Below are 120,136 nucleotides of genomic sequence, written 5' to 3' on the forward strand. Positions count from 1 at the left end.
TGACCCAGAAACTCCAACGGGTGCAGAATGCCGCAGCGAGACTCCTTAAGGGGTCTCTGCCATAGGAGCATATTCACCCAGTGCTTTTCCAGCTGCACTGGCTCCCGGTGGAGTACAGAGTCAGGTTTAAGGTGCTGGTTTTGACCTTTAAAGCCCTATGCGGCCTAGGACCCTCGTACCTACGGGACCGCCTCTCCCGGTAGGCCCCGCGGAGGACCTTAAGGTCCACAAATGACAACACTTTGGAGGTCCCAGGTCACAAGGTGGTTAGGCTGGCCTCAACTAGGGCCAGGGCCTTTTCAGTACTGGCCCCGACTTGGTGGAACGCTCTGTCACAGGAGACTAGGGCCCTGCGGGACATGACATCTTTCTGCAGGGCCTGTTCCGCCTGGCCTTTGGTTTGGACTCAGTCTGACCCTTATGTTTCCCTCCCCTTATGGTTTTGATGAAGCTGTATTTTAAATTGCATGTTAACCTGTATTTTTAAATCCCCCCCATTATGTTTTTACTGTAATTTTACTGTTGTTAGCTGCCCTGAGCTGGCTGGGGAGGGGCGGGGTATAAATAATTTCTTCTTCTTCTTCTTCTTCTTCTTCTTCTTCTTCTTCTTCTTCTTCTTCTTCTTGCTGCGTCTACACCTCCCCAGCTCTGACAGTAAGCTTTTGATGGCAGGGCATCTCAGAAAATCATCTTAGGTTGGAGAGGTCTCTGGACAAATTTTGGGGTAGGGAGAAGAGTTGTGGGAGGGGGCAAATTAAGGCCAAAGTAAGAAGAGCTCTGTTGGGGGGGGGGTCTGTATATCTGGAAGGATGGTGCACGCCCTGTCATGAGGCTGGATGATGCAGCTGACTCAGGCGGCAGATTCTGGGAGGGACAAGGGACAGTGACCAGATTTTGGAGGGCAAAACTGAAAGGGCTGTGCAAATGGAGCCTCCAAAAGCAGAGGCAGTTTACCTTATTTTCAGGGGGCAAAGGCCTTCCCACAGAGTGGGATCAGGCACCAAAATGTCTTAGAATAGAATAGAATAGAATAGAATAGAATAGAATAGAATAGAATAGAATAGAATAGAATAGAATCATAGAGTTGGAAGAGACCACAAGGGCCATCGAGTCCAACCCCCTGCCAAGCAGGAAACACCATCAGAGCACTCCTGACATATGGTTGTCAAGCCTCTGCTTAAAGACCTCCAAAGAAGGAGACTCCACCACACTCCTTGGCAGCAAATTCCACTGTCGAACAGCTCTTACTGTCAGGAAGTTCTTCCTAATGTTTAGGTGGAATCTTCTTTCTTGTAGTTTGGAACCATTGCTCCGTGTCCGCTTCTCTGGAGCAGCAGAAAACAACCTTTCTCCCTCCTCTATGTGACATCCTTTTATATATTTGAACATGGCTATCATATCACCCTTTAACCTCCTCTTCTCCAGGCTAAACATGCCCAGCTCCCTTAGCCGTTCCTCATAAGGCATCGTTTCCAGGCCTTTGACCATTTTGGTTGCCCTCCTCTGGACACGTTCCAGTTTGTCGGAGTCCTTCTTGAACTGTGGTGCCCAGAACTGGACACAGTACTCCAGGTGAGGTCTGACCAGAGCAGAATACAGTGGCACTATTACTTCCCTTGATCTAGATGCTATACTCCTATTGATGCAGCCCAGAATTGCATTGGCTTTTTTAGCTGCCGCGTCACACTGTTGGCTCATGTCAAGTTTGTGGTCAACCAAGACTCCTAGATCCTTTTCACATGTACTGCTCTCAAGCCAGGTGTCACCCATCTTGTATTTGTGCCTCTCATTTTTTTTGCCCAAGTGCAATACTATACATTTCTCCCTGTTAAAATTCATCTTGTTTTGGTCCAGTTCTCTAATCTGTCAAGGTCGTTTTGAAGTGTGATCCTGTCCTCTGGGGTGTTAGCCACCCCTCCCAGTTTGGTGTCTTGAGCCTTCTGTGTCCAGTTCTGAGCACCACAATTTAAAAAGGGTGTTGACAAGCTGGAAGGTGTGCAGAGGAGGGCGATGGAGACGATCACAGAACTGGAGACGAAACCCGATGAGGAACGATTGAAGGAGCTGGGTCTGTTTAGCCTGGGAAAGAGGAGACTGAGAGAAGAAGAAGAGAAGAGTTTGGATTTGATATCCCACCTTTCACTCCCCTTCAGGAGTCTCAAAGCGGCTAACATTGTCCTATCCCTTCCTCCCCCACAACAAACACTCTGTGAGGTGAGTGGGGCTGAGAGACTTCAGAGAAGTGTGACTGGCCCAAGGTCACCCAGCAGCTGCATGTGGAGGAGTGGAGACACGAACCCGGTTCCCCAGATTACGAGTCCACCGCTCATCACCACACTGGTGATGTGATCGCCACCTGTCATACGGAAGAGGAAACACAGCCTAGGACCCTCGTACCTACGGGACTACCTGTCCCAATATGCCCCGCGGAGGACCTTAAGGTCCATAAATAGCAACACCCTAGAGGTCCCGGGTCCCAAGGAAGTCAGATTAGCCTCACGCAGAGCCAGGGCCTTTTCAGTGATGGCTCCGGCCTGGTGGAACGCTCTGTCTCATGAGACTAGGGCCCTGCGGGATCTGATTTCTTTCCACAGGGCCTGCAAGACAGAGTTGTTCCGCCTGGCCTTCGGCTTGGAATCAACTTGATCCCCTTCCCCTCTTTCCTTTTTCCTTTCACCTTTTGTGATGGAACTCCTATTTGGGGACTTCCCTGGCTTTTTTCTGGCCCACGTAGGACCAGTCTGCATCCCCCAAAAGTTTTTGATTTGAGTTTCTACTGAAAGGAGGCTGCATTTTAATGTCCTCTTTTAATCTTGTTTTAAAGTTGTATTTTAATCAATTGTTTTTATACCTGGCGTTAGCCGCCCCGAGCCAGGTCTTGGCTGGGGAGGGTGGGGCATAAATATTATTATTATTATTATTATTATTATTATTATTATTATCATCATCATCATCATCATCATCATCTCCTGTTCTGGAGGGTAGGACCCGAACCCATGGCTTCAAGTTACAAGAAAGGAGATTCCGACTAAACATCAGGAAGAACTTTCTGACGGTAAGAGCTGTTTGACAGTGAAAAGGTTTCCCTTGGGAGGTTGTGGACTCCCTTCCTTAGAGGTCTTTAAGCAGAGGTTGGATGGCTATCTGTTAGGGATGCTTTAGCTGAGATTCCTGCATTGCAGGGGGTTGGGCTGGATGACCTCAGGAGTCCCCTTCCAAGTCTACGATTCTATGATTTAATTCGCTTCACCTTCCCTGAAACGCCTAATTCCTCCTCCTTTTCCTCCACCTGCAGAGCCTGCCTGTCTTTTCCCTTCCCAGTGACTCATCCTCTCCGTCCCAGCCCGGGAGGCGCGTTCTGCGCGTCACTTGTGAATCCGCCCTCGGGGAGGCGGAGGGCTTGGCCCGCAAGAACGCGCATGATGTCAAGCAGGAGCGCGCCGAGAAAAGCCTGGAAAGGGAGAGAAGGATGGAGCCCGAGCGGACTGGCCGGCCAGCCTGGCTGCCTGCCTGCCTGCGTGCGGGTCCCCGGGCGGGCAAGCGCGCAAGGCGCGGCAGCTAAGAATAGCGCGGCTGACGCGCGGCGCTCAAGGGGGCACCTGCGCACCGGCCCCCGCGCTATTTTTAGCGCCGGGTGAGCTATAAATAGCCGCAGGAGCCAGAGGCCAGGCCGAGATGACGCGGGCCGGAGCGAGCGAGGGGCAGGGGCTGATTCAGAGGCGGCGCGCGCGGCCGGAGGCAGTAGGGCGCAATGGTTACGGCTTGGAAGAGAGCCTCCTCCAGCATCGCCAGCATCCCTCAGGAACCGTGCTCGGAGGCCAGGGGGAGCCCGGACTCCTGGGTCCCTGATGGAGAGGCCTGGGCTCCTTTTACGCACCGGCAAGCTCGGCGCGCGTGGGCTGGATGTGCGCCCAGTCCCGCTGGTTTCTGGGCTTCTTCCCAGTGGGTCATCTGGGGGGGGGGGCTACTGGGAGAACTGGAGCCTGGGCTACGACACCCCTCCCCCATTATTTAGACCTGACCCTGCTCCACCCAGTGAACCTCGTGGCAAAGGCGGGGGACCCAGATGTCCTGGGTCCTTGCAAAACGTATCCCACGACAGCACCCTGGTTTCTTACTCACGCCAGGCAAGGTGGGGTTCTGGAGTGCAGGCACCCATTAAGGGCAGCAGCAGCAGCGAACGAGTCAGAGCCACAAGGGGGCGCTGCCCCGCGGGAAATGCTCCTGCGCAAGCCCCTGGATGGCTTTTGCGCAGGAGAAGTGCCCCTTGGGCTGGGTTGTCCCCCGAGAGAGGGAGGGAGGGAGGTCCCGCTTTGGGGGCTTCAATCCCAAAGGTTGCTCAGGATTTTCACTCAGGCCTCTGGGTCCTTGGAAGGTGTAAACAATCTGGGTTGGGGAAGATCCCTAATTGTATTATTTTTCTGCTGTTAGTTTTGATAGGTTAAGGACACCAGAAGAGCAAAATGAGGCCCAAATAGCTCAGCATCCTGTTCTCACAGTGGCCGAATACCCATAAGAACCTAGGGACCTAGATAGACTGCCCCTGGGCCTGGAGGTTCCATAAGAACCTAAGAAAAATCCAGCGTCCTGTAGTCACAAGAACAACACTTTTCCCTCCTCTGTTGTTGTTTAGTCGTTTAGTCGTGTCCGACTCTTCGTGACCCCCCTGGACCAGAGCACACCAGGCCCTCCTGTCTTCCACTGCCTCCCGCAGTTTGGTCAGACTCATGCTGGTAGCTTTGAGAACACTGTCCCACCATCTCGTCCTCTGTCGTCCCCTTCTCCTTGTGCCCTCCATCTTTCCCAACATCAGGGTCTTTTCCAGGGAGTCTTCTCTTCTCAGGAGGTGGCCAAAGTCTTGGAGCCTCAGCTTCAGGATCTGCCCTTCCAGTGAGCACTCAGGGCTGATTTCCTTCATAATGGAGAGGTTTGATCTTCTTGCAGTCCATGGGACTCTCAAGAGTCTCCTCCAGCACCAGAATTCAAAAGCATCCATTCTTTGGCGATCAGCCTTCTTTATGGTCCATTTCTCACTTCCATACATCGCTACTGGGAAAACCATAGCCTGAACTATAGGGACCTTCCCCTCCTCTAGTTTCCAGCAACTGGTATTAGGAAGGATGCTCTCTTTGGACCCATCACTGCCTCTCCATCTAACCTACTTGCAGGGTTGTCATGGGGATTAAACGAGGAGGAAGAGGACCATTTATGCCACCTTGAGCACCTTCCAGAAAAAGGTGGGGTGTAAATGCAAGTAAATAAAGAAATAATAATAAATAGGGGTTCAGGTGTCCAATTGCTGCTGCTCTTAAATAAATTTGGATGTTCTAAATGTTTTTAAGCAGTAATTCTTTTTTAGTACAAGTTAAAGGGACCCCTGACCATTAGGTCCAGTGGTGGCCGACTCTGGGGTTGCGGCGATCATCTCGCTTTATTGGCCAAGGGAGCCGGCGTACAGCTTCCGGGTCATGTGGCCAGCATGACTAAGCCGCTTCTGGCGAACCAGAGCAGTGCACGGAAACGCCGTTTACCTTCCCGCCGGAGTGGTACCTATTTATCTACATGCACTTTGACGTGCTTTCGATCTGCTAGGTTGGCAGGAGCAGGGACCGAGCAACGGGAGCTCACCCCGTCGTGGGGATTCGAACTGCCGACCTTCTGATCGGCAAGCCCTAGGCTCTGTGGCTTAACCCACAGCGCCACCCACGTCCCCCCAATTCTTTTTTTAAAGTCTTAAATATTGTTTATTACTCTCTTCAACAAGAACAAAACACCGAAGTCATGGACAACTTCGGTTACAGTGGAGGACCACAGAATTACATAAAATATTAAGTCCGTTATACATCTAAAAGTCGAAACTACATCGACTATATTTTCAAATAGCTCTGCCGTGAAGATGTAAACCTGCGCCCTTCACAACATCTTTAGTAACCTCAGTTAGTTGTTTGTCTGTTTATTTTACTTGATGGGGGCAGCTGCCCCCTCCGGTTATGCCAATGGCACTTGTCTCCAATGCACTAACCATTACACCACACTGCCTTGAGTCTCCCCTTGGATTAGTGGGCAGTGAGTTAGATGTTCCAATAGAACTAGACCCCCATATCTTTTGGGATAGGCTCTTGAGATTTCTAGTGGGGTGCTATTATGCACCCCAGTGATCTTCACAGATGTGTGGGTCTTTGAACCCTGGTCTCCAGGGGCCCCTTTTGACACCCTGAAATACTTGCAATGCGTAATAGCAGGGATACCAAAGCCTTCTGGCACAAAGCAGGATTAAATGGGTTTTCATCTATTTTAAATTGCACTGTTTTAACATTTCGATGCTTTCTGTTTTGGAAGAAAGGGCAAGATAGAGATTTACTGAACGGTTAAATAAAAGAATATTACTAACCGCCCATTCAGTGATTTGCTGTTGTGTGTTTTAATTGATTTTGTGTGTGTGTGTTCTTATTTACTTGTTTTTATTGTATGCTGCCAGCAGCTTGTGCCAAGGGCAGCATCTGAATCATCCAAATAAATGAACAAATTTCCTTTTCAGGCCTCGGAGTGGAGATGTGGGGGATTTCAGCAAAGCCTGATCATCACAGACTGGGATTTGACAAAAGGAGGGGAAGGCGTGTGCAGAGGAAGGCGAGCGAGATGATCAAGGGTCTGGAAAGAAAGCCTTTTGAGGAATGGTTCAGGGAGCTAGGTATGTTTAGCCTGGGTGGGGCTGGAGACTGAGATGTGATAGCAGTCCATGTGTAAAAGGGATCTAGGCGTCTTTCCAGGAGCCAAGAGTCTGATGCAGCAGGAGGAGGGGAACTGATGCAGTGCTAGGCTGCATAAACAGAAGTCTCAGGTCCAGATCAAGTGAAATGATTAAAAAAAAGGTAAAGGACCCCTGACAGTTAAGTCCAGTCGCAGACGACTCTGGGGTTGCATGCTCACCTCACTCTATAGGCCGAGGGAGCTTGGCCAGCATGACTAAACCGCTTCTGGTGAACCAGAGCAGTGCATGGAAACGCCATTTACCTTCCCACCAGAGCAGTACCTATTTATCTGTTTGGACTTTGACGTGCTTCCGAACTGCTAGGTTGGCAGGAGCAGGGACCGAGCAACGGGAGCTCACCCCGTCGCGGAGATTCGAACCGCCAACCTTCTGATCGGCGTTTGTCCAGACAGCTTCTGGGTCATGTGGCCAGCATGACTAAGCCGCTTCTGGTGAAACCAGAGCAGCGCACGGAAATGCTGTTTACCTTTCCGCTGGAGTGGTACCTATTTATCTACTTGCACTTTGACGTGCTTCCGAACTGCTAGGTTGGCAGGAGCAGGGACCAAGTAACGGGAGCTCACCCATTCGCAGGGATTCGAACCGCCGACCTTCTGATCGGCGTTTGTCCAGACAGCTTCCGGGTCATGTGGCCAGCATGACTAAGCCGCTTCTGGCGAACCAGAGCAGCGCATGGAAACGGCGTTTACCTTCCTGCCAGAGCAGTCCCTATTTATCTACTTGCACTTTGACGTGCTTTTGAACTGCTAGGTTGGCAGGAGCAGGGACTGAGCAACAGGAGCTCACCCCGTCACGGGGATTCGAACCGCCGACCTTCTGACCAGCAAACCCAAGAGGCCTAGTGGTTTAGACCACAGCGCCACCCACATCCCCATAGTGAAATGCTTTACTCTGCCTTGGTCAGAGCACACCTGGAGTCCTGTGTCAAGTTTTGGACACCAGTTTAAGAAGGATATTGACAAGCTGGAAGGTGTTGCAGAGGAAGGTGACCAAGATGAAACCAAGGGTCTGGAAACCAAGCCTTGTGAGGAACGGTTGAAGGAGCTGGGAATATTTAGCCTGGAGAAGAGGAGACGGAGAGGAGATACGATAGCCATCTTCAAATTTCTAAAGGTTTATATGGAGCGGGCTTGCTTTCTCCTGTTCCAGAGGGGAAGACCCAAACCCATGGATTCAAGTAAAAGAAAGGAGATTCTCACTAAACATTTGGAAGAACTTTCTAACCATGATTCGAATGTGGAACGGACTCCCTCAGAAAGTGGGGGGCTCTCCATCTTTGGCAGTTTTTAAGCAGAGGCTGGAGGGCCATCTGCCAGAGACTCTGGAGGGCCATCTGCCAGAGACTCATAGCTGACTCTTGGGGTCCCTGCCAACTCTACAATTCTACAATTCTATAATTCTGTGATTTCACGCTCCTGAGTTTGTTCCCTCTTCCATGTGACAGCCCTTTAGATATTTGAAGATGGCAGGGTGGCGCTGTGGGTTAAACCACAGAGCCTAGGACTTGCCGATCAGAAGGTCGGCGGTTCGAATCCCCGTGACAGGGTGAGCTCCCGTTGCTCAGTCCCTGCCAACCTAGCCTTTCAAAAGCATGTCAAAGTGCAAGTAGATAAATAGGTACCACTCCGGCGGGAAGGTAAACGGTGTTTCCGTGCGATGCTCTAGTTTGCCAGAAGCGGCTTCGTCATGCTGGCCACATGACCCGGAAGCTGTACACCGGCTCCCTTGGCCAATAAAGCGAGATGAGCGCCGCAACCCCAGAGTCGGCCACGACTGGACCTAATGATCAGGGGTCCCTTTACCTTTATCCTATCTCCTCTCAAGTCTCCTTTTTCCCAGGCTAAACAGACCCAACTCCTTCAACCACCGCTCCTCATAAGGCTTGGTTTCCAGACCCTCGATCATCTGGATTGCCGTCCTCTGTTCCAGCTTGTCAAAATCCTTCTTTAACTGGTGCCCCAAACTGGATACTCCAGGTACCCTACCTAGGTCCCTCAACTGTTCCTCACTGGTCTGTATGTGCTGCGCATGTATGCACGGGGGTCCGCTCTGGATCTCCCCCGCCCGCCAATAGTTCGCACTTCTTCAAATTAAATCTGAATTCTTTTCAGGAGCGAGAATGTTCTCTGTACAGTGGTACCTCGGGTTAAGAACTTAGTTCGTCCTGGAGGTCCGTTCTTAACCTGAAACTGTTCTTAACCTGAAGCACCACTTTAGCTAATGGGGCCTCCTACTGCTGCCGCACCGCTGGAGCACGATTTCTGTTCTCATCCTGAAGCAAAGTTCTTAACCCGAGGTACTATTTCTGAGTTAGCGGAGTCTGTAACCTGAAGCGTCTGTATCCTGAAGCGTCTGTAATCCGAGGTACCACTGTAGTACTCGAGAGCCACAAACCGTTGCGCCTGCGGAAAGCGGCCACCAAAGGGCAGCAGAGAGCCGCGCGAAGAGCAGCGGGAGAGCGCGCGTTGGCTAAGCTGCTTGGCATGCAGAACGGTCCATCAGTTCCCCCCTAGAACTAGGTTGGTATCTGGGTTGCCGGGTCGTTGCGCAGACTCTCCTGGGGATCTTCTAGGCGCGCGTCCCGTGCGGATCAAGCCCAGCTCCTTCTTCGTAGAGGAAGGAAGGAAGGAAGGAAGGAAGGAAGGAAGGAAGGAAGGAAGGAAGGAAGGAAGGAATTCATCCATCCATCCATCCCCTTGGACTTTGCATCCAAGAGTCTTGGAGCAGGCGAGCACCTCGGAGGGCTGGCGGGGGGCAAGGAGATCTGGCCTGGCTGGTGGTGTCCAAGGCAAATTTGCGGCTCCCTTTATTCAAGATGCGCCCCCCCCCCAGCGTGGGAATAAGGGACCCAGGAGCCCCCCCCCCCGCTAAGAAAGGACCAGGTTCCTTCTCTGCACCCATCCATCCAGGTTCTGGGTGCCCCATCCTCGCCTGGCCCTCCCCTTCCCTCCCCGCAACCCGCTGCGCGCTCCTTCGGGCTGCCCAGGAGAGCACCTTCCATTTTTACCCTCCGGCTGCTATAAATAGCCCCTCTCGTCCTCACTCGCTCGGCAGCGCCGCAGCCCGAAATAGCCGCGCGCCTCTAGATGGAGCAGCCCGGCGGCGAGGCGCGCGGGCTTCCGGCGGCCACCGCTGGCGTGCGCGCCCGCGCATCTGCGTGCGTCTGCGGGGACAGTCAGCCGGAGAGGCACTCCCCCAGCGCACACCCCATCTTTGCGCGCGCGCAGCCCAACCCCCCCCCGGGGGGGGCACCTCTTAGGAAGGTGCATTGCTCAGAGAGGATGCTCAGGCGCAGCCGCTTCGAAGGGGAGGGAGCAGAGATGGGGGGGGTCTGTTTGCTTGCTGCGTTTTTGCCCATCCTTCCTCCGAGCAGCTCGGGGTGGCGCCCAGTGCGCACTGCGATCTGGCGACGCCAAAGGCATCGCAAGGCTGAGTCCACCTGCCGCGCTCAGGATCCCGCCCCCTCTACAAGCCCGTAGCTTGCCCAAAGGCTCACCCCTCTGGCCTGGCGCTCTGGGGTCCCAGATACGTGGGACCGGCTGTGTGCGCGCATTGCTTTGAAGGTGTTGAAGGTTGGCGCAAGAACGTAAGAAGACGCTGGCTGGCTGCTGGATCGGGCCAGGGGTCCAGCCAGTGGCGTAGCGTGGGTTGTCAGCACCCGGGGCAAGGCAAGTAATTTGCGCCCCCTAACCTGTGGATTTGCGCCCCCTAACCCGTGGATTTGCGCCCCCTAACCTGTGGATTTGCCCTAACCCCAGATGTTGCGCCCGGTGCGGCCGGCCCCCCCTGCACCCCCCACGCTACGCCACTGGGTCCAGCTAAACAAGAGGAAGAACTTTCTGACATCAGTAAGAGCTGTTCGACAGCGGAACGGTCTCCCACTTGACGTGGTAGACTCGCCTTTCTTGGGAGGTTTTTAAGCAGAGGCTGGGCGGCCATCTGTCATGGATGCTTTAGCTGAGATTCCTGCATTGCAGGGGGGTTGGACTAGATGAGCCTTGGGGGTCCCTAGCAACGCTACAGTTCTATGGTTCTCTAATTAGATTCTCTAATTCAGCATCGCAGTGGTCAGTCAGGTGCCCCCCAAGGGAAACCCACAAGCAAGACCGAGCGCAACAGCAAGTGATATTCAGATGCATTGCAGTCTCCGACTGTGGAGGCGGCAGAGTACGGCCATCCATCGTGGCTAGCAGCCAACGCCATTGATAGCCCTCTCCTCCAGCAGAGGCGGATTTAGGACAGAGTGACTGGATGGCGAGCCGAGAGGGACCTGCAGGGGGCGCTGCAACAGTGATGGAGAGCGGAAGGCGAGAGGTTGGGTGCCTCTGAAATTTGAAATTTTAAAGTCCGCCACTGGGTCCTCCATAAGGAATATTGGGAGCAGTGGGAGACGATGGGACATAGATGTTCTTGCGGGGACCCCTCATTCATGATTTAGGGGGCGGGCACTGTTGCAGAGTCCTGGTCTTCAAACATAACCTGGAGGTCTCTCTCACTGACGATGAGCCCAGCGCTCTCTGTAGACAGGACCAGAGCTAAGGCTAAGCCTGAAACGCCCTCGTGGTACGTGCTGTTCCAGAGCGGGACAGACGTGCCTCCGGAAATGGGCTCTGCTTGCTTGGAATGTGTCCAGGCAGCTGGTAGGGCAGCAGTCAGGGAGCCCGACAGTAGGGGGCGCCAGAGCCAAATGACAAGGAATTCTGCTCCAGCCCCCACACTGGAAGAATGGCAGATGCAGCTGATGGACTATATGCAACTGGCCGAGATGACTGGCAGAATCCGAGACCTGGGAGAGGAGAGGGTTGAAGAAGATTGGAAGAAATTTAAGATGTATTTGCAAAAATACTGTAATTTGGTTGAATGTTAAGAAGGATGCTAGATCATAAATAATTGAGCACCACTAAACTAGACGGAATTGGGATGACAAGTGAGAAATGTAAACCTTCTGGAGAACTATTAGATTATATTTAAATGAACGGGGCATAAGAACGTAAACAAGATGATAAATTGCTGGTAAAAATTTACAATGATGTAAGTGGGAGCGGGAGACGCGAGGGAGTCCAAAGAAGTTATGAAACTATGTTACGATACATGTTATATTGTTTATTATTTTTACACTTGTATTGAAAAATTTTAATAAATATTTAAAAAAAAAAAAAGGAATTCTGCTCCAGCCTTCTCCCTGCTGAGCTCTACTAGGGGCAACAAGGAGGCGGCTGGCAGCTTAAGCCTCGGAAGGAGGAGGGGGAGAAGTGATATTGGGAGGGGTCAACCTGGGAAGGGTCCAGGAGAGATGCATTCAGCTCCTGGGCCTGAAGATCTCCATCTTTCCCATCTGACATCGCATGTCTTGAACTGGACAAGGGGACCTCCCAGTGTGCAGAGAAAAGTTCTTCGCTGGAGCTCGTGGACCACCAACGAAGGTGGAAGGTTTGGGACGGATAAAAGGAAGGACTTCCTCAGGCGGCGCAGAGCTAAACTGCGGAACTCACTGCTGCAGGGAAGATAGGCAGCCAACCTGGGTGGCTCTAAAAGAGGATCGCACAAATTGGTGGAGGAAAGGGCTACTGATGGCTACGGAGGTCAGGAGAGCTGTGCCCTGCCTCTGCTTGCAAATACCTGCTGGTGGAAAACACAGGAGGGGAGAGTTGCTCTCGCACTTGGGTCCCGCTTGTGGGATTCCCGGAATGGGCATCATGAGAAGGGGACGCTGGACTTGATGGACTGTCGACCTCCTCCGGGGTGCTGTTCTTATGTTATTTTATGATACCCTCCAACTCTGTGCGTGGGACCCGACCCAAAGGACAAGAAAACAGATTCCAGCTAAACACCGGGAATAATTTTTGCTAAGACTGTAGAAGGGACTCCCTCGGAAGATGGAAGACTCCCATTTGCTAGAGGTTTTTCAAGAGGGGGTGGAAGGCCACCTGTCGGGGGATCCCTCCGCTGCGATTCCTGCCTTGCGGGGGCGGGTTGGGCTGGATGACCTCTGGGTATCCTGTCCCACTCTACCATTCTATTATTCTTTAGGGGAGAAGGGCAAAAACACACAGAAGCGTGGGGCGAAGGAAGCAAGGGGAGGCTGGCTTTGTGACAACAGTGTGTATATAAATATATAGGCGAGGCCTGCTATGCAACCCCCCCAAAAAAAACTCCTTAGCGACCCAATAGTTCTAGGCAGGCGGGTGAGCAAACAAACAGAGCCGTGGAGGGGCCTCCAGCAAATGCTGTTTATGTAAGCAGCAGGACTTCCAGGAGGGAGGGAGCAGGCGCAGGCTCTTGCCAGCCCCTCGGAGGAATGTGACCAGCCTGCCAAAATTCTCCGTAGAACCCCCTGGCTAACCCAGAGCAGGTACACACCTTACGGCGGGGGTGGGGAGGGTGAGTGCAGCCTGGGTGACTGGCAAGGGCTGGGCTGGGCAGCTAAGGGAGAGGAGCAGGTGAGCAGAAATTGGAGAGGGAGGTGCTGAGATTCTGGGTTCACACACACACACACCACACACACACGCATGGCACTCCTCCTGAATCTGTTTTGCAGATGAGGCAAAACAGAGAGAGAGAGAGAGTGTGTGTCTGACCGGGTGAACTGCAACTAGAACCAGGCCACTGTCTCCGTGATCTCAGTGGGTGGCCTCGGGCAAGACACTGCCTTCCCCGCCTCAGTTTTCCCGTGTGTGAAATGGGACCAAGCACGGCCAGGCTCAAAAAGGGTTGCTGCAAGGAGGGGTGAAATAAGGATTGCAAAGATCCGAGAAACTAGACAGGTTATAGCGAGTAATTGGGAAAATGCAGAAGAGCTAGGGGGGTGAACCAAAGGAGGGGGAAATTGAAAAATACAATGGTACATCGGGTTACAGACGCTTCAAGTTACAGACACTTCAGGTTACAGACTCCGCTAACCCAGAAATAGTACCTTGGGTTAAGAATTTTGCTTCAGGATGAGAACAGAAATCACGCTGCGGGGGTGTTCTCGAAGCTACAGTGTTCATGACCCCCTGGACCAGAGCACGCCAGGCACTTCTGTCTTCCACTGCCTCCCGCAGTTTGGTCAAACTCATGCTGGTAGCTTCGAGAACACTGTCCAACCATCTCGCCCTCTGTCATCCCCTTCAGGGAGTCTTCTCTTCTCCTGAGGTGGCCAAAGTCTTGGAGCCTCAGCTTCAGGATCTGTCCTTCCATTGATCACTCAGGGCTGATTTCTTTCAGAATGGAGAGGTTGGATCTTCTTGCAGTCCATGGGACTCTCAAGAGTCTCCTCCAGCACCAGAATTCAAAAGCATCCATTCTTTGGCGATCAGCCTTCTTTATGGTCCAGATATTGCTGGACCCCAACTCCCATCCTCGCTGGATTTGATGGGAGTTCAGCAGCTTCTCAGAGGGTTGCAGGGTCTCCCATCTCTGTTGCAAAAAAGAAGTGTTGTGCATGTGTTCCGGCCTATTTTACACTGTATTCGTTTTATAATGTGTATTTTATAATCCAGTCCTCATAACTGCCGATTTCCACGTTGTTTATGCTCCATTTGCAGCACTGAAGCGACCTCTGCAGGGCGCTAGCCTGGGTAGGGTATTTGGAGGTCCTCCCCCACCCCCACAGGTCTCTTAAATGTAAAGGTAAAGGGACCCCTGACCGTTAGGTCCAGTCGTGGCCAACTGTGGGGTTGCCGTTTACCTTCACGCCAGAGCGGTACCTATTTATCTACTTGCACTTTGATGTGCTTTCGAACTGCTAGGTTGGCAGGAGTAGGGACCGAGCAACGGGAGCTCACCCCGTCGCGGGGATTCAAACCGCCGATCTTCTGATCAGCAAGTCCTAGGCTCTGTAGTTTAATCCACTGCGCCACCCACGTCCCTCACAGGTCTCTTATCAGCCCCTTTTATCCAGAAAAGAACCACCCTTCTAAAATCCTGCCTGGCCTGGTAAGACTTTGACTTCTAGACACACTCACCTGGCTAAGTGATTAGGAGTCAATATTCTCTCTCTCTCTCTCTCTCTCTCTCTCTCTCTCTCTCTCACACACACACACACACACACACACACACACACACACAAACATCGGTTTTATTTATTTCAGAGCAAAAGAAAGAGGGCTCAGGGGAAACAGGGGCGTTCAGCCAAGGACTGGGGAAGGCTTTCCTCATGAAGCCCAAAGTTAAACTGTGGAACTCCCTCCCACAGGATGCAGGAACAGCTTTAAAAACAGGATTATACAAATTCATGGAGGAAGAGAGGGCTATCGATGGCTATTTCTGGCCTCAGTGGCTCAGCTCTGCTTCCACAGCTGGCGGCAGCGATGCGTCTGAATACCAGTTGCTGGAAACCACTGCTGGCTGCAGTACCCCACCAAAAATAAATGAAGTTATACTTTTGCTGAGTTGCCAGGGGGTTGAGCTAGATGACCCCTGGGGGCCCTCCCAAAGCTAGGATTCTGTGGTCTCCGTTCCCCCCCCCCTTCCTCCCTCTGTCCCTGTTCCCAGGCTCCTCGGCCCGCCTCCCTCCCAGACTGGAGGCCCCAGCTTTGCCTGAGCAAAACATTGGTCTCTTAGCAACAAGTTTCGCCTTCCAATTCTGGCTGTTGTTATTTACTGAGGCCACCAGCCAAATTCCCCTGGTCCGGGGCCAGAAGCCACAGCTGAGGAGGGATAGGCTGAGCTCCTGCCGCTGCCAGAGGCCGCTGGCACGCAATGCGCTGGGAGTGCGCTCCTGGGCTGGAGTCACCTTTCGCACACAAAACCTCCCTGACACACTCACCCAGATAAGGCAGCTCTGCCTATGCAACACACACACACACACACACACACACACACACACACACACCCCTTGTGTGATTGTGTCTCTGCACAATCACAGGCCAGGAGATGCAGCTGGGCTTTCACCCCAGCTGGTACAAATGTCTCTATTTACACACATGTATTCCCACAAACATACAGCGTTACTCGCACAGTTGCACGATCCCTTGCACGAATGTTCACACATGCACGAGCCCCAAAATAGAACTGTGGAATTGTCGAGTTGGAAGGGACCCCTCCCTCAGGGGTCATCAAGCCCAACCAGCTGTGATGCAGGAATCACATCAAAAGAATCCCGAAATAATAATAATAATAATAATAATAATAATAATAATAATAATAATAATAATAATTTATTTATACCCTGCCCATCTGGCTGGGCTTCCCCAGCCACTCTGGGCAGCTTCCAACAAAATATTAAAATACAGCAATGCATCAAACATTAAAAGCTTCCCTAAACAGGGCTGCCTTCCGATGTCTTCTAAAAGTCTGGTAGTTGTTTTTCTCTTTGACATCTGGTGGGAGGGCGTTCCACAGGGTGGGTGCCACCACCGAGAAGGCCCTCTGCCTGGTTCCCTGTAACTTGGCTTCTCGCAGCGAGGGAATCGCCAGAAGGCTCTCGGAGCTGGACCTCAGTGTCCGGGCAGAACGATGGGGGTGGAGATGCTCCTTCAGGTCTACTGGGCTTTTGAAGCCGTTTAGGGCTTTAAAGGTCAGCATCAACACATTGAATTGTGCTTGGAAATGTACTTGCCTGCCCAAGCTCTGTTTAAAAAACCTGCAGAAAGGAGAGCCTGCCATAATTGGGGTGACCAATAAAACAAAGCCTAAATATTCCACTAGTAGTTAATACGTGTGGTAGACTCTCCTTTGTTAGAGACCTAGAGAATTGTGCTGTTCTCTGAGAATTCCATTTCTAGGGAAACTCTGGGTTAAGATTACTGCAATGCCTTATATTTGGGGCCACTGGCGGAGGAAGTGGGGTGCGGGAGGTGCAGTTTGCAGTTTGCAGTTTGCTCGCCACGGACAGCGTCCTATGGGACGTTTGCTGTGGGTGGCGCCAACCCCGTGCTTGCTGCCCTGCCCCGTGGGACACTCACGCCGCTGCCCCGTGGGTGGCACGCCCCGCCTCTGGGTGCAAAGCACATGCACCGCTCCGGAATCTGGAGCAGCTAGCTCTGATTCTGCATGGGGCTGCTTTTGAAGACAGTTCAGAAACATCAGACGGTGCAGAATTTGGCAGCCAGATTGCTCACCGGAGCAAGACGGTTTGAGCCTATTGCACCCAACCTGGTCCGACAGTGCTGGCTGCCAGTCAGTTCCCAGGCACAATTCAAAGTGCTTTTCTTGACTTATAAAGTCTTTTTTTTTCCAATTTTTTTCAATTGATTTTCCAAGATTTTTAAACAAACAAACAAACCTCTTAATTGTATTTAATGCAATCTTAGTAACATTGTTAAGTGACTTCCTCAAATCCCCCTCGCTGAATTTCAGTGTATATCACTGTAACAGTTTTCCAAAACCAATTTTCTCATAGAATTAACTTAATCACTTAATATCTTCCTTTCTTTTCCTTTTAACTTTAAACATGTTATTCTCTAACATTTCATATTTTAATCCTATGCCTATCTGGTATTTGCAGGTTTTTCCAATTAAGTTATCTTAACATATTTAACTAAATAGTCTTTGAATTTCATCCATTCCTTTTGGTACTACTCCTCCTCCTCTGGTCGCAGACTCTTCCGGTCAGGTCGGCTAGCTCCGAAAAGTCCATGATCTTCACCTGCCATTCCTTCTTGACTTATAAAGTCTTAAATGGCTCAGGACTGCAATACCTAAAGGACCACCTCTCCCCATAGGAACTGACCCTGACCCTGTATCTTCTAAAGTTCTTATTTGTGTGTCTCCTCCACAAGAGGTTCCCCATTTGTGGAACGCTCTCCCCAGGGAGACTGAGCTGGCCCCTGCATTGAACAGACAAAAATGTTCAGCTTCTCCTTTGGCCAATTAAGCAATCTAGACACCCTATGGGAGGCAGGGGGCTATGGGTTCTTTTGTTCTTATTTTTATTATGTATTCTGCGTTTTTATCTTATATTTTTATGCTGTGAACCTCCCTGAGGTCTACAGGTGCAGAATGGTATACAACTTTAATAAAGAATATCTCAACCAGAGCCAGGGCCTTTTCAACACTGGCCCCGGCCTGGTGGAAAGCTCTGTCTGATGAGACCAGGGCCCTGCGGGATCTGATTTCTTTCCACAGGGCCTGTAAGACAGAGTTGTTCCGCTTGGCCTTTGGCTTGGAATCAACTTGATTCCCTCCCCCTCTTTTTTTCTTTTTTCATTTCTCTTTCTGTGTTGGAACTCCTATTTGGGGACTTCCCTGGCTTTTTTCTGGCCCACGTAGGACCAGTCTGGATAGTTGGCCTTGGTGAAGACTTGACATTTTCATCCCCAAAAAAGTTTTTGATTTGAGTTTCTACTGAAAGGAGGCTGCATTTTAATGTTGTATTTTAATCTTGTTTTTTAAGTTGTACTGTATCTGGTGTTAGCCGCCCTGAGCCCAGTCTTGGCTGGGGAGGGCGGGGTATAAATAAATTTATTATTATTATTATTATTATTATTATTATTATTATTATTATTATTATTATTAGAAAAGGGCTTGCAGATGCCTTATTGATGAGATGTCCGAAGGTGCCCAGTGCAGAAAGAAGACTGTCTGGCCTTTATTCTGACAGAGATGACAGCTCTGGTAGAGTCGGAAGGGACCCCCATGGTCATCTAGTCCAACCCCACTAGGTGACCTTGGGGGGGCAGTCATTGCCCCTCTCAGCCTATCCTACCTCGCAGGGTTGTTGCGGGGATTAAATGAGGAGTTGGAAGAAGCATATGTACGCCGCCTTCAACTGCTTGGAGGAAATGGGGGTGGGGCATAGGAACGCAATAAATAAAATATTCAAATGCCTTCGAAATTGAGGTTGAATCCTGACAAGACAGAAGTACTGTTTTTGGGGGACAGGGGGCGGGCGGGTGTGGGGGATTCCCTGGTCCTGAATGGGGCAACTGTGCCCCTGAAGGACCAGGTGTGCAGCCTGGGAGTCATTCTGGACTCACAGCTGTCCATGGAGGCACAGGTCAATTCTGCATCCAGGGCAGCTGTCTAACAGCTCCACCTGGTACGCAGGCTAAGACCCTCCCTGCCCGCGGACTGTCTCACCAGAGTGGTGCATGCTCTGGTTATCTCCCGCTTGGACTACTGCAATGAGCTCTACCTTTGAAGGTGACCCGGAAACTGCAACTAATCCAGAATGCGGCAGCTAGACTGGTGACTGGGAGCAGCCGCCGAGACCATATAACACCGGTCCTGAAAGACCTACATTGGCTCCCAGGATGTTTCCGAGCACAATTCAAAGTGTTGGTGCTGACCTTGAAAGCCCTAAACGGCTTCGGTCCAGTATACCTGAAGGAGCATCTGCCCGGACACGGAGGTCCAGCATCAACATTTGTCCACATGTGGCCATGTGGCCAGCACCATGATGGAAACCAGAGCGCATGAAAACGCCACTTACCTTCCCGCTGGAGCGGTACCTATTTATCTACTTGCACTTTGACGTGCTTTCGAACTGCTAGGTTGGCAGGAGCTGGGACCGAGCAACGGGAGCTCAGCCCGTCGCGGGGATTCGAACTGCCGACCTTCCGATCAGCAAGCCCAAGTGGCTCAGTGGTTTAGACCACAGCGCCACCCGCATCACTGATCGTTCAGTGGAAGAATTCTCACCTGCCATGCGGGAGGCCCGGGTTTGATTCCCGGCCAATGCAACGGTGGATTCCCACGAGGATGCAATTATTAACAAGTCACTACAATTCTTGTTAATGCATTCCAAATATCACTGGATTTATCCATACACAAGCAAACGATTCCTAGGTTGCAAGGGGGGTCCTGACATCTATCAAAGGGGGCCATGGCATTATATTTCTCAGTGAATCAATATCAGTACAGTATTTTGGCAAAGGTAAGGGCGTGGGGAGCCCGTTTACGTTGACCAGCTGTCATCCCCACCCCAGATCGACAGGGGTCCCCGCCCCCCCCCCACATTTCACCCCAAATGATGCCGGACCCGCAGGGGTCTCCCTATGTCATCCTACTAGGAAACAAACATTCCCCTCCTCCTCTTTCTCACCAGATACACAAAACCCTCCCCTGGCATTCGTCTAACGAGCCGTGGGGAGGAGGCTCTACTACAAATCCATCGTGAGCCCCACTTCCTTTCAATGGGGCGGGGGGGGGAGACCGAGCGTGCAACCCCCCCTCCTTCGAGGCTGCCTCGCCGAGCGCCGGCAGCCGACTGGCTCCGCCTCCGGAGGGTTCGCTTCTGCCGTTGGCGCTGCCCTCGGGAAGCCCCGCCCCGCCTGCTCCCCCTCCCCCCTGCCGCCGTCGCCAAGGCAGCGGCGCCGTTGCCGGGCAACGTCAACAAAGCCCCGAACGGCCGGCGTGATGACGCGCGCGGGGAATGGAACGCCGTTGCCGGGGAGACGGGCGGGTTGTTTGTTCTCGGCCGGGATGCCAGCCACGTGGGGCGGCCGGGCGCTCGCACAGCGAGGAGAGAGGATCGCCGAGCCGAGCCGAGCCGAGCCGGGACGCCGGAGCTGGACGGGGCCGGCGGAGAAGGAAGGGAAGGAAGGCAGAGGGAGAGGGAAAGGGCTTAGCTGCGGTTCCGGCACCGCAGGGATGGGGTTGGGCTGGATGACCTCCGGGGGTCCCTTCCAACTGCGGAACCCGGGGAGGATCGGAAAGGAGAGGCAAAAGGTTTAGCTGCGGTTCCTGCATTGCAGGGGGTTGGGAGAGGCGGGGTTAGACTGGATGACCTTTGGGGGTCCCTTCCAACTCTGGAACCCGGAGAGGATCGGAAGGGAGAGGCAAAAGGTTTAGCTACGGTTCCGGCACCGCAGGGATTGGGGTTGGGCTGGATGACCTCCGGGGGTCCCTTCCAATTCTGGAACCCGGAGAGGATCGGAAGGGAGAGGCAAAAGGTTTAGCTGCGGTTCCGGCACCGCAGGGATGGGGTCGGGCTGGATGACCTCCGGGGGTCCCTTCCAACTCCGGAACCCCGGGAGGATCGGAAAGGAGAGGCGAAAGGTTTAGCTGCGGTTCTGGCACCGCAGGGATTGGGGTTGGGCTGGATGACCTCCGGGGGTCCCTTCCAATTCTGGAACCCGGAGAGGATCGGAAGGGAGAGGCAACAGGTTTAGCTGCGGTTCCGGCACCGCAGGGATGGGGTTGGGCTGGATGACCTCTGGGGGCCCCTTCCAACTGCGGAACCCGGAGAGGATCGGAAAGGAGAGGCGAAAGGTTTAGCTGCGGTTCCTGCATTGCAGGGGGTTGGGAGAGGCGGGGTTAGACTGGATGACCTTTGGGGGTCCCTTCCAACTCTGGAACCCGGAGAGGATCGGAAGGGAGAGGCAACAGGTTTAGCTGCGGTTCCGGCACCGCAGGGATTGGGGTTGGGCTGGATGACCTCCGGGGGTCCCTTCCAATTCTGGAACCCGGAGAGGATCGGAAGGGAGAGGCAACAGGTTTAGCTGCGGTTCCGGCACCGCAGGGATTGGGGTTGGGCTGGATGACCTCCGGGGGTCCCTTCCAACTCCGGAACCCCGGGAGGATCGGAAGGGAGAGGCAACAGGTTTAGCTGCGGTTCCGGCACCGCAGGGATGGGGTCGGGCTGGATGACCTCCGGGGATCCCTTCCAACTCCGGAACCCCGGGAGGATCGGAAAGGAGAGGCGAAAGGTTTAGCTACGGTTCCGGCACCGCAGGGATTGGGGTTGGGCTGGATGACCTCCGGGGGTCCCTTCCAATTCTGGAACCCGGAGAGGATCGGAAGGGAGAGGCAACAGGTTTAGCTGCGGTTCCGGCACCGCAGGGATGGGGTTGGGCTGGATGACCTCTGGGGGTCCCTTCCAACTCCGGAACCCGGGGAGGATCGGAAAAGAGAGGCAAAAGATTTAGCTGCGGTTCCAGCACCGCAGGGGTGGGGTTGGGCTGGATGACCTCTGGGGGTCCCTTCCAACTGTGGAACCCGGAGAGGATCGGAAGGGAGAGGCAAAAGGTTTAGCTGCGGTTCCAGCACCGCAGGGGTGGGGTTGGGCTGGATGACCTCTGGGGATCCCTTCCAACTCCGGAACCCGGGGAGGATCGGAAAAGAGAGGCAAAAGGTTTAGCTGCGGTTCCGGCATTGCAGGGGGTTGGGGGTCAGACTGGATGACCCCGGGGGATCCCTTCCAAATCAACCATTCTATGAAAGCCCCCGAGGCTTGAACGGAGCATCTGCTGTGCTCCCGTAGTCCGCCTGCTCGCACGGGCTTCCTCCTCGTTCTGTTTCCTTCCCTGGGACACCCCGGGGTACTCTGTCTGCCTTCTGCCAGTCCTCAGTCCTTTCCGGGTTCCTCCCAGCCCAGAAGACCCCTTTGCGCATCGCTTCCCGCCTGCGCTGGGTCTCCCGCGCCTTCTGCTCCAAATCCAGCCCCTGCCCACCCCCACAAAGACTGGGCCCCTCCCCTGCTTGCCCGCTCGCCCCTCCTGACATGGACGGCACCATAGGTGGGGGGTGAACGCCCTTCTCCCCAAGCAAGGAGCTCGCCCCCCCCCCCCACTCCTCTTCCATTCCTGGAGCCCAGTCATTAACCCACACTGCTCTTCTTTCAGAGAGCTTAACGTGGTCGCAACTGGAATGATGCCTTGCCCCTCTTGTGCCCCCAGCCACACTCTGCTTATCAGCCTTTCCTTTCTCCCCTGCTTCTCTCCTCCTGCTGGGCCCCCCACCTCATCTGCAGCCCCCTGCCTACCCCTGCCCCTGGCTTCCATCGCTTCTGCCTCTTCCAATCCCAACTATGATGGATGATCTTTTTGGCCATCCTGGGGGGAGCTACATTGCCCACAGGGCGAGCCAGGTATGTAACTGGGCTTACCACAGTCATGCAATCTCTAGTTATCTCTCGCTTGGACTACTGCAATGCGCTCTACGTGGGGCTCCCTTTGAAGGTGATCCGGAAACTGCAATTAATCCAGAATGCGGCAGCTAGACTGGTGACTGAAATTGGCCACCGAGACCACATAACACAGGTCTTGAAAGACCTACACTGGCTCCCAGTACGTTTCCGAGCACAATTCAAAGTGTTGGTGCTGACCTTTAAAGCCCTAAATGGGCTCGGTCCAGTATACCCCCATCGTTCTGCCCGGACACTGAGGTCCAGCTCTGAGGGCCTCACTGCAAGAAGCCAAGTTACAGGCAACCAGGCAGAGGGCCTTCTTGGTGGTGGCGCCTGCCCTGTGGAACACCCTCCTATCAGATGTCAAGGAAATAAGCAGCTATATTATCTTTAAAAGACATCTGAAGGCAGCCCTGTTCAGGGAGGTTTTTAATATTTACTGCTGTATTGTTTTTAACAGTCGATTGGGAGCCGCCCAGAGTGGCTGGGGAAACTCAGCCAGATGGGTGGGGTATAAATAACAAATTATTATTATTATTATTATTATTATTATTATTATTATTATTACTACTACTACTATTGCAGGACCCACCAGCCAACCTGGGCACTGGTCTGGGGAGGCGAGAACAGCACTTGGAGGGGCTACATGGCCTTCTCCATCCCTGGTCCAGAGATCTCTTCTGCGTGGTAGATTCCTCTCTCTCTTCCTGCCCCCCCACCTGTTCCCCCCCTCCTATCAACCATTCTGGCACCCCTAGGGTCTCAAGACCCCCAGCCCACCACCTCTGATGCATCCAACATCATATAGGCCCAAACTAGAAGAAGGTGAAGGTATGCGGGGGGGGGGGGGAGTCGGTGTGGGTTTGTTTTGGGGTTTTTTTTCTGGTGGGGGGTTTTTGGACTAGTGGGCCCCTTGCTATGACCCAGAAAAGGCTGTTGTTGTTTAGTCGTTTTGTCGTGTCCGATTCTTCATGACCCCCTGGACCAGAGCACGCCAGGCCCTCCTGTCTTCCACTGCCTCCCGCAGTTTGGTCAAACTCATGCTGGTAGCTTTGAGAACACTGTCCCACCATCTCGTCCTCTGTCATCCCCTTCTCCTTGTGCCCTCCATCTTTCCCAACATCAGGGTCTTTTCCAGGGAGTCTTCTCTTCTCATGAGGTGGCCAAAGTCTTGGAGCCTCAGCTTCAGGATCTGTCCTTCCAGTGAGCACTCAGGGCTGATTTCCTTCAGAATGGAGAGGTTTGATCTTCTTGCAGTCCATGGGACTCTCAAGAGTCTCCTCCAGCACCAGAATTCAAAAGCATCCATTCTTTGGCGATCAGCCTTCTTGATGGTCCAGCTCTCACTTCCATACATCACTACTGGGAAAACCAGAACTTAAACTATACGGACCTCTGTTGGCAAGGTGATGTCTCTGCTTTTTAAGATGCTGTCTAGGCTAGCTCCTGAGTGGAAACATTCATGGAGTTGTTGTTGTTGTTATTGGCATCTGTCTGTCTAGAAAGGGAATGAAGTGACCTGAGAGTAATTAATCCACTGGAGAATCACAGCGTCTGCTGTGGCAGCAAACATTGGTAACTTGCAACTTGCTGCCTCCCGCATTGTTTTTGCAACACCAAAGTGACCTTCTGGGGAGCAAACCTGGGCAATGTGCATGGAGGTTCTGGGCTGCCCAGATGACAACCTCACTGATGCGGTCCAAATAAAAGCAGAGCAAGACATTTGGAGTTGCTGGGAGGAGGCATAAACAGCACCGTCTGACAGCCTTAGCGACTTGGTTCAATATTTGTGTAGGCTTTACTCCTTAGTCCGTTCTTTGGAGGAGGAGGAGACACAGTAGCAAAACGAGCATCCACGGTCTGGGGCAGTATATCTCCAAATGGCAGCTGCTGGGGGAGACTGCCATGGAGAGCTGTTAAACCTTTCACGGATGCACATGGCAGAGGGTCTCTGCCATGGGAGCATATTCACCCAGTGCTTTTCCAGCTGCACTGGCTCCCGGTGGAGTACAGGGTCAGGTTCAAGGTGCCGGTTTGGACCTTTAAAGCCCTTCACGGCCTAGGACCCTTGCACCTATGGGACTGCCTCTCCTGGTATGCCCCACGGAGGACCTTAAGGTCCATAAATAGAAACACCCTAGGGATCCATGGCCCTAAGGAAGCCAGATTAGCCTCAACCAGAGCCAGGGCCTTCTCAACACTGGCCCCGGTCTGGTGGAACGTTCTGTCTCATGAGACCAGGGACCTGTGGGATCTGATTTCTTTCTGCAGGGCCTGTTTGTCAGAGTTGTTCTGCCTGGCCTTTGGCTTACAATCAGTTTGATTCCCTCCTCCTCTTTCTTTTTTCCTTTCTCCTCCTGTGAAGAGACTGCATCCTAATGTTTTGATGTATTTTAATCCTGTTTTTTTAAATTGTATTTTAATCAACATGTTTTTATTATTGGTCGTTAGCCGCCCTGAGCCCGGTCTTGGCTGGGGAGGGCGGGGTATAAATAAATTTTTTTATTATTGTTGTTGTTGTTGTTGTTGTTGTTATTATTAACACGTACACTGCTTCTTCCAGACATCCCATCCTCAGTCCTCCCCCCCTGTCTCCGCAGCAGCCAGATTCTGCTCCAGGAACTCCAAGCCGTCCTCACGGGTCTCTTATTGCTGGTAGGATTATTATTTCCACAGGGCGAGCCAATTCCTCCCTGCCCCACCACAAACACCCACCCCCTCTCCCTCTGCCCAGCCTTTTCCTTCCAGCTCACATGACCAGCCGCAGTCCAGAGGGACATGTGTGTTTTTGTCAGCTGAGGAAGGAAGGAAAGGGAACCCGAGACACAGTGTGCAGCCAACAGAGCTGGTGGTCGAAATTCTGCACATTTCTCACACCGGCAGTCCTGCTGGAGTGCAGGAGAGAGGGGAAGCAACGTGCTCACAAAGTTCTGGGCCAACGTGGTGCCCTCACGATGCTACAGACACAGCCTGCAAGGCCTAAATCCAGAGGTTATGGTGACAGCAGACACGAAATTAAAAGACGCCTGCTCCTTGGGAGAAAGGCGATGGCAAACCTAGACAGCGTCTTAAAAAGCAGAGACATCACCTTGCCAACAAAGGTCTGTATAGTTAAAGCTATGGATTTCCCAGTAGTGATGTATGGAAGTGAGAGCTGGACCATAAAGAAGGCTGATCGCCGAAGAATGGATGCTTTTGAATTCTGGTGCTGGAGGAGACTCTTGAGAGTCCCATGGACTGCAAGAAGATCAAACCTCTCCATTCTGAAGGAAATCAGCCCTGAGTGCTCACTGGAAGGACAGATCCTGAAGCTGAGGCTCTAAGACTTTGGCCACCTCATGAGAAGAGAAGACTCCCTGGAAAAGACCCTGATGTTGGGAAAGATGGAGGCCACAAGGAGAAGGGGACGACGGAGGACGAGATGGTGGGACAGTGTTCTCAAAGCTACCAGCATGAGTTTGACCAAACTGCGGGAGGCAGTGGAAGACAGGAGGGCCTGGCGTGCTCTGGTCCAGGGGGTCACAAAGAATCGGACACGACTAAATGACTAAACAACAACATGGGCCTCCTAGTTGCCAACATGTGGAGGGCACCACGTTGGTGGCCCTTGTCCTGAGCAGTCCAAAAGAGTATCTATCAAATTTACATCTCAGCCTGCCTGCCAAAGGAGCAGTTGTTCCTTTTCTAAACTGAGAGGTGAAGGGGAACAAGGCCTTTGTCTCGCTCCAGATGTTTCAAGGCCGGGAGCCATTCCTTAATTTGGCACTGGCTGGGGCTGATGGGAGTTGTAGTTTCCAACACCTGGATGGCACACCAGGTGGGGGAAGGCTGCTTTCGTTTAATTTTGGACTGAGGGCCAAGCAGCGAGGGCATTGCCACAATCGGAGCATCACTAATTTGTCTTAATGCCTTTGCTTTCAAAAGCACATCTGAAGTCTGCATTCCCAAACGTACCCTGCAAGGGATATATAACTCTGGGACTTCTTTCCGAGTAAACATGCAAAGTATTGTACTGAGGGGGTTTTTAATATATATTTGTTTATTTAAACTCTTTGCCCTTTGAAATGCAGATTTTTTGGTTGTAAGCTCCCAGGCAGGAACTTGTCTCTGAAGAATTCCCCGCTGCCAGTTAGTTATAAACGCTTCATTAAAAACGCAATGAAAACAAAAACGTGTGCAAGGGAAATTTTCTTCTGGCATTCTGGCGTGGTGGTGTCTCCCCTCATTTAACCACGAGGAAAAACAGAGACCCTCCCACAGATCTTAATGAATGGGATGAGAGAGTTTGTGTCTGCATGTGCCTGCTCATGTGATAAGAGAAAAGCACTCTGTCCATGCTTAGAGGCACTATTTCCTAGGGCCACCATTCCAGGTCTAACTGGTGGCTTACGTTTCACAAGTTACAGCTTGATCTCTAAGGGTGATGTTCATGAGCCTGCGCTGCTAAATAAGGTCCCCTTTGTCACGAAGATCCCCATTAATCTTTGCGGCCAGAGAAAGGAAGCCCAGAGAAGACTTAAGGAAGCCCAGATCCCATCAGAGGTCCATCTAGTCCAGCCCCCTGCTACCCCCGCTGTCCAGGTAGATACCCCAATGGGAAGCCAGCCAAGCAGGAGTCAAGGCGCTTAACTGAGATTCCTGCATTGCAGGGGGTTGGTCTAGATGACCGCTGGGTACATCCCACCTCTATGATTCTAAGTCAATTGCCCCCTATTGTTGTTCCTCCCTGGCAGCTGATACCAAATTCTTCCAAGAGTTAGAATCTGGGGGTGGCATTCATAGAGTGGAGGGGAGGGCCCAGGCAACCTGCCTCCTGAAAGTCTCAGCCCACATTTCCTCTTGCACAGGGGTGCCAACTTGAATTAAATATATTTTTTTGGGGGGGGGGGAGGACAGGTAAGCCCCACCCTGCATAATCGATCACAAGATACGGGGCACACAAACACCACTTGAATGGCAATGCCCGTCGAATGGAGGGGGGTTCCCTCTAATATTTTATTGGGGTGGGTGCCGAAGGGACCTCAGCTCCTAGGAGATTCTCTTGCAGCCTCTCAAAGTACAGAACCCACGTTCAGCTCCAAGCACCCTCTCCCAGTACACCCCATAAAAACAAACACTTCCACCACCCCATTTTCATCCTCAGGGTGGGTGGTTGGGGTATGGCAATCCGCTCCTTTCTCAGAAAACCTGGCCTCATACTGTTACTGAATATTTCAGACAATACCAACGTAGTTGTATTGTCATAAGAACTGGTCTGATATAGTTCCAGTTACAGATAGGTAGCCGTGTTGGTCTGCCATGGTCAAAACAAAATAAAAAAATTCCTTCCAGTAGCACCTTAAAGACCAACTGAGTTAGTTCTAGGTATGAGCTTTCGTGTGCATGCACACTTCTTCAGATACACTGAAACAGAAGTCACCGGACCTTTCTATATAGTGAGAAGGTGGGGAGGGGTATTACTCAGAAGGGTGGTGGGAATGGGTGATTGGCAGATAGCTGCGATGGGCCTGTTGACGACTCTTAACGACTGCAATAGGTCTAACAGGAAAAAGCAAGGGGTGAGAAGGTGAAAAATGGCTTTGTCATGTATAATGAGATAAGAATCCAATGTCTTTGTTCAAACCAGGTCTCTCCATAGTTTTAAGTTTGGTGATAAGTTGCAATTCAGCAGCTTCTCTTTCCAGTCTATTTCTGAAATTCCTTTGTAATAGAACAGCTACTTTGAGATCTTGTATAGAATGTCCTGGGAGATTGAAGTGTTCTCCTACTGGTTTTTCTGTCTGATATAGGATACGGAAATCGTATCACAGCACTGTAGAGATAAGGGACGCGGGTGGCGCTGTGGTGGTGTCCGAGATGGGAGAACCTCCGAGAAGTTGCTGAACTCCCATCAAATCCAGCGAGGATGGGAGTTGTAGTCCTGCAATATCACTGTGGGTTAAACCACAGAGCCTAGGACTTGCCGATCAGAAGGTCGGCGGTCTGAATCCCCGCGACGGGGTGAGCTCCCGTTGCTCGGTCCCTGCTCCTGCCAACCTAGCAGTTTCAAAGCACGTCAAAGCGCAAGTAGATAAATAGGTACCGCTCCGGCGGGAAGGTAAACCGCGTTTCCGTGCGCTGCTCTGGTTCGCCAGAAGCAGCTTAGTCCTGCTGGCCACATGACCGGCTCCCTCGGCCAGTAAAGTGAGATGAGCGCCAAAACTCCAGAGTCATCTGCGACTGGACCTAATGGTCAGGGGTCCCTTTACCTTTACCTTACTGTAGAGATGGAAGACATGGTTAAAAGGAGTATGCAAAGATGATTAAAAAGGAAAGGGGGAAAGATCAGAGTGATATGTCAAATGTATATAAAGTGGTACAAGGGATTAAGAGAAGAAAAATTGGAGACATAATAGGCTGAAACATATAATTATAAATGAGGTTTGAAAGAGGGTAAGGATTTGCTGAACTCGATTGTGTAAAGGGGAACACAAAAAAGGGAGATGTGAGGAAGTCAAGAAAGAAGGTTATAGAACTATGAAGTGAAAAATTGGATTTTTCTTTCTTTCTAATGTTTCTATTGTTTTTTCTTTCTTTTTCTTTTTAGATGTATTTCTTTTTGTTGTATGTCTGTATTATTTTTCTATTACCTATGTTCCTTTTATTTTTTGTAAAATCTTAATAAATATCTTTTTTTAAAAAAAGGAAGGGAACCCCAAGGGTTATCTAGTCCAACCCACTGCAATGCAGGAATCTCAACTAAAGCATCTGTGTGTAATTGCGGCTCAATGGGAAACAGCCCCAAATTTTACAACGGGCGTTTGGTACTGCTCCATCTGGAATATGGCTGTCGTGGGGTGGGGTGGAATCGTGCATAATTAGAGGTTTTCCTTTTTGAATTTCCATCCGTCGCTACAGCTGCTCTCCTAGTTTTTATACACATTATAAAATGAATTTCTTAAAATCTTTAGGAAAGAAGAAAGCTAGCCACGTGACTTTCTTCTTGCTCTGACCATTGCACCTCACTGCCTAGCGACAGAAACCGCGGGAGGTGCTGCTTCCTACCACCCTGACCCCCCAGTTAACCCCTGCTTTCCCTGTTGAGAAATAAATGCACGCCTTGCGGGGGGGGGGGACGCAGTTTCTAATTTCCCCCGCTTTCCTCATTGGGTTACAACGTGAGCCTTAACAGCTGGAAGGATGAATGAATGAATGAATGAATGAACGGAGCAATGGCGAGGCGCCTGTGTCAGCAGCCGGCGAAAGCGCCCAATTGGAGGCTCGGCCCCCAAACCGTGACTCAGAGCCCAGGAATGGCTGCAGCGTTCTTGGCCGGTGACATCAAAGTGCTGTGTCAGACACGTCGCAGGATTCCACCTCCCTCCCAGGCCAGACAGCCAGAAATGTCTCTGGTGTCCGTCTCCCCTGTCCAGCCGACCCGATCCATCCCCCGGATCCTGGATCTGAATCACTGACCACCTCTGGATCTGTCTGAAGGGCTGAGGTTTCCGAACGAGGCTTCTCCCCTCCAAAGGGGCGCGATCCGTTCTCCTTTCTCTTTCTCTTTGTGCATCATAAGGGAGGTGACTCAGCAGCAGACACAGAAATAGGCTTTGCTGGGTTGAAATGGCCCCTCCACGTTATGGGGGTGTTGAGTAAGGCCTCCCTGCTAAGGGAAGGCAGCTATTTATGACTAAGCAAAATATATCTCCGAGGAAAAGGGGGGTGAGTAGATTCAGAGAGCAGGAGGTCTGGGTTTGACACCCCCCCCCCGCTTTCTATAGGGGCGCAGTGGGAGTAAAAACCTTTAGAGCCATGTTTCCCAAATTTGGGGGAGCCACTAAACTCACCCCTATAAAAAGCAATGTTCAGAATAGCGATTTGCACGATCCCCTATGGAAGATGGCAAAATTAAATTGAAAACAGCGACAATTACTGTATTTTTCCATCTATAAGACGCCTCCATGTATAAGACGACCCTGGGGGTAGTGCCACCCCTTTGGGAACCACTAGATTAGATGATGATGATGATGATTATGATGATGATAGCATACTGCCCTCCAGCCATAGATCAAAGGGTGGTTCAAAACAAAAAAACAAGATAAAAAACCACAAAATACATAATAGGAACAAGAACACAAGAACAAACCAATTACCCACTGGACCCACCCCTACATATTTAATAATAATATAATAATAAGTTATTATTTATATGGCTGAGTTTCCCCAGCCACTCTGGGCGTCTCCCAATCGAGTGTTAAAAACAATACAGCATCAGACATTAAAAACTTCCCTAACCAGGGCTGCCTTCAGATGTCTTTTAAAAATAAGATAGCTGCTTATTTCCTTGACATCTGATGGGAGGGTGTTCCACAGGGCGGGCACCTCTACCAAGAAGGCCCTCTGCCTGGTTCTCTGTAACCTCACTTCTTGCAATGAGGGAACCACCAGAAGGCCCTTGGAGCTGGAACTCAGTGTCTGGGCAGAACGATGGGGGTGGAGACGCTTCTTCAGGTATACAGGACCGAGGCCGTTTAGGGCTTTAAAGGTCAGCACCAAAACTTTGAATTGTGCTCAGAAATGTACTGGGAGCCAATGCAGATCTCTCAAGACCGGTGTTATGTGGTCTCAGCGGCCGCTCCCAGTCACCAGTCTAGCTGCCGCATTCTGGATTAGTTGCAGTTTCTGGGTCACCTTCAAAGGTAGCCCCACGTAGAGCGCATTGCAGTAGTCCAAGCGGGAGATAACCAGAGCATGCACTACTCTGGCGAAGCAGACCGCGGGTAGGTAGGGTCTCAGCCTGTGTACCAGATGGAGATGGTGGACAGCTGCCCTGGACACAGAATTGACCTGCGCCTCCATGGACAGCTGTGAGTCCAAAATGACTCCCAGGCTGTGCACCTAGTCCTTCAGGGGCACAGGTACCCCATTCAGGACCAGGGAGTCCTCCACACCTGCCCGCCTCCTGTCCCCCCAAAACAGTCCTTCTGTCTTGTCAGGATTCAGCCTCAATCTGTTATACTCCATCCTTCCTCCAACTGCCTCCAGACACTCACACAGGACCTTCACCGCTTTCACTGGTTCTGATTTAAAACAACCAAACCAACCAACCAACCAAACAACAACAAAAAACCCCTCTCTGACTGGCTATGCCCACCATCTTCCGAGCGATTCCGTTCCACCATCAAACAGCTCTCACCCTCAGAACACCCTTCCTAAGGTTTAGATGGGAACTATTTTCTTGCTGTTTGAAGACGCTGGTTTGGACCCTACCCTCCAGAGCAGCAGAAAACGAGCTTGCTCCTTCTTCAATGTGACAGCCCTTCAGATATTTGAAGATGGCGATCATATCTAATAATAATAATAATAAATTTTATTTATACCCCGCCCTCCCCAGCCAAGACTGGGCTCAGGGTGGCTAACACCAGATATAAAACAATTGATTGAAATACAACTTAAAAAACAAGATTAAAATACAACATTAAAATGCAGCCTCATTTCAGCAGAAACTCAAAAACCTCTTTGGGGATGAAAACGTCAAGTCTTCACCAAGGCTAACTATCCAGACTGGTCCTACGTGGGCCAGAAAAAAGCCAGGGAAGTCCCCAAATAGGAGTTCCATCACAGAAGGAGAAAGGAAAAAGGAAAGAGGAAAGAGGGGAAGGGGATCAAGTTGATTCCAAGCCGAAGGCCAGGCGGAACAACTCTGTCTTACAGGCTCTGAGGAAAGAAATCAGATCCTGCAGGGCCCTGGTCTCATGAGACAGAGTGTCCCACCAGGTTGGGGCCATCACTGAAAAGGCCCTGGCTCTGCGTGAGGCTAATCTGACTTCCTTAGGACCTGGGACCTCTAGGGTGTTGCTATTTATGGACCTTAAGGTCCTCCGTGGGGCAGACCGGGAGAGGCCGTTCCGTAGGAAGTATCTAGAGGAAGCAGTTCTGTCCTGCCCTGTAGCGTTGGGCTAGTGATGAACCACAGACCATATTTGCTTCCCAATGGAGTAATCCAGAACCCCTAAATTTGCAGCTGCGCCTGGAGTCGCCACTGGGGCTTGAACCCGGGGCATTCAGCATGTAAAGTAGGGGCCACGGAGCTATGGTGGCCCTTCCTCACTTAGGCTTCCCCACAGGAGGAAGGGACTTTGTTGGGAAAGGGGGCAGCCCTTCTGTCTAGTCACTGTCGCTTGGGCGGGGGGGGGGGTCAGACAGCAATGAGATGGGAGCAGCAGTGGGCAGACAGACAGGGGGTGGCACAGTGGGGCAAGGCAGGGGGTGAAAACCAGCTACTCAGAATAGCCAAGCCTCACCAGGGTCCTGTCTGATTGCTGGTGGGGCAGGCTGGCGGGGTCTATATTTGGTACCCAGGCAGAAATGGCCAGGCCAGGCTCTACCTTGTCATTATTTGTGTCTCGCCTGCTGGTCACTGTCCCCGGGAAGATCAGTTTGTGGCAGCGGCGAGAAAGCCTTTTGCATTGTGGTTATGAGCCTTACCCAGAGGAATGCAAACAGCCAAACGAGTCAGGAGGTTCCTTGCCTCTAAAGAGAAACTCACGCCCAGCGCTAACTGGAGCAAGAGACATTCCTCTGCAACAGGGAATTCAGTATTGCTTCATCTTTCCAAACTTTTCATGTTGGTGACACACTTTTTTAGACGTGCATCATTTTGTGACACACTAATTCAGTTTCACTAGCAAACCGGAGGTTAAACTAACCCCTTATGAGAGATACGGACACATATCGAGGAATGCATCTACACACTGCAGCCGACACACTAATGAATTAGGAAATAGAATAGAATAGAATAGAATTTATTATTTATACCCCGCCCATCTGGCTGGGTTTCCCCAACCACTCTGGGCGGCTTCTGACAAAGTATTAAAATACAGTAGACTGTTAAACATTAAAAGCTTCCCTAAAGAGGGCTGCCTTCAGATGTCTTCCAAAAATCTGGTAGTTGTTCTTCTCTCTGACATCTGGTGGGAGGGCGTTCCAGAGGACGGGTGCCACTACAAAGAAGGCCCTGTGCCTGGTTCCCTGTAACTTGGCTTCTCGCAACGAGGGAACCGCCAGAAGGCCCTCGGCGCTGGACCTCAATGTCTGGGCAGAACGATGGGGGTGGAGACGCTCCTTCAGGTATACTGAAAAGCTCTGATTTACATCTTTAATCAACTGCAATTGGTTCAACAGCTACAGCCATTCCTGGACCAAGAAAGCCTAGCCACAGTAGTGTTTATGCACCAGTTACTTCAAGACTGGATTCCTGCAAGGTGCTCTCTGTGAGGCTGCAGTCTGTGAAGAATGCTGCAGCACAACTGCTGGCAGGAGAGATGCCTTGTCAGCATGCAATGCCTGAGTTCAGAGATCTGCACTGGTTGCTGGTTTCCTACCGGGTAAAGTTCAAGGTGTTGCTCTTTGTGTATTGTTGTTGTTGTTGTTTAGTCGTTTAGTCGTGTCCGCCTCTTCGTGACCCCCTGGACCAGAGCACGGCAGGCACTCCTGTCTTCCACTGCCTCCCGCTGTTTGGTCAAACTCATGTTTGTAGCTTCGAGAACACTGTCCCACCATCTCGTCCTCTGTCGCCCCCTTCTCCTTGTGCCCTCCATCTTTCCCAATATCAGGGTCTTTTTCCAGGGAGTCTTCTCTTCTCATCAGGTGGCCAAAGTCTTGGAGCCTCAGCTTCAGGATCTGTCCTTCCAGGGAGCACTCAGGGCTGATTTCCTTCAGAATGGAGAGGTTTGATCTTTTTGCAGTCCATGGGACTCTCAAGAGTCTCCTCCAGCACCAGAATTCAAAAGCATCCATTCTTTTGTGATCAGCCTTCTTTATGGTCCAGCTCTCACTTCCATACATCACTACGGGGAAAACCATAGCTTTAATTATACGGACCTTTGTTGGCAAGGTGATGTCTCTACTCTCTTTGTGTATAAATAGCCCTTAACAACTTGGGACCTGTTCACCTGCAAGATCACCTTATCCCATATATGCCCATTTGGCCACTTCGAACGGGGGATTTGGCACTACAACAGGGGCCACAGAATCCTGGTTCCACATTTGTAAGAACTTGATCCTGCACATTGGAACTCCCTGACTATTGACATCAAGCAGATACCTTTGCGGTACACTTTTCAGCAACTGCCAAAAACATTTTTGTTAAACAAGCCTAGCCAGATGCTTAGAAAGTTGATGCAAGCCTTAATCTGTCTATTCTTATTTTAACTTTCTCTAAGTCTTAAATTATTGTTGTTCTTCATATTGATAATATTACAGCTTTATCTTTTTTTTTTTGTAAACTGCTTCGAGGTTGTTGCCTTTTTACAACCAGCTCTGGCGGGAAGGTAAACGGCGTTTCCGTGCGCTGCTCTGGTTCGCCAGAAGCGGCTTAGTCATGCTGGTCACATGACCCGGAAGCTGTACGCCGGCTCCCTCGGCCAATAAAGCAAGATGAGCCCATCTTAGCGACTGGAGCTAATGGTCAGGGGTCCCTTTACCTTTACCTTAATCCAGAAATAGTACCTCAGCTTAAGAACTTTGCTTCAGGATGAGAACAGAAATCGTGTTTCGGCGGTGCGGCGGCAGCAGGAGGCCCCATTAGCTAAAGTGGTGCTTCAGGTTAAGAACAGTTTCAGGTTGAGAACGGACCTCCAGAACGAATTAAGTTCTTAACCCGAGGTACCACTCTAGTAGCCAGCTGCCAGGAGGAATGAATTCCTCATGCACCCAGGCAATTAACAGCAACAAAGGGAGCTTAATTGAGAGGCGATTTGCCTTTTGTTCTTCCACTCTGCCCAGGCTGACCTTAGACCCTCTCTGACCACATCGCCACGCTGCTGCTCCGTTTGGATTTCTAGGAACCAGCAAGCACTGAATGGCGCTCAGTACATTTGATGAATGGTTTTGGGTGCTACTCCAGTGGGTTTCTCTCCCTTATGCCTTAAGAAAAAGGCCGTCAGAACATTCTGGGCACCAAGTCCGGCCTGCCCCTTCCACTGCCACCCAAATGAGAGGCACAAACAAAGCCAGTGGAAGAGGCATTGCTGCTCAGACCAGGAACTGCAGTTCCGGATCTGGACTCCGTTTCCCATCCCTTTGTCCCAGCCTTGTTGGCATGATCCTGGCAGGGTGCCCACCCATTTCCTTCTCGGTTCACGCCCATCGAGAACACAAGAGTCGCCTCGCCGGATCACGCAGAGCAGATCCAGGCTTGCAGGTTTATAGCCACCCTGGAGAACCTTTAATTTCAGCTTATTTCATTTGTTTAAGAGTGTTTATACCCCGCCCTTCTAGTGTAAACACACCGCTCAGGGCGGCTTATAATATTCGAGTTGAATTGGAAAGTGATGTTATATACGACTTCATTTCGTTTCACACAATCAACACGCTGCTTGATTTAAGAAACTTAAAACAGTTTACAAAAAGGATGAGCAATGAAATAATCAGTAAGGGAAAAAATTGAAAATTCAAATCGACATTCAGCTAAGAACATGCATCAACATACGCCTCTCAAAACCAAAAGTTTCTTCGCAGATACCAAAAAGAATGCAGCGAAGTCAGATGCCAGGTGTCAATAGGCAGGGAGTTCCAACGTTTGGTGCAGCTGCACTGAAAGACTGAGTTTTTATAAATGTAGGAGAGATTTTACTTTCTTGGACTCCATGATCACTGCAGATGATGACAGCAGCCACGAAATTCAAAGACGCCTGCTTCTTGGGAGAAAAGCAATGACAAACCTAGACAGCATCTTAAAAAGCAGAGACATCACCTTGCCAACAAAGGTCCGTATAATTAAAGCTATGGTTTTCCCAGTAGTGATGTATGGAAGTGAGAGGTGGACCATCAAGAAGGCTGATCACCGAAGAATGGATGCTTTTGAATTCTGGTCCTGGAGGAGACTCTTGAGAGTCCCATGGACTGCAAGAAGATCAAACGCATCCATTCTGAAGGAAATCAGCCCTGAGCGCTCACTGGAAGGACAGATCCTGAAGCTGAGGCTCTAAGACTTTGGCCACCTCATGAGAAGAGAAGACTCCCTGGAAAAGACCCTGATGTTGGGAAGGATGGAGGGCACAAGGAGAAGAGGACAACAGAGGATGAGATGGTGGGACAGTGTTCTCTAAGCTACCAGCATGAGTTTGACAAACTGTGGGAGGCAGTGGAAGACAGAAGTGCCTGGTGTGCTCTGGTCCAGGGGGTCACAAAGAGTCGGACACGACTAAACGAATAAACAACAACAACAACAACAAAGGAATGGGTTGTTGCTTTCTACGTAATTGTTTTCCGTTTTGTTTCCAAATTGACTTTAAGCATTCATTTTTTATTTATTGAATCTATATACCACCCTATACCCGGGGGTCGCAGGGCAGTTCACAGAACAAAATGCAAAATGTAAAACCACAAAATATATAATCAAAATAAAAACAACAGCCCAATAAACCCCACCCCAAAGAAACACCCACATTTTAAAAGGGCGTAGGATGCCATCGATTTAACATACATTTCTACTAGATTGCAAATTGCTTCAAGATTCACTGAAGGAGGTGAGTTATGAATGAAATAGATATACAAAATGAATAATAAAAGGCAATTTCCTTTTTTTTTTTTATTAAAAAAAAAGCCTGCTGGAAATAAAAAGGTCTTTGGTATCCAGTAAGAATATAAGAGGCCTTCTGGATCAGGCCAGTGGACCACCTAGCCCAAAGTTCTGTCCCCAGAGTAGCCAAACTGATGCCCATACTGGGAAACCTGCAAACAAAGCCTGAGAGCAACTCTCCCTTCCTGCAGTTTCCAGAATTGCTGCCTCCTCCAGCTGTGGAGGTAGAGATTAGGCAACTTGGCTAGTAGCCATCCATATTATCCTCCACCAATTTGACTAACTAACCCTCTTTTAAAGCCATCAGTATTGGCATCCGTAAGCCATCCTGTGGGAGGGAGTTCCGCAGGTTATGCACTCCATGAATAAGTCCTTTTGTTTATCTGTTCAATCTTCCACTCCTTTGGTTCCTTGTGTCAGTAAATCACAAACAGAGCATGCACACGAGAGCAACTCTCTTCTCCTGCTGTTTCCAGAAGCCGGTACTCGGTGGTAGGAGAACATACCTATTCACGGTTAAAAGGTAAAGGGACCCCTGACCATTAGGTCCAGTCGTGGCCGACTCTGGGGTTGCGGTGCTCATCTCGCTTTACTGGCCAAGAGAGCCGGTGTACAGCTTCTGGGTCATGTGGCCAGCAGGACTAAGCTGCTTCTGGCGAACCAGAGCAGCGCACGGAAATGCCATTTACCTTCCCGCTGGAGTGGTACCTATTTATCTACTTGCACTTTGACGTGCTTTCAAACTGCAAGGTTGGCAGGAGCAGGGATGGAGCAACGGGAGCTCACCCTGTCACAGGGATTTGAACCACCAACCTTCAGATCGGCAAGCCCTAGGCTCTGCGATTTAACCCACAGCGCCACCCGTGTCCAGGGTTAGTTAATGGGAAAATGAGGGAAGCGGGACAGACCTCAATTTTCATGGGGTCATGCATAGATTGCATGTGGAGGCAGCCACCCTCTCAGGCTCCCACACTGTACACAGTGCTTGGCTGAAGCTGATGGCAATTCTAGTCTGGGCTGTCAAAGTTCTGTCTTAATCCGCTCCAAATACTATTAAAGGCAGACAGGGGATTGTGCAAGCAGGAAGCCTCAAGCAATCTTGCTAAGACTACATTTTAAATGATAAGGGGGGGGGACAGCCTAGCCCAGGCATGTCCAACCAGTAGATCACGATCTACCAGTAGATCCCCGGCTGATCCTGGTAGAACGCGGGAACCTAATAATAATAATAATAATAATAATAATAATAATAATAATAATTTTTATTTATACCCCACCCTCCCCGGCCAGAGCCGGGCTCAGAGCGGCTAACACCAATAAAATTTCAATAAAACATAATAAGAAAAAAAGAAAAAGACAAAGAAACAATTTAAAATACAGGTTAAAATGCAATTTAAAATGCGGCCTCATTTTAAAAGTCAAAGCCATAAGGGGAGGGAAACATAAGGGTTAGACTGAGTCCAAACCAAAGGCCAGGCGGAACAGCTCTGTCTTGCAGGCCCTGTGGAAAGATATCAAATCCCGCAGGGCCCTGGTCTCTTGTGACAGAGCGTTCCACCAAGTCGGGGCCAGTACTGAAAAGGCCCTGGCCCTTGTTGAGACCAACCTAACCACCTTGCGACCTGGGACCTCCAAAATGTTGTTATTTGTGGACCTTAAGGTCCTCTGCGGGGCAGACCAGGAGAGGCGGTCCTGTAGGTACGTAGGTCCTAGGCCGCATAGAGCTTTAAAGGTCAAAATCGATCGTGGGATTAAATAAAGTTTATCGAAAGTTAACAAATAAAAGTTGAAGAACTCTGGGCTCAACAACTCTGGGCAATCCACCCACCCTCCATGAATTCTCCTCGTCCCTCCAATGACAATGGATAGATCACTGCCTGTTGTTTTATACTGGGAGTAGATTGCAGTCTCTTGGGAGAAAAGCAATGACAAACCTAGACAGCATCTTAAAAAGCAGAGACATCACCTTGTCAACAAAGGTCCGTATAGTTAAAGCTATGGTTTTCCCAGTAGTGATATATGGAAGTGAGAACTGGACCATAAAGAAGGCTGATCGCCGAAGAATGGATGCTTTTGAATTCTGGTGCTGGAGGAGACTCTTGAGAGTCCCATGGACTGCAAGAAGATCCAACCTCTCCATTCGGAAGGAAATCAGCCCTGAGTGCTTACTGGAAGGACAGATCCTGAAGCTGAGGCTCCAAGACTTTGGCCATCTCATGAGAAGAGAAGACTCCCTGGAAAAGACCCTGATGTTGGGAAAGATGGAGGGCACAAGGAGAAGGGGACGGCAGAGGACGAGCTGGTGGGACAGTGTTGTTGAAGCTACCAGCATGAGTTTGACCAAACTGCGGGAGGCAGTGGAAGACAGGAGTGCCTGGCGTGCTCTGGTCCAGGGGGTCACGAAGAGGCGGACACGACTGAACGACTAAACAACAACAAGATTGCATTCTCTTGGGAGTTGGGCATGCCTGGCACAGCCGATCCCAGTCTCACAGGATCATCTTACAAGTCAGGCCCACAACCATGAGCAGTAAAAATAAAAAGGGAAGCTCTTCCTCAATACCAGCTGTTTAGAGCACATCTGGAGCTGATCAGGAGGCACTGGCTAAGGGAGAGGGGGAAAGACTGTGGAATAATCATACGGCAAAAGAAGCAGTCATGCTGGCACAGAGAGGCGTTCCCTTTTCACCTGCAGGTTACATAAATCCCCTGCCTTGGCCTCTGTATCAGCTCCTCGCTGGGTGGAGCATTAGAAAGCTATTAGTGTGGGATGGGCAGATTAGCCTTCCCTGGAAACACCTGTTAAAACCTCCCCGGAAGCCAGGGAGGGGCTCCAGAAAGGTGACATCTTGGCTTATTCCCCTGAGATCAAAGCGGAGCTGGTTCAGCCTGGCAGGGCAGATCGGACCACCCCCCTTTTGTTAAGAGTCAGCTCAGCCTTCCCCAACTTGGGGTCCCTCCAGAGGTTTTCAGCCGCATTTGGAATACAGTGGTACCTCGGGTTACATACACTTCAGGTTACAGACTCCGCTAACCCAGAAATAGTACCTCGGATTAAGAATTTTGCTTCAGGATGAGAACAGAAATCGTGCTCTGGCGGCACAGCAGCAGCGGGAGGCCCCATTAGCTAAAGTGGTGCTTCAGGTTAAGAACCGACCTCCGGAACAAATTAAGTACAGTGGTACCTCTGCTTAAGAACTTAATTCGTTCCGGAGGTCCGTTCTTAACCTGAAACTGTTCTTAACCTGAAGCACCACTTTATCTAATGGGGCATCCCGCTACCGCTGCACCGCCAGAGCACGATTTCTGTTCTCATCCTGAAGCAAAGTTCTTAACCCGAGGTACTATTTCTGGATTAGCAGAGTCTGTAACCTGAAGCGTCTGTAACCCGAGGTACCACTGTACTGTGAACAGTTCAGGTTGCCTCAGCTCAGAAAGGGTGTTGCAGAGTTGGAAAAGTTTCAGCAAAGGACAAACAAGATAATAAATTGGGGTGGAGCAACTCCCCCCTATGGAAATAGGCTGCAGCATTTGGGGCTTTGTAGTTTAGAGAGCCCCATGGACTGCAAGAAGATCCAGCCTCTCCATTCTGAAGGAAATCAGCCCTGAGTGCTCACTGGAAGGACAGATCCTGAAGCTGAGGCTCCAAGACTTTGGCCACCTCATGAGAAGAGAAGACTCCCTGGAAAAGACCCTGATGTTGGGAAAGATGGAGGGCACAAGGAGAAAGGGACGACAGAGGGCGAGATGGTGGGACAGTGTTCTCGAAGCTACCAGCATGAGTTTGACCAAACTGCAGGAGGCAGTGGAAGACAGGAGTACCTGGCATGCTCTGGTCCAAGGGGTCACGAAGAGTCACGACTACGCAGCTCATTCTCTGGGAGGTGAGAGGTTGCATCTCACAACTGCTCATTAGTTTGTGTTCAGTTTCTAATAAGAGGGCAGCCAGGGCATAAAGGTAAAGGGACCCCTGACCATTAGGTCCAGTCACGGCCAACTCTGGGGTTGCGGTGATCATCTCGCTTTATTGGCCGAGGGAGCCGGCGTACAGCTTCCGGGTCATGTGGCCAGCAGGACTAAGCCGCTTCTGGAGAACCAGAGTAGAGCACGGAAACGCCACTTACCTTCCCTCCGGAGTGGTACCTATTTATCTACTTCCACTTTGACGTGCTTTCGAACTGCTAGGTTGGCAGGAGCAGGGACCGAGCAACGGGAGCTCACCCCGTCGCGGGGATTCGAACCGCTGACCTTCTAATCGGCAAGTCCTAGGCTCTGTGGTTTAGATCACAGTGCCACCCATGTCACTTATAGCCTCTTCTAAAAGACAAGCCCTCTGAACAGGAAACTCACCCCAAACTGTTTGTGGATACTCAAGGGATATGTAATGGCCAATCTGCACATGTTCAGAGGCAATTCTCCATTTGGGGGCAGGGGAATCATGGTTTCCTATGTGCCTGGTTCTGTGCTGTATCTCTAGATGTGCTTCAGAGGAAATGATATCTTATTTTTACGACTTCGCTGTCCTTTATCGACCACTTCATAGCATCTTAGCACTTCAAATAGCATCTCCAATATAGGGTCAGGAGGGACTCTGTGCAAAACCCTGGCGAGACACTGCCAATTAGTGTAATCAATAATAAATCAGGTCCGCCCAGTGGCCTGATTCAGTATAAAACTGCTTATTATGTTTCATACATGCTATCAGCACACTTGAAGATGTTACCACTGTCAAACCCTTTAATCTAGGTGTTGCAATGGAACCTGGGGAACTCCCAGCCTCTAGACGAAAGTGGATTTTAACAAGACGGCAATCCAAACGCTTGGGAAGGGTGTGTCTGTCTTCCACTTACATAAGCTATGGAAAGGTCAGGTGAAGCCTGCGTGGGAGTGGCAATATTTCGGTTCATCCACAGAGGATATTTGCACCTCTGAATTTGCTCTCTAGCAGAGGCTCCACCCCTCTGAAACTGAGGGACGCTGCATGCAGGCTGTCTCGAACCCAGAGCCGCTCTGATTAGAACTGGACTCTTGTTTGGGTCAGGGAGGCTCAGGGGTGCCAAGGATTGAACCTTGGGCATTCTGCATTCAAAGCAGGTGTTCCACCACTGAGCCGCAGCCCTGGGGCTTTTAGTGAGGCATCTGAATGAAGGTGATGATGATTAGTTTGCAAATTCATCATAAAAACAGGGGGTAGGGGTGGAGGGAGAGAGGAGAAAGCCAGCCAAAGAATGGATTCATTACAGGCATTTGTGTGCCACATACTCCCATGCAGGGGGCGGCGCCGCGCCACCATGTTCCCAGGATGGTGGGAATGTTCCTTATTGATGCCAGGCGTTTTCATCCTGCTCTTCAGCCAAATGAAGCTGTCGAGGAGGGGCTTAGCAAATGTCACTGGAAACCCCTGCCCACAGCACAAAAGGAAAAAGGGATTGTGAGGGAAGAGGAAAAAAGAAAACTCAGGCAGATTTATGGGTCACAAGCAGAATGGCTCCTGAAGACCTTTCCAAAATAGGAGACTATGAGAGATGTAAGCTTTAATTAGTGGGATCAATCAACTCATTTGTGAACTGATGTGGGGGGAGGGGCAGTAACCCGTGAGGCTCAGAGTTTAGAGCAATTTAGTTTACATCCAATGTGATACAACAATTCAGAATGTGCGTGTATGTATGTATATATATATATGTATATATATGTGTGTGTGTGTATAGATAGATGATAGATAGATAGATAGATAGATAGATAGATAGATAGATACACACACACACACATATATATATGATTCTCTTACCTTCAAACAACGAATGTTAGGCTGTGAATGGCAAAGTATTGTACAATTCATTCCACATACCTTTTTATTTCTTGGTAATATGCAAAAATTAAATAAATGTCAACCGTAAATAAATGTCTACCTTTGAACCAAGCGGGTTATTGGCTGTAGACTGCTGGAGCTTGTCTGAATTAGTTTTCCCCCTCTCCTCGCTCTTTCCCTAAAAGGGTCATCCTCACATCTTGTGGCAATGAGTTCCGTGAGTGAACTATAATACTGTGATATATATTTTTGGCGGGGAGGTGGGGGCAACTGCCGATCCTCCTGGCAATAATACAAATCTACTCCTTGGCAGGTATTTAAAAGCATCCCCCGGAGTCTCCCCCTAATCTGGGGTGGGGTGGGGGGGTTGGTTTCTACAGGGGGGGCGAGAAGAGGGGCGCCCCCCCTCGCCTTCCCCTCCGCGCGCCTCCCGCTCCCAATGCCATTTCTAGAACGGTAGTAAAAGTTTCTATTAATAAAAAGCCGCGGCGGCAAACACGAAAGCTCTCCAGCGCCGCCGCCGCCGCCGAGGCCTGTGAGAAAGGGATTCCCTCTGACGTCATTGCTAGGATACCAAACAAACACAGCCGAGACAAGGCCATATATGGCTAATTGCGTCACAGGAACTCCGGCGGGGCGGAGCGAGGGATCCCCGCTGAAATAGCCCTTTGGCGGCCCCGCACGGAGACCCCTTTGGGCAAGCGGGGAGGTCGGGGAGAGAGGGAGCCGCGGGCCGAGTTTGGGGGTCGGCGAGGTCCGGGATCGCCGGGGATCCGCGTTTGGGGGGCCGGATCGGCGCGCTTCCTGGTTGACGTCACGAGGGGCACGGCCCCCCTCTTGTATAAATAGGCGGCGCGGCCGAGCGTGGTTCATTCATAAGATTTCGGGCCCGGGAAGGAAGACCGGCGGCGGGCAGCGGAGACAGAAGCGAGCGCCGGAGGGGAGATCCCGACACTACTGCGCGGAAACCGACCGATCGCTTCGGATTGCTGGCTGCTTGTTTGGGGGGGAGGGGGGGAGGCTTTTCTCCCGGGCGCGCGTTGGGGTTGGAGGTGGCTCGACCGGTGGAACTTCGGCCTGCCGCTGCCTTCGGGACCATGCTGTTGCTTTGAAAGGAGAGCGAAGGGGGGGACCCGAGGGAGCCGTCTCCCCCTCCGCCAGGCGACCCGGAGAAGAGGAGCCACTCTCGGAGGCGCCCCGAGCCTCCTCCTGCCTCGGATCCGGCGGCGGCGACCACGGCAGCGGCAGCAGCGGCGGCGGCGGGAGGGTCGGCCGGCTGGCTGCGCTCGGCGCTCACCTTGGCTTCCAGGCGCCCCCGGCGAGGCCGCGGCCTTTCCCCGGCGCCCCCGAGGGAGATGTATCAGGGCTTCCCCGGAGACTACGACTCCACCTCCCGGTGCAGCTCGTCCCCTTCGGCCGAGTCCCAGTACCTCTCCTCGGTGGATTCTTTCGGGAGCCCCACGGCCGCCGCTGCCGCCTCCTCGCAGGTAAGAGAGCCGCCGATCGCGGGGTCTGTGTGTGTGTGTGAATGTCCCTTCACACACGGGTTCTTTCGTCCAGCCATAGGAGTCGGGGGGGGGGGTGCGCGCGTCCTTTGCACCGGACTCTTCCGGGCGCCGGGATCCAGGAGATCGGAGGCTCCCTTCTTACTCCCCCTTGCAGATCCCTGCACCCCCAGCCCGTGATCCAAGCGCTGGTCAGCTCGGGGTCTCCGGTGCTTGCATGCCTGTCTGCCTATCGGGGGACTCTCACGCCGCCCCCCCCGCCGCAATTGCATGTGCTTTTTGCTTTCCTCTTCCCTCCCCGCCGTCCTTCCTTTTTTGCCCCACCTGCCCACTTCGGCCGATCCCCTCCCAAATTGATCCCGATTGCGGTCCAGATTCCCCCATTTCCCTATTTTATTTCGTTTTTTAAAACACGCGGAAATGAATTCTCCGGATCACGGGTGTCCGACCCGCGATTGGAAAGCAAAATATAAGTAAAAAAAAATTTCCGGCAGTAGCAATGGAAACGGATCTCCCGCAAAAACTCTCCCCGCGCGCGCAAGTCTCCCCTGCGGTCCGCATTCCTCAACTCATTCTCTCTCCGCTTCCCGCACCCCGCTTCCCTCCGGGGTTTCGAACGCGCATGCGCGGAGAGGAGGAGGAGGAGGAGGAGGGGGGGAGTGGAGGAGGCGAGCGCGAAGACGAAAGGGGGGCGGGGTTGTGCGTAACGCATGACGTGCTGGAACCCTCCGTGCTGACGTGAAGCACGCACGGCGCGTCGCTCCTCCACCTCCTCCTCCTCCCCGAGGCGCGCGGGTTATTTTGGAACGCTGGTCCACCCCCGTTGCTAAGGGGCGGGGCCGGCGGGAGGAGCGCGCGGATTGGCCGGGCCTGGGAAGCGGAGGCCACGCCCCCTCCAGCCTCTGCTGCTGCTGCTGCTTCTATCTTGGTGCAAGTCAGCAGAGGAAAAAAAGGAAATGCTAAAAATAATCCTCTCCAACTGTGGAAGGAGCAGGAGTGCAATGCTTTGCGTCCCATATTTCGGGGGGCAGGTGCCAGCTCTCCCCCCCCCATAATGCCCCCTTTAGCTGGAAGAGAGAAATGGGCCCATAATAAGCACCCATCTCTTTCCTTCCCTTGTTAAATTGGGAGGGGAAGATGCATGCCTGCTCGCCCTCCCAATGTTGTCCCTGGTCCCCTGGGAGCTTTAGGGCCGCGCGCCCCCCTCTGCAATTCAGAGGGGGCTGCAATGAAGGGGTGGAGGAGCCCCACAGCTTGCTCTGACCCACTGGTGAACGTGGGAAATGGGTAATAATATTAGGTATAAATGTGCTTGCTTCTGACACTCCAGCCAGGAATGGCAGCCAGCCCCCGACCCATTTGGAAGTGTGGGGCGCAGTGGCGTAGCGTGGGGGGTGCAGGGGGGCCCGGCCACACCGGGCGCAACATCTGGGGGTTAGGGTTAGGGGCCGCAAATCCACGGGTTAGGGGGTGCAAATTACTTGCCTTGCCCCGGGTGCTGACAACCCACGCTACACCACTGGTGGGGCTTGGAGGGAGCTTGGCTTTCCTGTGAATTGCATAGCAGCACTTGGGTGAAACCCTTTCCCTTTGCTTTTGAGGGAAGGAGCAGCAAATTTTAGGGATGAGCCTCATTTTGCCCTCCGATTCACAGCTTTTCCCACCTGAGTTGCTTTAGAGCTCCTTGTCGAAGAGTTATTTCTGAGCTGTGTTACCTGCAGGGGGAATCTCCGGCAGCTTTCTTCCCCTCAGATCTTACTGTACTTGGGACTCTTATTATATCACACCTTCTGGTAGTTTGTGTGCTTTGAGGTTTCGTCCTAAAAAAAGACGAGAAAAAAGCCAAGGTTTCAAACCAGAGACCATTATTCCCAGTACTGTATAGGTGCAGGATACAATACATATACACACACAAATATATGTATCTTCCCCCTGAAAAGCAATAAAAAGAATTCTGGTATCTTGCCCTAAAAGTGTCCATCGTGGTGGCAGTTGGTGACGGCTGATGCTTCCGCTTCATTTGATCTTGTGATATTTGTTAATATTTCCTGATGTCACTTATTTGAGGAATGAGAGGTTAGCCTTCAGTTCTCAAGCTAGAGAGGAAACAGTGTTTGCCACAAGCTTCCAGCAACTCTTTTAACAGAAATCCAACACGCTCACTGACAGAATATCTGTGTTGCATCTCCACTGCAGTTGGCAGTTCCTCTCTCATAACCCAGACGGCAGGCAGGACTGGATGACAGAGCCAGCTGTGGTGGCTCATTTCATAGAGTTGCCAAGGGGTCATAAGGGGTCATCTGGTCCAACCCCCTTTGGTCTTAGATAGACACTTTGGCTTAGACATGGGGTTGGTGCTCCAGGTGTCATTGGGACTAAAGCTGATGGGATTTGACACCGGCTGAAGTTGATGGGATTTGTAGTACAGCAATGCAGGGGGTTGGACTAGATGACCCTCGGATCCCATTCCAACTCTACAGTTCTGTGAACACCTGGAGGGCAGCAGGCTATTACTCATCACTTTTCTCTCCCCTCCCCCAAATGAACTCAAAGCGACTTACAAACATTAAATAATAATAATTTATTATTTATACCCCACCCATCTGGCTGGGTTTTCCCAGCCACTCTGGGAGGCTTCCAACAAAGTATTAAACAACAGTAGTCTCCCCTAAAGCTTCCCTAAAGAGGGCTGCCTTCAGATGTCTTCTAAAAGTCTGGTAGTTGTTTTTCTCTTTGACATCTGGTGGGAGGGCATTCCACAGGGCAGGTGCCACTACCGAGAAGGCCCTCTCCGTAGTGGCCAAGGTTGCTTTTTAAAAACCGTAATAACGAATGAGGTTGAGAAGAAACCAACTGCACACATTAGCTCCCACAAACATTTTATTGATAAAGCAAAACACTTCGTTTGTTAGGCATTCGCCTTAGGGGTGAATGATCCATGTCACCTGGATCATTTAGGCCACGGTTGCCTACGTGAAGAAGGAACATGGAAGCCTTATTTCTGCCGTCCTCTGAGCATGCATGCCTCCTTCTCTCTCTCCCTCTCCAGGAGTGCAGTGGCCTTGGGGAAATGCCCGGATCCTTTGTGCCAACAGTGACTGCCATATCGACTAGCCAAGACCTGCAGTGGTTGGTGCAGCCCACCTTGATTTCCTCCATGGCCCAGTCTCAGCAGCCTCCGGGCCAGCAAATGCCTCAACAACAACAGCAGCAGCAACAGCCACCCACTGTGGACCCCTACGACCTGCCGGGGACCAGCTACTCCACCCCAGGACTGGGCGCTGCCTACGGTGCCGGCCCCTCGGGGCTGCCTGCCGCCCAGCCACGCTCCACCAGGGCCCGGCCCCGAAGGACTCGGGAGGAAACGGTGAGCGGGGAGGATTGTAGGGCCCTGATTCTCCTGTGGAACGTCCTCTGGGGAGCCGGCGACGAGGTTATTAACTCAAATCGTTTTGCATCCTTGATTTGACCCTGCTTGACAGATTCCCCAAGCAGCCTTAACGGCTGCATTTGGTATATATATTTTTGGGGTGGGATATTGGCTGGTCGCCTTCTCCGCCCTCTCGCCCCCTTGGTAGCTTGGGGGAAAGTATGGGTGACTTATCCAGATTGCAGCGACGGATTTGCCAGTCCACTGTAGCCAGGACCACCTTGGATTCCTGGCTGGGCAGCGTCCAGCTAAGGTGGGCTGCTTGACCCTCCCAAATCTGGTTCTCCGACGTTGCTGCATCTTTTTCCTAGACTTGCAGAGTTGCAAAGGGACCATTAATCATCAGTCCAGTGTTTCCCAACCTTGTTCCTCCAGCTGTTTTTGGACTACAATTCCCATCATCCCTTGCCACTGGTCTTGCTAGTCAGGGATGATGGGAGTTGTAGTTCAAAAACAGCTGGAGGCACAAGCTTGGGAAACACTGATTCTAGTCCAACCCCCTGCAATGCAGGAATCTTTTGACCAATGCGAGACTCAAACCCACAACCTCTGGATTAAGAGTCTCACAGGGTTACTTGAGTGTATTCTCCTGGGTTGAATACTGGGGTAAAACCCAGGATGTCCATTTGTCCCAGCAGAATGAGCAAAGATAGTGTTGGCGGCAGGGGTCAGTTGTGTGGATCCCAGAATTCTTGACAGCCAGTCAGGGGAAGGGATCTTCTGTCTCTTCATGAAGTCCAAAGATAGACCAGCTTCTCCAATGTTCATTAGGGATGGATACAGCTGGTTTGCCCTGCAGGAGAGAGGTGGTGGCAAAGTCCTTTGGGACGATGCCATGCGCAGAAAGGGAGAATTGTCTCTAGCCTTCATCCATGGACTGACCGCCTCTTTCTCCCGCCCTTGCAGCTGACACCCGAGGAGGAAGAAAAACGGCGTGTCCGGAGGGAGAGGAACAAGCTTGCAGCGGCCAAGTGCAGGAATCGCCGCCGTGAACTGACAGACCGACTTCAAGCGGTGAGTGGAAAACGGGGACTTTCTGGCCATGAGCTTTTTGGTGCCACTGGCCCTGCTCTTGGGTGGGGGGAAACCCACAAGCTTTGAGAGAGGTGGAGCTGCCTCAGGGCCCTGTTCTGCCTGGCTCAATGCCCAATTTCTATCTATTGCATTTATATCCCACCTCCCTCACATTTAACCTCCACAACAACCCTGCGAAGTAGGTCAGGCTGAGAGACAGGGACTGTGACCGGAGGCTCATGGTGAGCTTCACGGCCAAGTGGGGGTTTGAATCCTGGTGTCTCTCAGGCTCTAACCACTACCCCATGTTGTCTCCTCATGGCTGGTATTACCATTTTAAGGGGCCACAAACAGCTGATTATTTCATTCCTTATGACCATAGGGTAAAGCCAGGTTTTTCAGGGCAAAGAGTTTGAAATGTTTTTTCTTCCATCGGGATATTTGAAAACGGTGTTGGTTTTTTGTTTTTTGTTTTTTAAAAGGCTGCAACCGCTGATTTTTAATGCCCTTCTCCTTGTGGCTTGTTCTAAGCTGTTTTGGGCTCCCATATTTAGGATAACAAGCTTTATTTACAAATCTTCAAGAACGGACAGCTCATCCCCTTCTTTTGGGGACCAGGCAAACCCCAGTTCCTCCCTGCTGAGCTTCAAGCTGAGAGGGGCTTGTTTCCTCTTGCTTTCCCTCCACTTTCCCTGCAATGTAGGTAACAGCTCTAGGCCGCCATCTTGGAGGAATGGGCGCCATAGTTTGTTGGCCAGAGCGGTTCTCGCCCAGCAGTGGCCCCTCTGGTCCTGCAGACGCCATTTTGAAAGAGGGCAAAGGGTCTCTTGCTTGGCTAGAGCAGGAGAAATGGCAGACTCCCTGACTGCAGTGCCCACCAAAACTGGGATGGCCCCCCCAAAAAAAAAACCCCTAGGAGCAGGCAGCGAGGCAAGATGGCAGATGCAGACTACCCACAGGCGTCCCTGGGTGGGCTTGAACCACCAACCTTCTGGTGGTGATGGTTGTTGTTAACAGTATTATTATTATTATTATTATTATTATTATTATTATTATTATTTGAATTTATATACTGCCCTATACCCAGGGGGTCTCCAGGCGATTCACAGAATAAAATCAAGATATAAAACCACAAAATACCTAATAAAAATAAAAACAACAACCCAATAGCCACCCCCACAAAAAATAAACATTTTAAAAGGACATAGGATGCCAATCAGATCAACCAAAGGCCTGGAACATTTTTGCCTGGCGCCTGTATGATGAAGGCGCCAGGTGACCTTCCTTAGGGAGAGCATTTCACAAACAGGGAGCCACTATAGAAAAGGCCCTGTTCTTCTGTTGCCATCCTCTGCACCTCTTGAGGAAGGCGGCACCCGAAGGAGGGCCTCAGAAGATGATCTCAGGGTCTGGGTTGGTTCATATAGAAACAGGCGGTCGTTAAGGTATTGCGGTCCTGAGTTGCTGGGGAATTTTGGCCAGATGCACCACCCAAGGGAACTGGTGGTGATGGTTTCCCTCCCAGCTCCCCAATTCCACAGCATCTCACCTCCCCTTCCTTGCCCCCCCCCCATGGCTTCCTTGCTGAATCCGCTGATGTCCCCGCTCCTTCCGCAGGAGACCGACCAGCTGGAGGAGGAGAAGGCTGAGCTGGAGTCGGAGATCGCGGAGCTTCAGAAGGAACGCGAACGGCTGGAGTTTGTCCTGGTGGCTCACAAGCCCAGCTGCAAGATCCCTTACGAGGACGTGCCAGAACTGATCGGGCAGCCGGGCACCTCGGGCGAGGTGAGCGCTTTAGCCCTGGCGGTCAAGGAGGACCCCTTTGGGCCCACGGCCTACTCGTCGCTGCCCCTCCACTACCAGCAGACCCTTGGCGGAGTGCAGGCCTTGTCCCCCGCGGAGGTAGCGTTTTCTAGTTCTTACTTTTCACATGGTGAACAGCTGACCGACCCGTACCCGGCTAACCCTTCCTATACGTCTTCGTTTGTCTTCACCTACCCAGAGGGAGCCAGCTGCGGAGCCACACACCAGCGGAACAGCAGCAGCGACCAGTCCTCAGACTCCCTGAACTCTCCCTCGCTCCTTGCCTTGTGAAACTCAAAAAACCAAAAAACACGCAAAAACAAAACACAAAAGCCCAACCGCCTCCCAATCTCGAAACCTTTTCTCTGCCTGACCTCCATTGGAAAAAACCAAAACGACCCACGTGCGCAAACTTCTGCGTTAAGCGAAGAGGGGGGCACAAGAGAGAGAGAGAGAGAGAGAGAGAAATGGCAAATGCGTACCCCCCAGCTTGGGAGCATCGAACCTTTAAAACACCAATATCTATCTATAAAGAGACCAAGTCACCCGCCAGCCCTCGCTACACCAGCACCCACAATCACAAGCTCTGTGACCATGTTGTTGTTGATGTTCAGACTGCCGGGCTGCAGTGAGTGGAACGCCTTTTTGTGTGTCGATGGTCGCTTTCAACATTTCCTTGTTTTTTGGGCTTTGCAATTTCCAAATGGGAGAGCGAAGGAGCATGGATGTTTCTGGGCTGCAACGATGGATGATCTACCCTCCGCCTCGGAAGAACTCTGAGCCTAATACTTGCTTTCTGTGGGGGAAACGGGGCCCTTGCCTTTTGCTGAGTGTGGACTGTGACGATGGTTCTCTGATTCTTGCTGCCTTTTGTTCATGGAATCATAGAATTGTAGACTTGGAAAGGGACCCCAAGGGGTCGTCTTGTTGTAAGAAGCCGAGCAAAAGGGGATGACCTGTCAGTAGGGGGAATGAGGAGGAATGGGGGTGGGCTCCCTCCCCCCTGTTCTAGCAGACCCTACATTGCCTGGCTGCTTGTGAATCTTCTGCCAGCTGCATGGTTAGAAATGGGCACTCTCAAGGCACTTTTCCAAGTTATCAGCCTGCACTATGAAACGTGGTTGAGAGATTGACCGGCCAGCAACCATCCTTTCCCAAATTATTTTGGCAGGTACCTACTGTCAACCTCAAAAAAAAGTCTAGAATATGGCGCAGGAGGTGCTTAAAAGCTCTTGTTTTCTGTGTGGTTTAAGCTTGCTGCTTGATCCAGAGGCGCATGCTTACTCAGAAGTCAGCGCAACAGAATTCAGTTCCTTATGAGTTGCACCCTTAACGCACAGAGGAGCAAGTCTACTTTAATAGGCATGCAAGCAGAAATTATTCCAGTTCACACGATTACCAGTTTAGGCGCTTTGGTGAATGTCCTGGGAATATAATCAAAGGGCAGTAGAAAAGTATTTGGTCTTAACAAAGTAAGAAGAAAAAGAAGTTATATGCTTCTTTTTCTTCATACTTTGTTAATATATATATTGAGTTCAATACAAAATCGAAAACTTAATTAGTGAGAACCTCGGCTGCAAAACTCACCAGATTTTTAACTTGTGCAATAGTTTGGCAGCCCTGGTGTGCCTGTCAGAGAACATGGAAGCCTCCATGCTTGTAAAGAAAGCTTTTTTGCTAGGAATTTGCACAGTGGGCTGTCTGGAACGCCACGTCTCTTATTTTTGTCCAGCTGGTTGGGGGGGCCAGCTCTATGTTGGGTCTACCCACCGCCTTTTAAACTTGGCCACATCCCCCCCACCCCCGAATGAATCCTCTTCCCACTAGGGACTTCTGCCTTTGCTCGGTTTCACGTGGGTGGATGGCTGGCAACCATTTTGCTGGGATGTTGGGGAGCTGCGCTTGGTGATATACTGTGAACGGACCTCTCCCCCCCCCTCCTTGTATAGATGCTTTCCTTCCCCGGCCCCTCAATATTGTGACACTATGTACTTTAAGCTGCCTGTTTCCTTTTGCTTGATGTATCCGTGGTTTTTGAAGCTGGCTCTTCTCCCCCACCACCCTTTTCTTCCTTGGTGACACTGTTGGTGAGGAAAAAAAACTTTGGATATTTAGCTGACTTCCATCCCCAGCTGCAGCCTTTCCTAATTTCTGGGCTTCTGGCTTCCTTCCTGCCTAGCTGCACCCTGGTGGATATCACTTTAGGGTGCCCAGATTCTCAAATGTGAGCTCCCTTTTTGAAAAGTGTCGGTGGCCCAGCCTGTCCCAGCATTTCAATCGGTTTGCAGCCGTGTTGCTTGTGAAGTGGCCCCCCCACCCCACCCCAGGGTCTCCTTGCGCCCTGTTGCTTCGGTTGCCAACGCCAAGCGGCGCTTGTGTATCTCTTGTGTGTGATCTTGTGCAACAGCGCTGCCCGCTTCTGACACCGTGCTGCCTCTTATTAACCTGCCACACAAGTGTGTTTATGGACTGGGGTAAAACGAAAAAACGAAAAAAAGCTGCCTTGTTGCTTTTATGGAGCTCTAGAGCACGCCGTTCAGGATGTTTCCCAAAAACTTTCCTCGTGACCAAGCTTTCAATGTTGTGTTTAAATTTTTTTTTAAACCAGAATTATTTTTAATCTTATGGACTTTTATTTTAACCGGCTTTTATTTTTTTTATTTTTAATTGCTTATTATACACTTGCTGGGGAAACGGGGGAATATTTTTAATTTTTTAACTATTATAATAATTATTATATTATTTTTACCCCCTTGTGCTGTAATATTATTTTTGTGTGTGATGTTGTTTTGTTAAGCAGCAGGGGGGCCGTCGGACGGGAAGCAGAGGAGAGAACCCGGCTGGCGACTCTTCCCTGCACTTAACCTTGGCTAGCAAAAATAGCAAATAAAGACAGCTTTGAAAAATGCACTTTTTAACGATGGATATAAGATCTCTATTTTTTCAAACTCCTGTAAAGTTAACATTAAGGTGCAATAAAAAAAAAGAAAAACCTTGAGCCGTAGAGCTGCCTGGCTTTCTCCACACCGAAACCCCCATCACCTTGTGCCTTAACCCTTCACGTTCAGGGCGGGGCAGACCCTGGGGTGGCCGGGTAGCAGGAAGCTGCTATTGAGGGTGGTTGCCATGTTTATGCACTGGGACCTTGTTTGGTGTTGGAGTGCCCTCTGCAGCATGCTAAGCGAAAGCACACATGGTGAGATCTCATGGAAAGCAGATTTTGGGGTTTATCTGTGTAGTTACAACCCTTAAATCCAGGGTGTAAAACCCTTATATCCCATGATCAAAGTGTTGCTGCTGACCTTTAAAGCCCTAAACAGCCTAGGTCCCGTATACCTGAAGGAGCATCTCCACCCCCATCGTTCTGCCCAGACACTGAGATCCAGCTCCGAGGGCCTTCTGGCGGTTCCCTCCCTGCGAGGTTACAGGGAACCAGGCAGAGGGCCTTCTCGGTGGTGGCACCCGCCCTGTGGAACGCCCTCCCACCAGATGTCAAAGAGAAGAACAACTACCAGACATTTAGAAGACACCTGAAGGCAGCCCTGTTTAGGAAAGCCTTTAATGTTTAACAGACCATTGTATTTTAATATTTTGTTGGAAGCCTCTCAGAGTGGCTGGGGAAGCCCAGTCAGATGGGCGGGGTATAAAAAATAAATGGTGATGATGATGATCAGGCTAAAGGGGCCCATCTAGTCCAGCCATCCTGTTCTCACAGGGCCAGCCATGATGGGAAACCTGCAAGCAGCATCCAAGCACAAGAGCAACTCTCCTGCGGTTTCTGGCAACTCGGATTCAGCAGCCTTGCTGCCTCTGACTGACTGTAGAGGGCAAAACATAGCCCTTGTGGCTGGTAGCGATTGGTAGCCGCCTCCTTCTCCTCTTCCACAAATTTCCTAGGTGGCACTTCTGCATGGAAGGAATCTTGTAGGCTCTTCCCAGCATTCCATTGTAATAAACGAAAATCTTCCCTTATGGGGGGGACACAAGAGCCCTTATAGAGTCCTTTGCAGGGGGGGCCATCAGACAGGAAGGAGAGAACTCTGGACCCGGCTGGCGACTCTTCCCTGCACTTAACCTTGGCTAGCAAAAATAGCAAAGACAGTTTTGAAAGAGGAGGAAGCTTTGATGCTCCTCCGTCTGGATCTCAATTGCATGTCACACACCCCCCCCCCCCGGACTTCCAGCCAACTTTTGGTTTGAACCTTCCAACCCTGCTTTTCGCTGAATTCCAAAGATTTAAGAGTTTGGAACTAGAATGAACTACCGTTTCACGCAGCACATAGTTAAAACTGTGGAACTCCCTGCCGCAGTGTGCTGGGCCCGGGGGTAAGCCGTGAAACACGGTCCAGGATCCGAAGGTTCTGCTGGGAGTCAGTCCGACAGGGCCAAGGCAGGAAACCAGGCAAGGACAGGCACAGGATCTCAGGCATGATCTGGCATACAGCAATGTTGCTCCCGAGGTCCGACAGCCTTTTATCTTTGTTGGGGTAATGGCCGGTCCTGATCCCCCGGCGACTCACCTCCCTGTCTCGCCCGAAGGTGAGCACTCCTCCTGCGAGTACTCAGGTCTCTCCTTCTCTCAGACTTTCATCTCTGCAGCTCAGGAGACGTCAGTGGGTGACTAGACCCAGGGGCCGCCTCAGCCTCCCCTGACCCAACTGGTAGTGGAGCAGCTGTAAGTGATGGCCCAGCTGGAGGCAACGAGGGAATCCCTGCATCTGGAGCCAGGACAGGCTCAGGCCCTTGAATCGGCCCAGCTGGTGTTTGCTGCAGGGGAACCTGTGCAGACTGGGACTCTTCAGGATCAGGCCCCAGACTTGGTTCAGATCATGCCTGAGGCAAAGGATCCGGTGCAGACTGAGACTCCTCTGGTTCCGAGTCCGAGCCTCAGTCCCAGGCCATCACATGCAGGAGGCAGGGCTGGCCACCAACTTATTAAATTAAATAAAATTTTTATTTATACCCCGCTGTTCCCCGTTTAAAAACCGGGCTCAGGACGGCTAACAGCAAACACAAAACACTGATCAAAATGTGACTTAAAAACAGCATAGAAACAGCATAAAATACAACATAAATGCAGCATCGATGTCAATAAAATTAAAAAACCCAGGGGTCATCAGCATTAGTGATGAGTACAGTTCCCTTAGTTTCCATTATCATACCATTAAAAGGGCAAGAATACACAGATATTTTAGCATCTTTGTAACATCATCTCCAGTTTCCTTTTTTAAATAGCCAGGCCATGCAATACTGTAGAAGCACAAATGCCAGAACCTAGGATCTTGCACTCTGATGTTGTCAACATTAAAGTGGCCCGACTCAGGAAGAATAGACACATGCCTGAGCGAAAAGCTTAGTAAGAAATATTCCATTGCCACATTTTTTACTCATTATTGAAGTTTGCAGCAAAGACGCCAGTTCTTCAACATCCCAGAGATTTTTTTTCCTGAGCGGCACACTAGATCAGGAAGTATCTCTAAGGCTGTCTTCAAAGCTGCTTCATAGCCTTCAATTACCTCTGAAACAGAAAGTCCCATTCTTCGAAGCTCTTCTGCATGTTCTAGGAGGGCTCCAGCAAACACCAAAATTTGTTCCATCACCAACTTCTTGCTCTTGCATGTGAGAAGCCAAGACAATCATTTTTGCAGCCGGTTGGCCACAGTTGAGAACAGGATATTGAGTTAGAGGGGCGTCATTTGGCCCGATCAGATCCTGAGGCTCCAAGACTTTGGCCACCTCATGAGAAGAGAAGACTCCCAGGAAAAGACCCCGATGTTGGGAAAGATGGAGGGCACAAGGAGAAGGGGACAACAGAGAACGAGATGGTGGGACAGTGTTCTCGAAGCTACCAGCATGAGTTTGACCAAACTGCGGGAGGCAGTGGAAGACAGGAGTGCCTGGCGTGCTCTGGTCCAGGGGGTCATGAAGAGGCGGACACGACTAAACAACAACAATGGGGCTGGTGGGTGCCTTACGGTTCACTCACTGGAAAGGGTTGTGTTCCTCCCCTCGGTGGTTTTCACTTGCTGGTGGAAGGACAGCAAGGAGAGAAGCAGCCTGGCATCCCTAGGCAGGGAGTTCCAAAGTTGCCTGGGAGCAGCCACCACCGAGAAGGCCCTTTCCTGCATCCTCACCATGGGGGCCTGAGAGGGTGGGGGGCATGAGAGAAGGGTCTCTCCTGAAGACCTAGGGCCTGGCAGTGGCGTAGCGTGGGTTGTCAGCACCCGGGGCGCCCCCTAACCCGTGGATTTGCCCTAACCCCAGATGTTGCGCCCGGTGCGGCCGGCCCCCCCTGCACCCCCCACGCTACGCCACTGGGGCCTGGGCAGTTCATATTGGAGGGGGCGGGCGCGGGATACGGCGCTTCAGACAGCCTGGGACGAAGGGGGCTTGCGCAGGAGAAATCCCCAGGGATGAGTTACGGTGTGCCTGAATTCGTGTGCTATAGGGCTCCCTGGAAAAGACCCTGATGTTGGGAAAGATGGAGGGCGCAAGGAGAAGGGGACGACAGAGTACGAGATGGTGGGACAGTGTTCTCGAAGCTACAAACATGAGTTTGACCAAACTGCAGGAGGCAGTGGAAGACAGGAGGGCCTGGTGTGCTCTGGTCCAGGGGGTCACGAAGAGTCAGATATGACTAAACGACTAAAAAACAACAAGCAGCCAGGCTCTTCTTAGCCTCTTATGGAACCTCCAGGCCCAGAGGCAGTCCACCTGGATTCCTAGGTTCTTTGGGACATTTGGCTACTGTGAGTGTAGGATGCTGGCCTGACCCAACAGAATAACAGGATCGTCTTACATTTCCAAATGCGAATGCCTCCAATGCCTTCTGTTACCTTCCCTCTTTTAAAGCTCCACCCGTAGCGATTGAAGGCACTTGATGTTTAGTGAAGGACATATTATTTTTTGGAGACCGCCCCCCCCCCCCGGCCGGCAATGCAGAGGGGAGACTGGGGGGCACGCTCTGCCCCTTTTACAAACTGTGCGGAAAGGGGAGTGGGTGATTTGGGCAAATGCAGGCGTTCTCATGTGACCCCCCCCCAACCCGCCCACCCCCCAGCAGCCCATCCGTACATGAGCCCAAACCCCAACGATGCAGGAATCACACGTCAGACACTTGTTGTTGGTTTTTTCCCCAACAACCATTTTTATTAAAGTGTAAATCCAGGCAAATGTTGAGAACCGGCTCGCGCCAACCCCGCAGCTGCGTCGGTGGCCGGGATGGGTGTGTCAGAGTCCCGGGAGAAAGAAAGAAACATAAAAAGGTGCGTGGAGGTCGATTGTGTGCTCTGGCCAGCGTTGGGCACCTGTTTTAAGACGGAGCTTTCCTCCTGGAGAAAGAAGGTGTTGCTCCAAGGCTGGCGGGTCCGTGTCAACTTTCCCTTAAGAAATAAATTCAGCAGGCAGGGAGGGAGGCCGGGGAGGGTGGCACTAGGGTAAGAAAGGGGCCTTAGCCCACCCCCCCCCAAACAGCCACAGCTTCCTGGAATTCTCTTGGGGGGTGCTGGGGAGGGTGCCCCACTGCAAGCTGTGCCAACTCTGCTCAAGGACGGCAGCCGCCCTGAGGACTACGCTGGGAGAACGGACGTCTCCGGCACACAGCCCAGGGGGGTGGACTGGAGAAGGCGAGCGGCTTTCTGTCGTGTCCAAGCCATGGCGGGGGGGGGGAGGAGGTGAGAGGGTAGGAAGGTCTCTTTGGGAAAGGGTGGGTGGGCAGCTGGAGGGAAGGAAAGGGGCAGGAGGAGGAGGAGGTATGTGTGGGTGTATATATATCTCTGTGTGTGTATGGGGGTCAGAGCAGGAGAGGTGGGGGAGTCATTCATTCGGCTTTCGCTTTGGCTGTCGGCAGTTTCGACAGCATCCTAGGAGGAAAGGGGGAGAGAGAGAAAGAAGAAATTAAGCCAGTAGCGAGTGGAAAGAGTTTCTTGCTTTTAAAAAAAATTATCTGCAGGACATCGTCTGGAATAAAATACCGTATTTTCGCTCTATAAGATGCACCAGACCACAAGACGCACCTAGTTTTTGGAGGAGGAAAACAAGAAAAAAAATATTCTGAATCCCAGAAGCCAGAACAGCAAGAGGGATCGCTGCGCAGCGAAAGCAGCAATCCCTCTTGCTGTTCTGGCTTCTGGGATAGCTGCGCAGCCTGCATTCGCTCCATAAGACGCACACACATTTCCCCTTACTTTTTAGGAGGGAAAAAGTGAGTCTTATAGAGAAAAAAATACGGTAGCTTAACAGGGAAATGCTGAAGTTGCCCTTTGTGGTGCCTCAGGGTCATTTTTTTATGGTAGCCCAAATCAAACAAGATGAATTTTAACAGGGAGAAATGTAAAGTATTGCACTTGGGCAAAAAAGTATTGCACTTGGGCACAAATACAAGATGGGTGACACCTGGCTTGAGAGCAGTACATGTTAAAAGGATCTAGGAGTCTTGGTTGACCGCAAACTTGACATGAGCCAACAGTGTGACGCGGCAGCTAAAAAAGCCAATGCAATTCTGGGCTGCATCAATAGGAGTATAGCATCTAGATCAAGGGAAGTAATAGTGCCACTGTATTCTGCTCTGGTCAGACCTCACCTGGAGTACTGTGTCCAGTTCTGGGCACCACAGTTCAAGAAGGACACTGACAAACTGGAACGTGTCCAGAGGAGGGCAACCAAAATGGTCAAAGGCCTGGAAACGATGCCTTATGAGGAACGGCTAAGGGAGCTGGGCATGTTCAGCTTGGAGAAGAGGAGGTTAAGGGGTGATATGATAGCCATGTTCAAATATATAAAAGGATGTCACATAGAGGAGGGAGAAAGGTTGTTTTCTGCTGCTCCAGAGAAGCGGACACGGAGCAATGGTTCCAAACTACAAGAAAGAAGATTCCACCTAAACATTAGGAAGAACTTCCTGACACTAAGAGCTGTTTGACAGTGGAATTTGCTGCCAAGGAGTGTGGTGGAGTCTCCTTCTTTGGAGGTCTTTAAGCAGAGGCTTGACAACCATATGTCAGGAGTGCTCTGATGGTGTTTCCTGCTTGGCAGGGGGTTGGACTCGATGGCCCTTGTGCTCTCTTCCAACTCTATGATTCTATGATTCTATGATTCTATGATTCTATGAAATCTCAGTTGTACGGGAGTATGTACAGTGGTACCTCTGGATGTGAACGGGATCTGTTCCGGAGCCCCGTTCGCATCCAGAAGCGAAGGCAACCCGCCTCCGCAGGAAAAACCCACAAGCAGGATCCGCGCACAACACTCTCCCTTCCTGCCGTTTCCAGCAACTGATGTTCAGAAGCATCGCTGCCTCCAACTGTGGAGGGCAGCACAGAGCCATCACAGCTAGTAGCCACGAGAAGCCCTCTCTTCCTCCATGAAATTGTTCAATCCTCTTTCAAGGCCATCAGAATTGGTAGCTGTCACTGCTTCCTGTGGCAGGGAGTTCCGTAGTCTGACTATTTCCCCCTTTTTACCTATTGGCCCACCCAACAACACAGCGTACACATTTATGCAGGTTTAATCCACGACTGAATCAAGTCGATGCACATTCCAAGAGCTCTGCAAACAGGTGACAGCTCTGAGTTTAAGCCGGTGCGCCCATTCCCTTTGCAGCAGCGCAGTCCCCACACCTAAAGTTAAACGCACATTAAGGCCTTAATCCAAATGTGAAATTCTGGGGGACGAACAAGAGGGGAAACTCAAAGACTTTCGCATCTCCTTTTGTGTGTGTGCAAGTTTCTTAGAGGCTTGTGGTTGAAAACAGGATGCGAGGCCAGACGAACTTGTGGTTTGGGGGCAGCGAGGCCAGTTCTTCTTAAATATTTCTGAACTTCCTTACGGCAGGTGGGTGCTAAAGGCGACGGGTGGTCCCCCCACCCTCAAATTCGAGAGCACACTGGTGCCCGCTCCAGAAGTTTTGAACTGCAACTTCCACCAGTCCCAACTTTGCCTGTGACCTGCAGGGCAATCAGTTAACGTGGAAACATCTAACTATGGTCTTCTGCAACCTGGTGCCCTCTCCAGGTGTGCTGGTTGGGGGCTGGGGGGTGTTGTCATCCAAAACATCTGGAGAGGGCACCAGGTTGGCAGAGTCTGTTCTGGAGATTGCAGGAGGGTTAGGAGAGCTGCTTTCCCTTGCCAATGCTTATCGGAAGGGCCTGCCTCCATAACTTCTATAGGTCCCGAACAAGCACTGGTAGCAGTGGCCCAGTGTGCCAGCAGGGGGTGCTGTGGGGCTAGGGTATATACACAGAAACCCCATACACTATTCAGTTTCTGAAAATTCATAGCACCCACTGGTGACACTCTCTTTTCCAAGCAGCAGTGAAATAGGAGCCAACGTCGTGCAATGCTAGGAGCATTGGGCCAGGTAGAGACCAAGGTTCAAATCCTCCGTGGCCCCCAAAACTCATTTGGGTGACCTTCGGCCAGCCTCTCTCAGCCGAGCCTACCTCACAGGGTTGTTGCGAGGGGAAGAAAGCCATGCAGGCTGCCTTGAGTTGCTTTGGGGGCGGGGGGGGGGGGGGGAGATAAAAAAAAATCAAAATTCCCACTTGGGGTTGGGGGAATCGAGCTGTTATCCACTTTGACCAAGGATTCAGGCCTGGTGGGCAATGGAAGGATTTGGTGGCCCCCTTCCCAGCTGAGGAAGAACAAGGAAAACAGGCAGGGGGCAAAGGAGAGACAATACCCCCCCCCCAAAAAAACCCCCACAACTTACTTTGCTCTGAGGTTACTCAACTGATTCCTCACCAGGCCCACGTACTGGTCAATCTGTGCCTGAAAAAAGGAAAAAGGAAAAGGGTCTATAGTGAGTGGGGATTTGCTGGAAATGCCAGGAAGACGTTCAGGCTCCAGGATATGTCTGTGTGTGCTTTAACGTGGCTGCTTCTTTCAGGTGTCACTCCATACATGCTCAGAGGCACTCTCCTTCCAGAGTGTGTTTGAAAAGCTGCTTTCCAGAGCAGTGGAAAGGCACTTGGCACCTGCTTAAAGGGTTCCTAGGCTTGCATGCAATCCATGCCAAACATCGGAAGCACACGGCTTTCTCCAAAGAAATCCTGGGAACTGTAGTTTGAACACTCCTGGAGCACCCAAACGAACTACAGCTCCCAGGGTTCTTTGCCCAGTGAAAGAGGGAAAAACTGTAAATGAATGGTGGATACAGTGAAAGCAATAGGGAGAGCTATATATTCCAGTCCAGGTATGGGGGCCAGTTTTCTTTTCACATGTCTGTTTTCACAGGAATATGGGGACATGGCAAGAACATGTCGTGATGGGCAGGTCTGAACCCAGTTGGTCTTGGTGCAGACCTTAGCCAATCAGGGTCATAACAAGGATGGGGGATAGCTGACCCCGCCCCCAAATGCTCTTGGCCCCCAGCTCCACAATGGTCAGTAATTATGGGAGTTGTAGTTCAGCAACCTATACCAGTACGTTTCTGAGCACAATTCAAAGTGTTGGTGCTGACCTTTAAAGCCCTAAATGGCCTGAATACCTGAAGGAGCATCTCCACCCCCATCGTTCTGCCCGGACACTGAGGTCCAGCTCCGAGGGCCTTCTGGCGGTTCCCTCACTGCGAGAAGCCAAATTACAGGGAACCAGGCAGAGGGCCTTCTCTGTGGTGGCACCCGCCCTGTGGAAATCCCTCCCACCAGATGTCAAAGAGTAAAACAACTACCTGACATTTAGAAGACAATATGAAGGCAGCCCTGTTTAGGGAAGCTTTTAATGTTTAATAGGTTGTTGTATTTTAGTGTTCTGTTGGAAGCCGCCCAGAGTGGCTGGGGAAACCCAGCCAGATGGGCAGGGTATAAAAAAATAAATTATTATTATTATTATTATTATTATTATTATTATTATTATTAAAAACCACCATCTTATTCCAGGGTGCCGACGGCTGCTCTCACGTTTTAAATCTTTCCCCCTGCGCTCTTGCTCAAATTTCTGAGATGGTAAATGGTTTGAGATTTGATTCGCGTTTTGGAACGTTTATCGCCATAAGCCACTCGGGTGAAAAGTGTGGTGTGTGTTTTATGACACAGTCATTGAATAAAATGAGCAAAGAGCCAGCTTCTGCTTCAGGCATCATCATAATCATCATCATCATCATCATCATCATCATTATTTTTATTATTCTACTGTGCCCATCTGGCTGCGTTTCCCCAGCCACTCTGGGTGGCTTCCAACAGAGTATTAAAATACAGTGCTCTGTTAAACATTAAAAGCTTCCCTAGACAGAGCTTCTAAAAGTCTGGTAGTTGTTCTTCTCTTTGACATCTGGTGGGAGGGTGTTCCACAGAGCGGGCGCCACCACCGAGAAGGCCCTCTGCCAGGTTCCCTGTAACTTGGCTTCTCACAGTGAGGGAACCGCCAGAAGGCCCTGGGAGCTGGACCTCAGTGTCTGGGTAGAACGATGGAGGTGGAGATGCTCCTTCAGGTGTACTGGACCTAGGCTGTTTAGGGCTTTAAAGGTCAGCACCAACACTTTGATCATGGGATATAAGGGTTTCAGATATAAATGACCGAGGCCGTTTAGGGCTTTAAATGTCAGCACCAACACTTCAATGGCTTCAATGTCAGCAGAAGGGGCCCCTGCACCTTAAAGGAATTGAATGCTGCCTTGGGTAAAGGTAAAGGGACCCCTGACCGTTAAGTCCAGTCGTGACCCACTCTGGGGTTGCGGCGCTCATCTCACTTTACTGGCCGAGGGAGCCGGCGTACAGCTTCCAGGTCATGTGGCCAGCATGACTAAGCCGCTTCTGGCGAACCAGAACGTTTACCTTCCCGCCGGAGCGGTACCTATTTATCTACTTGTACTTTGTGCTTTCGAACTGCTAGGTTGGCAGGAGCAGGGACCGAGCAACGGGAGCTCACCCCGTCGCGGGGATTCGAACCACCGATCTTCTGATTGGCAAGTCCTAGGCTCTGTGGTTTAACCCACAGCGTCACCCAGGTCCCATTGGCTGCCTTGGGTAAAGTCTCCCAATTCCAGCTACACCCCCCCTCCAGTGCCCAGGTCACCCACCTGATGTTGCCTGTACAGCAGAGGGAAGGTAAATGCACTTATCACACCTGCAGAAAGGAGAATAAAGGAAAATGAGAGTGAAAATCTGCCCCGCTGCTCCCTGACTTTCTTCCCCATCCTGTTCTCCTAACCAAGAGAGACCCTGAAATTGGGCTGTTCACTGGCGAAATCTCCCTCCTCTGCATTTTTGCAAAGAGCCTTTTTGAAATGCCATCGGTTCTGAGTTGAAAAATATATGCTTTCAAGGAAACCACCGAGAAGGCCTGACAGAACATTGCCTTTCCTGCGGCCCCCGCCACCCTCCCAGCTCATCTTGTCTCTTTCAAGCAAATCTAAGAGGCAATAGCAGGGAACCATGGCAGATAATCCAGTGTTAGGTTACAAAAACTAAAACCGCCTTTAGTCAAAAGCCCCCCCCCCCCCCTTTTAACAGTAGTAGGAAACAGTTGCAATAATGAACCGCTGTAAACTCCCCACCCCAAAATATATATACCATACTTTTCTGTGTATAAGACGTCCCCTATTTTTGGGGACTAAAATTTAAGAAAATGGGGGGAGGTGGCACAGAGTTGAGCTTTTTTGCAGAGGATTTTAAAAAATAAATATATACATTTTTATTGGGTTTTTTTTAACATATCATTTAACATAACTTCTTATCTTCTACAATATTTTAGACTTCCGTCAACAACTTCTGAAGATTTTCCGTTCTTTATCACTTGTTCTGCATTTCTTAATTTCTCTATTACAGTGGTGCCCCGCAAGACGAACGCCTTGCAAGACGGAAAACCCGCTAGACGAAAGGGTTTTCCGTTTTGGAGGCGCTTCGCAAAACGAATTTCCCTATGGGCTTGCTTCGCAAGACGAAAATGTCTTGCGAGTTCCTGCGGGGGTTTTTCCCTCCCCCCCCTTTTCCTAAGCCGCTAAGCCGCTTATCAGCTGATCCGCTAAAAGCCGCTAAACCGCTAATAGCGCTAATCCGCTAAGCTGTCAATGGGCTTGCTTCGCAAGACGAAAAAACCGCTATACGAAGAGCCTCACGGAACGGATTAATTTCGTCTTGCGAGGCACCACTGTACTTGTAATTATCCTTAACTAATGTTGTTGTTGTTGTTGTTTAGTCGTTTAGTCGTGTCCGCCTCTTCGTGACCCCCTGGACCAGAGCACGCCAGGCACTCCTGTCTTCCACAGGAGTGCTTCGAGAACACTATCTAACCATCTCGTCCTCTGTCGTCTCCTTCTCCTTGCGCCCTCCATCTTTCCCAACATCAGGGTCTTTTCCAGGGAGTCTTCTCTTCTCATGAGGTGGCCAAAGTCTTGGAGCCTCAGCTTCAGGATATGTCCTTCCAGTGAGCTATTAACTAATAATTCTCATCATAGTCTTTCTTGCAATATTTCAAGTAGTCCTTCTTACAGAACTTCTTGCATTCCTACTAGTGTAACCTGTTTATTACAATTGCTTTTCAAATAGTTCAAATATTTACTTTTTTGCAGAGGATTTTAGGGGTGGTTGCTGAAAATCTCTCACGCCTCGCAAAATTCGCCTCTCGTCTGTGCCCTTGCCGGCAGAAGCTGACAATCGCCTGCCCGATTGCAGCAGCGTCAGCCAATCAACACCACCCGTTGACACAGCAACCAATAACATGCAAGATAGCTGCTAAGAGCCGCGGCAGCAACCAATCACACGTCCACCCTATGCACTCCCCATGTATAAGACAACCACCATTTTTTTTTTTTGCATGATTTTTAAAGGAAAAAAACCTAGTCTTATACACAGAAAAGTATGGTACAGTGATACCTCATGTTACGTTTGCGTCATGTTACGTCAAGGGTGCAATGAGATTAAGGGCCACTATCTGAACAATAATCTTGGTCATTTGGTTGCTCTTTTTACCCACTGCTATCTTCTTTATTAGTATATATTTTATTTGCATACCGTATTTTTCACTCCATAAGACGCACTTTTTCCCTCCTAAAAAGTAAGGGGAAATGTGTGCGCATCTTATGGAGCGAATGCAGGGGGGAGGCAGGCAGGAAAAGCCCCCAGGAGCCGCACACAAGCTCCGCACGGCTCTTGGGAGCTTTTCCCCAGGAGGGAGAAGGGACTGACACGTAGAAAAGCCCGCAGGAGCCATGTGCTCCTTAAAGTTGTCAGACTAGTTGTCAGACTAACCTGATCTCGTTTTTTGACAGAATTACAAGCCTGGTAGATGAAGGGAACGCAGTGGATGTAGCCTGCCTTGATTTCCAGCAAGGCATTTGACAAGGTGCCCCATGATATTCTTGTAAAGAAGCTGGTAAAATGCGGTCTTGACTATGCTACCACTCAGTGGATTTGTAACTGGCTGACCGAACCCAAAGGGTGCTCATCAATGGTTCCTCTTCATCCTGGAGAAGAGTGACTAGTGGGGTGCCACAGGGTTCTGTCTTGGGCCCGGTCTTATTCAACATCCTTATCAACGACTTGGATGATGGACTCAAGGGCATCCTGATCAAATTTGCAGATGACACCAAACTGGAAGGGGTGGCTAACACCCCGGAGGACAGGATCACACTTCAAAACAACCTTGACAGATTAGAGAACTGGGCCAAAACAAACAAGATGAATTTTAATAGGGAGAAATGTAAAGTATTGCACTTGGGCAAAAAAAATGAGAGGCACAAATACAAGATGGGTGACACCTGGCTTGAGAGCAGTACATGTGAAAAGGATCTAGGAGTCTTGGTTGACCACAAACTTGACATGAGCCAACAGTGTGACGCGGCAGCTAAAAAAGCCAATGCAATTCTGGGCTGCATCAATAGGAGTATAGCATCTAGATCAAGGGAAGTAATAGTGCCACTGTATTCTGCTCTGGTCAGACCTCACCTGGAGTACTGTGTCCAGTTCTGGGCACCACAGTTCAAGAAGGACACTGACAAACTGGAACGGGTCCAGAGGAGGGCAACCAAAATGGTCAAAGGCCTGGAAACGATGCCTTAGGAGGAACGGCTAAGGGAGCTGGGCATGTTTAGCCTGGAGAAGAGGAGGTTAAGGGGTGATATGATAGCCATGTTCAAATATATAAAAGGATGTCACATAGAGGAGGGAGAAAGGTTGTTTTCTGCTGCTCCAGAGAAGCGGACACGGAGCAATGGTTCCAAACTACAAGAAAGAAGATTCCACCTAAACATGAGGAAGAACTTCCTGACAGTAAGAGCTGTTTGACAGTGGAATTTGCTGCCCAGGAGTGTGGTGGAGTCTCCTTCTTTGGAGGTCTTTAAGCAGAGGCTTGACAGCCATATGTCAGGAGTGCTCTGATGGTGTTTCCTGCTTGGCAGGGGGTTGGACTCGATGGCCCTTGTGGTTTCTTCCAACTCTAGGATTCTATGATTCTATGAAAGGGTGTGCGGCTCCTGTGGGCTTTTGCGGGAGGTGGGGGAATTGCAATAGTCGCGCGCAGCCTCTCCCGGCTTGATGGATCCTGCTCGCTGTCTTGGCTTCTTTGCTCTTTGGGGCTGGGGGGGGGGGGACCCCGGCTTCCCCCAGCAGCCCCGAGAAGCTCTGGGAGAAGCGGACAGGCTTTCTTGATTTCCCCCTCTAAAAACTAGGTGCGCCTTATGGTCCGGTGTGCCTTATGGAGTGAAAAATACGGTATATTGCGTGTTTTATGTTGCTATGGCCGTCGGCTAATGCGAATAAAGTTCATCTTATCTTATCCTTATCTTATCTTATTGTTCCGTTCTTTCAGGTTACGTCCCGCGGTGACTCGGAAGTACCAGAAATAGTTACTTCTGGGTTCGCTGCTTGTGCATGTGCAGAAGCACTAAATTGTGCTTCGTGCATGTGCACAAGCGCCAAATCGCGCCGCGCACCTGCGCAGATACGGCACTTCAGGTTGTGCTCTTTTCATGTTGCGAACGGGCCTCCGGAACGGACCCTGTTTGCAACCAGAGGTGCCACTGTATATATCTGGCAGGGCACCTGTGCCATAAATCCAACAGGTGGTGTTTTGTGACAAAGCTTCACCAGCTGAACCAGCGGCTCTTAAAGGCGCAGGAGACTTTTCTCCCTGACTTCTTCTGTCTAGTCCAAGGTAGCGCAGTGAATTTCGACTGAACCACTGAGACCGCCTTCAAGGCTGTTGTTCCTTGTTGGTGGTCTCCTCTTCTCTCTGCCCCAGCCCTGAGATGTGTTGCTCCTTGCCCAGCCCACGGCCTTACCCAGTATCAGCAAAGTCAGCCCATTGAAGACGGCGCCCACGTAGGTGAGGATGTAGAACAGGAAAGCAAACTGAGAAGCAACGGGGGAGAAAAGAAAAAGGCTCAGGAGGCGTTCATTAGGCACAGAGAAAGTTCCGTGACCGGCTGGAGTGCAATCTTAGGAGCCCCCCCCCCCCGGTCCTGCTGTGTCCCTGGCAAGATTGGAACCCGTTCCCCTATCCAAACACACACACACATACACACACACACACCCAGCATCCGCCACAGAGGATGTAGTGATTAGAGTGTCAGACTAGAAACTGTAAGGTAAAGGTAAAGGGACCCCTGACCATTAGGTCCACTCGTGACTGACTCTGGGGTTGCGGCGCTCATCTCGCTTTATTGGCCAAGGGAGCCAGCGTACAGCTTCCGGGTCATGTGGCCGGCAGGACTAAGCCACTTCTGGTGAACCAGAGCAGCGCACGGAAATGCCGCTTACCTTCCCGCTGGAGTGGTACCTATTTATCTACAGTCATACCTCGAGTTGAATGTGCTTCGGGTTGAGCACATTCGAGTTGTGCTCCGCGGCAACCCAGAAGTAACGGAGCGCGTTACTTCCGGGTTTCGCCGCTCGTGCATGCACAGACACTCAAAGTGGCATCACGCACATGCGTGGAAGCTGCGAAACGCAACCCATGCACGCGCAGATGCGCCGTCGCGTCTTGCATTCCGTTCGGGATGCGAGTGGGGCTCCGGAACGGATCCCGTTTGCATCCCAAGGTACCACTGTACTTGCACTTTGATGTGCTTTCGAACTGCTAGGCTGGCAGGAGCAGAGACCGCGCAACAGGAGCTCACCCCGTCGCAGGGATTCGAACCGCTGACCTTCTTAGGCAAGTCTTAGGCTCTGTGGTTTAACCCACAGCACCACCTGCGTCCCAAGGAACGGTAAGAGCAGAGTTCAAATCCCCCCGCTCTAGCCCACGAAGCTCGCTGGGTGACCTTGGGGGCCAGTAATGTGGCTCGCTCTCATTCTGACCTACCCAGCAGGGTTGTTGTGAGGATAAAATAGGGAGGAGCAGAACCATGGACACCCCCTTCAGCTCCCTGGAGGAAAGTTGGGTTGTAGATGGAACAACAGCGCGAAATATAAAATAAATACATGAGACATGCCAGGCTAATTGCATGTCTGTTGACGTCCGCACACATGGCCATCTTAGGGCCTATTCATGTCGGTGGGTCTACTCTTGAGTTGGATTTAGTCGGACGTATCTCTCGGCCAACCGGGCCCTGCTCTGTGGCAGCTGAGCGGAACCTCCACATCCAGGGGCAGTTGAGCCCGACTCCTCCTTACCTTAATGGACTCCACCAAGTCGTCCACCAGGAAGAGGCGCTGGAGGGACTTGGTGCCCGATGTGACGTAGAAGACGACCCGCTCCGTGAGGCGCTCCAGCTGCTCCTTCGACAGCCCCAAGTCGGCATCCAGCTGGGCCCTGGCAAAGATGGGATGGATGGGTGAGCAAACTCAGGCGACCTCGTCAAAGGAAACCTTAAGAAGCACCCCTTGGCACATCCCCGGCTGCACAGCTCAAATTATGCTCCTCCAAAGTGGTATGGGAGCGGGTTGGGCTAGATGACCGCTGGGGGTCCCTTCCAAGTCTATGATCCTGTGGTATGCTTTTGCTGATGCTCTCCTGGAGAGAGGGGGATTTACTGGGAAGCAAGGTGCAGGGGGATTTTTGGGGTGCCATTCAAGGATGGAAGGCTGAGCCCCAGGCAGAAGGCAGTGAAGGTCCTGTGTGAGTGTCTGGAGGCGGTTGGAGGATGGATGGTGGCTAACAGATTGAGGTTGAATCCTGACAAGACAGAAGGACTGTTTTGGGGGGCAGGAGGCAGACAGTTGTGGAAGACTCCCTGGTCCTGAATGGGACAACTGTACCCCTGAAGGACCAGATGTGCAGCCTGGGAGTCATTTTGGACTCACAGGTGTCCATGGAGGCACAGGTCAATTCTGTATCCAGGGCAGCTGTCGACCAGCTTCATCTGAGGCCCTCCCTGCCTGCAGACTGTTTCGCCAGAGTGGCTCTAGTTTTCTCTCGCTTGGACTACTGCAATGTGCTCTACGTGGGGCTACCTTTGAAGGTGACCCGGAAACTACAACTAATCCAAAATGCAGCAGCTAGACTGGTGACTGGGAGCGGCCGCCGAGACTATATAATACCAGTCTTGAAAGACCTACATTGGCTCCCAGTACATTTCCGAGCACAATTCAAAGTGTTGGTGCTGACCTCTAAAGCCCTAAACGGCCTCGGTCCAGTATACCTGAAGGAGTGTCTGCACCCCCATTGTTCTGCCCGGACACTGAGGTCCAGCTCCGAGGGCCTTCTGGCAGTTCCCTCATTGCAAGAAGTGAGGTTACAGGGAACCAGGCAGAGGGCCTTCTCGGTGGTGGCGCCCACCCTGTGGAATGCCCTCCCAGCAGATGTCAAAGAGAAAAATAACTACCAAACTTCTGGAAGACATCTCAAGGCAGCCCTGTTCAGGGAAGCTTAGGGAAGCATGCCTGGTGTGCTCTGGTCCATGGGGTCACAAAGAGTCGGACATGACTAAACGACCAAATAACAACAACAAATCTTATATTTTGGAAATGTACATCCAGGTTTTTTGCCTTCAATTTTGTTGGGGCCTCCAAGAGAGTGAGGCCCTAAGCTTTCGCTTGTTTAGCTTATACATAAATCTGGCACTGTGACCTGCCTTTTCCTAAGCCAGACCATTGCTCCGATGGTGGAAGGGGCAGGATGGAGGGCAGGGAGGCTGACAGCAGGGGGCGCCAAAGCCAAGGACTGGTGGAACTAACTAATTCTAGTTGTGTATTTACAGCCTCTACGCCAAGCAGAGACATCACCTTGCTGACAAAGGTCCCTATAGTTAAAGCTATGGTTTTCCCAGTAGTGATGTGTGGAAGTGAGAGCTGGACCACAAAGAAGGCTGATTGCCAGAGAATGGATGCTTTTGAATTCTGGTGCTGGAGGAGACTCTTGAGAGTCCCATGGACTGCAAGAAGATCCAACCTCTCCATTCTGAAGGAAATCAGCCCTGAGTGCTCACTGGAAGGACAGATCCTGAAGCTGAGGCTCCAAGACTTTGGCCACCTCATGAGAAGAGAAGACTCCCTGGAAAAGACCCTGATGTTGGGAAAGATGGAGGGCACAAGGAGAAGGGGACGACGGAGGACGAGATGGTGGGACAGTGTTCTTGAAGCTACCAGCATGAGTTTGACCAAACTGCGGGAGGCAGTGGAAGACAGGAGGGCCTGGCGTGCTCTGGTCCAGGAGTCACGAAGAGTCGGACATGACTAAACGACTAAACAGCAAGAACAACAATGGGGCTGCTTTGCTCTTCACTCACTGGAAAGGGTTGTGTCCCTCCCCTCGGTGGACGGCGAGTAGTATTTTGTTGTAAACCCTGAGAGAGATGGTGACGCTGAGGGCCGCCAGGGAGACGTAGGAGGCCACGCTGATGATGCTGAAGTGGAGCAGGCACAGCAGGGCCACCATCAAGGCGGTGAAGACAAACGCCGACTTGCGGGTGTCGCGCCAGTACACCAAGTCTGCCACTGCAAGCAAAAGAGAAAAACAGCTGCATGACGCTGCAGAGAGAGAGAAATAAAAACCACCCATCTTGCTTGTCCTCATGACCAGTGCCGGATTTACGTACAGTGGTGCCCTGCAAGACGAACGCCTCGCAAGACGGAAAACCCGCTAGACGAAAGGGTTTTCCGTTTTGGAGGCGCTTCGCAAAACGAATTTCCCTATGGGCTTGCTTCGCAAGACGAAAATGTCTTGCGAGTTCCTGCGGGTTTTTTCCCTCCCCCCCTTTTTCTAAGCAGCTAAGCCGCTTATCAGCTGATCCGCTGATAAGCTGCTTATCAGCTGATCTGCTAAAAGCCGCTAAACCGCTAATAGCGCTAATCCGCTAAGCTGTCAATGGGCTTGCTTCGCAAGACGAAAAAACCGCTATACGAAGAGCCTCACGGAACGGATTAATTTCGTCTTGCGAGGCACCATTGTATAAGCTAAACAAGCTCTAGCTTAGGGCCCCACTCTCTTGGGGGTCCCCCCAAAAATATAAAGGAAAAACAACAACTGGATGTACATTCCCAAAATATAAGATAAGAAAACAAATAAATTAAAACCTACATACAGCAACCGTGTTTGGGTGTTGTGTAGGGGAAGCAGGTGGTGCTGTGGGTTAAACCACAGAGCCTAGGGCTTGCCGATCAGAAGGTTGGCGGTTCAAATCCCCGCGACGGGGTGAGCTCCCGTTGCTTGGCCCCTGCTCCTGCCAACCTAGCATTTCAAAAGCATGTCAAAGTGCAAGTAGATAAATAGGTACCACTCCGGCGGGAAGGTAAACGGCGTTTCCATGCGCTGCTCTGGTTCGCCAGAAGCGGCTTAGTCATGCTGGCCACATGACCCAGAAGCTGTATGCTGGCTCCCTCGGCCAGTAAAGTGAGATGAGCGCCACAACCCCAGAGTCGGCCACGACTGGACCTAATGGTCAGGGGTCCCTTTACCTTTACCTAGGCTCCTGTGATGTAAGTCATGGGCCCCGACTGCTAGCCTGCTCCCTAAAATATCCCTGGTTTGCTCCTTTCTATATATAGTGTGCCTACATTCTGCATGGACATGTGCAAATGGCTAGTGATTCGTATAATGTCCATAAATCACCATATAGCATATATTCAACATTAAAAACAGCGGCAATTTGTTGTTGACAAAGGACAGCTGGACATATAAAGGGCCCCACTACCTTCAGTAGCTTAGGGCCTCATCAAACCTAAATCCAGCCCTGCTTATGACACCAAATCCCTGCCACCGCAGGGAGAAAGTGAAGCAAGCAACAGCAACTTCATTGTGTTGTAGAGAGAACCACGCATGTCGCTAGACCTCATGAAGGTGCAGGGATTTGCAACATAGCAGGCAAGAGAAGGCAAGCAGGAGGCACTAAAACAGGGGTCAGCAAACTTTTTCAGCAGGGGGAAGGCCCACTGTCCCTCAGACCATGTGGTGGTTTGGACTATATTTTGAAAATTAATAACGAACAAATTCCTATGCCCCACAAATAACACAGAGATGCATTTTAAATAAAAGAACACATTCTACTCATGTAAAAACACGCTGATTCCCGGACCGTCCGCAGGCCAGATTTTGAAGGCGATTGGGCCGCATCCGGCCCCTAGGCCTTAGTTTGCCTACCCATGCACTAAAAGTTTCAGATGCACCAGGAGGGATCGAGCAACATCATCTCAGGTCTGAAATTTAACGCACTGGCTTTTTAACACACTACAAAACTATTCTAGTCACTGCCTGCTTGGTTCCTTAAACTCGCCCCAGTGCCCCCTACCCCGCCCTCTAAAAAGCATTATTCAGAATAGCATTTTGCAAGACCCGCTGATAAAAGTAAGAACATAATCTGATTCAAAATAGTGGTAGACCGATTGCACATTTGTTCCAAATCCAATTGAATCTACCGTATTTTTCACTCTATAAGACGCACCAGACCATAAGATGCACCTAGTTTTTGGAGGAGGAAAACAAGAAAAAAAATATCCTGAATCTCAGAAGCCAGAACAACAAGAGGGATCGCTGCGCAGCGAAAGCAGCAATCCGTCTTGCTGTTCTGGCTTCTGGGATAGCTGCGCAGCCTGCATTTGCTCCATAAGACGCACACACATTTCCCCTTACTTTTTAGGAGGGAAAAGGTGAGTCTTATAGAGCAAAAAATACGGTATTTGATTTGAGTAATTCCACAAAGCTGGGGAACTTGCAGCATGAATACTGTACGCCCAAAGATGGGAAAAAGGAGAAGTTCCAACCCAGGAAAAGGAAGGTGGAGTATGCAGAACTGGCAAGACGAACAGGCAAGATTAGAGACCAAAACGATGAAAAGTTCCTTGAGGACTGGAGACTGAGTTTTTAAAGAACTAAAATAGCAGGATGAAAACACGAGCAGGATTCGAATTATGAGCAACTGCATTAATTAGTGAGATAAATAGGTTAAAATGAATGAATGGAATAGCATTTCCGAAGGGAAATAGGGAAAGCTTGGAAGGGGAGGGCGGGAAGTGAGCGGATAAAGTAAAGGTAAAGGTGAAGGGACCATTAGGTCCACTTGTGATTGACTCTGGGGTTGCGGCGCTCATCTCGCTTTACTGGCCTAGGGAGCCGGCGTACAGCTTCCGGGTCATGTGGCCAGCAGGACTAAGCCGCTTCTGGCGAACTAGAGCAGCGCATGGAAACGCCGTTTACCTTCCCACCAGAGTGGTACCTATTTATCTACTTGCTCTTTGACGTGCTTTCGAACTGTTAGGTTGGCAGGAGCAGGGACCGAGCAACGGGAGCTCACCCCGTCGCGGGGATTCGAACCGCTGACCTTCTGATTGGCAAGTCCTAGGCTCTGTGGTTTAACTCACAGCGCCACCTGTGTCCCGAGTGGATAAAGTAATTCACAGTAAAAACAAGAAAACCAAGGAACTTGATCCAGTGGTAGCAGCTTTTCTGCTGTGACCGGGGAGGCAGAGCACAGCCATGGCATCTAGGAGCCATCGATAGCCCTTTCCTCTTCTGTGAATTTGTCTAGTCCTCTTTGAAAGCCACCAAACTCGGTGGCCATCCCTGTGTCCTGGGGGAGAGATGCCCCGGCCTCTGTCCAGCTTTCTCCAACCAGCAGATTCTATACATATATATATATATATATATATATATATATATATATATATATATATAAAATTCTTTATTCATTTTTCTTTTTCATTCATTACATACATCTCAAATTATTAACGTTTACTATATATTCCTCCCTCCCTCCCCTCCAAGACTTCCCCCAACTTCCACTTCTTGTTTGTTTCTATTCTCACCCACTTTGCTATCTCTCAACAAAAAAGGTTATTAATAACATAAAAACATAAAAATAAAATAAAATTAAAAAAATTAAAAAATTAAATTAGAAAATTATAATTATAATTAAATTTAAATGAAATTAAATACACCATCCTATTTCACTATCTTCTAAACATTTTCTGATGCTAATAATGTGCATGTTTATTTAAATCCTGCCATCAAGTCTATTGACTTCCTTTGTTTCTGCAAATATAATATGAATGGTTCCCACTCTTTTTCAAAGTCTCTGTTGCCTTTTTCTCTTAGTCTTTCTGTCATTTTTGCCGGTTCTGCATAGTTCATCAACTTCTCTTGCCGTTCTCCTTTAGCTGGTGTTTCTCCAGTCTCCCAGTTCTGTGCAATCAACATTCTTGCTGCTGTAGTGGCATACATAAATAAAGTCCTCCTTTCTTATGGTATGTCTTGACCTAAAATACCTAATACAGAACCAGCAGGTTCTGTGGCCGCAGGACATCCCAAGACACAGAAGTGAGAGGTCTCTGATCTCTCCCGGGCACTCACCCCCTGACTCAGGGTTAAGGTGGGTCACACTGGCTAAGGGGGGAAACTCAGCACTCCAGGAGAAGAAATCAATCCTCTTCTGACCGCCCCATCCACTCCAGTGTAATGGTCGCATCCTGCACTTTAAGTTTCGAAGGAGGGAGCTGCCAGCTGGAAGCTGCTCTTTTGGACCCGGGAGACCCTGCTTCCTCCCCCCAGAGGCTGCCGCTACACCCCAGCAATGGGGAAAGCACTCTGCACATGGTATGGGGCACCCTTGCTTTCCTCCCTAATCATTGCCATTGTTGCACTTGGTTATATCCCAGACAAATGGAAAACAACACAGCAAGGATGAAAACTAATTTAATAATAATAATAATAATAATAATAATAATAATAATAATAATTTATTATTTATACCCTGCCCATCTGGCTGGGCCTCCCCAGCCACTCTGGGCGGCTTCCATAGAAACCAAAAATACAGTAAAATATCACACGTTAAAAACTTCCCTGAACAGGGCTGCCTTCAGATGTCTTCTGAATGTCAGGTAGATGTTTATCACTTTGACATCTGCTGGAAGGGCGTTCCACAGGGCGGGCGCCACTACCGAGAAGGCCCTCTGCCTGGTTCCCTGTAGCTTTGCTTCTCGCAATGAGGGAACCGCCAGAAGGCCCTCGGCGCTGGACCTCAGCATCCGGACAGAATGATAGGGGTGGAGACGCTCCTTCAGGTATACTGGACCGAGTCCGTTTAGGGCTTTAAAGGTCAGCACCAACACTTTGAATTGTGCTCGGAAACGTAGAATTAAATAGAATTAAAGCAACGTGTTGTGTGAAAATTCAGATCTGAAAAAAACCCCACAACTTCTCAAAGGCCTGTTGGAATAAATAAAGCTGTTTTCCACCTGCCAGGGGAAGGACAGCAAGGAGGGAGCCAGCCAGCCGTCCCTAGGCAGGGAGTTCCAAAGTTGCCTGGGAGCTGCTACTACAGAGAAGGCCCTTTCCTGCGTTGCCAGAAGCCCCCCTCCCCATGAAGAAGCCTGAGGCTTGGATTTGGACACGGATCTGAACTCAGGGCTCCAAGGCCCAACCAATCCTCACTATGGCTTTGCGGTGGCCTTTCCCCCCTCTTCCGCCTGCTCTCTAAGCTCAAGGGGAGCTGGCCCTACTACGGTTCCACCTGCCTCACATTTGTAAGGAATCGGGTCTTTTATTGCAGCAGAACCTACCCTTTGGAACTCCCTGCCTAGTGATATCTGGCAGGCAGCCTTCAGCATCCTCTTTCCGGCACCTGCTAAAAGAATCCTTGTTTGGATAACCCAGGTGCCTGGGAAGCCAGTGCGAGTTTTCTGTTAGCTGTTATTTTAACGTCCCAAAAGACTTGTTGCCGTTCGTTCTCCTGGCCGATCCTTTCATTACATTGTCCAGAGGAGGGCAACCAAAATGGTCAAAGGCCTGGAAACGATGCCTTAGGAGGAACGGCTAAGGGAGCTGGGCATGTTTAGCCTGGAGAAGAGGAGGTTAAGGGGTGATAGGATAGCCATGTTCAAATATATAAAAGGATGTCACATAGAGGAGGGAGAAAGGTTGTTTTCTGCTGCTCCAGTGAAGCGGACACGGAGCAATGGTTCCAAACTACAAGAAAGAAGATTCCACCTAAACATTAGGAAGAACTTCCTGACAGTAAGAGCTGTTTGACAGTGGAATTTGCTGCCCAGGAGTGTGGTGGAGTCTCCTTCTTTGGAGGTCTTTAAGCAGAGGCTTGACAACCATATGTCAGGAGTGCTCTGATGGTGTTTCCTGCTTGGCAGGGGGTTGGACTCGATGGCCCTTGGGGTCTCTTCCAACTCTATGATTCTATGATTCTATGATTCTCTGTAAACTGCTCTGAGGGTTGCTTTCATTTCACAATCCGGCTGTGTGTATGTTTGGTGGAATAAATCCATAAATAAGGGGAGGCCACGCCCTTCTGGCAGAATGAATCGGAGAGCCCGTGCTGGGCTGAAAGGTTTGGATGAGTTTGCAAGCCTGCAGGTAGGCAGCTGCTGCCAGTCTGAGCAGGCAATGCTGGACCCAAGGCGCCTCTAGCATCAAGCATCTTCCTGTATGTGCTCAGGTATGGATTTAGGAACAAAGGAAAGATCAGGCTATCTGTCTTTTCCATCCAGCTTAGCCTTGTCTACTCTGACTGACAGCTGCTCTCCAGGGTCTTGAGCAGAGAGGGAAAGGGTTAAACCACTTGCTATCTATTCTCCTTTATAATAAAAATAAATAAAAATATTTATACCCTGCCCTCCTCAGCCAGAGCTGGGCTCAGGGCAGCTAATGCCAATAAAATCTCAGTAAAAACATAATAGGGGGGAAAGGGAGGAAAAGGGGGGGGAAACACCCCAATTTAAAAAACAGGTTAAAATGCAATTTAAAATACAGCCTCATTTCAAAACAGCTGATATATCAAGCCTCGCCCAACCCCGTGCCCTCCAGATGCCCCAAACTACAACTCCCAGGTGTAGAACCGGGAGATGGGAGTTGTAGTTTGGGACACCCGGAGGGCGCAGGGTTGGGGAAGGGAATCCTTGCGGTTGGCCCCAGCAATCCCGGAGGACGGCGGAGGAGGAGGAGGATGAAAAAAGAACCCAAATGCCTGCAGCTGTCAGAAACATCACACACACACACCCTCCCTGCTCAAACCCTATAACTGACAGCCCCAAATGCCAGGCAGGCAACTCAGCGAGGAAGGAGAGGCTGCGACAGGAGGGGGGGCGGAAAAAGGCAGGCCCCAGCTGCAGGGATTTGGGGGGGTCCCACCTACCTACCCACCCACCTCCTCTGGCAACCGCATCACGCCCCAAAATGTTGCCTCCCCTGATCTCAACACCCCCCAAGCCATACACGATGCCCCTACCCGTCCAAACAGCCGCACACAGCTTCTAAGGATTGGGTCCATCTCCCTCCCGGATCTTCCCTCCTCCCGTGTCGAGGTAGCCCAATTGCAGACCCTCGGTTGACACAGCCCCCCCCCCACTTTCTCCCTGGCAAGAAATCCCCCTTTTCAGAGGTCCTTCTACCCATCTTTTAAACACCACCCAGCTCTGCGCCCCCTTGGGGGGTATAGATATATTTTAAAGTGGGTTTTTTGGGGGGGGTGTTTCCTACCTCTGTTAGCCATGGCGAGCCCCTTTTTCTCACAGATCCAAGACTCGTCGCGGCTCTGCGGGAACCTCTCACGAGCGTCTGGCTGGAGGAGGGGCGCCCAGTCCTGGGAGGGGGGTGTCGGGGCAGAGGAGGGGGGGCTATTTATAGCTGACGAATCCCAGCTGCCATTTACCGTCACAGAATCTCCTGCCTTGGCTTGCGCCGGAGGTGGGGGCAGGGAGGCCAACAGGAGGGAGAGGAGCACCCAAATTCAGGGGTGGCGGCTGGGAGATGCTCATTTTGGGGTGTTGCAGGAATTTATGTCTAGGTTGGGGGGGGGTGTTGCCCCTCCAGCAGATATCATGCACATGCAGCCCACTACCAAGACCAGCCCAATCGCTTTTGTGACTTGTCCCCACAAAACACTTCATCGCAGTTTCTTCCTGTCTATTCAAAGGGCCTCTGCTGCACGATACCAAATGTAAGAATTCACTGACAAATGTATCTCTGTACTGGCTCACTGGGAAAACTTCAGAAATTCATCTAGACATGTGAGCTCAGCTACTCAGCAGCCCCTCTGCCTGAGTGATGATCCCTGGCAGCCTGATACCTGAGTGCCAGACAGGTAGCCATTCCAGAAAGAACAAACCCAGCTGAAGACAAAAGGGTGGGGTTAACTTGGCTGGGAAACAGGGAAATGTAAATGTCTCTTTTGTTTCACTTGTTGGGTGGAGGGCAAGGGGAACCATGGGGCAGGGTCCAGGATGCTCAGATTCCTGCCACCAGACCTCCCCTTTCACGATGTAACCATGATGTATGAGTGATGTAGTGTGGGGGGGTGTAACATGGGGATTAGCAGCTAATAAAAGTTTGGGGGCTCTTTTGTTCGGGGCTTCCATCTTGTTCCGCCTGGTGGCAGGTGGGAGTCCTGTCGCGACAGTCTTCTATAAAGACCAAGCCTACTGGCTGCTGTTTTGCTCTGGTATTCCTGGCTGGGGTCCTTGTTTTTTGTCCAAGGGAGTCCTCAGATTTCTCCGTTAACGGGGGGGGGGGCAATCCTGGCTTCCATCTGCAGCCAAACATGGCATGAGTTTTCCCTCTCTCCTGAGACATCTGACGAAGCAGAATGTTGGACGGTTCAGGGCAGATTTTTTAAAAAGTTCTTCCTCATGAAGCGTAGATTGGACTGTGGAACTCCCTGCCACTTGGAGTTTAGGGATGTCCACCAACCTGGATGGCTTTAAAAGAGGACTGGCCAAATTTGGGGAGGCAGCAATGCTTCTGAATGTCAGTTTCTGGGAACTGCAGGGCGGGAGAGGGCTCTTGTGTTCGAATCCTGCTTGGGAGTTTTCCACCGGGGCATCTGGGCGGCCCCTTGGAGGACAAAGATGCTGGACTGGGTGGGCCCTTGACCTGACCCAGCAGCCAGGATTTTCATACGTTCTGATGGAGCCTCCAGCTCCAGAGGCAGTCTACCCAGAATCTTAGGTTTTGTGAAAACAGTAAAACAGGTTGCTGGACTCGATGGGACTTTTTCTTGACCCATAATAATAATAATAATAATAATAATAATAATAATTTATTATTTATACCCCGCCCATCCGGCTGGGCCTCCCCAGCCACTCTGGGCGGCTTACATAAAAACCAAAAATACAGTAAAATATCACACATTAAAAACTTCCCTGAACAGGGCTGCCTTAAGATGTCTTCTGAATGTCAGGTAGTTGTTTATCACTTTGACATCTGCTGGAAGGGCGTTCCACAGGGCGGGCGCCACTACCGAGAAGGCCCTCTGCCTGGTTCCCTGTAACCTCACTTCTCGCAATGAGGGAACCGCCAGAAGGCCCTCGGCGCTGGACCACAGCGTCCAGGCAGACCAAGCTCCTCTTAAACAGCTGCTTTCCTGCAACACGCTTTTATTGCACGATGTCAGAGGAATTAAAGACCCGGAAACTACAACTAATCCAGAATGCAGCAGCTAGACTGGTGACTGGGAGCAGCCGCCGAGACCCCATAACACCGGTCTTGAAAGACCTACATTGGCTCCCAGTATGTTTGCGAGCACAATTCAAAGTGTTGGTGCTGACCTTGAAAGCCCTAAACGGCCTCAAAGGCCCAGTATACCTGAAGGAGCATTTCCACCTCCATCGTTCTGCCCGGACACTGAGGTCCAGCGCCAAGGGCCTTCTGGCGGTTCCCTCGCTGCGAGAAGCCAAGTTACAGGGAACCAGGCAGAGGGCCTTCTCGGTGGTGGCGCCCGCCCTGTGGAACACCCTCCCATCAGATGTCAAAAAGAACAAGTACCAGACTTTTAGAAGACATCTGAAGGCAGCCCTGTTTAGGGAAGCTTTTAATGTTTAACAGACCACTGTATTTTAATACTTTGTTGGAAGCCACCCAGGGTGGCTGGGGAAACCCAGCCAGATGGTTGGGGTATAAATAATAAATTATTATTATTATTATTATTATTATTATTATTATGCCAACAAAGGTCCGTATAGTTCAAGCTATCGTTTTCCTAGTAGTGATGTATGGAAGTGAGAGCTGGACCATAAAGAAGGCTGATCGCTGAAGAATGGATGCTTTCGAATTCTGGTGCTGGAGGAGACTCTTGAGAGTCCCATGGACTGCAAGAAGATCAAACCTCTCCATTCTTAAGGAAATCAGCCCTGAGTGCTCACTGGAAGGACAGATCCTGAAGCTGAGGCTCCAGTACTTTGGCCACCTCATGAGAAGAGAAGACTCCCTGGAAAAGACCCTGATGTTGGAAAAGACGGAGGGCGCAAGGAGAAGGGGACGACAGAGGACGAGATGGTGGGACAGTGTTCTCGAAGCTACCAGCATGAGTTTGACCAAACTGCGGGAGGCAGTGGAAGACAGGAGTGCCTGGCATGCTCTGGTCCAGGGGGTCACGAAGAGGCGGACACGACTAAATGACTAAACAACAACAATTATTATTATTATTACTACTACTACTTCCGGGTTAAACACAAAACTGGGCTTTTGTGCCCCCAAATAGACTCTGGGTGTGCACACATCACCAGGAGATTATATTCTCTCTGCAATGCTACAGTTCCTCATTTATGTTGCTTTGTACAGCTCTGTTTAAAGGGACTGGGAGTTGGGAGCCAGGAACTGGGAGCCAACGCCAGCCTTGCAGAGCAGGCTGCGTGTGTGAGAGAGGAAGACAAAGAGCTTTCCTTCTCAGGTGCTCTGCTCAGCCGCAGAGTCAGCTGCCGTGCGAGGGGGGTGGTGAGGGGAGAGAGAGGAATATTTGGGAGGCACACGCAGGAGACCCTCTTGGCTCCAATTCCTGCTCCGCTCAGCACAGAAGCTATTTTTACTCGCTGACTCGACTCGGCTACCATCCCGGTCCGGGCAAGTTGCCAGGGGGGGTGAGTAGGGATGTTTTCTGGGCGAAGAAGGCCTTACTAGGCCAACGCCATGAAACCTCAGGCATGGCGGGGGGGGGGGGGGAGATGCTAGAAAGCCACAGATGCCCCCCTCCCCCTTAATATCCTTTTTTAAAAAAAATAAAAATGCTTTTTTTATTTTTCATTTAATACCTCCCCACTAATATCCATGGGCGGCAGCTCACGAGTTGCAGAATAAGGCCTCTAGCTAAGCAGACAACTTGGAGGTTTCCCTTCCTTTCATTTTAATATGCAAGTTTGTAGTCCTCATGGAGGCAGCCAGTAAAAAAAAAAAAGCAACACCCTGCAAATTCACTGCAAAAAGCTATTAAGGAATGGCACCTCATCATGATACAGTCACAGTTTTCCCGTCTCCTAAAGAATTCTGGGAGTTATAGTTTGGGGCGCCGAACGTTCTTTGGCAGCGCCCATTACCCCCCTCGCAGCGCTACCATTCCCAGAGCTCCCTGGGTACAGTGGCGTAGCGTGGGTTGTCAGCACCCGGGGCAAGGCAAGTAATTTGCACCCCCTAACCTGTGGATTTGCGCCCCCTAACCCCCAGATGTTGCGCCCGGTGCAGCCGGCCCCCCCTGCACCCCCACGCTACGCCACTGCCTGGGTAGAGGAGCCGACTGTTTTCACCGCTCTGGGAATTGTAGCGCAGCCTACGCCTTGTCTGAACAAGCTGCCTGCGGGTCGCTCACCTACGGGGCATTTTTCCAGAGTGTTCCCTGATTGGTCCAGCTCCGCTTGACGCTGCTCTGAGATTGACTCCCGGTCTTCTTCCTCCTCCTCTTCCTTCCTCTGCTCCACCTCCTCGTCCCACGATGGGTGTTGGCAGAACTCGGATGAGGTCCGTGATGGGTACTGGGTGGTGTCAGCACCGCAGGGGGCGCCCGGTTCCGGGTGGGGCGCTAAGGCGTCGGGTGGCGGCAGGTCCTCCAGGGAAGTTTCTGGGGGGAAGTGGACAGCACCAGAAGGGTCACAACACTTTTTATTCCTCTTAGAATTGTAGAATTCCCAAATGACAGACCTGATAAGAAACCACTCAGGTGATAAGGTTAAAAAAAGGAATGGGACCGCTTCCAAAACTACCTGATAAAATGTGGCTCCAAAAACAATACTTTGTTTTGCCCAGATTAATTTCACAGTTCTATGGGAGAAATTGGTGTTAACCTGGGGTCAGCAAACTTTTTCAGCACGGGGCCGGTCCACTGACCCTCAGTCCTTGTGGGGGGCCGGACTATATTTTGGGTGAAAAAAATGAACAAATTCCTATGCCCCACAAATAACCCAGAGATGCATTTTGAATAAAAGGACACATTCTACTCATGTAAAAACACACTGATTCCAAGAACGTCTGCTGGCCGGATTGAGAAGGCTATTGGGCCTGATCGGGCCCCTGGGCCTTAGTTTGCCTACCCATGATATTAACAAATGAATATAGAATATTCGCTACTTAAGGAAAACATTGAAACCGCAAAGAGATAGAAGGAAGTTAACCAAAATAGAAGGGATTCAAACCAGTTTTCTGGAAAAGAAAGAAAGAAAGAAAGAAAGAAAGAAAGAAAGAAAGAAAGAAAGAATACAAACGTAATCTCTTTCTGGGAACTTGGCGTGTAGAATAATCAAATCACTGTTAGTATCCTTTGAATAATTTGGTGTATTTGATCAATTCCCCCCCTTCCCTTTCTCTTTCTTCTTTTTATATTCATTTTATATCTTTATTTTTGTTTGTTTTGTATTTTTTCTTTTTAGTTTGTATATTTGGATGTTATGTTTAATATATGCTTTATTTGTAAATTTTTAAAATGCAATAAAGAATAAAAAAAATTAGAATTGTAGAATTCTATTTTCTATTCCAACCCCCAGCCATCCAGGAATTACATGGTATGGATGAGTTGAACTGGAATCACTACCTTGCCTCCTAGTTGTTTATAATATCACACTTTTACACAGAGATAGAGATAGATATGCTGCAAATCTCTGTAACGTTTCTATGGTTGAGATCTGTATATGGGGCAAATCTTCGTTCTCAGTGCCTCAGATTTGGTGGTTAACACATTTATACAAACCATTGATCACCTGCAATTTATCTCTCTATCTCTTTAATAGGAATACTCACAAATAAAATATCAGAGCAGTTTGCAACAGCTGCACGTAAAAACCACTAGGTATCCAAACAAACCCCTGTGTTGCAACAGAGAACGTCAACAATGTTTAGGCAACATGATGACCATATATATATATATATGTAATAGACAATCTTTATATAATTCCTTCAAACAATAACAAGTTCAAAGTCTCTGAAAGTCTTTAAACGAAGAGGGGTACCAAATCTTTGTACGATGGAAGGCAAGCTGTGAAGCTTTGTGTATTCAGCAAATATAATGTCCAACACTGAACAGAGATTCCAGATATTGACTGCTGTTTCACAAGAGCACTGCTCCACAGCATATGATATTTTCATTCACATATATTCATTCAAAATAAGATGGGTTTATGAAACAATTAGGGACGCAAGTGGCGCTGTGGGTTAAACCACAGAGCCTAGGGCTTGCCGATCAGAAGGTCGGCGGTTCGAATCCCCACGACGGGGTGAGCTCCCGTTGCTCGGTCCCTGCTCCTGCCAACCTAGCAGTTCGAAAGCACGTCAAAGTGCAAGTAGATAAATAGGTACCGCTCAGGCGGGAAGGTAAACGGCGTTTCCGTGCGCTGCTCTGGTTCGCCAGAAGCGGCTTAGTCATGCTGGCCACATGACCTGGAAGCTGGACACTGGCTCCCTCGTCCAATAAAGCGAGATGAGCGCCGCAACCCCAGAGTCGGTCACGACTGGACCTAATGGTCAGGGGTCCCTTTACAGTGCTACCTCGGGTTAAGTACTTAATTCGTTCCGGAGGTCTGTTCTTAACCTGAAACTGTTCTTAACCTGAAGCACCACTTTAGCTAAAGGGGCCTCCTGCTGCTGCCGCGCCGCTGGAGCACAATTTCTGTTTTCATCCTGAAGCAAAGTTCTGAACCCGAGGTACTATTTCTGGGTTAGCGGAGTCTGTAACCTGAAGCGTATGTAACCTGAGGTACCACTGTACCTTTATGAAACAATTCCATATCCTCCCAACACGCTGACGAAGATCTACGAAACAGATTATCTTTCATCGTACAAATTAGAAGGAATTCTATAAGGATTGACTAAACATGCCTAAACATTGCACGTAAAAACCATATGGTGAAAGCCATGCTTAAAAGGGTTTTTTAAAAGCAACATTGTTTTTAAAGACACCAGAGGCGTTTTCTTCGCCTGGGCAAAGAAGCAAAGGCGAGAGTCGTGTTTTGTGGTCACAATTCCACCCCACGGCATCCCCTCACGCTTCCCCTGGGGTGCTCATTTCTGGGTACCCCTCCCCGTACCTGAGGACGACTCGCTGCTTCTGCTGCTGCTGCTGCTGCTGCTCTGGCCCCCCACCAATGCCTGCACCAGGGGGCTGTGCCTCTGAGACCCTGGCGCCCCCTCTCCTTCCCCTCGGTCTGCTTCCTCCACGGAGCTTGCATGGGCTTCCCATCCCAAGAAAGGGTCCAGTCCTTGGCCGCCAACCGGAGGGGGTGCCCCCTCTCCCTCGGGGGACGGGCAGAGGCTGGGGATATTCTCCAAACTGTCCCCCAGCGCCGGCACAAAGGTCTCGCAGGTGTCCGTACGCGGCAGCGGGGCCCGCGCCCGGCGGGTCTGGGAGTCGCGCCTGCCCCGGGGCGTGTGCTCCCCCAGTGTTGGGCTGCTGTTGAGGGGCCCCGCGATAGTGATGTAGGAAAAAGTCAGCTCCCGGGGGGTCCCCCACTCCAGAGACACCTCCTCGTCCTCCGAGAACTCCCTCGCCGTCTGCAGCTCGGGGAAGTCGGATTCATCGTTGCCACCTGGGGAGGGAAAAACGTCACGGGTGTCCCTTGCAGGTACAAGATCACTTTCATCTGGATGCAATTGCCCCCCCCCATCACTTCTCTTCCCTCTGTGTTGGTGGTCACAGTGTGTGTGTGTGTGTGTGTTGTCTCCGAAAAAATTTACACATCACTTGGGAAGATAGACGAACAAATGCCAGTGTACAGTGGTGCCCCGCAAGACAAACGCCTCGCAAGACGGAAAACCCGCTAGACGAAAGGGTTTTCCGTTTTGGAGGTGCTTCGCAAAACGAATTTCCCTATGGGCTTGCTTCGCAAGACGAAATGTCTTGCGAGTTCCTGCGGGTTCCCCCCCTTTCCCCCCCTTTCCCTAAGCCGCTAAGCTACTTATCAGCTGATCCGCTGATAAGCCGCTTAACAGCTGATCCGCTAAAAGCCGCTAAACCGCTAATAGCGGTAATCCGCTAAGCTGTCAATGGGCTTGCTTCGCAAGACGAAAAAACCGCTATACGAAGAGCCTCACGGAACGGATTAATTTCGTCTTGCGAGGCACCACTGTACTGGAAGAAGCAAAGATCACCAGTGTCGAAGCAATGATTCTTCAACATCCACTTCGTTGGACTTGTCATGTTGTTTGGATGCCTGATGTTCGTCTTCCAAGGCAACTACTATACAGTAGTGCATCACAAGACGAAAAACTCGCTAGACGAAAGAGCTTTCCGTTTTTTGAGGTGCTTCGCAAGACGAATTTCCCTATGGGCTTGCTTCGCAAGACGAAACGTCTTGCGAGTTCTTGCGAGTTTTTTTCCTTTTTTTCTTTTTTCTAAGCCGCTAATAGCCGCTAATCCGCTAATAACGCTAATCCGCTAATAGCCGTGCTTCGCAAGACAAAAAAAAGCAAGACGAAGAGACTCATGGAACGAATTAATTTCGTCTTGCGAGGCACCACTGTATTCTTTTTTTTTTAAAAAAATATTTATTAAGCTTTTACAGAAAAAAGAACACATGACAACAACACAAATGAAGAAAAACATAGTCAAAAATACAAAAAAACCAAAAAACCAAAACAAAAAATACAAAAAAATGAAATTACACCAATCTAAAAAGAAAAATAAAAACTCCAATTTTTAAATTCATACTTAGTTAACCTTCTTTCTTGACTTCCTCATGCCTCCCTTTTTGTGTTCCTCATTACCCAATCAGAACAGCAAATCCTTACCCTCTTTTAAAACTCATTTCTAATTATTAGAATCATTCTATTATGTCTCTGATCTTCCTGCTTGTACTTTAAGCACCTTTAACATATTATTTTACTTTTGACATAATATAACTTTAGTCTTTTACCCTTTTCTATTACATTTTTACATATTTTTTCCAACTGTAGCACTAATGCCATATTATTGTCATGTGGCACCACTGTATTCTGTACTTAAAAATGGGAAGCGTAATGCTGGTGGTCAACAAAAGAGGTTCAAAGACTGTCTCAAGGCAAATCTAAAAAAAGTAGCATAAACATCGACAATTGGGAAACACTGGCCTGCGAGCATGCTTGGCAAATCCACACCGTGATCAACTCCCACCCGAAAACCAATGTCCCCACTGTGGAAAGACGTGCGGATCCAGAATTGGCCTCCACAGTCACTTACAGACTCAATGTTAAAGCCATGGGTTTTTGTTTGTTTGTGTGTGTGTGTGTTTATAATTTATTTTTACTGACTTTTTTAATAATGCAAAAAGAAAAAAGAAAATACATCCTACAAAAACGACAATACACAAAAATAAATTACTATTTACACAAACATAAATCCTTCCCACCCCCTTTACATCCCCACCACCACATTCCTCAACTTTCCTCCACCACACCACGACTTCCTTATCTTTTAAATTTGATACTATCATTGCACTCTTTGGGTTTTGATCATCTAGTCCAAGGCAGGAATATGCACCAAACAGGGATCAAACCTGCAGCCTTGGCCTTATCAGCACCGCGCTCTAACCAACTGAGCTCTAATACTTCATTATCTCTTTGGAGCTGCACTTTGCCCTTTTGTCCTTGCAGCCTGTGACACTTTATGATTTACCGTATTTTGCGCCCCATAGGACGCACCTAGTTTTTTGGGGGGGAAATAAAGAAAAAAAATTATTTCCTCCCCCCCCAGGTGCGGGGCTGGAAGAACCAGGTCGGGGAACAGCAGGAAGGCGCGCTCCGCTCCCCCCGCTGTCCCCTGAGCTTGTGGGGCTGGCGATGGGGAGAAGTGCGCTGAGCCCGGGACTGCAGGCAGCTCTGCGCAGCCATCGGGAGCCGGGCGGGACTTCGCGCCCCGCTCCCGATGGCCGTGCAGAGCTGCCCTGAGCCCGGGACTGCAGGCAGCTCTGCGCAACCTGGTCTCCCGAGGGTTGCGCAGAGCTTCCTGAAGCCTGGAGAGCGAGAGCCTGCATTCGCCCCATAGGACGCACACACATTTCCTCTTCATTTTTGGAGGGGAAAAAGTGCGTCCTATAGGGCGAAAAATACGGTACATATTGCACCGTTTGTTTTCTTCCTTTAAGAAACCTGGGACCCTCTCAACCAGGGTCTTAACCAGGGTTTCCGAGCTCACAGTCTTGGCATAGCGGTCAACTTTTCCCTTTCTTTAAAGGAAATCCCCTTATTCCGAATAGGATTCCTCTCAAGAAAAGGGAAAAGTTGACAGCTATGAGTCTTGGGCAGCTGTGCAAAATGTCCTGGGGTTACTCACCATCTGTGGAGTCAGGTGTGGTGGAAGCGGTTGACGGAGACTCTTCTGCAAGAGAGATAAGGAAGACCTTAGAACCCAGAGCCACTAACACACACACACACACACACTTTTAGTAATGCACGACAGGGAGGCTGACATTGGACCCTGCTTCGAATCTTGGCAACGCCATGAATTCATCACGTGGCTCTAAGAAGCCAGTCCGTCTCTCCTGGCTACAACCAGGAATGGGGAATCCTATAGGGCTTTTTGTGCAATGATTATGGAGATGATGCGGTCAAAAGGATCGGAAGCCTGGACATTAGAAGATGCCACTGCTTAGCGGTCAGAACACCAGGTTAGGAAGACACGGGTTCAAATCCCCACTCAACCAAGAGGAGGCTTACTAGCTGCCTGTTGTCCTACCTCACAGGGTTGTTCTGAGGATGAGACAGCAAACTGTGTACTCATTTTTTCTTTGTCTTAAGATCCTTGGAGGAGGATTGTCTAATAATAATAATAATAATAATAATAATAATAATAATAATAATAAATTTTATTTATATCCCGCCCTCCCCAGCCAAAGCCGGGCTCAGGGCGGCTAACAACAATAAAATAATACAACATTCTAAAATCATTTCATTATAAAATTAATTAAAATCAAATAGATGGCAACCATTGGGTTAGAGTTCTGCGAAGACTGCCAAACATTATAAATGTTGAGTCAAATCATTGGCCCCATTTAGTATCATCGGCCTATTATTAAGGGACGCGGGTGGCGCTGTGGGTTAAAACCACTGAGCCTCTTGGGCTTGCCGATCAGAAGGTCGGCAGTTCGAATCCCCGCGACAGGGTGAGCTCCCGTTGCTCGGTCCCTGCTCCTGCCAACCTCGCAGTTCGAAAGAACGTCGAAGTGCAAGTAGATAAATAGGTACCACTCTGGCGGGAAGGTAAACGGCATTTCCGTGCGCTGCTCTGGTTTGCCAGAAGTGGCTTAGTCATGCTGGCCACATGACCCAGAAAAACTGTCAGCGGACAAACGCCGGCTCCCTTGGCCAGTAAAGGGAGATGAGCGCCGCAACCCCAGAGTCAGCCACAACTGGACCTAATGGTCAGGGGTCCCTTTACCTTTACTCTTATCGGCCAGGGCTTTTTTCAAGAGACCCCTGAACTGGAGTTGGTGGGGTTGAACCTCTGGTCCCTACGCAGGTAAAATGCACACTCTGCTCATGAGCTATGACATCAGCTCCCAAACTTGTGGAGACCCCAGCCCCCTGGGTTCCACGAACTCATCCCCAGTGCTCCCACCCTACCCTCTAAAAAGCATTATTCAGAATTGCAGTTTGCGCAATTCACCAAGGAAGAGAGCAACACAATAAAATTCAAAACAGAAGCAATGGACTAATCACACATTTATTCAACGTCCAATTAAAACCAAACAAATTCCTTCCAGTAGCACCTTAAAGACCAACTAAGTCAGTTCTTGGTATGAGCTTTCGTGTGCATGCACACTTCTTCAGATACACACTTCTTCAGATACACAGAAGTGTGCATGCACACGAAAGCTCATACCAAGAACTGACTTAGTTGGTCTTTAAGGTGCTACTGGAAGGAATTTGTTTTGTTTTGACTATGGCAGACCAACACGGCTACCTATCTGTAACTGCAATTAAAACCACTTAGTTCAATTAACAAAACTGATGAACTGATCCAATGATCCTTTCAAAGTCTGAGTCGTTCACACCTCCTGCTTCATCCTAAGACCCCTTTGCCTTTGAGCCCTCCCCTAAGGAATCCCACCTCCCCCAAGGGGGCCGTACCACTCGCTTTGGGAACCTCTGATGTCCAACTGTTAAAACTGAATTGCATGTTGCTGCAGCCCTGGGTCTTAAATGACTGCCTATGATTGCGCTAGAACACTATATACCTTTGCAACGCATTATTATTGTCATTACATAATGATTTGGCAGCTGATCTGCTGGCAGGGCAAACTTGACGAGCTGCAACTACTTGTTTTGGCGAGGCCATCTGGGCAGGCCATGCCCCCCCTCCATGCACACAGGAAATCAAACAGGAGATCTGGGAAATGACCTCAGCTCACCCCACCCAGGCCTTGGTTTTCTACGCATTACACATGCAATGCACCATCTGGAGTTTTGCCAGCGGCCTGTGCAGGTAAACAAGCCTCGCCCCACAGTCATCGGTCGGACTCTGCCTTCCAACTGTTGCAGGAATTTATATATAGGTTGGGGGGGTTGCCCCTCCAGCAGATATCCTGCACATGCAGCCCACTACCAAAACCAGCACCATCACTTTTGTGACTTGTCCCCACAAAACGCTTCATCACAGTTTCTTCCTGTCTATTCAAAGGGCCTCTGCTGCACAATACCAAATGTAAGAATTCACTGATCAATGTACCTATGTACTGGCTCACTGGGACAACTTCAGAAATTCATATAGACATGTGAGCTCAGCTACTCAGCAGCCCCTCTGCCTGAGTGATAATTCCTGGCATCCTGATACCTGAGTGCCAGACAGGTAGCCATTCCAGAAAGAACAAACCCAGATGAAGACAAAAGGGTGGGGTTAACTTGGCTGGGAAATGTAAAGATCTCTTTTGTTACACTTGATGGGTGTTTGGTGGAGGGCAAGGGGAACCATGGGGCAGGGTCCAGGATGCTCAGATTACTGCCACCAGACCTCCCCTTTCATGATGTAACCATGATGTAGTTTGGGGTGGGGTGTAACATGGGGATTAGCAGATAATAAAAGTTTGGGTTCTCTTTTGTTTGGGGCTTCCATCTTGTTCCACCTGGTGGCAGGTGGGAGTCCTGTCGTGACAGTCTTCAATAAAGACCAAGCCTACTAGCTGCTGTTTTGCTCTGGTATTCCTGGCTGGTGTCCTTGTTTTTTGTCCAAGGGAGCCCTCAGATTTCTCCATTAACACAACCAACGTTAGTCTGTCACCAGCAGCAGGAAACATCAGGAAGCGATTGAAAGAATGGGGCTGGATTTGCGGGACTGGAGTCACTAGGGGGCACTGTGGCACCATGTCCCTGCTTCCTCCACACCCATCCACTAGGGGGCATCGCTCAGGGTAGGAGCCCCGAGACAGGAGTGGGGTTCCGATTGCCAGGAGTTTCTCTGTACAGTCGTACCTTGGTTCTCGAACAGAATGTGTTCCGGGAGTCTAATAGACTCCCAGAACCGTTCGAAAACCAAAGTGCGGCTTCCGGTTGGCTGCAGGAGCATCGTGCAGCCAATCGGAAGCCACACAAGAGACGTTCAGTTTCCGAAAATTGTTGACTTCCGGGTTTTGATCGTTCTGGAGCCGATTTGTTTGGGAGCCAAGGCGTTTGGCTTCCAAGGTAAGACTGTATTAGACTGAAGTCCGCTCAAAATTAAAATTCTCCAACTACAGCCATGCATTGGGGATTGTTCAAACCATTCAATACTCCAATAAATAAGTAAGTAAGTAAGTATAGTGGACCCCTGGGTTGCGAACGTGATCTGTGCGGGAGGCACATTTGCAACCCAGTACCGTGTTTGCGCATGCGCGGCTGCGATTCGGTGCTTCTGCGCATGTGCAAGGGCTGAAACCCAGAAGTAACCCGTTCCAGTACTTCTGAGTTCAGTGCAGTGCACAACCCAAAAGTATAATTATCACAGTGTGGCGCTTTACACGACCAAGGGCAAAGGGACAATTCGCTGCCCCAAGGAGATTACAATACAAGACTGAACAACTCCAATATGAAGAAGGGTTGCGGTGTTTGAGACTTCTTAGTTTAGAGAAGGCTGAGTAAAGAGGGGGCATGATAAGTTTTAAAAATTATGCAGGGCATAGAGAAAGTGGATAGATAAAAGAGCTAAATGTTGGAAGATTCAGGACACATCGAAGAAGAATTTATTCACTGCACTGCATAGTTAGACTTTGGAACTCCCTGCCACAGGAGGCAGTGATGGCCACCAGCCTAGATGGATTTAAAAGCAGATTGGACGAATTCATGGAAGAGGAGAGAGCTTTCGTCGGGCTACTAGCCAGGACGGCTGTTCTCTGCCTCCAGGGTTGGAAGCTGGCAATGCCTCTGAATCCCAGTTGCTGGAGGGAAGAGGGTTCTCGGAGTCAGATCCCACTTGTGGGTTTCCTCATCTGGTTGGTCACTGGGAGAAAAAGGATGCTAGCCAGAAGGGCCATTGGCCGGATCCAGCAAACTCCAAAATATATGTAAGAATCAAGGACTATATGGAACTGGCGGAAATGACTGGCAGAATCCGAGACCAGGGAGAAGAGTCGGTGGAGGAAGATTGGAGGAAATTTAAAGACTATTTACAGAAACACTGTAAAATTAATATCTGTTAGAAGGATGTTGGAACAATATTATATGATATTAGCAGGAAGGATATAAAGGATTTGGGAATAACTGACTGTTAATTGGTGAAAGGAGGAAAAGCAAAGCTACATTATATTAAGACAATTTACAGGACAAAAATTTGAAAAGAGGGAAAGGATTTGCTGAAATAGATAATAGACCTAGAATACAAAAAAGGGAGGTGTGAGGAGGTCAAGGAAATAAGCTAATGAAAGAATGGTAATGAGGAGATCTGATGTATTTTCTTTTTTGCGTTTTTGTTTTTGTTTAATGGGTTTTATTTCTCTGTGTTTTCCCCCCTCTTTTTTATATTGTGGTGTGTTGTTTAGTTTTTGTTTAATGTGGTATGTTTATTTTTTCTTTCCGTAATTGTTGAAACTTTAATAAATATTATTTTTTTAAAAAAAAGAATCAAGGAGCCCAGGAAGCTGGCTGGCTTCTGCAAAGACAGACTATTGATCCACCCAGCTCCACACGATCTGCGCTGAGCTAATGGCTCTCTGGGGTTGCAGGCAGGTGTCCATCTTTGCACTGCCTGGTGATGTGGGGCTTGAGTTCAGGACCTTTCGCACTCACTCTGCGATTGACCTGAGGCTCTCCTTCAAAGAGGCATAACGTGTTGTTGTTTTATGTTGTTTTATGTAAAGGAAGCCCAGGATGTGTGAATGGGCGCCCACCTTATGGACCAACCTATCATGGGTGGCGCTGTGGTCTAAACCACTGAGCCTCTTGGGCTTGCCGATCTGAAGGTCGGAGGTTCGAATCCCCGCGACGGGGTGAGCTCCCGTTGCTCTGTCCCAGCTCCTGCCAACCTAGCAGTTTGAAAGCACAACAGTGCAAGTAGATAAATAGGTACCACTGCGGCGGGAAGATAAATGGTGTTTCTGTCTACTCTGGCACTCATCACGGTGTGGCAGAAGCTGTTTAGTCCTGCTGGCCACATGACCCAGAAAGCTATCTGTGGACAAACGCCGGCTCCCTCGGCCTGAAAGCAAGATGAGTGCCACAACCCCATAGTCGCCTTTGACTGGACGTAACCGTCCCGGGGGCCTTTACCTTCGACCTTTTTTTACCCATAATGCTCTTGGGCCAGACAGGTAAGCATGCCCAGTCACAAGGAGGAAACATCTCAGGTGTGTGGAATTTCTCCTGCTCTCTCCCTTTCTTTGCTTCCACTGTGTAAGCACAAAGGCCCTTTTATTTTTGGTTTTTGTTTGGTTTTTTAATTCTACCTTTTAATTTTTGGCAAGAAAATTAGTTTTGCTTGTGTTCTGTTAAAAAACAGAAGAGTTTAGCCAGGGGATTACTGGAAGAGTAATCCATTAAGTTGCTTCCCATCTCTTTGAGCCACCTCCCACAGCAACATTTCAACCAGGACTCAACCCCTGTGCTTCACTGCCAGTATTTAAATACTTCTGCCAAGCCAAGCAAGGGAACGCAACCCATTGTGCAAAGCTGGCTCTTGTCAGCTTGTGGTTTGATGCTGTTATGGACTGAAGTTCTCACCCTGGGCCAGCAGGGGGATACTGTAGATAGTTTTCACTCAAGTCCGCATATGCAAATAAGGAATTGAAAGTGACGTTCAGTGATTGGATAGTTACAGAAAGTTGATCCTGTTGCGTTGTAGTGGAGCTCTACATAAGCAGGTTAGCTGAACGATTCAGTTCAGTTCTGTTCTGGCCTGTGAATAAGCTGTCTGAAGAATTGCTGTGTCGTCTGATATGTTCACCCACAACTTAACAGATGCCCTTTCTGTCTCCTGGGCAGCTCTGTCACCCTCTGCTTCTCATGCTCCATCATGCGGGCCTTGAAGCGCTTCACCTCGCATCGCATTGCATAGTGGAAAGAGGCGCAACCGGTGCGGGAGATCATTTTGTTGAAGGGATCTTCCTCTTCCTCCTCCGCTTTTGATTTCCGGTTCCAGTTGTGACCCAAGGGGTTGGCACTTGACATCCTGGTGGATTCGGGAGTCTGGGGCGAGAGGCTCTGCGGGGAAGGCCAAACCCGTGAGATACATGGAAATGGTGCCGCCATCCAGGCCGCTGGTCTGGTCTCCCACCCAAAAGCTGTCTGGGGCTGAGCCTGCTTAGCTTCCTGCGTGCGCCAGTCACTCTGCCCACTGAGCTATGCAGGCAAAAAAGAAGACCGCCTGCCCAAAGAAGACCGCCCGCCCATGCCTAACTCTCCCATGCCTGGCTCCCCTTGGCCTTCGGCTCCCCTGAGGCCTCACGCCTCTCCTGGGCCATGTCAAGGAATCCTCCGAGTGGCCCAAGCTCGGCTCTTCCGTTTTAGATCTTGAAACTTCAAGGAGATGCACCTTCCCTAAAGAATCAATATCCAAGTGGGTCAGCTTATGGGGAAAGGGCTGTAGCAGAAGGTCCCTGAGTGCCTCTTCAGGTTTCTGCCTGAAACCTTGCTGAGTCTGTGTAGACAATTTTCAGCTAGGTAGACCCAAGGGCCCAGATAAAGCGGTTTCCTATGTCCCCAGGTCCATTTTCAGCTGCAAACATGCTGGAGATGGCACCTTTGTAGAGCAGAAGCCCCACACCTCCAGAAAGTCCACTGAAAAGACCCTGTGCTCCCGTGCCAACGTCCGAGCGGCGTGCTAGGAGCTGCACACAAAAACACTTTCACAGCTCCAAACACTGGAGAATTCTGCTCTGGGTGCTTAGTTGTGTATCCCCCCAAAACCAGCTGTCAGCAACCCAAGCTTTAATTCACACAATGTCCGTTTCCGAGCACAATTCAAAGTGTTGGTGCTGACCTTTAAAGCCCTAAACGGCCTCAGTCCAGTATATCTGAAGGAGCGTCTCCACCCCCATCGTTCTGCCCGGACACTGAGGGCCTTCTGGCGGTTCCCTCATTGCAAGAAGTGAGGTTACAGGGAACCAGACAGAGGGCCTTCTCGGTGGTGGCACCTGCCCTGTGGAATGCCCTCCCACCAGATGTCAAAGAGAAGAACAACTAACAGACTTTTTAGAAACAGATAGGTAGCCGTGTTGGTCTGCCATGGTCAAAACAAAATAAAAAAATTCCTTCCAGTAGCACCTTAAAGACCAACTGAGTTAGTTCTAGGTATGAGCTTTCGTGTGCATGCACACTTCTTCAGATCTGAAGAAGTGTGCATGCACACGAAAGCTCATACCTAGAACTAACTCAGTTGGTCTTTAAGGTGCTACTGGAAGGAATTTTTTTATTTTGTTTAGACTTTTTAGAAGACATCTGAAGGCAGCCCTGTTTAGGGAAGCTTTTAATATTTGATGCATTACTGTATTTTAATATCTTGTTGGAAGCCGCCCAGAGTGGCTGGGGAAGCCCAGCCAGATGGGCGGAGTATAAATAATAAATTATTATTATCATTATTATTATTATTATTATTATTATTATTACAATGTCTTGCAAGCCTCACTTGCCAGTGTGGTGTAGTGGTTAAGAGCGGTAGTCTCCTAATCTGGGGAACCAGGTTCGCTTCCCCGCTCCTCCACATGCAGCTGCTGGGTGACCTTGGGCCAGTCCCACTTCTCTGAAGTCTCTCAGCCCCACTCACCTCACAGAGTGTTTGTTGTGGGGGAGGAAGGGAAAGGAGAATGTTAGCCGCTTTGAGACTCCTTAAAGGGAGTGAAAGGCGGGATATCAAATCCAAACTCTTCTTCTTCTTCTTCTACTTTCTACAAAAGGTTAATGGAGGGGAAAGAGAGCAATTTCCTCTTGCGCCATCGGAGCCCCTGCCAGCAGGTTTTCGACTTTGCCAGAGACTTCAGCCCAGTTCCCCATCCAGCTGCCTCTGCCCTTCCGCTGCGGGAATCCATGGCCTGCCCTGCTTTGAGCAGAGACACCAGTGAGGTGCTGTGGTTCAAGTCTCTGGCCAGGACCTGGGAGAGACCAGAGTTCGAATCCCGCCACTCAGCCCCACAATGCTCTCTGGGTGTGATCTTGCTGGCCGCCTTACTGCCCCTTTCAGACTACTAACCTGCCTCGCCAGGGTTGTTGTGGGTGTTAAATGAGGACCAGGATCTGGGAGACGGGGGTTCAAATCCACACACGGCCGCCTGACCTTGGGGTGGGGGCATCCCTTAGCCTAACTTGCCCCACATGGGGAGGGAGAAAAAGTTGTGGTATAAATGCAACAAATAAATAATATAGACACTCCCAACGCCAGCTGTCCCGTGAATCCATGTAAATGCTTTGCTGTGATTTGGTCCATGTCCGGCTGTTACCTTGCAATACAATCCTCTGCACACCTTGTTGTTTAGTCATTTAGTCGTGTCCACCTCTTCGTGACCCCCTGGACCAGAGCACGCCAGGCACTCCTGTCTTCCACTGCCTCCCGCAGTTTGGTCAAACTCATGCTGGTAGCTTCGAGAACACTGTCCCACCATCTCGTCCTCTGTCATCCCCTTTTCCTTGTGCCCTCCATCTTTCCCAACATCAGGGTCTTTTCCAGGGAGTCTTCTTCTCTTCTCATGAGGTGGCCAAAGTATTGGAGCCTCGGCTTCAGGATCTGTCCTTCCAGTGAGCACTCAGGGCTGATTTCCTTCAGAATGGAGAGGTTTGATCTTCTTGCAGTCCATGGGACTCTCAAGAGTCTCCTCCAGCACCAGAATTCAAAAGCATAAATCAGCCTTCTTGATGGTCCAGCTCTCACTTCCATACATCACGACTGGGAAAACCATAGCTTTAATTATATGGACCTTTGTTGGCAAGGTGATGTCTCTGCACACCTACACGAAAGTAAGTCTCCATGGGCCTTACTCCTTATTAAACTTATCTGGCATCACAGTCTTGCCCAGAAATTTCTCCCCACAGCCCTCTCCTTTATCCTTCCAGAAAAGCACAACAAATGACCTCTACTCCCCTAGCCTTGCACCAAACACTTGCTTCTATGCACCCTTTTTTTAATCAAAGAGAATCTCTCACGGCTGCTGTCCCCCCCCCCTCTTTTAATCTCTGGAAAAGCCCTCTAGTTACATCTTTGGGTGGGGTAGCGTGGGTTTATCTCCCAGAAGCTGTAGGGGGTTCAACCTTGGGACGCACCAAACAGCAGCCAAGAGCACGTGCAGAGTGCAGTTTGAACCGGCTTCTTCCCACATCTGCTTTCATGAACGCAAACACAATTAAGCGCCCCCTCCACACATTCACACCTGAAAACTGTGAGGTCTCTGTGTGTGTGCATGACGGGGGGGGGGGCAGGAGTCACAAACGGTGGGTAAACATGTCTATAAATGAATATTTCAGAAATGAGCATGGCTCTCAGGACCAGCTGAACACCCGGTCCAGGAGATGCATTGGGCAACGAAAGTGGGGGTTTTTTGTGGGGGAGCGCTGGCAAACCCTTCCCATCTTCCACTAGGGAGTGGTACTCCCCTGTCCTCCCCCCATGGAAAGTCATCACCCCCCCCATACGGTGTTTTTTCCCCATTTTGAATGGATGTTTTTGTTTTTTATCTCCCCCACCTGCCTAGGAAGAAATGGGCGATGCTTTGAAAAATCGATGACTAGAAAAGAGGCGTCCAAAATGGGCGGTTGGGTTTTTTTGGGGGGGGGGTTGGAGGAGGGGGGGGAGAGAAATAAGGAGCCTTGCCCGCCCTCCCGCCCTCTCTCCCTGCCCCACAAGATACCTACTGCAATGGGCGAATCCCAGGACCTGCCCCATCGCCCGCCTCGTGGTCCATGCGGGATGCGCGCTGCGGCCGCGCTGCCCCCCTGCGCCTCCGCCGCCGCCTCCCGCCGCTGCTCATCTCCCCCGCGGCCCCATCCTGCCCCCCGCCGCGGCCCGCCGCCTCGAGGGCAGGCAGGCAGGGGGCCGGGGCCGGCCGGAGACTCGCGGGCCGCCTGGGCGAGGCCGCAAAGGCGAGGCGGGCGAGGAGACAAAGAAACGATGCAGACAAAGGATGCAGGAGAAGATGCAGGAGCGAGAGAGAGGGATGGAGTCGGAGGAGCCTACCTTGCAGGGAGGGAGGGGCAGGTAAGGAGGGAGGGAGGGAGGGAGGGAGGGAGGAAGTAGGGTGGGGGGGTGAGGTCGCCTGGGGGGGTCTTTAGGGTGGGGTGAGGGAGGAGGGGTGGTCGTGGAGAGGGAGAGGTCTGGCTCGCCTTAGGAGGGAGAAGGCCCGCCCAGGCAGGAGGGAGGAAGGATGGATGGATGGGGAGGTTGGGTTGCCTGCCTGCCACTCAACATGTAGTCCCGCCCTCCTGCTTTCGCTGCAGAGCAGAATTGGGGAGTGGGGGTGAATCATCACATGCTGGGAGGGCTGAACACCACCAGGTCAACAGGGTGGATATAGGGATACAAGAGTCATCTAGCCCAATGCAGGAATCACAGGAAACAATCCCTGGCAAATGGCAATAATAATAATAATAATAATAATAATAATAATAATAATAATAATAATAATATTTATACCCCCGCCCATCTGGCTGGGTTTCTCCAGCCACTCTGGACCTAACAGAATACTAAAAACATGATAAAACAGGGGTCAGCAAAGTTTTTCAGCCGTGGTGGGCCGGTCCTCAGACCTTGTGGAGGATTGGACTATATTTTTTTTGGGGGGGGGGGAATGGACAAAGTCCCATGCCCCAAAAATAACCCAGAGATGCATTTTAAATAAAAGCACACATTCTACTCATGTAAAAACACGCTGATTCCTGGACCGTCCGTGGGCCGGATTGAGAAGGCGATTGGGCCGCATCCGGGCCCCTTACGGACTCATTGTTAAAACTGTGTTTAGCAGTGGCGTAGCGTGGGGGGTCCGGGGGGGCCGGCCTCACCGGGCGCAACATCTGGGGGGTGCGCGCTCGCCGCCTCCGGAGTCGCCGAAGAGCCTCGGGCGCAGGCTGTAGCAGAGCCCCATGTCTCACGAAACCAACGAGCTGTGCACGCGTCCGGGTTGAAGGCGTCTGGCAGGCAGCGACTCTCAGCGCTTGCCGCGGTCCCCGCGCGTCAGGGCCGTGGAGGGCGCGCCAGGCAGCCCCTCCTCACAGCCCCGCCGCTGCCACTGCTGCTGGAGCTGCTGGGCCATGTTGCATTTTCCTCGCCTCTCTGCCCTCCTCCTCCTCCGGGCAAGCGGCGTCGTTTGGGCGGCAGCGCCAGCGGCAACTCGCCTCAGATCACCTGACACGGACCCGCCGCCGCCGTGGCTACCTTACCGTAAATACCCCAGCCCAGGCAGCAGCAAGAAGAAGCTGGCAGCGGCGGCAGGTTATGGGTTAGGGGCGCAAATTACTTGCCTTGCCCCGGGTTAGGGGGCACAAATTACTTGCCTTGCCCCGGGTGCTGACAACCCACGCTACGCCGCTGGTGTTTATGGAAGACAATTGTACTCAGCTACAAGGGATCGCCACAGAAGAAGCAGCAGCAGCAGCTCTGGCCTACACAGTTGGAGGCACAGTCTGAAAACCACAGGAGGAAACCACAGGAGGGGATAGGGACCTTGTTTGGTCAGATCCTGCTTCCAGGTTTCCCAATATGGCATCTGGTTGGCTTCTGTGAGAAAACAATGCTGGACTAGGTGGGCTTCTCTTGTGTTCTCATGTGCTGGGATTTCTTTTATCTGCGCCTGCTTGCACCAGGAGTGGGTGTGGAGAGCTGTGGCTCATCCGAGTTGAGTCATCCGCCCTCACCTCCTTCTCTCCCACAGCACCATAATTCAGTTCTGCCCCATGAGGTTACACCAGGCCACACACAAGCATCATGGGCTGTGTCATAATAAGGGCTAGAGAAGAGCTTTCCAAACTGTGCGTCGCCAGAAAGGGGTTATCTTAACCTCCTGTTCGCTTGTGAAACTGAATTGCTGTGTCACGAAATGATGCATGTCTAAAAAGCACAACATGGAAAGTTGGTGGGCTAGAGGCTTGCGTTAAAAATGCAACAGAATGAAAGAATGAAGACTACGGTTCTGAAGAGGTGAGGTTCCTGCAGCCCAGCTGGCCTATGAGTCGTTCTGGAACATGCAGAGCTGCCCGGATAAAGGTGGTTGCTAAAGATTTTGTTTTTCATTTTATAATGTATATGAAAGAGAGGGTGAAAATTAAACAGGTGAAAATTAGAAACCGAAAAGCAAAGCTGTAAAATAGGCGCATAGAATATGTACGGGTTAAAACAGGGGTCAACAAACTCTTATGCCCCACAAATAACCCAGAGATGCATTTTGAATAAAAGCACACATTCTACTCATGTAAAATCACGCTGATTCCCGGACCGTCCGTGGGCCGGATTGAGAAGGCAGTTGGGCTGGATCCAGCCCCTGGGCCTTAGTTTGCCTACAGATGGGTTAAAATAACAAAGTCCAAGTAAGGGAATATCAGCCTTATCTAATTATCAGGTATCAGTCCAGATTTGTAAGATTTGGGACTGTTTCCCATCGACTCGCAAAGACTATCTGAGCTGCCAATATCGTACAGAAGAATGGTTCTTTTGACAATATGTCTACATTGGTGTCATCGAAAACATTCAGTAACATTCATCTTGGGCAAAGTTTTCTTATTATTTCCGGTCAAAATGAAATCCCAAAACGTCTTGCACCGGTTTATGTTCCCCAATTCAATTCACCAATTTACAATTAGGTGATGCAGAAGGAAACATATTTGGGCCATTTGCAAAGGAGTGCAATACCAGGATAAAGGTTGCGACCTTCTGGGTTCTGTTTCGTAACCAGCCCTAAGAGGCGCCTGGCTTTAAAAACAGAAATCTCCAGCTGTCTGCTATGAAAGGCACCATCTGGCGGCCAGAGTGGGGGGCAGGTGAATCCCGAGTGGGAGTCCCTGCAAAGGCCGCCTCCGACACAGGCGAGGATTAGGGGTTTTTAAACCCCATATTTAGCGCTGGATGAAGAGATTACGAGCCGCTGGGCTAATGCCGAAGCCGAGAGCCAATTGGGAACAGCTTTCCCGGAGGGTGGGGACAGATGGGTGCAGGGCAGGGCGGGGGGAAGCTGCGGGAGTGACCTAGAGACGATGCTGGAAGCAGCTGGGAGCAGAGCAGGAACATTAGGGGTGAACAGCTGATGCTATTTTCGGAAGAGGGGGTGATGTGTGGACCGTCTAAAGAGGAAGGACTTTAGCGAAGACCACCTGGGCTGCCACGGTGGTCCCATGGGCAAACCACCATCAGCAACTGAGGCTGTAACGACTCTCCTCGGCTAACGTGCAGCACCCATCGCACAACGGGCATCAAAAGCTCAGGGACCGGCAGGCGCCAAATTGTGCAGCCTTCCGGAAGAGGGTAGGATCTGCGAGCCACCAGTGACCGAGAGCGGGTGGTCGCCGGGGACAAGAGAGATCCCTAGCGCGTCTTTCAAGATGCCAGCCTGAGTCGTCCCTCAAAGAGAGCACTCAGAACCTGGTTGGGGCTTGTGGTTGCCTCTGCAAGGAGCAGATGTTGGACTAGATGGGCCCTTGGCCTGACCCCAAAGGCTGTCCTGTTCTTCCGCTCTTCAAGGACTGCAGCAACACAGGATCTCCAGGGCAGGCCCCAGCCCCCTTGACATTGCAGGGAACACATTGTCCTTTATGGCCAAGTTCCTGAGCATGGCCACCTTCGTGAGGCTCCTGGTGGCCGAAGCCGAGAGAAGGGTCTCTCTGTTCTTCAAAGCAGAGGAGGCCCAGGAAGTGCCCAGTTTTTTCTTGGACAAGCCCCAGACGGAGAAACTCCTGGAGGAAGGAGAGGTGGGCGGCTTGAGGTACGGCCTGGGCTCCATGCAAGGCTGGCGGGCGCACATGGAAGATGCCCACACCGCTCAGCCCCAGCTGCCTGGAGCCCTGGCCGGCTGGGCCTTCTTTGCCGTGTACGATGGGCACGCGGGCAGCACGGTGGCTCAGTTCTGCGCCAGGCACTTGCTCGGGCACGTGCTGGAGGCCGAGGCCCTGTCCGGCCAGGAGGAGGACCCCACAGCCGTCAAGGAGGCCGTGCGCGAGGCCTTCCTGGCCATCGACAGGCGCATGCAGGACCTGTCGCGGGCCGAGGCCTGGGAGCACGCGGGCACCACTGCCGTGGCCGTGCTGGTGTCGCCCCGCCACCTGTACTTCATCAACCTGGGCGACTCGAGGGCCCTCCTCTGCCGCTCGGCCGCTGTCACCTTCTACACCGACGACCACAAGCCCACCAAGCCGAGGGAGCGGCGGCGCATCGAGAACGCCGGCGGCACGGTGGTGCTGCAGAGGGTCAATGGGTCACTAGCCGTCTCCCGGGCCCTGGGTGACTTCGGCTACAAGGCCGTGTCTTGGCGTGGCCCCACTGAGCAGCCGGTGTCCCCTGAGCCTGAGGTGTACCAGCTGGAGCGCTGCCCCGATGAAGACGAGTTCCTGGTGCTGGCCTGCGACGGGGTTTGGGACACCTTTGACAACGCGGGGCTGTGCGCCTTCGTGCGCTCACGACTCTGCCTCACCGGCAGCCCACGGGACGTCTGTGAGTGCGTGCTGGACTCCTGCCTCTACAAGGTGAGGGGGGAGGATAGAGGCAGGGGGTCCTCACTTAGAATCATAGAATTGTAGAGTTGGAAGGGGCACCCAAGGATCATCTATTCCAACCCCCTGCAATGCAGGGATCTCAGCTAAAGCATCCATGATAGGTGACCATCCAACCTCGGCTTCAGAACCTTCCCAGGGGCTTTCAGTATCATGGAAATTGCGGCCAGCTAGATTTCTAGATGTCTCAGATTATTGAGACTGAGGCCTATAGGAAGGAAGTTGAGCAGTTGGGCGAGTGGTACAGGAAAAAAAACCTTACTCCTTAACTTAAATAAAACAAAAGAGATTATTGTGGACTTTAAAAGGTAAAGGTAAGGGGACCCCTGACCATTAGGTCCACTTGTGGCCGACTCTGAGGTTGTGGTGCTCATCTCGTTCTACTGACCAAGGGAGCCGGTGTACAGCTTCCGTGGCCAGAGCAGCGCACGGAAATGCGGTTTACCTTCCCGCCGGAGTGGTACCTATTTATCTACTTGCACTTGATGTGCTTTCGAACTACTAGGTTGGCAGGAGCAGGGACTGAGCAACGGGAGCTCACCCCTGTCACGGGGATTCGAACTGCCGACCTTCTGATCGGCAAGCCCTAGGTTCTGTGGTTTAACCCACAGCACCACCCGCGTCCCTTCATTGTGGACATTAGGAAATGTAAATTGAATATTCAGCCACTCATTATTGAGGGGAAGTGTGTGGAACAGGTCTTGGTGCTTTGATTTCTGGGAATGGAGTTGAGAGATGACCTAACCTGGGGAGAAAACAGCAAAGTACTGATGAAGAGACAACAGCAGAGGTTACATTTTCTGAGAATCCTCCGGAAAAATAATCTCTCAAAGGACCTGTTGGTGGCATTTTACCATTGTACTGTGGAGAGTGTATTAACTTACGGTCTGTGTGTTTGGTTTGGGAGCTGCACAGTCTGGGGAAAAACAATGCTGTCCAGGGGTGTAAAGACTGCAGAGAGAATAATTGGGTGCACTCTTCCCACCTTGGATCAAATCTACGCTTCCAGGTGCCATAAGAAAGCTGCAGAGATCGCGCAGGATAGTGCGGACCCCAGAAATGATCTCTTTCAGCTTCTGCCTTCTGGAAGAAGGTCCAGGGTTATAAAGACTAGGACTAGCTGCCTGAGAATAAAGATTATCGTATCGTATGGGGGGTAGGACTAGTTAGCCCTCAGGGTCCTTTCCAGCAATACAATTCTTTGATTCTAATGACAGCGTTGGAAGGGACACCCAGTGCCCATCTAGTCCAACCCCCATTATTATTGATGCCTTTGAAAAACACAAAATAAATAAAACACATTACACGGTTAAAATAATTATTAAAACCAGACAAGCGTTTGCTCCCCTGGAAAAATGTAACTTACCATCCCTTACAAATGTTTTTGCGGTGGTGATAACACCAGGGCTGCAGGTTCAATCCCTGTATGGGACAACTGAATATTCCTGCATTTCAGGGCTTGGACTAGATGATTTTTCAGGGCCCCCACCCCACTCTACATTTCTGTGATTTAAGGATTCTGTGAGTCCTTAAAATTGCCACTCAATTTTTTTTTTCATAATGTTTATTCAGAATTTTAAGAATTACAAAAAGAAAAAAGAAAAATACAAAAAGCAGAAAAAATACAAAGAAAAAATACAATCATTGAAAAAGAAAAAAAAAGATTAAACCTTTACATAACTTTCTTCCTTTACTTATTTCCTTGACCTCCTCACACCTTCCCTTTTTGTATTCTAGTTCAAATTGTTATTCCAGCAAATCCTTCCAACCTTGTTTTTAACTTAATAATTTGTTTAATATATTGTTATTTTACGTTCTCTCTTTCATCAATTTCATCAATTTGTTTTTACTTAATCCTTTATATCATTTCTACCAAAACCATATAATTTTCTTTTTCCAGCATCTTTCTAACAATCCTTAATTTTACAATATTTTTGAAGATATACTTTAATTTTTTTCCAATCTTCTTCCAAAATTGCCACACTAAAGGCAAAACAGGCCCCTTTCTCATAGGTGTAGGGAGACCTGTCCCTTAATAAAAAGTCGGATATCCAATCAACCTCCCAGCTGGGAGATGTAAATCATTGAACAAGGCTGCTCCTAAGTTTTCGTAGCTTGAGCAAACCAGTAAGTAAGGTAAATCATAAGGCATGCTACCTCCGAATGGGAGGACTCTGGAATCCGGAAATGGCATCCTTCAGCCAGGGCAAGTTGCATAGAAAGGAACCGCAGAACTTGCAAAGGCTTTTCCTCATTCCCCGGCAATAATGCAGGGATCACAGCTAAGGCATCCCTGACAGATGTCCTTCCAACCTCTGCTTAAAAAGCTCTGACCATGGAGATCCCTCTGCCCTCCGAGGGAATCTGTTCCACTGTCAAACAGCTCTTGCAGCCACACAGTTCTTCCCAAAATAGCGACAGGAGGTCCGTCTTTTTAGAACCCACCTTATTTTGACGATGGCAAGGTGTTCTAAATTCTGTTTAATATTGTGATTTGATCCCGTAACCCACCCTGAGTCCTTAGGGGAAAGGGCAAGTAACCACAGAAATGTTGTTGTTGTTGTTTAGTCATTTAGTCGTTTAGTCATGTCCGCCTCTTTGTGACTCCCCGGACCAGAGCACGCCAGGCACTCCTGTCTTCCACTGCCTCCCGCAATTTGGTCAAACTCATGCTGGTAGCTTCAAGAACACTGTTCAACCATCTCATCCTCTGTCGTCCCCTTCTCCTTGTGCCCTCCATCTTTCCCAACATCAGGGTCTTTTCCAGGGAGTCTTCTCTTCTCATGAGGTGGCCAAAGTCTTGGAGCCTCAGTTTCAGGATCTGTCCTTCCAGGGAGCACTCAGGGCTGATTTCCTTCAGAATGGAGAGGTTTGATCTTCTTGCAGTCCATGGGACTCTCAAGAGTCTCCTCCAGCACCACAATTCAAAAGCATCCATTCTTCGCCATCAGCCTTCTTTATGGTCCAGCTCTCACTTCCATACATCACTACTGGGAAAACCAGAGCTTGAACTATACGGACTTTTGTTGGCAAGGTGATGTCTCTGCTTTTTAAGATGCTGTCTAGGTTTGTCATTGCTTTTCTCCCAAGAAGCAGGCGTCTTTTAATTTCGTGACTGCTGTCACCACCTGCAGTGATCATGGAGCCCAAGAAAGGAAAATCTCTCACTGCCTCCATTTCATAGAGTTGGAAGGGAACCCCAGAGGTCATCCAGTCCAACCCCCTGCAATGCAGGAATCGCAACTCCTTGAAAGGAAAGGAAAAACTACTCCTCTTCCCCAGAATGAAAATTAAAGCATTAAGCAGGCTGAAGAAATAATAATAATAATAATAATAATAATAATAATAATAATAGTAGTTAAGTTGTGGGTGAACATATCAGACGACACAGCGATTCTTCAAACAGCTCTTGTTTATTCAAAGGCCAGAACAGAACTGAACTGAAGGGTTCAGCCAGCCTGCTTATATAGAGCTCCAGTACAACATAACTGTAACCACTTTCTGTAACTATCCAATCACTGAACGTCACTTTCGATCCCTTATTTGCATAACTATCTACAGTATCCCCCTGCTGGCCCAGGGCGCACAGTACATAACAGTAATAATACTAAATTATTACAAAGAAATACCGTATTTTTCGCCCTATAGGATGCACCGTCCCATAAGGTGCACCTAGTTTTTTGGGGGGGAAATGAAGGGGAAAAAATTATTTCCCCCCCCAGGCACGGGGCTGGGGCGGGGGAGGCCCGAGCTTCCCCTGACCCCAGCCCCCAAACAGGCAGCTCTCTGCAAGCCGTGGGACCCCAGGGCTGGCTCCCGCTGCTTGCAGAGAGGTCCGCAAAGCCTGGACGCGCTGAGCTCAGCGTGCGCAGGCTTTGGCATGCAGGCAACTCTCCGCAAGCAGGGGTAGCGCTCCGCTGCTTGCGGATAGCTTCCTGAAGCCTGGAGAGCGAGAGGGGTCGGTGCGCACCGACCCCTCTCGCTCTCCAGGCTTCACCGAAAGCCTGCATTCGCCCCATAGGACGCACACACATTTCCCCTTCATTTTTTGAGGGGGAAAAGTGCGTCCTATAGGGCGAAAAATACGGTAATAATAATATTAATTTATTATTTATACCCTGCCCATCTGGCTGAGTTTCCCCGGTAAGCTGAACGTTGAACCAACCAACCCAAGTTTAGAGGAACCTGAGATCTTCCTGGCTTAACTGGATCTGTGGGACTCTCTGCATTCAGTTTTAAGATTGCTGCTGCCCTTTTCCTTCTCCTGCTGGGCATTTATCTCCATTTCTGGGCCCAGTCACGTAATTAACACACATCAGCCTCCTTCCCCCAAGGGCTTAAGGAAGCAGCTGCCAACTGAGGGCACTGGAGGTCCAGGATTAGCGAAGTAGGACAGTGGAGCATCAAGAAGTCATTTAGGAGGGGCAAGAAAGGTGAGTTCCAGAAGAGTTCGTTAAAGACCTGAGGTCTGTGGAGCATCTTGAAGGAGGTTTAAGCAGCTGGTGAGGGGAGCAGGTGTCCCTCCGAACTTCATTGGGCTCCAGGGAACTGTCCCTTCCCTGCTCTAAAGAAAGCGGAAACGATGCAGGTATAGAATCACAGAATTGTAGTGTTGGGAGGGTCCTCCAAAGGTCCTCCAGTCCAACCCCCTGCACTGCAGGAGTCACAGCTTGTCTTGAAAGACCTACACTGGCTCCCAGTACGTTTCCGAGCAAATTCAAAGTGTTGGTGTTGAATTGAAAGCCCTCAATGGCCTCAAAGGCCCAGTAGACCTGAAGGAGCGTCTCCATCCCCATTGTTCAGCCTAGACACTGAGGTCCAGCGCCGAGGGCCTTCTGGTGGTTCCCTCGCTGCGAGAAGCCAAGTTACAGGGAACCAGGCAGAGGGCCTTCTCGGTGGTGGCACCTGCTCTGTGGAACGTGCTCCCAGCAGATGTCAAAGAGAACAACAACTACCAGACTTTTAGAAGACATCTGAAGGCAGCCCTGTTTAGGGAAGCTTTTAATCAATCAATCTTTATTATGGTCCAGAGACCCAACAAATCGTTACAAAGCAATGCACAATTCATACAGCCTACCTCCAGTTAAACAAGCATTTTGTTCAGACTTAAAGATAGGAATCATTGGTTCTTGCAACCACCGATAAAAACTTCGCCGCTGCTATTGTTCTAGTGTTTGTCCAGTCTTCCAATAGGAACCTGACATAGTGAGCCTCTGATTTTTCTGGGAAAGGTACCAGCAAGGGTAATTTTATCAGTTCAGCCCTGGCTTGCTCATATTTCGCACAGTGCAGCAAAATATGTTTTATAGAAGCTTTTAATGTTTAATAGACTATAGTATTTTAATATTCTGTTGGAAGCCACCCAGAGTAGCTGGGGAAACCCAGCCAGATGGGTGGGGTATAAATAAATTATTATTATTACTATTATTATTACTATTATTACTGGATCAGGCCAATGGCCCACCTAGTCTAGTATCCTGTTCTCACAGCAGCTTTGTGGGGAGTCTAAAAGTAGGATGTGGGCACAGCAGTTCTCGCCCCCTTGGGGTTCCCAGAAACTGGCGTACTGGGTGGGAGTAAAACACAGCCATCATGACTAGTGGCCAATGGTAGCCAGCCCCCTTCTCCATTAATTTGTCTAACCCCTCTTTGAAAGCCATCCTAGTTGATGGCCTTTGCTACGTCTAGTGGAAGGGAGTTCCACGGTTTAACTATGTGCGATGAAGTCTCCTCTTTTGTCTCCCAGCATTCAACTTGATGGGTGTGTCCATCCATATATTAAGTATAGAGGGATGGCGAGAGTGTCGGACCAGGACCTGGGAGAAACCAGGGTTCAAATCACCAATCGGCCATAAGGCCTGTTGGGTGTGACTTTGGGGGCCTGTCACTGCCTCTCAGCCTAACCTACCTCACAGGGTTGTTCTGGAGATTAAACACAGAGGCAGAGCTCCTTGGAGAGAAAGGTGGAATGATAATGATAATGATAATGATAATGATAATGATAATGATAATGATTTATTATTTATACCCCGCCCTTCTGGCGGGGTTTCCCCAGCCACTCTGGGCGGCTTCCAACAGAACACTAAAATACAATAACCTATTATACATTAAAGGCTTCCCTAAACAGGGCTGCCTTCAGATGTCTTCTAAAAGTCTGGTAGTTATTTTTCTCATCTGGTGGGAGGGCATTCCACCGGGCAGGCGCCACCACCAAAAAGGCCCTCTGCCTGGTTCCCTGTAACTTGGCTTCTCGCAGCGAGGGAACCTCCAGAAGGCCCTCAGCGTTGGACCTCAGTGTCCGGGCAGAACGATGAGGGTGGAGACGCTCCTTCAGGTATACTGGACCGAAGCCGTTTAGGGCTTTCAAGGTCAGCACCAACACTGACGCTATTAAAAATGCTGCACATTCTCACTTTCTTTGCACCATGCATGACCTCTAACATGCTGTCTGCACCCCCAAAATACATGCCCTTTTTCTCTGCTAACCCCCCCCCAAGATATTGCAACTTTTCCTCATATAAGGAGTCAAAGCATTGCCTGTAAACAGACTAGGCTGGCTCTGTCTCGTGCATCTGGGAGTAAGGAAACGGATCTGGCCCCTGACATGTTTGTCTAGGGAGAATAAGGTTGAAGAAGATGGCCGTTTGTTGTTGTTTAGTTGTTTAGTCATGTCCGCCTCTTTGTGACCCCATGGACCAGAGCACGCCAGGCCCTCCTATCTTCCACTGCCTCCCGCAGTTTGGTCAAACTCATGCTGGTAGCTTTGAGAACACTGTCCCACCATCTCGTCCTCTGTCGTCCCCTTCTCCTTGTGCCCAACATCAGGGTCTTTTCCAGGGAGTCTTCTCTTCTCCTGAGGTGGCCAAAGTCTTGGAGCCTCAGCTTCAGGATCTGTCCTTCCAGTGAGCACTCAGGGCTGATTTCCTTCAGAATGGAGACGTTTAATCTTCTTGCAGTCCATGGGACTCTCAAGAGTCTCCTCCAGCACCAGAATTCAAAAGCATCCATTCTTCAGCAATCAGCCTTCTTTATGGTCCAGCTCTCACTTCCATACATCACTACTGGGAAAACCATAGCTTGAACTATACGGACCTTTGTTGGCATGATAATAATAATAATAAAAAATAATAATAATACAAAACAACAACACTGTCCCACCATCTCGTCCTCCGTCGTCCCCTTCTCCTTGTGCCCTCCATCTTTCCCAACATCAGGGTCTTTTCCAGGAAGTCTTCTCTTCTCACGAGGTGGCCAAAGTATTGGAGCCTCAGCTTCACGATCTGTCCTTCCAGTGTCAAAACAAAACAAATTCCTTCCAGTAGCACCTTAAAGACCAACTAAGTCAGTTCTTGGTATGAGCTTTCGTGTGCATGCACACTTCTTCAGATACACTGAAACAGAAGTTTCCAGACCCTTCTATATAGTGAGAAGGTGGGGAGGGGTATTACTCAGAAGGGTGGTGGGAATGGGTGATTGGCAGATAGCTGTGATGAGCCTGTTGACGACTCTTAACGACTGCAATAGGTCTTACAGGAAAAAGCAAGGGGTGAAAAGGTGAAAAATGGCTTTGTCATGTATAATGAGATAAGAATCCAAGGTCTTTGTTCAGACCAGGTTTCTCCATGGTTTTAAGTTTGGTGATAAATTGTAATTCAGCAGCTTCTCTTTCCAGTCTATTTCTGAAATTCCTTTGTAGTAGAACAATTACTTTGAGATCTTGTATAGAATGTCCTGGGAGATTGAAGTGTTCTCCTACTGGTTTCTCTGTCTTGTGATTCCTGATGTCCGATTTATGTCCGTTTATTCTTTGGCGTAAGGTCTGGCCTGTTTGTCCAATATAGAGAGCTGAAGGACACTGTTGGCATTTGATGGCATACACAATGTTAGACGATGAGCATACATCACTACTGGGAAATGTATGGAAGGAAATGTATGGAAGGAACTGGAAGGAACTGTCCTTCCAGTGAGCACTCAGAGCTGATTTCCTTAAGATGGCCGTACACCTTGCAAAAAAAATTTGCTTTGCTAAGCAGTTAGGAGGACACAATCCTCAGACGACTCTACGCTCTCCCTGCAGGGCAGCCGTGACAACATGACCTGCATCGTGCTCTGCTTCCCAGCTGCCCCAGGCGTCTCCGAGGAGGCCTTGCAGAAGGAGCAGGAGCTGGACGCTTCCCTGGACAAGAGGGTGGCAGGTGCGTACGCCGTTTGTGCTGTGATGTAGCGAGGCCTGGGAGGCCTCATTGGCTACTCTGTCTTTGACATCTGCTGGGAGCGCGTTCCACAGAGCAGGTGCCACCACCGAGAAGGCCCTCTGCCTGGTTCCCTGTAACAGAGGCCTCATTGGCCGCTGGCAAAAGGGAGGAGTGGGATTTTGAGAACGGGGAGGAAAAATAACGGAAGGGAAAGTAGTGCTGTGAGGTTTTGGGGAGAGGGGTCGGTTTAGATGATGCCCTGGGTCCCTTCCAGTTCTTGGGTACCCAAGTGAGGGTTAGTATCTAACAGAGGATTCTGTGGGTGAGCTACTCAGAAAGGTTCCTTTGCACAACAATGAGCTAAAGCATGGGTAGGCAAACTAAGGCCCAGGGGGCTGGATCCGGCCCAATCGCCTTCTAAATCTGGCACATGGACAGTCTGGGAATCAGCGTGTTTTTACATGAGTAGAATGTGTGCTTTTATTTAAAATGCATCTCTGGGTAATTTGTGGGGCCTGCCTGGTGTTTTGACATGAGTAGAATGTGTGCTTTTATTTATAATGCATCTCTGGATTATTTGTGGGGCACAGGAATTCGTTTATTCCCCTCCCCCCCCCAAAAAATAGTCTGCCCCCCCCCCACGGTCTGAGGGACAGGGGACTGGCCCACGGCTGAAAAAGGTTGCTGACCCCTAGCATAGTCCATCACAGGAGTCAGCAAACTTTTTCACCAATCGCCTTCTAAATTTGGTCCACAGACCAGTCCAGGAATCAGCGTGTTTTTACATGAGTAGAATGTGTGCTTTTATTTAAAATGCATCTCTGGGTTATTTGTGGGGCATAGGAATCTGTTCATTCCCCCTCCCCTCAAAAAATATAGTCCGGCCCCCCACAAAGTCTGAGGGACAGTGGACCGGCCCCCTGCTGAAAAAGTTTGCTGACCCCTGAGCTAAAGCGTCCTCATCCGCATTCCAAAAGAATGAGCTAGGTTGCAGAGTTATCCTCCAGGATAACGGGTGGGACTCTCCTTCAGCCCCCTGACCTATCTGAACAATAGCTAGTGCTTTGTCTGTGAGCTGAGCTGGAAGGAGGCTGGAAGCTGGAGACACAGAGACCTGCTTGCTCTGTGCTGGATCCCAAGGCTAATGGAGACACAAGATCTGTAGGGCTGCGAACGCCATGAGTCCTCCAGACTAGGATCAGGTTGTGCATATGTATAAATGAAACCATATATACTAAAGACACCACAGTTTCCGCTGTCCTTTCTGCCAAGGTGAAATATACTCAGAGTCGAGAGTGGATTTCATGCTCTTTATTCAGCTCATAGTGGTGAGAAGGAGTAGAAGTTCCCCCACAATAACTGCTTTATATACATTATTTACACAATGGGCCCCACGTGATTGGCTAGTTCCGGGATTCTCCTGTGGACCAATCAGACTGCTGCATTCTGAATCCTATTTTTCTAGGACCAATCAGACTGCTGCATTCTGAATCCCATTGTTCTAGGACCAATCAGACTGCTGCATTCTGGATCCTATTGTTCGAGGACCAATCACACTGCTGCATTCTGGATCCCATTGTTCTAGGACCAATCAGACTGCTGCATTCTGAATCCTATTGTTCGAGGACCAATCAGACAGCTGCATTCTGAATGCTATTGTTCTAGGACCAATCAGACTGCTGCATTCTGAATCCCATTGTTCTAGGACCAATCAGACTGTTGCATTATGAAGCCTATTGTTCTAGGACCAATCAGACTGCTGCATTCTGAATCCTATTGTTCTAGGACCAATCAGACTGTTGCATTATGAAGCCTATTGTTCTAGGACCAATCAGACTGCTGCCTTTTGGATCCCAGTCAACTCAGTACATAACACAAGGACACCGTTTTGTTTGGCTTGGAGGTCTACATGCAGTGCTATAGATCTGAGGAGCCGAGCTCGGAGCTTAGGCAAGAAAGAGTCTTGCAAAGTTGCAACTCAGGTTCTGCAAGGATCGCGCCAAACAGCAGGTGTGGGAGCTGAGCTCTTTTGCATAGGGCTCTGTTTTGATCATTCGAACTCTCGTCCTTCGGTGCCTGTTCTGCAGACTCAAATAGAGATAATAATAATAATAATAATAATAATAATAATAATAATAATAATAATAATAATAAATTATTATTTATACCCCACCCTTTCCGGTTCAGGGCAGCTAACAACAAATTTAAAACACTTAATTGATGCAACAAAAAACAGCATAAAATACCACATAAAACGTGAATAACAATAAATCAATTTGGGGGGAAATCCATCCAGTAAACATTAGATGATCACCAGGGCTAGCTGGCTAAGTTAGTCCTACTTGGGCCAGCGAGGAGACTAGGGGAGAATTAGCTGTGGGATCCCAGAGCGGGTAATCTTCATAAAAAGGGGAGGGGGAGGGAAGGAAGGGGAATAAAAGATCAAGCTAAGTTCAAATTGAAAGCCAGGTGGAATAGCTCTGTCTTACAGTCCCTGCGGAAGGAAGTTAAATCCTGCAGGGCCCTGGGCTCATGGGACAGAGCATTCCACCAGGTCGGAGCCACCACTGAGAAGGCCCTGGCCCCGGTGGAGGATAGTCTGACTTCCTTAGGGCCCGGGACCTCTAAACTATGATTATTCATGGACCTGTTTGTGTCTGGGTGGGGATCTAGAAGCCACTGGTGGGGCAATTATCCGCCAGCGCCATTGAGGTAACCAACCCCTCTACTTCTCTCACCCCACCCCAAAACTCACCCCAGAGCTTTACGATGAACTACTGGAACAGGAAGGGGGTCCCAACCTCGTCTCCGTCTTCCAACGTCTGGCTACAGAGGCAAACCCTAACCTTCCCCCTGGGGGAGGCCTGGCTAGCAAGTAAGTATTATTCCACATTCCCTGGGAATCACGCACCCCCACCCCGCTCTCATATCTGCAGGGGGGTCCGTTTCTTCTAAAACACACAATGGTGCGCTCCAGTAAGAAGGATCGTCAGCTTTCGAAACCTAAAGGATTCCGGGGCCTGGGCGGGGCTTCTGGGCCAGTGGGTGGAGCCAAGTACGGACCTGTGGGTGGAGTTTGGGGCGGGGTCCAGATGATGATGATGATGATGATTTATTGAATTTATATACAGTGGTACTTTGGGTTACATACGCTTCAGGTTACAGATTCTGCTAACCCAGAAATAGTAGCTCGGGTTAAGAACTTTGCTTCAGGATGAGAACAGAATTGTGCTCCGGCGGCGCGGCAGCAGCAGGAGGCCCCATTAGCTAAAGTGGTGCTTCAGGTTAAGAACAGTTTCAGCTTAAGAACAGACCTCTGGAACGAATTAAGTACTTAACCCGAGGTACCACTGTACCGCCCTATATCCGGAGGTCTCAGGGCAGTTCACAGAAAAGATCAACATAAAAACCAATATATATATATATATAAAACCAAAATAAAAGCAAGAACCCAATAACCAGCTCCAGCTGGTACGCAGGATGAGACCCTCCCTGCCTGCAGACTGTCTGGCCAGTGGTGCATGCTCTGGTTATCTCCCGCTACTGTCATGCGCTCTACGTGGGGCTACCTTTGAAGGTGACCCGGAAACTACAACTAATCCAGAATGCGGCAGCTAGACTGGTGACTGGGGGCGGCCGCCGAGACCACATAACACCAGTCCTGAAAGACCTACAGTGGCTCGCAGTACGTTTCCGAGCACAATTCAAAGTGTTGGTGCTGACCTTTAAAGCCCTCAACAGCCTCGGTCCAGTGTACCTGAAGGAGCGTCTCCACCCCCATCGTTCTGCCCGGACACTGAGGTCCAGCGCTGAGGGCCTTCTGGCAGTTCCCTCGCTGCGAGAAGCCAAGTTACAGGGAACCAGTCAGAGGGCCTTCTTGGTAGTGGCGCCCGCCTTGTGGAACGCCCTCCCACCAGATGTCAAGGAAATAAATAACTACCTGACATTTAGAAGATATCTGAAGGCAGCCCTGTTCAGGGAGGTTTTTAATGACTGATGTTTTATTGTATTTTTAATCTTTGTTAGAAGCCGCCCAGAGTGGCTGGGGAAACCCAGCCAGATGGGTAGGGTACAAATAAATTATATTATTATTATTACACCCCCCCCAAAAAAAGAACCACATTTTATTTTTATTTTATTTTTTAAAATGATATTTATTGAAGTTTCAAATAATACAAAAAAGAAAAAAGAAAACAAAAAAAGAAAAACAGTCAACCTTAACATTCCTTTTTTTTCAATAACTTCTTTTCTGCGACTTCCCCTCACCTCCCCTTCTTGTGTTCCTTATCCAATATTTATTCAACAAGTTCTTGTTCTTAAATTTTTAACCCTAATTTGTTATTATGTCTAGTTCAATTTATATATCAAATTTTAACTTTAACATTAATCATTATTCATTAACATTAATCATTAATCATTAATCATTATGCTTAAAGACTTTTTCTAAGGTCGACCCTGTTTCCCTTGCACGAATTCCCCGTTTTTACACTAATAGCAATACAAAAAAAAGAAACAATAGAAAGAATCAAAAACATACTTGTGCACCCTTCGGATTTCCAGATCCCACCCTCCCCTTCCCGGTTTCAATCCCCAAACCATTGTCCATTTATCCTTATGCTGTCAGCCTGGATTCCTCACATCAAAAGCCCTTAAATCTCTCTCAGTTCCTTTCTGCCGGTTTTTTTGAAAGTCCTCTGTAATAACCACCGAGTCTCGGAAGAGCTCTATCCCAAAAATGTCCATGTTCCATCCAGCTGGGCCTCCAGATTTAAAGGTGGAGCTCAAAACTTGTTTCTTCATCTTTATAGGTCCAAATGTCCCAAATTCTTCAGCTCTCCACAAAGGGAGAACTTTCCATTCTTCCTTCTTCAGTTCAAACCAAGTTTTCAGCGTCCAGTCCTCTTTTTCTTTTATATCCTTCTTGACAGGCCTCCGGTTCCCTTTTGCCTTCTGCAACATGTCAGCCCCTCCTTCCTGATGCTCCTGTTCAGCAAATATCTCTTTCTGCACTTTTTCTTGGTCAGCTGCCTGGGCTGTAGACAAAACATGGCTCTGCTGTACCAATTTTCTCACGAGAAAAGCAACCTCTTCCGGATCAGCTAGTATTTTTCGACCTATTTCCATTCTTGTAGTGTCCCTGAATCCCCTCTAGAGGGATTCTGGTTATTATGTATTCCTTACACTTCCAGCCCAAAAGTCCAGTTAGCTTGTTTCAATTCTTCTTTATTTTCAACAATTTCTCACATTTAAAACCACTGAAAAAAGTAGGTGCCCCCTAATCCCAGACCTGTGGCCGTGTTTGCTCGGTGGTTGTATGAAAAGCACTCTGTTTATGCTCAGAAGCTTTTCTTTCTGTAAAGAAAGGAGGGCCAAGCGGCTTGGGGTACCAGAAGCTAGTGACCACCTTGTTCCTCTCGCAGGAGAGCTGTGATCATGGAGGCTTATCAGCGGGCGAAGCAGAGTCGCGAGGAGCAAGAAATGCCGGTAAGAACCCCCGGATCTTATTGAACTGTCTGTAGGAGTTGGAAGGGAGTCCAGAGGGTTGTTGAGGGCAACCCCTTTATTCTCCTCGTGGCACTGCCACACCAGACAACTGGGCTCTGAAGCCTGGGAAATTCGGGGCAGTTAAAAGATCATCATGTAGCAGAGTTGAACTATGGAACTCCCTGCCACTTGAGGCAGTGATAGCCACTGACTTGGGTGGCTTTAAAAGAGGATGGGGCAAATCCGTGGAGGAGGAGAAGCTCTTGGTGGCTCCTAGCCAGGATGGCTCTGCTCTCTGTTCCCACAACCTGGGGAGAAAACAGCAAAGACCTGATGAAGAGAGCACAGCAAAGGATATATTTTCTGAGACTCCTCCGGAAAAACAATCTCTCAAAGGACCTGTTGATGGCATTTTACCATTGTACTGTGGAGAGTGTATTAACTTATGGTCTGTGTGTGTGGTTTGGGAGCTGCACGGCCAGGGAAAAAACAATGCTGTCCAGGGTTGTAAAGACTGCGGGGAGAATAATTGGGTGCACTCTTCCCACCTTGGATCAAATCTACGCTTCCAGGTGCCATCAGAAAGCTGCAGAGATAGCGCAGGATAGTGCGCACCCCGGAAATGATCTCTTTCAGCTTCTGCCTTCTGGAAGAAGGTCCAGGGTTATAAAGACTAGGACTAGCCGCCTGAGAAACAGTTTCTATCCAAATGCGATTTTGGTTTTAAACGCAGTGTAAGGTGTCTCTATGGGAGTATATTGTATTTTTAAAATGGGGTATCAGAGTTTTTAGGGGGCTAACCAGGTTGGGATACCTGGGTTTGTTGTTGGTTTTTGAATGTCTTGTGTAGATTTTTCAGTTTCGTTGTTCTGTATGGGACAATGACAATAAAGATTATTGTATTGTATCATATAGTGAGAGGCAGCAATGCTTCTGAATCCCAGTTGCTGGAAGCCCTGGGAGGGGGGGTTTGCTCTTGGGATCAGATCCTGCTTGTTGGTTTCCTGCAGATATCTGGTTGGCCATTGTAAGAACAGGCTGCTGGGACCATTGGCCTGATCCAGCAGCTGCTCTTCAGATATTCTTCTGCTCTGTGCCTTCCTGCCTCCTGGTTATCGATTCTACAAGCTTAAAGCAGTTTCAGAACAGCCTAACCACCTGCTAAGCTGCCCCAAATAAACTTTTGGGAACTTGTGAAAAGTGTGGCGGAGGCTGCTTTTCAGCTGGTTCATTTGATTCGACTTTATTTAAATATTTACAGTGGTGCCTCGCAAGACGAAATTAATTCATTCCGCGAGTTGTTTCGTCTTGCGATTTTTTCGTCTTGCGGAGCGCGGATTCCCTGGGTATTAACGGTTGTAAGAAAAAGGAAACAAACTCGCAAGACGTTTCTGTCTTGCAAAGCAAGCCCATAGGGAAAATCGTCTTGCGAAGCAACTCAAAAAACAAAAAACCCTTTCGTCTTGCGCGTTTTTCGTCTTACGAGGCATTCGTCTTGCGAGGTACCACTGTAATTTATATATTGCTCAACGCCACCGATTCCCAAGTTTCCAGAAAATACGATCGATTGAAACGAACTTTGGCTGCTCACATTCCGACACAATTTCCCACACCGTTTCTGCTCATGGTGCTCCAACCAAGTTCTTATTTCTCCCTGCCCTTCTTTGTTTCAGGCCCCCAGTGCGAATGCTGCCTCGGATTGAACGCTCTGCTGTGCAGGTTGGACCACAGATGCCAAGACATCATTTTTGCGAAAGAGAGCAGGCTGGGGAAGCAAATCTGACCAGGATTTCTGGGCAAACTTAGGAAGCTGGATGGCAATGGATGGGGTGGGGGTGAGTCGGATTGGGGCCACCACAGCCCCCTTTCCCCACCGCCCCCAGGGTGGAAAAAACCATCTGGACTGAGCGGAACAGCTGGCACTCAAGACAAAGGCAGTCCATGTTAGAACAGATCATGTGTTTTGTTTCTTGCCTGGACATAATTTTTGCTTCTTTTTTGAATTTGCATTTTATTTATTTGTTAACATTCTTATATTACATCGGTAAACGTTGTCATATTACGTTACAGGACTTACTATAATTTCCAACATGTATACAAAAATTATATACAAATTTTATATACCTAGAAAGAAAATGAAACAAAAAAAGGAAGAACAAAGAGAAAAAACTAATTTCCCCCCCAAAATCATATACATTCCAACACTCTAGACTTCCTGTCTATACCGTTGTATATTCCTTTTTTACATGAATGTACTCTTACTATTGTATATTTCTTTACATTATATCTAATACATTCCTATATCAATATGTGCTCTTAGTCTTATTTCTCAACTCAGTCTCACTCCCACGTCAATCAAATGCTAGCATAGATAGCAAACCTTTACTGTATTGTTTTATATCTATCCCACTTTTCCATAAAATTTTGTTTTGGATTGCCTCTCAGGGTATTTGTTAACTGCTTTTAAAGTTTTGCTTCTTTAACACTGCATTCCAACAGGATGACTTCTGTTTCAGTGTATCTGAAGAAGTGTGCATGCACACGAAAGCTCATACCTAGAACTAACTTAGTTGGTCTTTAAGGTGCTACTGGAAAGAATTTTTTTATTTTGTTCCAACAGGAAAGACTTGCAAGAATCATCCCCAGCCCTGGAATTTATCAGAAGGGGAAATGCAGCCTGTATAATTCAGTGCCTCTCAAACTTGGGTCTCCAGCGGTTGTTGACTACAAATCCCATCATCCCTGAGCACTGGTCATGCTAGCTATGGATGATGGGAGTTGTAGTCCAACAACAGCTGAAGACCCAAGTTTGCAAAGCACTGTGTAGATCAGAGGTCTGCAACCTAAGGCCCATGGGCCACAAGCAGCCTACGGGGGTCGTTTAACCAGCCCACTTTTGTCGTTTAGTCGTGTTCGACTCTTCGTGACCCCCCGGACCAGAGCACGCCAGGCACTCCTGTCTTCCACTGCCTCCCGCAGTTTGGTCAAACTCATGCTGGTAGCTTTGAGAACACTGTCCAACCATCTCGTCCTCTGTCGTCCCCTTCTCCTTGTGCCCTCCATCTTTCCCAACATCAGGGTCTTTCCCAGGGAGTCTTCTCTTCTCATGAGGTGGCCAAAGTCTTGGAGCCTCAGCTTCAGGATCTGTCCTTCCAGTGAGCACTCAGGGCTG

General features: G+C 50.0%; 3 protein-coding genes across 5 annotated transcripts; 2 read left to right on the forward strand and 1 right to left on the reverse strand.

Annotated features, from left to right (window-relative positions):
* The first annotated feature begins 43,601 nt into the window (after positions 1-43,601).
* Positions 43,602-52,316, forward strand: FOSB (FosB proto-oncogene, AP-1 transcription factor subunit). 3 transcript variants are annotated; one of them, XM_081872338.1, is made up of 5 exons: positions 43,602-44,406; positions 47,474-47,857; positions 48,761-48,868; positions 50,486-50,770; positions 50,871-52,316. In XM_081872338.1, the coding sequence occupies exons 1-5, from the start codon at positions 44,275-44,277 to the stop codon at positions 50,934-50,936; spliced, it is 975 nt and encodes a 324-aa protein (XP_081728464.1). In that variant the 5' UTR covers positions 43,602-44,274; the 3' UTR covers positions 50,937-52,316. The 3 variants fall into 3 exon arrangements, with proteins under 3 accessions (XP_081728464.1, XP_081728462.1, XP_081728463.1); XM_081872336.1 differs by having other exon boundaries at positions 43,604-44,406; positions 50,486-52,316; XM_081872337.1 differs by having other exon boundaries at positions 43,608-44,406; positions 47,474-47,791; positions 50,486-52,316.
* A 5,464-nt stretch (positions 52,317-57,780) lies between these two features.
* Positions 57,781-98,561, reverse strand: RTN2 (reticulon 2). Its single transcript, XM_081869231.1, has 10 exons — positions 98,450-98,561; positions 88,482-88,526; positions 85,264-85,761; positions 82,560-82,808; positions 71,274-71,481; positions 69,220-69,358; positions 67,887-67,956; positions 63,687-63,733; positions 61,380-61,438; positions 57,781-58,533 (listed from the first exon to the last, which is right to left on the reverse strand). The coding sequence occupies exons 1-10, from the start codon at positions 98,478-98,480 to the stop codon at positions 58,491-58,493; spliced, it is 1,389 nt and encodes a 462-aa protein (XP_081725357.1). The 5' UTR covers positions 98,481-98,561; the 3' UTR covers positions 57,781-58,490.
* Positions 98,562-100,971: 2,410 nt separating this feature from the next.
* On the forward strand, positions 100,972-119,354 carry PPM1N (protein phosphatase, Mg2+/Mn2+ dependent 1N (putative)). The gene is made up of 5 exons (XM_081869288.1): positions 100,972-103,258; positions 111,363-111,480; positions 114,241-114,355; positions 116,901-116,964; positions 118,638-119,354. The coding sequence occupies exons 1-5, from the start codon at positions 102,332-102,334 to the stop codon at positions 118,665-118,667; spliced, it is 1,254 nt and encodes a 417-aa protein (XP_081725414.1). The 5' UTR covers positions 100,972-102,331; the 3' UTR covers positions 118,668-119,354.
* Positions 119,355-120,136: the final 782 nt, after the last annotated feature.

This window comes from Podarcis erhardii (assembly GCF_964252035.2).
Source record: "Podarcis erhardii genome assembly, chromosome: 7".
In the NCBI taxonomy this organism is placed as follows: Eukaryota; Metazoa; Chordata; class Lepidosauria; order Squamata; family Lacertidae; genus Podarcis; species Podarcis erhardii.

Excerpts from the sequence above, each read along its gene's own strand:
- RTN2 (XM_081869231.1), bottom strand. The coding sequence starts at position 98,480 with ATGGGGCAGGTCCTGGGATTCGCCCATTGCA. Across the intron at positions 71,482-82,559 it reads TCTGGAAAAATGCCCCGTAG|TGGCAGACTTGGTGTACTGG; the intron begins GTGAGCGACCCG and ends TTTTGCTTGCAG. Across the intron at positions 69,359-71,273 it reads GAGGGACACAACCCTTTCCA|GGCCCAGCTGGATGCCGACT; the intron begins GTGAGTGAAGAG and ends CATCTTTGCCAG.
- FOSB (XM_081872336.1), top strand. The coding sequence starts at position 44,275 with ATGTATCAGGGCTTCCCCGGAGACTACGACTCCACCTCCCGGTGCAGC. Across the intron at positions 47,858-48,760 it reads TCTGGGGAGCCGGCGACGAG|CTGACACCCGAGGAGGAAGA; the intron begins GTTATTAACTCA and ends CCGCCCTTGCAG. Across the intron at positions 48,869-50,485 it reads TGACAGACCGACTTCAAGCG|GAGACCGACCAGCTGGAGGA; the intron begins GTGAGTGGAAAA and ends CTCCTTCCGCAG.
- PPM1N (XM_081869288.1), top strand. The coding sequence starts at position 102,332 with ATGGCCAAGTTCCTGAGCATGGCCACCTTCGTGAGGCTCCTGGTGGCC. Across the intron at positions 111,481-114,240 it reads CCTGGACAAGAGGGTGGCAG|AGCTTTACGATGAACTACTG; the intron begins GTGCGTACGCCG and ends AACTCACCCCAG. Across the intron at positions 116,965-118,637 it reads GCGAGGAGCAAGAAATGCCG|GCCCCCAGTGCGAATGCTGC; the intron begins GTAAGAACCCCC and ends TCTTTGTTTCAG.